Here is a 135,102-nt window from a genome sequence, read left to right as displayed (position 1 = left end):
ACACAGTATTTACAATATTATTGCCTACCTTCCCTATGCTGTACTTTATATCCGCGTGACTTATTTATTTTATAACTGGAAAATTATACCTCTTAATCCCCTTCACCTATTTCACCCATCCACCCACACCCTTCCACTCTGGCAATTACCAGTTTGTTCTCTGTATCTAAGAGTCTGTTTCTGTTTTGTTTTTTTTGTTCATTTGTTTTGTTTTTTAGATTCCACATATAAATGAAATCATATGGTATTTGTCCTTCTCTGTCTGACTTATTTCACTTAGCAACATACCATCAAGAACCATCCATGTTGTTGCAGGTGGCAAGATTTCATTCTTTTTATGGCTGAGTAATATTCCATTGTATATATATCACATTTTTAAATTTATTCATGTGTTGATGGACACTTAGGCTGCTTTTGTATCTTGGTTATTGTGAACAGTGCTACAGTGAACATAGGGGTGCACATATATTTTTGAATCAGTGTTTTCATTTTCTTCTGATAAATACCCAGAGGTAGAATCACTGGATTGTATGGTAGTCCTATTTTTAATTTTTTGAGGAAACTCCATACTGTTTTCCATAATGGCTGAACAATATTACATACATTCCCACCAACAGATGTAGGTTCCCATTTCTCCACATTCTTACCAACACTTATTATTTCTTATCCTTTGGATACTAGCCATTCTGATTGGTATGAAGTGATACTGTAGTTTTGATTTGCATTTCCCTGGTTATTAGTGATGTTGAGCATCTTTTCATGTGTCTGTTGGCCATCTGGATGTCTTCTTTGGAAGATGCCTCTTCACCCCCCTCCTCTCTCTATTTTTTAATTAATTGTTTATTTTTTTTTTTTGGTGTTGACTTGTATTCTTTATATATTTTAGATGTTAACCCCTTATCAGATATATCATTGGCAAATATATTCTCCCAATCAGTAAGTTGTCTTTTCATTTTGTTGATGGCTTTGTGCAAAAGCTTTTCCATTTGATGTAGTCCCATTTGTTTAGTTTTGCTTCTGTTGCCCTTGCCTCGGGAGATAGGTCCAAAAAAAATATTGCTAAGATCTATGTCCAAGAGTTCACTGCCTATGTTTTCTTTTAGGAATTTTATGGTTTCAGGTCTTCAGTTTATGTCTTTAATTCATTTTGACTTTATTTTTGTATATGGGTTGAAAAAGTGGTCCAGTTTCATTCTTTTCCATGTAGCTGTCCATTTTTCCCAGCATCATTTATTGAAGAGACTGTCTTTTTCCTCATCATATAGTCTTGCCTCCTTTGTCATAGATTAATTGACCATATAATTGTAGGCTTTTTCCTGGGCTTTCTATTTTATTCTATTGATTTGTGTGTCCATTTGCCGTGTGTGTGTGTGTGTGTGTGTGTGTATGTGTGTGTGAGTGAGTACCGTGCTGTTTTGATTATTAAAGCTTTGTAGTATATTTTAAAGTCAAGAAGCATGAAGGCCTCCAACTTTGTTCTTTTTCAAGATTGCTTTGGTTATTCAGGGCCTTTTTTTGCTTCCACACGAATTTTAGGACTATTTGTTCTATTTCTATGAAAAATGCCATTGGTATTTTGATAGGATTACATTGATTCTATAGTTTGCTTTGGGTAGTATGGATATTTTAACAATATTACTTGTTCTAGTTCATAAGCATGACATATTTTTCTATTTATTTGTGTCATCTTCAATTACTTTCATCAACATCTTATATTTTTCAGAGTGCAAGTCTTTCACTTCCTTGGTTAAATAGATATTTTAAAATACTTATTCCTGGGTACTTTATTCTTTTTGGTGCAACTGTATATGGTAATGTTTTCTTAATTTCTCTTTCTGATAATTCATTATTAGGGTACAGAAATGCCACAGATCTGTGTATATTAATTTTGTATCCTACAACTTTACTGAATTCATTTATCATTTATTTATTGCTGTGGCTAGGACTTCTAGTACTATGTTGAATACAAGTTCCAAAAAGTGGGCCTCCTTGTCTTGTTCCTGATCTTAGAGAACAAGTTCACAACTTTTCACTATAGAGTATGATGTTAGCTGTGGGTTTGTCATATGTGGCCTTTATTATGTTGAGATATGTTCTCCTATACCCACTTTGTTGAGAGTTTTTACTCATGAGTGGATTTTGAATTTTGTCAAATGCCTTTTCTGCATTTATTGAGATGATGATATGATTTTTATTTTCATTTTGCTAAAATGGTGTATCATGTTGATTGACTTGCAGATATTGAGCCATTCTTGCATCTTGGGAAAAATCCCACCTGGTCATGGAAAAGATCCTTTTAATTTATTGTTGAATTCAATGTACTAATATTTTGTTGAGGATTTTTACATCTACATTCATTAGGAATATTTGGCCTGTAATTTTTTTTGTAGTATCTTTGTCTAGTTTTGATATCAGGATAATGCTGGACTCTTGAATTTGGAAACATTCCTTTCTCTTCAATTTTTTGGAGCAATTTCAGGAAGATAAATGTCAATTCCTCTTTTAATGTTCAATAGAACTCACCTATGAAGCCATCTGGTCCTGGATTTTGGTTTGTTGGAGTTTTTTGATTATTAATTCGAACTAATTAAACTAATTAATTCAAACTAATTAAATTAATAATTTCCTTATTAGTACTCAGTCTGTTTCAAATTTTCTAGTCCCTTTGGATTCAGTCTTGGAAGATTGTAAGATTGTATATTTCTAGGAACTTATCCGTTTTCTTTGTGTTGTACAATAATTGCTCATGTTTTTCTCTTATAATCTTTTGTATTTCTGTGGTGTCTGTTGTAACTTCTCTTTCTGATTTTATTTGAGTCCTCTTTTTTTGCTTTATGAGTCTGGCTAAATGTTTATCAATTTTATTTATCTTTTCAAAGAACCAGCTCTTAGTTTCACTGATCTTTTCTATTTATATTTAGTCTCTGTTTCATTTGTTGTTGCTCTTGTCTTTATTATTTCCTTCTTTCTGCTAACTTTGGCTTTTTTGTTCTTTTTTTTTAATCTTTTAAAGATTTATTTATTTATTTATTTGAGATTAAGAGAAACAGCATGAGAGGGGAGAGAGTCAGAGGGAGAAGCAGGCTCCCCACCGAGCCATGAGCCCAATGCAGGACTCGATCCCAGGACTCCAGGATCATGACCCGAGCCGAAGGCAGTCACTTAACCAACTGAGCCACCCAAGTGCCCCTTTTTTTTCTTCTTTTTCCATTTCCTCTAGATGTAAGGTTAGATTGTTTATTTGAGACTTTTGAGGTAGGCCCACATCCCTCTTAGAACTGCTTTTGCTGTATCCCATAGATTTGGGTATATTTTATTTTCATTTTCATTTGTTTCAAGGTATTTTTTTTTATTTTCTCCTTGACTTCTTTTTTTTTGACTTCTTAATTGACTCATTGGTTGTTTAGTAGCATGTTGTTTAGCCTCCATGTGTTTGTGTTTTGCTAGTTTTTTTTTCTTGTAATTGATCTCTAGTTCCATACCATTGTGGTCATAAAAGATGTTGATATGATTATAATCTTTTTTTTTAAAGATTTTATTTATTTATTTGAGAGAGAGAGAGAGAGAAACAGCATGAGAGGGGAAAGGGTCAGAGGGAGAAGCAGGCTCCTCACCAAGCCGGGAGCCTGATGGGGGACTCGATCCCAGGACTCCGGGATCACGACCTGAGCCGAAGGCAGTCACTTAACCAACTGAGCCACCCAGGCGCCCATGATTATAATCTTTTTAAATGTACTGGGACTTGTGTTGTGGCCTAACATGTGATCTATCCTGGAGAATGTTCCATATGTACCTAAAGAGAATGTGTATTCTGATGTTTTTGGATGGAATATTCTGTATATATCTGGTAAGTACATCTGGTCTAATATGTCATTCAAGGCCACTGTTTTCTTAATGATTTTTTTTGTCTGGATGAACTATTCACTGATGTAAGTGGGGTGTTAAATTTTCCTACTATCGTATTGCTGTCTCCCTTTGATCTATTATCATTTGCTTTTATATATTTTGGTGCTCCTACTAGGGAGTATACATATTTACAAGTGTTATATATCCATATTGGGCTGATCCCTTTATCACTATGTAAATGCCCATCTTTGTCTCCTGATACACTCTTTCTTTTGAAGTCTATTTTGTCTGATATAAGTATTGCTACCCCAGCTTTCTTTTGGTTTCATTTGTGTGGAATATCTTTTTCTATCCCTTCACTTTCAGTCTGTATGTGTCTGTTGGTCTGAAGTGAGTCTCTTGTAGATAGTATATTGATGGGTCTGTATTTATTTATTTATTTGTTTGTTTGTTTATAAGTAGACTCCATGCCCAGCATGGAGTCCAGTGTGGGGCTTGAACTCACAACCCTGAGATCAAGACCTGAGCTGAGATCAAGAGTCAGACAGCTTAACTGACTGAGCCACTCAGGTGCCCTGGTCTTTTTTTTTTTTTTCTTGTTCAGTCACCCTATGTCTTTTGATTGGAATATTTAGTCCATTTACCCTTAAAGTAATTATTGATATATATGTACTTATTGCCATTTTCAAAATTGTTTCTGGTTGTTTTTATAGTTATTCTCCATTTGTTCTTAATCTTTTCTCTTAGTTTTGATGATTTTCTATAGTATTATGTTTGAAATTTTTCTCTTTGTTTTTTGGGTATCTGTTGTAGGGTTTTGGTTTGTTGTTACCATGAGATTTATATTTAGCACCCTTTGTATATACAAGTCTGTTTAAGCTGATGGACACAAGTTTGAACATGTTCTAAAAGAGCTGTACTTTTACACCTTCCCCAATGTTTTATGTATTTGATACCATATTTTACATCTTTTTATTTTGTGTATCCCTTAACTAATTATTGTAAATATAATTGATTTTACTACTTTTGGTCTTTTAACATTCATACCAGCTTTATAAGTGGTTTATCTACTACCTTAACTATGTGTTTGCTTTTACCAGTAAGATTTTTCCTTTCATAATTTTCTTACTTCTAGTTAGGGCCTTTTCTTTTCCACCTAAAGAATTTCCTTTAATATTTCTTGAAAGGCCAGTTTAGTGGTGATAAACTTTAACTTTTGTTTCTTTAGAAAACTCTTTATCTCTCTTTCATTTCTGAATGATGACCTTACTGGGTAGAGTATTTTTGGTTATAGGTTTTTTTCCCTTTCAGCACTTTGACTATATCATGCCAGTCCCTTTTGGACTATAAAGTTTCTGCTGAAATATCAGCTGATAGTCATATAGGGGTTCCATTGTACATGACAAGATGTTTTTCTTTTTTCTTCTTCTTTTTTTTAAGATTTTATTTATTTATTTGACAGAGAGAGACACAGTGAGAGAGGGAACACAAGCAGGGGGAGTGGGAGAGGGAGAAACAGGCTTCCTGCCTGAGCAGGGAGCCCAATGTGGGACTTGATCCCAGGATCCTGGGATCATGACCTGAGCCGAAGGCAGGTGCTTAACGACTGAGCCACCCAGGTGCCCCGACAAGATGTTTTTCTCTTGCTGCTTTTAAGAGTCTTCCTTTATCCTTAACTTTTGACATTTTAATTATTATGTGTCTTGGTGTGAATTTCTTTAGGTATCTTGTTTGGGACTCTCTGTGCTTTATGGACTTGGATGTCTGTTTCCTTTCCCAGATTTGGGAAGTTTTCAGCTATTATATCTTCAAATGAGTTTTCTGCTCCTTTTCTCTCTCTTCTATTTCTGGAATCCCTATAATAAAAAAATATTAGTATCATTGATGTTGTTCCAGAGGTTACTTAAACTATCCTCATTTTTTAATTTTCTTTTTTCTTTTTGCTGTTCACTTTGGATGATATCCACTACCCTGTCTTCCAGACTACTGATCTGTTCTGCATTCTGTAATCTGATGTTGATTCCCATTAGTGTATTTTTCATTTCAGTTATTGTATTCTTCAGCTTTGATGGGTTCCTTTTTATATTTTTTTATCTCTTTATTGAAGTTTTCACTGTGTTTGTTCATTCTCTCCCTAGTTCAGTGACCATGTTTATGAGCATTACCTCCAAATCTTTATCAGGTAGCTTGCTTATCTTCATTTCATTCAGTACTTTTTCTGTAGTTTGTCTTGTTTTTTGTTGTTGTTGTTTAGAACAAATTCCTCAATTTCCTCATTTTGCCTGACTCTCCTTGTTGGTTTCTATGTATTAGGTAGATCAGCTTCATCTCCTGGCCTTGAAGAGGTGGCCTTATGCAGATGTCCTGTGAGACTCAGAAGTACAATCCTCCCAGTCACCAGAACTAAATGCTCCAGAGGTGTCCCCGGTGTGGTCTGCATGTGCCCTCCTGTTATGGCTGTGCTGTGACTGGTGGGCAAGCCTGGCCCCAGTGTGGCTGATTAAGAGGTCAACTGTGGCTACTGTGGGCATGCTTGTGTTTGAAGCTAGCCCCTGATGCAGGTGGCTGCAAGGTCCAGCTGCAACTATTGTGGGCATACTGGTGTGTGGGCCCCCCTGCCATACGTACCTGCATTGGGAAGGTGTTTCATTATCTCACAAAGAGACATTAATTCATGAACTCTAAATCATGCTGTTCCATGTATTTTTCAGGACTGCCATGTATGATTGTGGTAGCCAATGGGAAGGGCACCCCTTTAGGTTTAGCAGTGAGCCATCTGCACATCCTTATGCAATGGCCTTAAAAAAAAGAAACTTACTCCAAAGTGGGTTCCCCTCTTGGTGAGTGTTGAGCCAAAAGATACAACCAAGCCAAAGAATAGGAAAAGAAAGGGTTTTACCTGCAACAAGGAAGAAGAGCATCAGGGATTTTTCCAAGATTGGAGAGACAGACAGGGAGTCACAGCTTCCTGAAGGAAATACTCACCAGCACCCAGGTAGGAAAACCTCAACTGTAATTGATGAATTGTTGGAGGCTCTGTGTAGAAAACAATTAAATCTCCAGAGGTGCCCAGTCATAGGGGATCCCCATAATATTGTGAGGTTAACCTCCAGGAGCTTGACCAAGTTTCCATAGTAAATATTGGAGAAAAATTCCCTCATGCTTCCACCAAGGGGAGGGGGAAAGGAACCTCTTTGAAATAAGCCAGAGCACTCTGTTCTTCTTAATAAAGCCTGCCCTCAGGGGAAACTAGCTAACCAGAGCCTAATATGCTGGGGTAATCATCAGAGTCTAGCTGACCTGAGGGAAGGGAAATACCCAATTCCAGCCCACTCTAGCTGTCTTGTTGACCTAAGGATAAGGGGAGAAAAAACAAAAGAAAACAGAGAAACTCTGGTGAAGTTTCCCTAAAGACTGAGACCTGGTCATAAATTATAAAATGTCCTCCACATACATATTTCACCCCCACATTACTAAAGCCTTATTTAGAGAAGTTCCTTTTAGCTGTTATATCATGTCCAGCTATCAAGAAAAAATTACATGGCATACCAAAAGGCAAAATATATATATATATATATATATATATATATATATATGACTTGAAAAGATAGAACAAGCATCAAAACCAGACATGTCAGGGATGTTGGAATCATCAGACCAAGAATTTAAGACAAATAGGGTGAATATAAGAAGCGCTCAAATGGATAAAGTAGACAGCATGCAAGAACAGATGGGCAGTGTAACCAGAGAAATGGAAATCCCAAGAAGGAACCAAAACAGAAATGCTAGAAGCAAAAAAGAGTGTAGCAGAAATGAAGACTGCATTCAGTGGACTTATTAGTAGACTGGATATAGCAGAGGAAGGAATTTCTGCATTAAAGGACAGAGCAATAGAATCTTTGAAAACAAAGAAAACAAAGTCTGAAAAAAATGGAACAGAGTACCCGAGAACTGTGGGACAGCTGCAGAACGCATAAGTTATGAGTAATAGAATACTAGAACAGAAGAAAGAAAGAAAGGAACTAAAGAAATATTTGAAACAATAATGGCTAAGAATTTCCCCAAATTAATGTGAGACACCAAACCCACAGATCCAGAAAGCTCAGAAAATACCAAATAGGATAAATTGCAAAAGAATTACACCTCAGAATATCATTTTCAAATGATATTTGTCAAAGTCAAAGACAAAGTATCCTGAAAGAAGCCAGAGGGAAAAAAGCACCTTTCCTCTAACATCCACCTTCTCAGAGACCATGCAAGCAAGAAGAGAGAGCAGTAAAATATTTAAAGGGTTAAAAGAAAAAACTAACAACCTAGAATTCTGTACCCTGTTAAATCATTCTTCAAAGGTGAAGAGAAATAAAGACTTTCCTAGACTTATAGAAATTGAGGAAATTTCTTGCCAGTAGACCTGTCTTGCAAGAAATGCTTAAAGAAGTTCTTAGAAGGAAAAAAATATTGGTCAGAAACTGAGATACATAAAGAAAGGAAGAGCATCAGAAAATGAATAGATGAAGGTAAATAAAAATTATAACAAATTTTGTAACTGACTTAATAGGTAACAGTTTGTTCAGAATAATAGCAACAATGTATTCAATTATGTATGCTTATGTATATAGCATATACATACATGCTTTATACAATTATATGTAAGTAAAATGAGTGATGGCGATGATACAAGTGATGGGAGGAAGGAATTAGGAATTTTTTTAAATTTTAAGATGATTTCATGATAAATGGTATAGCATTATTTGAAACTGTACTTGGATTAGCTGTAAAAGTATGTTGCAAACTCTAGGGCAGTCACCAAACAAGTTTAAAAGAGGAAGTATAACAGATATGCTGAGAAAGGAGACAAAATGGAGTCATATAAAATGCTCAATTAATACCATAAAAGGCAGAAAAAGAGTGAAAGACAAAAATAGCAACAAAGAAAATAGTAATACATACAATAGATACGAATCCAACTTTATCAATAATCACTCTGAATGTCATTGGTCTAAATACACCATTTAAAAGACAGAGATTATCAGGGAAGCCTGGGTGGCTCAGGTGGTTAAGCTCTGCCTATGGCTCAGGTCATGATCTCAGGGTCATGGGATCAAGGCCCACCTGAGGCTCCCTGCTCATCCCAAGGTCTGCTTCTCCCTCTGCCCCTCCCCCTGTTCATGTGTGCATGCGTGCTCTCTCTTTCACTCAAATAAATAAATATAATCTTGAAAAAAAAATGGAGATTGTCAGAGTGGATCAAAAAATATGACCCAGCTATCTGGTCTACAAGAAACCCACTTTAAATATAAGGACACATATAGATTGAAAGTAAATGGATGGAGAAAAATATACCATATTTATGCTAACAAAAAAAAAGCGGCAGTAGCTATATTAATTTCAGAAAGAGAAGAGTGCAAATTAAGGAAAGTTATCAGGATTAAGGAAGGTATTCCATAATGATAAAGGGGTGGATTTCTTAAGGAGACATAACAATTCTTAACATGTATGCAGCCTAAAAACAGCATCAAAGTATATGAGTCAAAAACTGATAGAACTGCAAAGAGAAATAGATGAATCTCTTATTATAGTGAAAGACTTCAACACCCCTGTTCAGAGGTGGACAGTTCCAGCAGGCAGAAGTAAGGACATATTTGAACTCAACAACACTATCAATGAAACTACAAAGCTCCAATAAAAATATTGAAGGAGAACTAAATAAATGGAGAGATATTTCACATTCATGGATAAGGAAGACTCAATATTGTCAAGATGTCAGTTCTTCACAACTTGATCTAGATATTCAGTGCAATCCCAATGAAAGTTTTCACAAGTAATTTTGTGGATATTAACAAACTGATTCTAAAGTTTATATGGAGAGATAAAATGTCCAGAATATACAACACCATATTGAAGTAGAAGTGCAATGTTGGAGAATTGATACTGCCTGACTTCAAGACTTACTATAAATCTACAATATGATATTGACAAACCAATAGACAAACAGATCAATAGAACAGAATAGAGAAATCAGAAATAAACCCACATAAAAATAGTCAACTGATCTTTGAAAAAAGAACAAAATTAATAAAATGGAGAATATACAGTCTTTTCAACAAATGGTGTTGGGACTACTAGACATCCACAGGAAAAAATCATTAATCTGTATATAGACCTTACACACTTCACAACAATAAAGTCAAGATGGATCATAGATCTAAATGGTAAATAGGAAACTATAGAATTCCTAGAAGATAACATAGGAGAAAACCTAGATGACCTGAGGTATAGTAATGCCTTTTTAGGTATAAACCAGAGATATGATACATACAGAAATAATTGATGAACTTGACTTCATTAAATTAAAAAGCCTCTACTTTGTGAAAGACAATATCAAAATTAGAAGACGAACGACAGACTGGAAGAAAATAATTGCAAAAGTCATATCTGATAAAGGCTGTTATCCAAAATATACAAAGAACTCTTAAAACGCAACACTAAGAAAACAAGCAACCCTGGAGACAAACTATGAGAGACACTCGACTCCAGGAAACAAACTGAAGGTTGTGGAAAGGGAGAAGGGTGGGGGGTTGGGGTAACTGGGTGATGGGCAGTAAGGAGGGCATGTGATGTGATGAGCACTGCGTGTTATATGCAACTAATGAATCATTGAACATTATATCAAAAACTAATGATATGTGAACTTAAATTAAAAAAAAGAAAACAAGCAACCCAATTTAAAAATGGAAAAGGACCTCACCAAATGAATAAACACCTCACAGATGGCAAGTTAACATAGAAAGAGATGTTCCAGATCATATGTCATCAGGGAAATGCAAATTAAAACAACAATGAGAAGCTACCACATCTCAATTAGAATGGCCAAAATCAAAACACTGGCAACACCAAATGCTGGGGAGGATATGGAACAGAAGACATTGTCTTTCATTGCTGGTGGGAAAACAAAATGGTATAGACATTTTGGAAGACAGAAAGATGGTTTCTTACAAAATAAACATACTCCTACCATACCATCCAGCAATCATGCTTCTTGGCATTTACTCAATGGAGTTGGAAACACATCAGCACAAAAGCTTGAACATGGATATTTTTAGCAGCTTTGTTCATAATTGTCAAAACTTGGAAGCAAGAAAGATGTCCTCCTATAGGTAAATAGGTAGGTAAAATGGTTAAATAAACTGTGGTAATTTTGATAATGGAATATTATTCAGCACTAAAAAGAAATGAGCTAGCAAGCCATGAAAAGCCATGAAGGAAACTTACCTGAAGATTACTAAATATAAGAAGCCAGTTTGAGAAGGCTGCATGCTGTATGATTCAAATTACACTCTAGGAAAGGCAGAACTACAGAGACAATATAAAAAGATGTGCTACGGTGAGCGCTGTGAATTGTGCAAGACTGTTGAATCACAGATCTGTACTTCTGAAACAAATAACGCAACATATTTTAAGAAAAAAGAAAAAGAAGATAACAGGAGAGGAAGAAAAGGGGAGTATGTCAGAGGGGGAAACGAACCATGAGAGATGATGGACTCTGAAAAACAAACTGAGGGTTCTAGAGGGGAGGGGGGTGGGGGGATGGGTTAGCCTGGTGATGGGTATTGAGGAGGGCACGTTCTGCATGGAGCACTGGGTGTTATGAACAAACAATGAATCATGGAACACTGCACCAAAAACTAATGATGTAATATATGGTGATTAACATAACAATAAAAAAATAAAAAAAATAAAAAAAAAATAAAAAGATGAACAAGCAGAGTACAGAAGATGATGATAATCAAGGACGCTATGCACATGTGGGGGCAGGGGAGTAAATGAAAAATTTCTGTACCTTCCTCTCAATTTTATTGCAAACTAAGTGTCCTAAAAAATAATCTTAAAAAAAGGTAGTGTAGTCTTAAATATATAAAAAAAATGATTTTAAATGTGTTTTGGATAATATTTACTATAGTAATATTTGCTGTGAAAGTTTGCATTTATATCTCTACAAATCTTAATTTTTCAGGATGTGCCTATTAAAAAACTCATAATTTCTCATGTGTTGAAATTAAAATATTACTGGATTTTTCAGAAATGCCTTCTTTATCTACAATGTATTTTTTTAAAAGATTTAGATACCTTTGAGAACATTTCATACCTTAGAGAACACAGATTATTTCAGTGAATAGATATAACACATTCTGTATTGCTAAATATTATAGGTAACATTACACATTTGTGTAGTTCTGGAGAAGAAATCTAATGTTTTTGTCTTAGCTTCCAACTATAAAGTCTCAGTCATTTTCAGACCATAAAGGACATTTTTAATCTTATTCTTAAAATATTTTTCAAATATAAAATGGATCAAGTAACATTCAAATTAAATTATTTTGCAAAGTTAAATAAGTTTATTATAAAGATGTGTGTGGTGCCAAACAAAACAAAATAGAACACCAGTTAGAGAACTATAAAACTCACAGGCCCTCAAATAGTCTCTCTCTATATATATAGTCTATATATATATACTGTAAATTATAATCAATCTAAATATTCTATCTGAAGAGAATTACAATTAAAGTCAAATTTTAGATAAATAATCCAATACAAAGATTTTTTTTAAATTGTGGAAATGCAGTTGTTTTCTATTAAACTGCAAATGCATTATTGGTGTTTTGACATATTTTGGTAAGGATTGGAAAATATGAGGAATAAGAACATAAAGAAACAGTGTTCCATACTTTAAATTTTTAAGTTTATACTCAGCTGCATCATTATATCTTCTTTTTTTTTCTGGGTCATAATTACTGTGATACCATTTGAGCAAATTTGCCCATCAAAAGACAGGCTTGCTTAAACAAAACAAACTTCTGAATGAGGAATGATAGAGCAGGTTACAAAAAATGTGTTGAGCTAATTTTCTTGGAACTGTTTCAGAGCAAAAGAGTCATCAAGTTCATCTTTTATGGAATTGAGTGGGTGTGAAGTACATGATGCTTGAGAAAGAGAATGTCTAGGAGGAAATGAAATAGTTCAGCAATTATCTTGCCAATTAAAAAAGTAAGAATTTTCTTAATTTTATAGAAATACCTTATTAGCTTGAAGGAAGTGCTAGTTAAAAGCTACCACCATCATCAACAGCTAAGCAAAAACCAGAACCAAAACTTAGTAGAAGAATATAGTAACAGATTTTGTTCTAATGTGGTAAAATATTCATAACATAAAACTTCCCACTTTAACCATTTTTATGTGTACAATTCAGTAGCTTTAAGTATGTTCACAATATTGTGTAACTTTCACCAGTATCTATTTTTAGAACATTTCATCATCTCGAACAGAAACTCTGTACCCACTAAAGAATAACATTCACTCTCCCTTCCCCACTGGTCCCAGGTAACCTCTATTCTTTCTGTCTCTTGTGAATTTGCCTCTTCTACATACATCATATAAGGGAATCATACAATATGTGCCCTTTTTTGCCTGGATTATTTCACTTAGCATAGTGTTTTCAAGGTTGTACTTCTTGTAGCAGGTGTCAGATTCCTTTTTATGACTGAATAATATTCCATTGTGTGTGTGTGACACACACTACACTTAGTCTATCCATTCATCCGCTGATAGACACTTGGGTTGCTTCTATCTTTTGCTAGTATGAATAATGCTGCTATGAATGTTGGTGTACAAATACCTGTGTTAGTCTTTGTTTTCAGTTCTTTGGAATTGCAGGATCACATGACAATGATATGTTTAAATTTTTGAGGAATGGCCAAACTATTTTCCACAGTGACTATATCACTTTACATTCCCTCCAGCAGTGCACAAGGGGTCCAATTTCTCCACATCCTCACCAACATTTATTATTTTCTGTTTTGGTTTTTTGATAGTAGCCACCCCAATGGGTGTGCAGTGCTACGCCATGGTGGTTTGGTTTGTACGTCCCTAATGACTAGTGATGTTGAATATCTTTTCATGTGCTCATTGGCTATTTGTGTGTCTTCTTTGGAGAAATGTCTGCTCAAGCTCGTTGTCATTTTTAAAATTGATTGTGTTGTTGTTGCTATTGAGTTGTACTTCTTTATATACTATGGATATTAATCCCTTATCAGATATGTGATTTGCAAATACTTTCTCCCATTCTCTAGATTGTCTTCACTCTTTTGATTGTATCCTTTGATGTACAATTTTTAAAATTTTGGTGAAGCCCAATTTATGTATTTTTTCTTTCATTTTCTGTGCTTTTGGTGTCATATCCACCACCACCCCCAAAAAACTCATTGCTGAATCCAATGGCATGAAGATTTTTCCTGATGTTTTCTTCTAAAGGTTTTATAGTTTTAGCTCTTAAATTTAGGCTTTTGATCAATTTTGAGTTAATTTTTGTATATGGTATAAGATAAAAGCCCAATTTCATTCTTTTGTATGTAGATATACAGTTTTCCCAGCACAATTTGTTGAAGAGACTTCTTTCTTCATTGAATGGTCTTGGCACCCTTGTGAAAAATCAATTGACTCCATATGTGAGAATTGGGCTTTCTATTCTATTCTATTGGTCTCATGTTTCCCCTATGCCAACACCACACTATTTGGATTACTGTAGCTTTGTGGTAAGTTTTGAAATCAGGAAGTATGAATTGAGTTCTCCAACCGTATTCTTTTTCAAGATTGTTTTGCCTACGTGGTATCTCTTGAGATTTCATGTGATTTTTATGATTTTTTTTTTAATTTCTATAAAAAGTATCATTGGGATTTTTATAGAAATTGCATGAATCTATAGAACTCTTTGGATAGTACTGTCATCTTAATGATATTAAGTCTTCTTAATATCTACGAACATGGAGTTCTATGAACATGGGATACCTTCCCATTTTTTTAGGTCTTCTTTAATTTCTTTCAGCAATGTTTTGTAGCTTTCATTGTATAAGTCTTTTGCCCCCTTGGTTAAACTTATTCCTAAGTACTTTGTTCTTTTTGATGCTATTGTAAATGGAAATGTTTTCTTAATTTCCTTTTCAGATTTTTCATTAATAGTATATAGAAATGCAACTGATTTTTTTGTTTTGATTTTGTATCTTTCAACTGTGTTTCATTTGTTTCTTAGCTCTAACAATTTTTTTGGTGGAAGCTTTAGGGTTTTCCACATATAAAATCATGCCATCTGTGAAAAGAGGTAATTTCACTTGTTGAGAGATACTTTTACTTCTTTTCCAGTTTGATACTTTTAATTTTTTTTCTTGCCTAATTACTCAAGTTAGAACTTCTAATACTATGTTGAATAAAAGTGTTGAAAGCAGTTAAAAGCAGTGGTCAAGCTTCAGAACCCATAACTCTGATATTTTGAAGGACAAGGCCCTTAGTATCTACCCTGGCTCTAGCAAGCTGCTCCAGAAACTCAGTATGCCACCCTCACACCGCCAGCCACAAAGATTGGGGATGGAGGATGGTAGCCACTACCATAAGAGAAAGGTTGAAATTCGTTGAAATTTACCAGTTCTCCATTGGGTGTTCCAAGGTTTCTACTAGAGTCCAGAGTTCCAAAATAGTTACTTCAGACAGTTCCTGCCAGTTCAATAGTTGTTTAGAAGAAATGATGGATACCTAGAGCTTCCTATTCCATCATATTCTGTGTTGGATTTCTTTTTGCCTGTCCACCCCTTCTAGCCTGATATATTTTTGTTTCAATAAGGTCAAGGCCTTGGGGTAAATTCTTTGTGGGACAGTTGGCTTCCTTTTGTCTCAAAGTCACGGATTTACCAATGATCTTGGTTGGCCATGTGACACATTTCTGTAATTCAAAAAACCTTGAGGGGTGAGTGTAGAGAGAATACAATTACATTTTCTTTGCTTCTGAAATTGATATAAATCCAAATTAGGCAAACTTTTTTGAATTTATATAAATTATTTACACTTAAAGGCCATGAATGACTCATTTAAAATATCTTTTTGTGTGTGTGTAATAAATCAGTGAAACGGTATTTCAGAAACAAACATTTTGTTTCATCTTTTTTTTTTTAAAGATTTTATTTATTTATTTGACAGAGAGAGAGAACACAAGAAGGGGAAGCGGGAGAGGGAGAAGCAGACTGTCCTCTGAGCAGAGAGCCCAATGCGGGGCTCAATCCCAGGATCCGGGGATCATGACCTGAGGCAAAGGCAGGCACTTAAAGACTGAGCCACCCAGGTGCCTCTCATCTGTTTCATAACCAACTTTGTCAGTCAAGTCTTAGCTTAATGAAAAAAAACCCCAAACTTTTGTCCTGTGTCCTACATTTTTACCACCTTTTGCACCCTGTCTGAATAATCTTAAATTTAGAATGTTTAAAAAAAAATCAGTGCAGACTATATCGCATTTCTTCCTAGGAAGCAGTTTATAACTTTTATAACTTTCACAAAAATGGTCAATCTTGGGGCTTTCCACTTGATGATAAACTAGTTATTTAAAATTTCAAAAAAGGGGCACCTGGGTGGCTCAGTCGGTTAAGTGTCTGCCTTTAGCTCAGGTCATGATCCCAGGGTCCTGGGATTAAATCCTGTGTCGGGCTCCCTGCTCAACGGAGAGCCTGCTTCTCCCTCTCCCTATGCCCCTCCCCTCTCCTCCACTTATGCTCTCTCTCTGGCTCTCTTTCTCTCTCTCAAATAAATAAATAAAATCTTTAAAAAATTTTTTTCAAGAAAATGCAATGTTTCTAGCAGCTTCATTTTGAATTGCTAATCTTTACCACATTCTAGGTGTGGGTTGGCTATCTAATTACTGATATCTGCATCAAGATATTCTTAACCCATGTTTTACTTCTGAAAAATAATAAAGTAGACGTTTAGGGGTTAATGTTGTGTTTAATGAACACTTTTGTTTTTATTTTTATTTATTTTTAAAATTATCATTATTTTTTAAGTAGGCTCCACACCCAGCATGGAGCCCAATGCAGGACTTGAACTCACAACCCTGAGATCAAGACCTGAGCTGAGATCTAGAGTCAGACGTTTAACCAACTGAGCCATCCAGGTGCTCCAATTTTTGTTTTTAAAGGAAGAATTCCACCCAATCATGTAATGAATATACATCCTTGTGACAAAATGAGCAGATTTTCTCCTCTAAGAGGACACTTCTGAAGTTGAAGAAGACCAGTATTGTTGAGGCTGGGCATCAGGGATCTTTTGTCACTGTTTTCTATGTTTTTCTGGAGAACTTTCTAGAGAAAGCCTTCGAGAACTTTCTGCTTGCCAGCCTTGAGGAGATTCCCTTTTAGGTTTAGCCTCTCACTTTTCTTCTGGCTAAAGGAACAAAGCTCTGTGAGAACTGTGTCTTTTGAATCCAAGAAAAAAAAAAAAAGACACTCCAAGCACTGAATATAGATAATGAGGGGAATCAGTTCCAGCCCTTAAGAAAACGTTTCCAGCAGGAAACTGTCCTTTTTAGTGCCTGCCATTTCTGTCACTCTAGGCTGGGGTTGTCTGCTGAGGGACCGTTGGTTCAGCTGCTTCCCAGAGGGAACCCCAGCTTTCCAGCCCAGGTAATGGCCTCCTGCTTGCTCTTCACACAGCCCCTTCTGAGCCAGCCCCGAGGCAAACAGCTGCTTCACTTCTCCCCTTCTCTGCAGGCCAGCCTGTCTCTGCGCTTCTCACCATCACCCTTCTGCCACCCCCCTTCCTCACCACTCTCCCACATGTGTCTCTTTCTTCCCTTCCTCTGTGTCTGCTCTTCTCAGAAGTTAGCTTACAAAGCAAAGTTGTAACTTTGAATTCCTGTTTTTCCAACTACCCTCATGTGACAGGATATCTCCTTATTGGAGGTTTTCCCTAATTTCAGAAGCCCTTTAAAAGTGAGAGCTTCCTCCACACCTCTTTTCAGCAGGGCAGCTCTGAGAACAGAGTAGGGGAAGGGGTGATTGGGTGCCTGCATTGTTTTGGTTCCTTCTTACCCCCTCCTATCAGTGCAAGCGAAGGATAAACTCTGGGACATGCGGCTGTCCCTGCTCCTGGTTTTCCTCTCTCTCATTCCGGTCGCTGTACAGCTGTTGGGTAAGTTGACCAAAGCGGAAGCTTTCTGACTTGGGGCCTGGGGGCGATGGCACACCTTCCCTTTTGGGTCAAGGTTAATAGATTCCTTTCAATACCTGTGGTGAGGAGGAAAGCAAAAGTCCCCTGCACCACTGGCTCTGCGGGGAAACCGGTTGCCTCCTCCTGGAAGCCAGGGACCAGGAAGCCAAGCCAGTACCTGGCCCCCAGCCCCACAGAACCCCCGTCTCTTCCTGACTTCTCTCATGTCCCACTCTTCCTTCCCTGCTCTGTTCTTAGAAGCATTTCCTCTGTAGTTTGTGTGTTCTGGTTTTCAATTCACAATATTTCTGTCTAGCCACCAAGAAATATCTTCTGAAAGTTTTTGGCCAAAAGGAGGGAGGCACTGCTGTCTTTCTTCACGGTGGGTCTAAGGATCATAAATGATCCTCCAAAGATGGATTCCATGAGATTTTCTTTTTCTTTTTCTGTGAACAAACTTTTTAATCCTCCATAGTTTTTTACAGCTGCAAAGTTCATCCTAATCCGTATTCTAAGTTGTTCAAACTGACTTACACTTGTTTTCTTCCTCTTTCCCCACCCACCCCTCCCCGAGACTGATGATTACTCAGGAGGAACAGATTCACAGCTTTTCAATTCTCAAAGACGTTGTTAAGTCTCTTTTCTAGTTCTCTAGACTCAACCTGTTTAACTTCAGAAAGAGAGTACCTGTTAGAATTTTCATTTCCCCCCCCCCTTTTTTTTGAAATGAGATTGAAGGGATCTCAACTTTGAACTTTTGGTTCCTGATCCCCCTTCTTTTCCCCCAAATCAGCGCAGGTCATCTGTGTGCAGTCTGCACAAAGGGCACTCCATACTCTCCATGTAATGGTGGGGGCAGAACTGGGAGCACAACAAAAACACAGAAATGGCCACCACCAGGAGACTCCCGGAGAGGGTGCTGACCACAGAAAACATTAAATCATAATGAGCATTAAGTAGCAGTGATTATATGGGGCACCTGGGTGGCTCAGTCACTTACGCGTCCAGCTCTTGATCTCAGCTCAGGTCTTGATCATGGGGTGGTGAGTTCAAACCCCGTGCTGGACCCCATGATGGGTGTGGAGCCTACTTAAAAAAAAGAAAAAAGCAGTGATTATAAAAACACAAATGAAAGTCTCCTGCCCCTGCCAGGAACTTACTCTGTGCTGTAGTTTCCCTGTTTCTAAAATGGGGAGCAAAATGTTACCTCTGCACCATGTTTTTGCAAGGATTCAGTGAATTATAAAATGGAAAATGTTTAGAACATTGTATGGCCCATAGGAATTGCTTCCTAAGTGCTAGCTATTAAAAGTAGTGACTTCTTGTTCCCACAGTAGTAACGAATTATCCAATAAAAGCAGTATATTAAGCATTTAAAGGAAAGATTTCCCATTAAAGGAGAGAGCAAGCATTTAAAGGAGAGATTTCCCAAGAAACCATGCTGAAGTTCTTGGAGTCTGAAAAGGTATTTTGCCTTATTCCTGATTACAAAGCCTATTTCTCAATGAGTAAGGGGTGCTGAAGGAGGAGATGCTTAATCCAAATGGGAGAAGACCACAGGCTGATGTTAGACATTAACACAGTGTTCATCTTGCAAGTCTGTGTTGAGGACGCAAAGGTTAAAACTAAAACCAATGAAAATCTAAGAGTTGTACTGTCTTAAATAGAATAGTCTGCTTAGGAATAAGTTCCCTGTCACTGGAGGTCTTCAAATAGAATCTGGATGAACAGTTCAAGGGCTCCGTGTGGGACGTGGATTCTAGCCCAGGCAGTCCAACAGAAACATCATTGGTTACATTATGTAGCCACACTAAAAAAAGTAAAAAGAAACAGATGACACTGATTTTATGAATATATTTTATTTAACCCAATATATCCAAAATACCTCTAGTGAAGATTAATCAGTATAAAATGTATTGGGATATTTTTACACTCATTTTTTAAAAGTTAAATTTTCAAAATCCAGTGTGTATTTTGTACTTAGAACACATTTCAATTCAGACTGGCCTCATTCCAAGTGTACCCTTAGGGCTACCATATTGGGCAGCATAGATACTAATTTTCTTCAAACTGGCTCTTAATGTTCTGGGGCAATAAGTTTTCTCAGTTTGCTTAGGAAAGTTTCCCTCCTTGAGACAGCAGGATGCCTTACTCTGATGAATGTCTTCCTCTTCATAGGCACAAATATGGGGGAAGCAGGGAGGTGCTGAAGATCTGTTTACTCAAGGAATAAAAAACAAACAAAAACATGGGTGAGGGAGCCCCTTCCAGAATTTTTTTCCTTGAGAGCCTATAAATCTGATTTTACCTCTTTCTTGGTACTTTGTTACTTTGTAACTTAGTACTAAGTACTAAGTAACTGATACGTAGTAACAAAGCAGTAGAAAAAAGGGTACATGAATTTCCTTACCCCCTGTACCCCCTGCCCTGGCTCCCGACCCATGAAGAGAGCCCACAGAAATGTCTCTCTACTTTCTGTGGTTTATTTTTCTTTTCAACCCGGAACTCTTTCTCCCACCTCCCCAAGCACATATCACATCATCATCACTGCGAGCGTCCATGTCATACCTCAAGGGGCCAGGAGACCAAGCTTAAAGGGGAGGGAAGTTCTTACCCTTTTCTTGCCCTGCTATCTGTTAGCAAGAAGAATTCGATTTCAAACTACCAATGTGATGTCACTGGAGGCAGAGTTGGAAAAGATGCCAACAATAGGACCTCACTAGCCAGTGAATGTAGAACAAATGCAGTGAATTTGATCTCTGGCACAGTCTCATGCTGCATCCAACCTCCATGTTTTATAGGTAAGAACACTGAAGTCCTGACAGGTTAAGTGATCTTTCCAGAGTCTCACAACTAGTTAATGGAACAACCCATTTAGCGCTCAGGACTCCTGACTCCCAGTAGAGTATTCTTTCTATTAAACAGAAGCAATTTTTTTTTTTTTTTTGCTGAATGAATGATTGGTTAATACCAATCTAGAATTTCTTCAAGAAACAATTCCCCACTGTCATTCCCTTCATCATTTTAATTTTCATAAAATTTTCCTTTATGATATTTCTAATTTTATTTCTAGTCTCTTCATTTTTTCCTTTACATTTGACTTCTTTTTTTTTTTTTAAAGATTTTAATTCTTTATTTGAGAGAGAGAGAGAAAGTGAGTGAGCACGGGGTGAGGGAGGGTCAGAGGGAGAAGCATTTGACTTCTTTTAGATGCCGGATTTAAGACATACTTTCTAAAGTTACTGAGCAAAACCAAGTTCTTGTCATCTTTCTTTTTTCCCATTGTTCTTATATTTGTCTATTTTTTATGTTATTGTTCCAAACTTCATCTGATTTTTCTGAAATTGAGAAATGGAGATCTGTGTATGTAGGATATTGCAGTTAAAAATAAGATGATGATTGCTTTGTTACACGACCATTCAGTGCCTTGTGAGGGTGATGAACCTAATTTCTCAGTAGGAGGAGTCATCATTGGTTAAATGTGAACTTTACAGAGTCAAATGTGCTCAACCTCCATTAAAGACAAAGACCCTTGTCTTCAAAAGGGAGCTAGAGAGCACAGGCATCCTTCAACACTCAGATCTGGCCTGTGGGACTGGAACATGAGCTGCTAAGGGAGAACTAAGAGGTCACCAAGGCCACAAGAGGAATGGAACAAAAGGAAATATCTTCTGAAGTAGCATATTTCCATGGCAGAGAGGGAGTCAAACTGATGTCAAAATGAGAACACTAATGTCCTCTTGCCTCTTGGCTACCATCAAGCCTTCTTGTTGGATGGAAACATCATGTGGTTAGTTTGGTCCATAGAGGAGACTAGTGGAAATCAGTCAGAACAAAAGTGAGGGTAAAGCAGGTAAGAAAGCAAGTACCTTTTCAAAAAGAATTGAAACTGACCTCGAAAGGAGAAAGTATTCGAAGACAAATTTGTCCACTTACAAACCAAGCTAAAGTCACAGAGTGCATTCAGATCCTTAGTCCCATTCATTAATCATCTTCAGATCCTGAAGTAAGATGGGTAGATGTTACCATCCACATTTTACTACATGAGAAAATAGGCTCAGAAGTCAGCTAGCCAATAAGGACCAGAGCTGATTCTTGACTATTGTCTTCTGGCTCTGAGGCTAAGAGTTTGTCAGCTGGAGTGTTTTGACAAGGAAAGACATAAAATGTGTTCAAAACAACAGTATGTCAAAGAAGGACTTAGTCCCTCTATTTGTATTAACTGTTTAGACTTTTCACTAGGGGAGGGGAAGGAGGGCATTACTCCTGGAATGTTTACTATGTGCAAAATGATATGCTGGGTGTTTTATATAAATTATCTCATTTAGAAGTTCATAGCAACTCTATCATGGAGCATTATTATCCCTATTTTACAGATGAGGAAATCGAGGCAGGAATGATTAATCTAACTGAGCAACACAACCAGCGAATGGTGGAACCAGAATTTGATCACAAGTTTGCTGACCCCAAAGAATATACCTTTCTCCACCACATTACCTGGTCCCTAGAGTTTGGAATCTCTGGAGTCTCCACCATCTCTGTTCTTCTGTTCCTGTCTCTGGGCTGCAACAGCTCTATTTTCTCTAGTCTCATCCTCTTCCCAACCATTCCACGCTGTCTTCAAGACTGATTTTCCCAAATTAATGATAATACTTAAGACGTAGATAGCAGTTTCTATGTGTCAGGAACTGTTCTCAGTGCTTTATTTAGATGATCTCATTGAATCCTCACAACAACCAGCAGGTCCTATTATTTTCCCCTCATTTTTCAGATGGAAAAAAGGAAGCACAGAGTGGTTTAGAAACTTGACCAAAGTCACACAGCCAGTGTGATTATGTCATGATCAGATGGTCATTTGATTTTATGATACATAAAGTTTAATTAGTTAATTAGCATGACTGTGAGGGGAAGAAGGAAGAGTGGCAGAGGTCAACTTCTTACCTACAGATTTTGTTTGTTTGTCCTAGAATTGGGGGAGGGGCTGGCATTCTGATGTTGAAGATCTAGGAGAGAAAGGAAGGGAGAACAAGTGGAGAGGCAGAAGGGGGTAGAATCTAGGACCCAGGTAAAGAGATCAGCAGACTCAGTAGGGAGACCTACTGAGATGGGAGTGAACAAACCCAGGAAGGGTGTTGCTGTTCATATCTTTAGGAAGGGAGATAGGAAGTTTGAGAAATTCCTTACTCCTGCCCTCTCCTTTCTCCTGAGGTCATAACCCATATTGGATTCACCCTTGGACCCCCCCCAAAGAGCCAAATGCAGTGACTTAAATTATTAGGTTCTCTGAACATTTGAATAAATGAAGGATCAATGTGAAAACTAAAATAACTCTCAATTTTTCCTTTATTCTTCTGTTCGACATTGCCAAACCTAACACTGTGATCCTTAGTCTGCCCTCCACCCCCGCCCCCAGCACTTGGCATAGTTTTTTTGCAGGTACTTGGTGCATGATAAATATCTGCTTTTCACTTAACTTTAGTTCTTGGAGCACACCTGTGTAGGTTTTACATTCATTTACTGAGGCTTTTAGGGACAGAATTCTTGGTTTGGGTTGTTTAAGACACTATCTCTGACAGTGATTGGAGTGAAGTAGTTCATGTGGGAAACAGTCCAGGAAACACTGGCAGAGGAGTGTGGAGGTGACGCGGGGAAGGGGAGGAGCCAGTGACCACTGTGGACACCTGGAGTTCAGCCCTGCTGGGGTGCTCTGGGTGACAATGTGGACTACGTGCCTCAGAGTCATCCCATTCAACATGGCAGGGATTGAGGGTATTTATTCATCATTTGCTATCAGTCACCGGTGAAGGGCTACCCCGGGAGGGGCCTCCATTCTCTGACCTTTCTTGTCTTTGTGGCATGTAGGCGCAGGGTCCTCTGATGCGCCCCAAGCCCAGAGATACTGTGCTGACATTGAGGAGTGGGGCTCATAGGCACTGAACTGGCAAAAGGCAAGAAGAAATAAGTAGAGTTCTGGCAGCATCTGCTACAAAATATCCACTTATTTTCCTCATATCCAGCTTCTCTGTCTTGCAAAAGATTGTTTTTCATGTTAGCAGGTCAGCATTTCTTTTATCAATAGTGGGGAAAGTCTACAAATGTATAAGGAAATATAGCACATAATAGTTCTATCTCTAGATAGTCGAATTTAATAACCTAATTTTCTTTGCTAGTCAATTTAGAAATTTAATCATTTGCTCAATGTTATGGAAAAACTTTAAACTGTTTAAAATGTGCTTAAATGAGTATTCACCCTCATGGGGTGCCTGGGTGGCTCAGTTGGTTAGGCGTCTGACTCTTGATCTCGGGGTCGTGGGTTTGGGCCCTGCATTGGGCTCCTTGCTGGGTGTGGAAAGTGTTAAAAGAAAAAGAACATTCAAACTTATGTTATTGGATATCTAGTCTTCAGTTATTTTGACTTGAGATATTGAATTGAAACTTACCACTTCTTTCCTGCGTGTATTTTGACCTTTGAGGTTTCTGCCTTTGAATTAACTATAGGTGATGGGAGCTCAGTGGGGCACAGAAGTTGTCTCTGGTTTGTCCTCACAATATCACCTACACAGCACCTGCACATATTTCTTGAAAAACTAATATGAGCTGAGGAAGATAGAGATAAGATGGAAGAAGGGTCCCCTCAATTCTATAAATAAATTTCTGATGTGTAAGTATTTAGAAAGCAGAAAGAAAAACACACATTCAATCTCATAATTGAGATGGCAGAGAAATGAATAGAGCCATTCCATTGTCCTCATTTGTTAGCTTTGTACTGTTTCTATTGTAATAACATAATTAGTATAGACAGAGAACAGAATGTTTATACATAGAAAACACTGGTGTGGTTAATAGTGGCAAAAATGCCACAAGTTGCCTTTCGGTCAAGGCCTTGAATCTGTTTCAGAGGAAGAAATCAGAGACAACTGTACAGAGACTATGATAAAAGGAATAGTGGATGATTGTGGAATCATAAAGTGATAATGTTATGTTTCCTTATATTGTCTAGCAAAGACAATGTCAAACTTGCACTGCTCCCTAATGTCAAAGATAAATAAAGGAAACCAGAATAGATAAGGTTGAATTGAAATAGAAATTTTTCATTTCCAGGTACTCCTTTATAAATATTTATAAATTGTTCTTTGGTAAAAATAAACTTTTAGGGGAAGAGGTAACATTAAATACACCCATCATCATTCATCCGTTATTAAATAAAATAATGCATCTGGGTTATTAGTCAAGATGCTTCAGATTAAATTAATGTTCTTTCATTCATTCAACTAATATTTGTGGACGGACTATTTTGCTCCAAAAAGAGAGGACACAGTCCTGAACCAGAAAGATTAAGTCTTTCTACATGTGGGATTTACATTCCAGTAGAAGGACATGGACAAAATATAACTAAATATTTTTTAAAAGGAATATATTTTAAGATGGTTATGAATATTATATAGAAAAAAAGCAAAATTTGGATAGTCTGCTCACTAAGGAGTTGACACTTGAGCTGGGACCTTAAAGAGCATCCCAAGAAGAGGAAACTTGAAATATGAAGTTTCTCAAGTGGAAATGAAGTGTTTGAGGAACAGAAAGGCCTTGTGGCTGGAAGGTGGTGGGTAAGAGCAGGGATAGGATCATTTCCCCCCAGGGAGCTAGGATGTGGAGGTTACTGTTTTTCTCTTGTGTACAGTAGCACACTCTTGAAGGATTTAAATTGTTGGGAAAATATAGCTGGGGCACCTGGGTGGCTCAGTCGTTAAGCATCTGCCTTCGGCTCAGGTCATGGTCCCAGAGTCCTGGGATCAAGCCCCACATCGGGCTCCTGCTCAGCAGGGAGCCTGCTTTCCCTCTCCCACTCCCCCTGCTTGTGTTTCCTCTCTCGCTGTGTCTCTCTGTCAAATAAGTAAATAAATCTTTAAAAAAAGAAAATACAGTTAAAAACAAAATCTCCTCCCAACTTAGAAAACCTCTCACAAAGGTAGAAGAATAAGAAAACATATTATGGTTGAATAAGCACTCAACCAGAATGGGATGCTCATCGCAGGTAATCTGCTAAAGAAAATGCAGAAACAGAAAGAAATCTGACTCTTTTATATAGTTAAGTGGAAACAACCCATTACGTTAGGGAGGTACTACAATTTGGAGTCAGGTAGCATATTAGACCCATCTCACCCAGGAAACTGGGAGATCAAGTGTTATCTTTTTTTTTTAAAGATTTTATTTATTCATTTGAGAGAGCGAGAATGAGAGAGAGAGAGAGTGCACATGAGAGGGGGGAGGGTCAGAGGGAGAAGCAGACTCCCCGCCGAGCAGGGAGCCCGATGCGGGACTCGATCCCAGGACTCCAGGATCATGACCTGAGCCGAAGGCAGTCGCTTAACCAACTGAGCCACCCAGGTACCCCGATCAAGTGTTATCTTCTTTGCATTTCAAAGAGAGGAAGACTAGAGTAAGACTATGGTGGCTCAGTCTAGGGTGAAAAGAAAGAAAAGAATGGATTAGAGTGTATATATATTTGTCAGGGTTCTCCAGAGAAACAGAACCAAAAGGGTATGTGAGTGTGTTTGTATGTGTGTGTATTCATCTATCCATCTGTCCATCTGTTCATCTATCCATCCGTCCATCTATTCATCTATCCATGTATCAATCATCTTCTGTCTATCTTTTGAGAGATATTGAAGGAATTGGCTCATGCAGTTGTGAAGGCTGGCGAGTCCAAAATCTATAGGGGTAAACTGGCAGGCTGGAAACTCAAGGAGTTGATATTGCAGTTCAAGTCCAAAGGCAATCTGGAGGTAGGGATTTTTCCTCTTTAGGGACCTCTGTCTGTTATCTCTAAAGGCCTTCAACTGACTGGATGAGGCCCACCCACAGTACTGAGGATAATCTACTTTACTCAAAGTCTACTGATTCAAATGTTAATCTTATCAAACAAACGAATGAACAAACAAAACTTCACAGCAACATCCAGACTGGTGTTTGACCAAATATCTGGGTACTGTGTCCTAGCCAAGCTGACACATAAAATTGTCACAGTATATTTCTGGGTAGAGCCAGTAGATTCTGTTTTTGTTCTAGAAAGTGAGGGAGAGCTGGGTATCCAGGATGTCCTAGGTTTTTGGCTTAGGGATATGAGTGGATGACAGTGCCATTAATGAAAAACAGAAGATTGGATGTTTGCTCATTAAATGCCATGATATTTAGAGAAAAATTTCATCATGCAGATGAAAATAAAGTACATGAAATAAAAGTCAAACAAGTATAAAAATCTCTGAAGGAAGAACACTATTTGTGCATGAAAACTCTCAAGCACCTTACCTTAAATGGCTGGTGACCAATGGGTTATATGACTAAATTTGGATGATGAATAAATGTCAGCTGTTCAATAATGCTGAAGTATGAGGTGGAAGATAGTACTGTTGCTGAGATGTTACTGAGCAAAACTATCTGAAAAGTGGAAGATAAGTCTAGATAGGAAAACAATAGGCAGAATAGCAAAGAAATTAAATGTAGAGGGTAGTATAGTTGAGTTTACAGATCTATATGACAAAATTTTCAGACTTCATTACCCTTTTAGATTAGAAGAGCCTAGATTTACATTTGTGTGTGGTAAATGATCACAGTAATTGTTTTTTTTTTAACTTTTTGTTTTCCTATCTCCTGTGTTTTATTATGATCAAAACAGCATATTTTTAATATTTTAATTTTATTGCCAATGCAGAAAGTTACTCATCTTGTCACACTATGGCATGAGCAACAACAAGATGAGATCAAGTCCAGGAAGGAGTTCCTCTAGATGGGACGAGCTCCAGCCAGGCATTGAGTGCTGAGTTGACAGATGTCAACTCCAGAGAAGCCAACAGAAGCAGGTGTTCTGAATTGAGACTCTATTGAGTCCCAATTCCAAGAAATCAAACCAACAGAAATGAGAAACCCAGCCAATGAAGCTCGGCTAAGGTTCAAAGTAGCACCAAATTAGGAACCCAGACAGGAGGTCTCTAACAAGTGTGGGACAAGAGCAGATGCAGGAGCAGGGCAGGGGAAAATAATCTTTCAAGGCAAAGATCCATCGTAAGCCCTAAATTGATGGCCCAAGAACTGATCTCAGAATGCAATGGTACTAACCTGACAGGGGTGTTGAGGACAGTAAATAGAATATGGTTTGTGAAAATGTTTAGTAAACAGTGAAGGACTCTGCTAGTAGTACTTTTATTACTTTGTTACATTTCACTGGGATGATTTGATTAAAAATAATGAGCTAATTTAGTCAGACCCTTGAATATCTGCAGTACTACCAGCTCATTTTGAAAGAACACTTAAATAGAAGGAATTTAGTAGATGTTCAGAGGTAATGTTTGATATTTGTGTCATAAAATGAAAAGTATGTTCTTTTCATTTGTCTATTCTTAAAAAAAAATAAACAAAAAGGAAAAACCTTTACATGAATTCAGTTCTAAGGAGAAAAATATGCTTTTCAGATGCTTTTTTTCTTTTTCTTCTTCTTCCTTTTTTTTTTTTTTGACAACAGGAAGTTCAGTTTTGCCAGCTAGCAGCTATGTACTATAAGCCATCTACACATATTTATTTAAATTACCAGACCCAAACTATAAGAATAAAACACTTTATTTTTAGTTATTCTCATAAGTATTACCTCAAATGAAATAAAAAATTGTATTTATTTAACCTTTACTGCAAACTTGACAAATTATTACACTTATAAGTACATTTTTGTATCTTTTTGTTATACAAAAGCTAGCTTGAATATGCCAATATAATGAAAGTTAAAATTATTTTTTTAAGGTTTTATTTATTTATTTGACAGGGAGAGACACAATGAGAGAGGAAACACAAGCAGGGGGAGTGGGAGAGGGAGAAGCAGGCTTCCCGCTGAGGAGGGAGCCCGATGCGGGGCTCGATCCCAGGACCCTGGGATCATGACCTGAGCCAAAGGCAGACGCTTAACGACTGAGCCATCCAGGTGCCCCGAAAGTTAAAATTATATAACAGATACTAACTTAACTCTAGGTGCTACATTACTAAGTTATCTATTGTTGCAAGGGAAAACAAAACAAAACAAAACAAAACACTTCTCTAGCGTGGCTATTCGGAAAGCATTTAGTTCAAAGATTTGCTGGACATAAGGGTAAAACTTCCTAAAATAAAATTATCTTTTAAGTTACAAAAAATCTCGCTAATGTTATAATTAGAATAATTATGTATGAGCTTCCTCTATCTCAAAGAGAGTAGAGATGAATCAGACTTCAAAATTCTATTCCAGGGTACACATATATTTAATTCTACAGCTTATTGTATTCATATATAAATTTTCTTTTTTTAAAGATTTTATTTATTTATTTGCCAGAAAGAGAGCAAGAGAGCATGAGAGTATAAGCAGGGGCAGCGGCAGAGGCAGAGGGAGAAGCAGGCTCCCCGCTGAGCAAGGAGCCCGATGCAGGGCTCCATCCCAGCACCCTCGGCTCATGACCTGAGCTGAAGGCAGACGTTTAACCTTCTGAGCCACCCAGGCATCCCTCATATCTAAATTTTCTTTTCTCAGATGGTTATTATTTCTTTCTCTGTTCTCTACCTCTATGTTTACTACACTACAATTTGTGTGCATTTAAGGCAGGCCTTTTTGTAATGCTCCCCCTAATGAACTAGCATGTCGTGAGGGTTTCCAGCCAGTTGCTGGGGCCCTGTGCTCTCCCAGAAGAGACCTTCCCCCCAGTCTCTCTCTCCAGCCTCAAGGACCGCCCCCCACCATCTCCAGCCCCTCACAGAGGGAGCTGAGCTGGCCCAGAGTCCCCTTCACACCTTCTCCTGGGATCATAAGTTTTATGGAAATGGAAACATTGGGAATTTTGACCTAAAATATTCTTTGTCACATGTATCCACTTAAGCATCTTTTCTTGTTTCTTCCTTTTTTTTTTAAACAGACACTAAGCAATTTTTGATATATAATGAAGATCACAAGCGCTGCGTGGAAGCATTAAGTCCCAGTGCAGTCCAAACAGCAGTTTGCAACCAGGACAATGAGGCGCAGAAATTCCGATGGGTGTCTGAATCCCGGATTATGAGTGTTGCTTTTAAATTGTGTTTGGGGGTACCATCAAAAACGGATTGGGTTGCTGTCACTCTATATGCCTGTGACCCAAAGAGCGAATTTCAGAAATGGGAGTGCAAAAATGACACACTTTTGGGGATCAAGGGAGAAGATTTATTTTTTAACTATGGCAATAAACAAGAAAAGAATATTATGCTCTACAAGGGTTCCGGTTTATGGAGCAGATGGAAAATCTATGGAACCACAGATGATTTATGCTCTAGAGGTTATGAAGGTAAGAAGCATGGAATGTCTTGACTTCCCGTCCAATTCTTCTCATCTTCTTAGTTGGAACCTAATTCAAGAAAATAAGTATATTCTTGTTTAGTCTGTGCTAGAATTATTAATTGATTATGTTTGTGTTTTAAACTATTTTGTGTTCTATGAGAAAATGACAGTGAATAAGTATAGTAAAAAGTCCTGAATGATATTTTAGCTGTTTATAATTAATGGAATGATTGCTTTGTGTGTGTGTGTGTGTGTGTGTTTAACTTTTGCTAAGGTTTTTTTTAAACTATGGATTACAATTTTTATTTATTTATTTTTAAAGATTTTATTTATTTTTTGACAGAGAGATAGTGAGAGCAGGAACACAAGCAGGGGGAGTGGGAGAGGGAGAAGCAGGCTTCCCACCGAGCAAGGAGCCCGATGTAGGGCTCGATCCCAGGACCCTGGGACCATGACCTGAGCCAAAGGCAGATGCTTAACGATGGAGCCACCCAGGCGCCCCTATGGATTACAATTTTTAGAAATGAATTTTCACTGTAGTCTTCGACCAAAAGCATCCCATTTGACATTATATGTTTGTAGTGATAAATGAATTTAACCAAATGTTTCTTTGCCTTTGGTTTAAGTTATCCCTAGAGAAATGACCTATGAAAAAACATTCTTTACCAAGTCAGAGTGCCTAAAATGAAATCTTGGCATTCCTTGATCTTTTAAGTTTTTCAGTGTTTCTCTGTCACTTTATGGGTATTAAAAGACTATAATAATCAGAAGATGAGAAAGGCTAAGAAATTGGCCTGTAAATTAACAAGCAACATAGTCAGCTATTTTAGAAAGTGGTTGCACCTGTGGGGCAGAAAATAATTTTATATGAAGTTGGTTCCATGAGCTCTTGAAGGTTAAATAAAACCAGGGTATTTAGTTTTCTCTTATCTTGGCCAAATTTCATTCTCTGGTGGCTGCGCAGAGACAACACAAACAAAACAGAACTTGAAGCCTTTTACAAAGCCTCCTTGTGTCAGATGATGTTATAACCACATTCCAGGTTTGGACACTTAGTCATTTGGAAGTGTTATCGAGAACAACCTCAAGGTCAGAGGAAGAGCCTGCCATTTGGGATAACAGATTACCTGTTTCCAAAATTACTGTGTTACTGAGGCTACAAAGATTGGTTGAACCTAGTTGTCATAGCTAATCAGAGCTTCCTCTGAAGTTTAGATCTTTGTGAGGCCATAATTTGTCAGCTTTTCCATTTTCCTTCATTATGAAGAGGAGGAAAAGTAGGCATTGAAGAGTGAGATGAAGAGCTCAGAAAGAGGCTATTTTGAGGCACTTATTGAACATAGTGAAGGTTTAGAAGTTATAGGCAAGGCAGCCTAAGTAGAGTAACCTTTCAGGAGAAACTTGATAGAAAACTAGCAGGAAAAGAGTGAACCAAACTTGACTGAGTCAAATTCCACAGATGGGACAGTAGTCCTAATTGAGGGATTCAAAACAAGGAAGACTGGTGCTAAGACATTGGACTTCTTATTTTATTTAAAAATGTATCACTGAAGTTACATAGGCCCCACCCCAATCCCTACCACCCTTTGTGTTTTCCTATTTGAGAAGAATATGCATAGGGTTTAGGATAGTGGTTCTCAAACTGTAATATGTTTAAGGATCACCAGGAAAGCTTGTTAAAAGTGAAGATACCAAAGTTCCCCTCCCACCTAGAAGCTAAATTAGGACATGGGGGAAGGGGGGAAAGTTCTAAGAATCAATTGAGTTATTTCTATGAGCACTTGGGTAGTTGGATGAAGTTGGTCCATTGACCACATTTTGCCTGCTCCCCAAGTCTCTCTCAGTACTTACAGAGTTTCCTGCTCGAAGATCTAGCCCTTCAGAGTGATCTTGGAATCTACTCATTGGAATACACATTCAATCAGAAGACAATGTAGAGAGGGTCTTTGTAGAGTCTGTCTCTCTAAAGAAAACTTGAGGAAGACAACTGGCCAGGGCCAGGGATTATTTTAGAATACTACTAGAATCAGAATTGTAGACTTAGAAGCATCTGAGTGTTGTCTAAGAGTTTGGACCACAGAGGAAGAACAATTGACTGCAGTTAACATGACTTGTCAGTAAAGTCGCTGGAATGGAACTTGGTTCTTTTGGCCTCATCAGGGCTTTGTTAAATAAATCGGGTTACTCCTAAAAAGGCCATTTCTGACTGAGAACTATAAATCCAGCACTGAAAATTTCTTGGCTAATTTAATGAACAGTATAACCTGAGGTGGTCTTAATAGATTTTCTTCATATGAAGGAACAGAAACCCCAGTGATTAAGAGTGGCATAATTATATCTAAATCCAACATGTTCCTTATACAATATATAGTTTGGAAAACTGGTTCTGTAATGTGGTGGGGCAAAAGCTAGAATTGCATTTTGAAGTTTCTAACAACTAGCTAATCAGTGAAAAAGTAATTTTGCAGTATATGAAAATAAGCCTACCTTGTCAGGAGGACTGGTAAGTACAGTGAAGAAAGGGAAAGGAAAGGGTAAGGAACTTAATGTGCATTATGATTTTAATATATTTTAGGTATTGTGCTATATGTTTTAGAAATTTTATGTTGTCTAAATTGGATTTTGAGATGTCTTTTAGGGACTTTTTAAAGTCACAGAATCTACAAGATTTAATTAAGAAAAGAATATTTTTATCTAGGACAAATTCTGCATATCAGCTGGTGGTAAGAAGCAAAATACTTCCCCATAGAAGGTTATTGTTTCCCCAGGGGGTGTCTCTACAGAGACAGAGACACTAAACATTTTGGAGAATGTGGCTAAGGGAGTGGTGTGGTTGTCAGTGGAGATATGAGCTTCTCTAATTCTTTGGCTTAAGCCAAACCACAATCAATAATGATTTTTTATTTGTTTCAATTTTCTCTTCTAGGTAAACCCAGAGCTTCTCATTTTGCTCTGTCTGAATTCAGTTTTAAGAAAGACAAATATTGATTGTCAATGGTATCCAGTGGCTTTGAGTGCTTCCTTTCCATGATGTGGATTAGAGGGTTCTGTCCAAATTCTGACCCTTTCTCATTGGCATTGTTGAGGGACTCCGGTAGAGCCTGGCTTGACAGGAAGTGGTAGGAGGGGTTTAACTTTTGGCTACGTGTTTGAGTCACACGGCTGTAAGGCTATTTTTCATTCTAGAGATTCAATCATTCTGTAATTCCAAGCAAGAGAAAGAATCGCCTCTTCTCTGTTTCGGGGGAAATGCAGAAGTCAAGGCAGGTGTTAGTAGAGTTGACTACTTTTCTCTCACACAAGGAAAGAGGAAAATCTGTCCTGAAAGTGCAGAAATGAGGTGGCACTAGAGTTGTTCCTAACAGAGACTGCTGTGTGTACTCAGCAAAAGACAGTGGGTAGAGAGAGAGGGGAAAGAGAAGAGAATTCCCTGTGTGGGGACCTCAAATGTGGTCGGCATCCTTCTTATTGGAAAGCCACCGATCAGAAGATTGACTGACATCCTAAGTGCGATCAATATGTCTCTTCTAGACATGTACACGCTGCTGGGCAATGCCAATGGAGCAACGTGCGCCTTTCCGTTCAAGTTTGAAAACAAGTGGTATGCAGATTGTACAAGTGCTGGACGATCAGATGGATGGCTCTGGTGTGGGACCACTGCAGACTATGACACAGACAAGCTATTTGGATATTGTCCCTTGAAATGTAAGTAGCATGATCACCAAGAAGGGTTTGCTACATTTAGTACAACACCGTGGCAATAAGACCATACATTTATTGAAACCATTTTCCCCCTCAAAGTTATTTCCCATTTATTAACTTGTCACACTCCACCACAACCCTGTGCAGACGTCATTGTCCCCACTTTACAATGGAGAAGGTGATCCATATTGGCTAAAGACCAGACACAGATCTAACACTCAGCCCTGGGCTGCATCACATGACCCCTTTATTTCCACCAACTGTTTCTTTCCTTCAACTTTTACTGCTAAGACTGTAGGGCAAATTATACTGCATATGATACAATACATACTGAATACCCCCCCCCGGGGATTTACCTTTATTAAGCCATAGATCCATAGATCAAAAACAAAACTTAAACAATGCCATAGACATGTGGTTTGATACAACAAAAGAGATGGGAGGGGCTCCTGACTTTTTGCCAATGTAATGAAAAGGGCTCCTTTCTCTGAAAGTGATAGTAATGAATAGCAATGAAAGTAAATTTAAGAACGGTATCATTTAATTTAACATAGCTCTGAATCAAATGGAAGTGGATTATTTTATGCTTGAAGGGATTTTTAAAATGAAAACATATTATTGCAGTAATAACAAAATAAGTGGCTTTTCATGATACTGATGGGAAGCAGCCAGAACAGAAGAATTCTCCTGTGTTCTCTCCACGCTCAAGAATCTGTAAAGAGGGACACCTGGGTGGCTCAGTCTAATGACTGAGCACCTGCCTTCGGCTCAGGTCATGATCCCAGGGTCCTGAGATCGAGCCCCATGCTGGGCCCTGCTCAGCGGTGAGCCTGCTTCTCTCTCTGCCTCTTCCCCTGCTCGTGCTCTCACTTGCTCATCCCCTCTCTCTCTCCCAAATAAATAAAATCTTAAAAAAAAAAGAATCTGTAGAGAAACGGTGTAGCAGGTTTGGGTGCGGTAAAGGGCCGGGTGGAGGAGGGCATCAGCCTTGGGAAGCAGGCTGGGACTGAAGGAGGCAAGGGAGGGGCCCTTTCATTTCACTGTTAACCCACATACCCCACATAGGGCCAGCTATGCCCTTCCCTTTCTACCCCCTAAATTTCTTACTCCCTGACCTCTTGCCCTTCAGACTTTATGGGTCACAGCAGCTCCCGTTTTGTGCTATTACTCAGAACCCTTTCTCCTGCTGGCCTGCAGAGGGGTGGGGGTAGGGGAAGAATCCAGGTGCAGATGCAGTCTGGGATGGTTGCAAGGCCACCTGAATTGCAATAGCATTGCTTACAACTGAATTTTGGGGACCACACATCCACACACAATCACATTATTCCAAGCATTATTGTGAAATAATTCACAAAAATATTTGTGTCTTGAATTAAATCCCAAAGTCTAAGAATCATACTTATTTCTCTCTTTTAATTTATAATCCCAATTAAAATAAATTTGATTATTCAGCTCCATATATTATTGTAGTTCTGTTCTGTGTGCAGTTCCTATGTTCTGGGTGAATATCTACAAAAACAGGCTTCCCATTCATGGCGACACTGCTCTCCCGTTCTTGGGTGAAGTAATTGTATTTGCCTCTCTTATAACAACTCTTAAAGGTTTGATTCCTGTGAAAGGTTTATAGAGGTCTGACCACTATATTAGATGTCTTTTTGTCAGAATCAAACTATTTTTTTCCCTTAAGCTGAAGCAATACTTGTTTTCCAATGATTAAGGAGCGTCTTTCACCTTTACTTAGTAGGAACTGTATTTTCTAAATCTGTTATCATGGAGTTTCTTGGGGGTGTGGATTTCGTGGGTCTAACTGTAGCATCTTGCACTTAAGGGGTATTGGTGAAGGAGTTGTTGGACATATGTATGATTTAATCAATCACTAAATGGAAGACAAATGGCTAGTCACTAATCACACACACAAAAAAACCCATAAAAAAAAAAGCTCACAACCTTGGGATCAATGTGTGTTGGAGGGGTATCCTGAGTATTCTTTTAAATAAACTTTTAGTCTTATTACTTCTAATTTATGTCTTCAAAGCCTATATACTATATATACCATATATAGTATATATATGTATATAAATTTAAATATATATAGTTTAGCTATATATACACATAGTTAAATGTAAAAGTAAAATAACTATGGGGAATAAAAAGTTGTTTGATTTCAACATACATTAAAAATTTAAAGCACACTTTATACATTTCATGCCTTTCTTAAAGGGCTTTGTGATTTCCCAATCTACTTCATTTTCCTTGCTTTGTGTTCCTTTCAAAAGAACACTTTATTTTATATTAGCCTTCAACTAGCAGGCTTAATACAGGAAGATGAGGTACCAGTTATTGACCTAGTGACATTTTAATAATTTCACTCTTCATTGTCCTTTGCATTGTTTATTGTAATGTTTTCCTTCTGTTTAGACATTTATTTTGAAGTATCATGAGAACAGGAGAAGGAAAAGACCGTTTCTCTCAATTCTCCATAGCTTGCAACTTTAGCTTTCCACATCAGTTATGCTGGTTTACTGCAGGAATTTGAACAATCCAGGGAGGTGTAGAGTCAGCAAACCGATACATTCATTGAGAAATCAATTTTAATTCCTTGATCTAAAGTGCAAAATATACTTTCTTTAAATGAAGAGAAGAGTCAAATAGCATTTCCTTCTTTGGTCATGTATATCCCTCTCCTCCATTCCTGGGCAAAAAAAATAATCCCCCCCTTTTGTGTGTGTGTGTGTGTGTGTCTCACATTTTCTACCATATTAGACCTCCAAATTTCTAAAAGTATGTATTTAAAACATCTCCATCTTCAAATAGCCCTCAAATCAGTCTCATTTGAGTGATCTCACTTATGTGGAGAAGAATCCTTTTGGATATGGAACTAGTAAGATCTCAGATCATGATCATTTAAATTGAACATTACCAATTCAAATTTATTTTTATGTAAATATGTAGCAATTTTATAATGAAAACATCTTAGAAGTGTCTATGTTGTTGCCTGAATGGAATTTTGATTTATTTTTCTTCCTCTTTGATGTGCCATGGAACCACAAGTTTCATATCATAGTATGTGGTGTGTGATGAAAAAGGTCACATACAAAGATTCATGGCATAGGTTATATGCTTATGGGAAACTGGCCAACTTCTTGGCAAGTTGAACACTTATCAGAAAATTTGAGAGGTTGCATAATTCCTTCTTTTCTTTACAAATAAGTGAAGAAATTATTGCTCCCTAGGATTTGTAGGTAGGATTTTATATTATTAAAAAGAGAAAAGGGACATTTTTATAACACGAAGCACACAGAAATACTTGATTTGTTGACTCATTTCCCAAACATCTTATAGGGAACACGCTATAAATAATATTTATCCATTGATACTATTGGCCTTTCATAAGGTATAACTAAGTTTATAGAGTGTATTGGGAATCATAAAATAGCAAAGGCAAAAATAAGCTCAAAGACTTATTTTTTACTCTGAAGGAAGAAAAACTAACAATCAGCTTCTTCTACTGTCTGGGGCCACACAGATTTAATACATCCTAGAGGTGGGAAAATGAGGCTTAAGAACTAAGGACAAAGCAGTAGTGAGTGACAGTGCCTGGATGTAGGTCCGGGTTAGCCTGGTTGGTGGTAGAGTCCATGACTTTGCCTTCTAACGCCCATGCCTTTGGTCTAAAAAGACCCAACTAGAATGTGCAAGCAAAATATCCGCTTATTGAGAGAAGATTTATACATTCTCTTTACCTTATATTTTTTTCTAGATTAAGGAATTTGGGCTGACATCCCTATTCTTAGTATTTGCATTTGCCTCACTTCCCAACTCAATTGATCCCAAACATCCTGACACAAAAATAGGGAGACAATGCCTCTCTTTCCTTTCTTAGGCATGTGAAAAGAATGAGATGCCCGTGGATCTTTTGAAAACTCCCCCTCTTCATCAGAAGAGCAAAGAAAAATCTCATAGGCACTTCAAAAATAAGTAAAAGAAAAGAAAGGAAAACAAATACGCTTCAGGCAAAAATGCTACTAGAATCGTTTAAGAAATAGTTTTCCCTGAAAGTCTCTTCTATGCCTAATGCAGCCAATCGCATTTGACTTCTTTTATAGTTGAGGGCAGTGAAAGCTTATGGAATAAAGACCCGCTGACTGGCATTTCCTACCAGATAAACTCCAAATCTGCTTTAACTTGGCACCAGGCAAGGAGAAGCTGCCAGCAACAGAGTGCTGAACTCTTGAGTATCACGGAGATTCACGAGCAAACGTACCTGACAGGTAATGACGGGAAAAGAAAAAGTAAGTAAGATTGTGATGATTTTATTTCTGTCTAGCTTAGCTTAGAAGCAGACGGCACATGTGATTATAGACATCGGGATAGAGTCAGTCCTGAACAGATGTTACAAGAGGAGGGGGGTGGGAATGTGCCCCTGCAAATGCAAATAGGTTTTGTCTCAGGAGCCAGCTTTCTTCCCTCAGTTGTGACAGTCTCTAGAAGGATCCTGAGACTTAATCTGGGCTCAGAGTAGAAAATGTCACAATCAGTAGGTGATGTTCTTGGACACGGCAAGGGGACCATGCCGGTCAGGTATTACAGGTCTAACCTGAAGCCACAGTTTTTTTGTTTTTTTTTTTTGTAATAAATTTTTTTATTGTTATGTTAATCACCATATATTACATCATTAGTTTTTGGTGCAGTGTTCCATGATTCATTGTTTGTTCATAACACCCAGTGCTCCATGCAGAACGTGCCCTCCTCAATACCCATCACCAGGCTAACCCATCCCCCTACCCTCCTCCCCTCTAGAACCCTCAGTTTGTTTTTCAGAGTCCATCATCTCTCATGGTTCATCTCCTCCTCTGACATACTCCCCTTTTCTTCCTCTCCTGTTATCTTCTTCTTTTTCTTTTTTCTTAAAATATGTTGCGTTATTTGTTTCAGAAGTACAGATCTGTGATTCAACAGTCTTGCACAATTCACAGCGCTCACCGTAGCACATACCCTCCCCAATGTCTATCACCCAGCCACCCCATCCCTCCCACCCCCAACCACTCCAGTAACACTCAGTTTGTTTCCTGAGATTAAGAATTCCTCATATCAGTGAGGTCATGTGATACATGTCTTTCTCTGATTGACTTATTTCACTCAGCATAACACCCTCCAGTTCCATCCACGTCGTTGCAAATGGCAAGATCTCATTCCTTTTGATGGCTGCATAATATTCCATTGTGTATATATACCACATCTTCTTTATCCATTCATCTGTCGATGGGCATCTTGGCTCTTTCCACAGTTTGGCTATGGTGGACATTGCCGCTATAAACATTGGGGTACACGTACCCCTTCGGATCCCTACATTTGTGTCTTTGTGGTAAATACCCAGTAGTGCAATTGCTGGATCGAACGGTAGCTCTAATTTCAACTGTTTGAGGAACCTCCATACTGTTTTCCAGAGTGGTTGCACCAGCTTGCATTCCCACCAACAGTGTAGGAGGGTTCCCCTTTCTCCACATCCCCGCCAACATCTGTCGTTCCCTGACTTGTTAATTTTAGCCATTCTAACGGGTGTGAGGTGGTATCTCATTGAGGTTTTGATTTGGATTTCCCTGATGCCGAGCGATGTTGAGCACTTTTTCATGTGCCTGTTGGCCATTTGGATGTCTTCTTTGGAGAAATGTCTGTTCATGTCTTCTGCCCATTTCTTGATTGGATTATTTGTTCTTTGGGTGTTGAGTTTGATAAGTTCTTTATAGATTTTGGATACTAGCCCTTTATCTGATATGTCATTTGCAAATATTTTCTCCCATTCTGTCGGTTGTCTTTTGGTTTTGTGGACTGTTTCTTTTGCTGTGCAAAAGCTTTTTATCTTGATGAAATCCCAATAGTTCATTTTTGCCCTGGCTTCCCGTGCTTTTGGCGATGTTTCTAGGAAGAAGTTGCTGCGGCTAAGGTCGAAAAGGTTGCTACCTGTGTTCTCCTTTAGGATTTTGATGGACTCCTGTCTCACGTTTAGGTCTTTCAACCATTTGGAGTCTATTTTTGTGTGTGGTGTAAGGAAATGGTCCAGTTTCATTCTTCTGCATGTGGCTGTCCAATTTTCCCAACACCATTTGTTGAAGAGACTGTCTTTTTGCCATTGGACATTCTTTCCTGCTTTGTCAAAGATAAGTTGACCATAGAGTTGAGGGTCCATTTCTGGGCTCTCGATTCTGTTCCATTGATCTATGTGTCTGTTTTTGTGCCAGTACCATACTGTCTTGATGATGACAGCTTTGTAATAGAGCTGGAAGTCCGGAATTGTGATGCCGCCAGCTTTGCTTTTCTTTTTCAGTATTCCTCTGGCTATTTGGGGTCTCTTCTGGTTCCATACAAATTTTAGGATTATTTGTTCCATTTCTTTGAAAAAAGTGGATGGTATTTTGATGGGGATTGCATTGAATGTGTAGATTGCTCTAGGTAGCATTGACATCTTCACAATGTTGATTCTCCCAATCCATGAGCATGGAACGTTTTTCCATTTCTTTGTGTCTTGTTCAATTTCTTTCATGAGTATTTTATAGTTTTCTGAGTACAGATCCTTTGCCTCTTTGGTTAGATTTATTCCTAGGTATCTAATGGTTTTGGGTGCAATTGTAAATGGGATCGACTCCTTGATTTGTCTCTCTTCTGTCTTGTTGTTGGTGTATAGGAATGCCACTGATTTCTGTGCATTGATTTTATATCCTGCTACTTTACTGAATTCCTGTATGAGTTCTAGCAGTTTTGGGGTGGAGTCTTTTGGGTTTTCCACATACAGTATCATATCATCTGCAAAGAGTGAGAGTTTGACTTCCTCTTTGCCGATTTGGATGCCTTTGATTTCTTTTTGTTGTCTGATTGCTGTGGCTAGGACTTCTAATACTATGTTGAATAGCAGTGGTGATAGTGGACATCCCTGCCGCGTTCCTGACCTTAGGGGAAAAGCTCTCAGCCTTTCCCCATTGAGAATGATATTCGCTGTAGGTTTTTCATAGATGTGAAGCCACAGTTTTTGCATCAGCATCACGGAAGTCAAAAAGGAGAAAAGGAAGTAGAAGCTCTTACCGCGAGCAGGGGCAAGTCAAGAGGAGTTCAGAAACCATGTCCTTTTGGCTTCCTGTCTCTCAAACTCCCAGGCAGTACAGGATTTCAGGACTAATTGGCATTCTTTTCACGGTGTGTTTGCTTTTGAAGCATCTGTTCTCGTAGGCTTGTGAAGATGGAAAGAACGAATGTTTGCTTGAGGTGAAAGTATTTGTTGTAGCTTCTGAGATCCACACTTGGGAAACAGAGAGATTAGGAGCAGAAATGAGCAGGGAGAAAAAGCATCCTCAGGCTCCTGTTCCAGAATTCCCTTCCTCCAGTTCACCCTGACACTGCTACCAGATTAATAGAGCTCCGATCCTATGACTTACCATGTTCAAAAATCCTTAGTTGCTTATTTCCTATCAAATAATTAAGAAAACACCTTTGCCTGGCATTCAGAGGCTGTTGTCTGTCCCCTGAATGCTATTCCCCTTCATGCATTTTGCAGTCTTGACAGAAGAGTTTTGGGTTTCTCATCTTTATCTAATACTTTCTCCCATGCCATTCCTTGTACCTGGAATTCCCAAAATTTCATACAGCTGAAGTGCAATCTTATCCATTTCTATCTGCATTTCTCTTATTTGTTTACTGCTTTCATAATAGCTACATACATTTATGTCCCACTTCCCCTACAAGACTATAAATGCATTCATTTTTTATTTTTGTCCATTCATTCATTCATCCATTCAACACAGTGGCTGGTATCTGTGTGTGAGGTATTATGCTAGGTCAGAGGGACACAGTGGTGACCAAAGCCAGTCCTGTCCTGTCTACAAGGAGCTTAAAGTCCAGTGGGGAAAACAGACATAAACAAGAAAACAAACAGATAAATACAAATTTTAGTAAGTGCCATGAACAAAGCAAACTGAAGGCTGTGTGGAGAATGGATTATAGGGGCAAATGGCTGAAAATCGGGAATGTCTTACGAGTGTTTATGCTCCCCAACCCCCAAAGAGATTCACATGGAACCTTCCAAGGAAGAGAGTCTCAATGAATGTTTGCTGACTGACAAATGATGGTGGAGCCCAATGAAAAGAATTGTTTAGAAATTCAGCCTCATGTGTGGACAGGTCGTCAGTTTATGGCAAGAAGACAGTTAGTGCCGTGGTTATTCAATGTGAAGGTGCTTATTAATCACTGGGGAGCTTTGTTAAAATGAAGATGTGTGGGCACAAACTCAAGAGATGCTGGATCAGTAGAGGTGACGTGGGGCCCAGGAAGCTGCATATTGTCCACCTTCCAGGTGCTTCTGGGGCAAGTGGTTGAGGGAGCACCATGTTAGCACCTGTGGAGTCAGCACTGCCTACACATTCCAACTGACTAGACCCCAGGCAGCAGAGTGCGGGAGTAAAGGGAATCAACTCTAGAGCCATACTGCCTGGGTCTCAGCTCTTTGATGCTGGGAAGCTTCTGAGCCTCAGTGACTTCGTCTGTTAAATGCGAGAGTGTGTGAACCAATACGACAGATAGAGCATGTCCCCACCTTGGCCTCTTTTTCTCTTTTTGGGTGATACTCTTTATTAACCGGACCATGTTTCTCCTGTAAGTTATTATTATTTTTAATTGAATTTGCAGATGTTTATTGCAATGTCTTTTTGGAGAAAAGAAGTAACACACATTTATTCAGCACAACCTTGTGAAATGCATTTTTCTACTCTTCCTCGCTTCCTGAGTGCCAAAGTACGAACTACTCCACTGTAATGAAATATTTCTTGCAATAGTTGGGTGCCAAGTTTAACATTTATTAATAGTCTCCTTTCAGTAGAGGCAGCAGTTGATCATTTTCTTTCCATTATTGTTACCGACACTGACAGGAGAAAAGCAATCTGACCTCACTGTGTATTCATAAACTCAGAGAAGGAATTATGCCTCAAGTCTGCTCAATTATTCTGTTTTGTGTTGGTCTGGGCGGGGGGCCTTTCTAGTATTGGGGCATAGTATCAGAGTGATTAATATTTATAACCATGTCTAAAAACAAGGACAGAAAGCACGGAAAGAGACAAAACTAAATTCATGTAGATGAACAAGGAAGAGAAAAGATGACTTAGGACAACCCGGGGCTTTTCTGTGCATGGTGACATGGGTGAGAGAAAACTCTGTCAAAGTTGAAGTGGTTTCTAAGTCAGGCAGAGGAAGACGAATACCATAGGATTTCACTCATATGTGGAATCTGAGAAACAAAACAAACAAGCAAAGGGCAAAGAAAGAAAAAGAGAGAGACAAGCCAAGAAACAGACTTTAACTACAGAGAGCAGGGTTGCTGGCCACCAGAGGGGAGGAGGGTGAGGGTGGGGGAAATAGGTGTTGGGGGTTAAGGAGGGCATTTGTGGCGATAAGCAGAGGGCGATGTATGGAATTAAAATAACTTAAACAAAAAGTTGAAATGGTTTCCGTTGGCTTTTTTTTTTTTTTAAGGGAATCTGTTTATGGGTTGTATTCTCTTGACTCTTCCAAGTTTTACTTGTTTTCTGGCTTTCTGGAAGCCACAAGACAGAACACAGGTGACTTTTTACCTGCCTTCAGCAGCTGCCTGGGGGAAAGGGGTGATGCGGGTGGAACAGCGGCTCCAGCTGAGGCTGCAGAAAATGCTTTCCTAATCAGTCGGTGCTGTTACTGCATCCATCAGGAGCATAGACAAGCACTAAGAGATTCCGTGGTCCAGTTCCCCTCAGATACTTCTTTGAGTCTTATCCAAGCCTCTGGAATTTTAGTCAGCAAATTTTAACTGAAATCTGGGCAAGAATGAGTTCACTAATGAGATTTGTAGTATTTCCTGCTTGTCTTTAAGTCAAAAATAGCATGCTTTAGGGGGAAAAAAAAAAAGCCTAAAGGGGGAATTCATAAAGTGAAACAGAACTTTGGTTTTTGGAGAGAAGATATTCATGACTTTCAGGATTTATTGGGATGTAGTGGGGAAGAATCTAGAAAATAGTGTGAGTGAAGGATTGTGATCTATACTCCCTTGGGGGAAATATGCCACTAAAATAAAAAATACATACCCATAAATAGTTATCCTTTTAAAATAAGATTTTTTCTATGTGAGGATTGTGAGCAGTGTAAATATTTTTTTAGCGAAATAAGTCAATCAGAGAAAGACATTTATTATATGATCTCTCTGATATGAGGTATTCTTAATCTCAGGAAACAAACTGAGGGTTGCTGGAGTGGTGGGGGGTGGGAGGGATGGGGTGGCTGGGTGATAGACATTGGGGAGGGTGTGTGTATGAATTGTGTAAGACTGATGAATTACAGACCTGTACCTCTGAAACAAATAATACATTATATGTTAAAAAAATAAAAGAAGATAGTAGGAAGGGAAAAATGAAGGGGGGATCAGAGGGGGAGATGAACCATGAGAGACTATGGACTCTGAGAAACAAACTGAGGGTTCCAGAAGGGAGGGGGGTGGGGATGGGTTAGCACGGTGATGGGTATTAAAGAGGGCACGTATTGCATGGGGCACTGGGTGTTATATGCAAACAATGAATCATGGAACACTACATCAAAAAAAATTAATTAATTTAAAAAAAAAAGGTGTAAACTGTTTTTATGACCCGGATCCATTTAACTGTCATTTATTGATCAGCTGCTGTGTACCAGACACTGGTGTTTCTAAAGCTCACGCCAGCTTCCTAAATGAATACTATTGTCTCCACTTTATAGATGAAATAACAGGGAGAAGCTAGAAACTTGCCTCCTGCCTCCTGTTCAGAAAATAGTTGGATTGGAACTGAGCACTGTCTTTCCATTTCATTCTGCCCGGGTCCCAACCACTCACTGGTGGTCCCCAAAGCACTAAAGAGAACCCTTAATTTAGGTGTCAGCCGCTCCTTGTTCTGGTGAACTTAGTCTTAAACCTGCAATCTGATTCTCCCTAGTCTGCAGGGCTTAGCATCTGCCCAGCAGCAACTTCTTACGACATTCACGATGATTGCATCATCCTCACTACTGTTTCTACCCCAAAATGTTGGGAAGCGATTTAATCCTCAATTCCTGAATCAGAGTTATAACCGCATATGTGCAGGATTAGGATTTACAGAACTGAAATAAGATGTAAGGAGTGAAAGTTGGCTTGCTACCCTGATTGTTTTTGGTGTTGGCTGGAAAATGAATTGGACCACAATGCAGAAGAGGTGAAAGCGAAGGCTAACGTTGGACCTGAGTTCATCTTCTATTATAAGTAGGTTCGAAAGTAGGTCCATAATTGTTTCAGATAATACATGCAGAAAAATCAAGAATTAAAAAGTTCAGCGTGTGGAATTGATATTTTGTGTAGTAATGCTAAAAAGAAATCTTGGTCTCTCTCTGACACTACAAAAGCACATAAGAGAAAGAAATTTGTGGATGATGCTCATTTGCTTTAAGTGATGGTATATTTAACATAAAATTTGTATTTTGTTTCTAATCCTACTTTTTGCCAACTCTGATTCAACGTAGAGTACTATTACTACTAACAGCTTATATTTATTGGGCACAGATTATGTGCTAGGCCCTGGTTTAAGAAGTATTTATTAATTCAGTTCTTCAAAACAAGCCTAGAAGTACCTAGGGCAGACTCGGGATGTCAGAGGATAGATAAGCCCTTTAAGAAACTATCATCTTTGCTTTGCTATTGCCAAAGACAGTAATTTAGGCAATCTCAGACAAAATCGACTTTAATTCTTCCTATAGTCAGTGAATTGCTTATAGTTCTGAAAACTTATAAATGCTTATTTTCTTAACCAATAATTTTTTTTAAAGTACAAGAGTATTTCAGTTGGGGGAATAGCTATATTTAGCATTTGTGAAATGCTACTTTCAGCATCATTTTCTCTAGTATACCCCTCTGTAAGTGTAGAGATTATTATTCAGGTGACTACAACTTCAAATAATCTATGAAAAAAGAATCATTCAGTGTTCAGTAGTATTTAGCGGAGTAATTACTAACATAAAATGTAGTGTCAGTGTGACACTGATCCCAGAATGACATTTCTAAGGCACGGACTAGTAGACAAGTGTTTCCTCTGGACACACTATAAATTACCTATTACATAAATGAGATAGGACAGAACTTTTTAGTTGATTTCTTTAATTTATCCTAACGTGACTGAAGTAATAATATAGTACTCATATGAATAGTTTTAATAACTATATGTAAAAAATAATTAATAAACTAAAAGGTAACCATTGATAAGATAAATAATTATAAAATTTATTTCATACGAATGATTTTTTATCACATTATTATTTTTTCAAATGAATGCAGTCATACTTGGTGATGCTCATCCCAGAAATTTAAGACTAAAGAAATACAAAGACTTATCCTTTTGATAATCTCATCTCCTTGGTAGAGTTTACAATAAACATTTCTGTTTTTTGGTAAGATTCCAACTTTGGAGAATGAAAAGCTGAGTCTTCACAGGTGTTAGGAGTGAGTTCTGGCTATTGTTTGGAGAGGAATGCCATGTATCAGAAATAGCTGTCTCATTGGGGAGGGTATGTGCTATGGTGAGTGCTGTGAATTGTGCAAGACTGTTGGATCACAGACCTGTACCTCTGAAACAAATAATACATTATATGTTAAAAAAAGAAGAAGATAGTAGGAAGGGAAAAATAAAGGGGGGGAAATCGGGGTGGGGAGACGAACCATGAGAGACTATGGACTCTGAGAAACAAACTGAGGGTTCTAGAGGGGAGGGGGGTGGGGGACGGGCTAGCCTGGTGATGGGTACTAAAGAGGGCACGTTCTGCGTGGAGCACTGGGTGTTATGCACAAACAGTGAATCATGGAACACTACATCAAAAACTAATGATGTAATGTAGGGTGATTAACATAACATAATAAATATCTACTGGCAAAGGAAAAAAAAAGAAACAGCTGTCTCATTCATTGTTGTTTATATAAAGTTGCTCTAACATTTAAAGTTATCTAGAAAGGGTACTATAGTAATAACTCACAGGCAAAATTAATTTAAACAGGGGTTGAATCCACTGGAGAAACCACGTTGAACCCTGGGTTTCAATCCTCATCTGCTGATCCTCTGCTTCTCTCCATGTTTCTTAATCTCTGTCTTTAGTTTCTTTCTCTGTAAAATGAAGAGATTGGACTAGATACTTCCCAAGGTATAGAAAGTACCTGTCTGTAAGAACTGTGCTAACTCAAACATTTTTTCTAGAACATTTCATAAAAATGAGTGAATCAGAATTAATTTTCACTGATTTTTACATTCCGGTATTTAATTTCATCCCATTATTATTTTATTGCTTTATTTAAAGAAATCACACAATAGAGTTTACTTTTCAGTAATTCCAGTATTGAATTCCGTTCAGTTTATTAAGTATCAACCTACTTAAATCAATATCAACCTAATCAATATCCTCAAGTGGATATTTGGACCACCCTTTGCAAGTGCCTCTTTGCCAGATGCTGAATAAACTGAGTGCAACATTCAGGCCACATGATCTCTAAGACCATCATCTGCACTTTAATGCGAGTGGGTGCAATAAATGTGAGATCTGATTATTTGGCACTGAGTCACTGGGACCTCCATTCATTTGAATCGGTGACATGAATATGTGCATCCGTGAGCTAATGAAAAATTGGGGAAAATGTTAGTGACTTTGAGATAGCTCAGTTGGTTACATGAGAACTATGGAGTCTGGGCTTTGATGTCACGAGACGCTTTTCATAGTTTGTGAGGATTAAATGAAACATACAGTGCTCCTAATAGAGTAAGTGGTAATTCTCGCATTGACAAGAATACCAACTTAAGTTCAGTATTTTATTAAAGACAAAGGATAGTTTTGTTTTTTATGAACTCTTTTTTTAATTATGTTCAGTTAGCCAGCATATAGTACATCATTAGTTCTTGATGTATTGTTCAACGATTCATTAGTTGTGATAGCACCCAGTGCTCATCACCACACGTGCCCTCCTTAATACCCATCACCCAGTTACCCCATCTCCCCACCCCCTCCCTTCTGTAACCCGCAGTTTGGTTCCTGGAGTGCAGAGTCTCTCATGGTTTGTATCCCTCTCTGATTTCTTCCCATTCAGTTTTCCCTTCCTCCCCCTGTGGTCCTCTTTTTAATCAACTAAAACCCATGTAGAAAGAACAGAGAATCTGTTGTTTTTTAAAAGTATAGGTAGTAACAAATGAGAGTATTTGACATCAGAAGGTTCAGGTCCCTGTGGCTTGTTTATTTATTCATTTATTATTTTATTTATTTTTATTTTATTATGTTAATCACCATACATTATATCATTAGTTTTTGATGTAGTGTTCCATGGTTCATTGTTTGCGTATAACACCCAGTGCTCCATTCAGTACGCACCCTCTTTAATACCCATCACCAGGCTAACCCATCCCCCCACCCCCTCCCCTCTAGAACCCTCAGTTTGTTTTCTCAGAGTCCATAGTCTCTCACGTTTTTTTATTCTACATGAGCCCACCAACCCCCACCCCACAACCGCACAGAGTTTGAAACATTGTAATTATGATTTATGAAGTGCCTAAACAAAGTGTTGTTCGTGTTAGCCAAAGAATTTTGCTTTGACTTTAAGCAAAATATTAATGAAAAGAAAAATTGATTTTTAAAAAATGTCATGAAATACAATTCTTAGACTAAGTTCTGGAATGTAAGGTTAGGTAAGAATTTATGAGAATGATAGATTGAAATGTTTATTAAACATTTTTGTGATAGAAAACTTTGAATTTTTTTTGTAATAAATCTTATTTGTACTCTAGGGGTGCCTGGGTGGCTCAGTTGGTTAAGCATCTGACTCTTGATTTCTGCTCAGGTCATGGTCTCAGGGTCGTGTGATGGAGCCAGGCATCAGGCTCTGCATTTAGCATGGAGTCTGCTTGTCCCTCTCTCTCTGCCCATCCCCTTGCTCACTTGCGCACTCTCAAATAAACAAAATCTTAAAAAATCTTATTTGTACTCTAAAAGGAAGTAAAAATATTATTTGATGATAGAGTCTTATCCAAATTAAAACACACTCATATCATCCAATAGGAATATTCCAAGATGATGGGGTTGAAGCCTGGTTGTATCTGGGCTAGAAGCTTAGCAAGAATCTTACTAGATCTTACTAAGAATCTTACTTAGATTCTCACCGTTGTTTCTTTTCTTTTAAATTTTATTTATTTATTTGTTAGAGAGAGAGAGTGGGTGAGAGAGAGTGAGCGAGAGTACAAGCAGGGGGAGCTGCAGGCAGAGGGAGAAGCAGGCTCCCTGCTGAGCAAGGAGCCTGATGCGGGACTAGGTCCCAGGACCCTGGGATCATGACCTGAGCCGAAGGGAGCCGCTTAACTGAGTGAGCCACCCAGGCGTCCCTCTCACCGCTGTTTCTTTACCTGCCAATGGAGGTAGTAGTTGTACTTACCTCCAGAGAATCCAAGGAGAAGTGTTAGGGATGGTTTTTTTTTATCACTTCCTTCTAATACATTTTGATCCAACCACTTAATTCTGAATTCGATTCTATTGTCTTTTCCAAATGTCAGTTTCGTTTTTTGTTTGTTTGTTTGTTTTTGCTTTTGTTCCATAGGATTAACCAGTTCCTTGACCTCAGGACTCTGGATTGGTCTTAACAGCCTGAGTTTCAACAGTGGATGGCAATGGAGTGGTGGCAGTCCATTCAGATATTTGAACTGGTTACCAGGTAGGGTCCAGCTTGTCTGTGGCTAAATACATCTAGTTTTAATTTGTCTGGATACCATAGAGATCTTCATCATCTCGCATGGGGAGCTCAAAGAAAAGAACTGGGAGACTTTACCAAATATAGTCCATTTCTCACGTTGCTTTGAAATCTGCCAACTGGATTTGCATATACTAAAACCGCAAGGTTATACCTGCTTCCTAGCTTGGGGATTTGTCTGGCAGGATTATCACACAAATCAATACAGGATTCTGTTAAAGTACATATTCTCTGAGTACCTTTGATTTGCTAGCTATTATATTCAAAATCAACTTTTTGAATTTTACAATGTTCCCCTTGAAAGTGCTTATACGTAATATGTATACTTATGAGATATATATACTATATAATGCTATATAGTATATTCAAAGATTTTATATGTATTTATTTATATTTACACACACATACAAAATATGAATTTAAGTGAATATGAATTATTTGGGGCTGGACAGTTTCTCATTATCTTGTGCCCTGAGATATTTGCGATATTTCTATCATTGTTATAATGACCTTAGCATCATTTTCTCCTGTTGTTAATCTAATATAGTTGGATTAAAATAATATTTCAGATACAAATGATACTATTCCATGCTAGCATAATAATTCATTAGCACTTTTGTTGGCAATTTGTGGTTTAATTAAAAAAATACAGTTGGGGGATGATTAAGCCTTCAACATCTTTCTAATTTTTTGGAGGACAGAAAATGCTCTGAACTAATTATGTCTACATTGTCATAGCATACAGGTAACAGAACATAAAGGAGGCTAAATAATAAATGTGTTTTACACATTTATTAACAGCAGTTATTCAGAGAAAACAAAAAGACCAATGATGACAAAAAACTTTTACCTTACTCACAAATGCCAACGATTAGTAGCTGCTTGAGGCGCTCGATGGAGTGTGATTCAGAACTCCCCACCCCCACTTCCAACTCCACCCCATACTAATGTTGGTTTATTAGCAAAGAGTACAATAATTAATGATTACTAATGTCTGCATGGGTGTGGAAAAGGATGGGTCACATTTTCATTCACTAGTTCTGCTATGAGCAAATGATGTAGTGTTTCTTCATATGGTCAAACTTCCTTCTTAAAAGCCACTGAATGGTTTTTGCATTTGGCTTAGGAAATGAAACTCTCTTCTATGTTACTAATTTATGGTATTTAAAGAAATGAAAGCTTTGAAAATAAGAAAGAAAGAGAGAGAAAGAATAAAGAAAGAAAGGAAGGAAGAAAAGAGCAAGAATATTCAGAATAGATGCTAAAACACAAGAGGGAAAGTTTAGAGGATATATTTTAGCTTAAATTGATGTGCTTTTACTATGAAATTCCACTTCCAATGCATTCCTTCAATGCATAGTTACAGGGCTGTCACTAGAATCAGCTCCGGTTTCCTCTGCAATATGGAAACTAAACATTACTACAAGGGACTATAAGATGTCCTTCTCGTGGGTGAGGATTTGATTTGTCTGCCTACTCACTCAGTCAAATTAAATTGGAGAATGCCAGTTGGGCTCTATCAGATCATTAGATAATAATGATCATTTTTTAAAGGAACTAAAGTTTATTCTTTGCTGAATTATTGCATATTTATTATGCAATTTTGGAGTAATTATTATAATATTTAATCACTTGCATTCCAAGAGTTCAGTGAGAAAATTGGGGGGTTAACTTCAGTGAATGTGAGGAATGAAATTGGACTATTGATGAGAAAGGAAAAGAAATGTCTTCCCTTATTAAACCAAATTGCTGAGAAGTAAGAGGTGCAAGGTTAAGTCACCTTCTGAAATAATATGAGAGTTTCTTCAAATGAAAATCAGAAATCTTGTAGAATATTAGAAGCTGTTATTGCATGAAACATTTGATTAAGCATTCAATTGAGTACTTACCAAGTAATGCATCTATTAAAATACATTCACATTTGAAGTGAGGATATTTTACACAAATGCTATAGAAGTGTGAATTCAAATAACTTTGGTAGCTATTTAAAGACAACTAATTGATATATCAAAGTCCTTATCACTAACAATGTTTTTCATTGTGTACTCTTCCACAACTTTCAAAAAATGTTGACAAAAGCTTTATGGAGCAGGTGATAGGATCCCCATCTAGCAGGAAGGCAAAGTGAGGTCCAGGGCCAGGTTGTATCCATGTCAGAGGTCACAAAACAGAGTTGTTAACAAAATGTGGCTCATCACCCCGTCTTCAGGTGAGAGATGGAGCTAGTTTTCCATGTATCCATTGCATTCCCAAAGTTGACTTTAATTTATCTGGTTCTTTTATCAGTTTTCAGTAAGATATGGGATGAAGGGTTAGTAGTTAAAAATCTTCAGTAGGCTGGGTTGAAAATCTTGAGGAAGAGTCTGACTTTGGGGTGGACTTTATCAGCATTTCCCATGTCACGTTGCTTCTGAAGCTCCCCTTCCTTGTCTTTCTCCTCTTTGCTGTTCCTCCGTCTCCTCTCTCTAGCTGGAGAAAGTTTTCCCATGTTCAGAAATTCTCTAGTTTGCTCCACACAGTTAGCCTTACTTAGCTTTTTGGTAGGTATTTACAATGTTTAATATGGCTGGTTTGGAACATGATGTGTTGTGCATTTTGTTATACATAACAAAACCCAATGTGAAGATTGTTCAAGATTATAAGGTCTAGCTTTATTGCTGGTATTGTGAAAAAAGTTATTTCAAAGACGTAAACTTGTATAATCAACATTTTAGACATTGGAATGATCCAAAGACAAGAAAAGAAATAGATACCCAACGCGTCTTTTGCTCTGCAGTCAGTAAAGATTTATTGGTGAATATGAAGCCAGAGACAGAATGGGATTCATTAAATCCCAAGGATGAAGCCGTGAGGTTGTAGGGGCTGTCTACTTGTAATACCTATAATAATCCCACTTTGATTTTTCCTTTTCCCCAAAGGAAGTCCATCAACAGAACCTGGAAAAAGCTGTGTGTCACTAAATCCTGGGAAAAATGCTAAATGGGAAAATCTGGAATGTGTTCAGAGACTAGGCTATATTTGTAAGAAGGGCAACACAACTTTGAATTCTTTTGTGATTCCCTCCGGTAAGTGATCTATTTGATCTGAAGTGTAGAAGATACAGTAATTGAAAGAAAATTGCAGCCTAGCATAACTGTGTGAAATGACAGGTTTTGTTGATAATTTATGGAGTAAACTTAAGGATATTCCTACGGAATTTCTTTTTGTTGGCTACTAGTAATGGTCACTAACATTTCCTGAGTGTGCGGTAGTGTCCAGGCATGTACAAAGCCTTTGGAAGAACATAAATAAGAATTCTAACCTCATAGCAGCCCTATGAGCAAGGCATTATTATGCACACATTCTCGATGAGGACGAGGGTATTCAGAGGATATATAAAACTTGCACATGTGATGAAACTGGAACCCAAGCTAGGAAATAAATATCTGCAAAGGATGTTTTTATTATATTCTTGCTGTTTAAGGATACATCTGGGCTCTAGTGCCGTAAGTTTAGCATCCTCAATGGAAGCCTTCACAGAAATGGGAAAAAACATCCAAAAAGTACGAACTGAATTTTACATATAGGCTAGACTCTGGGCATTCAGTTATGGTCTCTCTTATAATTTTATAAAAGAAAGAAGTTACTAACGCAAGAATGCACCTTTTTTTTTCAAATTGACAAAAAGCAAACAACCTATACTTTTTTCTCTATCAGCTGTTTTAACACTCTAAAGGGATGTATTATGTAGGTATGTATTCTGCTTGAGAAATCTGACAGTGTGGCATTCTTGACTTTTTTCCTTGTCAGTAAAATTGACTTTAAAATATGATTGACATGGCTGGAAATTCAAAAGTTACAAAATGATAGAAAATAATAATATTTTCCTTCTAACACCCAGTTCTCCTCCCTGATAAATAACTGTTTCTGGGTGTTTATCCTTACCTGGTTATTCTATAAATATATAAACAAATATGTTTATGATAATTTCTGTCTGTTTTATACAAATGGCAGCCTACAATACGTATCTTCTTCACTTTTTTCAGATAAAAATTTTGGACATCTTTCCATACGGTACATAAATAGCCTCTTGGTTTATTTTTATGGCCGCATGATAGCCATTACAGAGAGAGACCATGTATACTTTTTGACCAGTCACCTATCAATGGACATTTAATTTACTTCCAATTTTTGATTATTATCCTACCATGAATAACTTTATACACGTCATTTCATGCGTGTGATCATTCCTAGAAGTGGAGTTGCCAGACCAAAGAGTAGATGTGTTTGCAGTTTTGATGATACAGATACAGTCAAGATCTCCAGTGGGTACAGACAAGGGTCCTGGTTCTTGGGTTCGATGATATTTACAAAGGCACCATATGACTGTAAGCATGTGTCTAGGAGACCTCAATCATTTTGTACTTCATCTCCTCTATTCCTCCCATAGAGAAATAGTATAATTCTTTCTCCTTGGGAAAGCTCATAGAATTCTCCTTCAGAAGATTTGGAATTGCCATTTAGGGGAAGAGGAGAATGGTTTTGTTTTGTTTTGTTTTGTTTTGTTTTGTTTTTAATAGCTTCCCTGGTACAGGAAGCAGAATTCTGGAACTGGGCGCTGTTACTTAACCCCCAGTTTTGGATTCTTCATCTGTAAAGGGAAATATTAGTACCTGTTTTCCTGTGAAAATTTGTTCATACATTCAGTAAATTAGCATAATGTCTTTACTATGCCCCACCTTGTTTCACTTCCTAACCTTCGCTTGACATGGGGTTTTGAATTTCTCTGCATTTCCTGGACGAATCATTCTGTCTTATCTATAAACTCAAATAAACCAGAGCTTGGAAAAGCCTATGAGAGTTAAAATTATGCAGCACGCATGATTGGTGACCCCCTGGGGCAAGAGTTCTATCTTTTACCCTGGTGGTCCCTGCAATGCTACCTCACTCATCAAAATCCTAGGTCTCTAGAACCTCCCTGTCCAGTTCAGTGGCCACGTAACCACAAGAGGCCATTGAGAGCATGAAGTGGGTCTAGTTTGACATGAGATGTGCTGTAAGTATAAATTACATACGGCACTTTCAAGACTGCCCAAGCAAACAAGTAAAATATCTCGTCATTTCTTTTTTATTGATTACATGTTGAAATGATAATATTTTGGAACAAACGATCTTTTCTGGCTGCCCCATGGACCTCCTTTTCTTTGGTTGTCTTCATGTTTGAAGATATTTTTAAAGGTTACCTGTCCAGTGTTTGAGGGCCTCAGCATTTGCTGACATTATTGTCAGCATCCTGGGTAGCAAACTCAAAATATCCCACCAGAGGGCTCCAGAGCTATACTAACTTTTTTTTTCCCTCTAACACAGCAGTATAAAATATCTAAATTGTATTGAAGGGCTAGAATTTTTTAAGCATGCGTATTTTTTCTGTGACTATAATGCAGTGTTTGGTCAGCATGGGGGTGAATGTTTACTTACATGACTACTGTAAACAGAATCTTAGACTCAAAGATGTGGCAGGCAGTCCTGGTCTGTAAGGAAAAATGGCTTTAAGGGATTCATTAAATGAATAACAAACATTTACTGTATTGAGCAATTGCTAAGGCAGCACATTTGAGAGCATTCACTACCAAACAAATGTATAAATTAACATTCATTAGGTAATATGGTCCCTCTTTAAGCAAGGTACATTGCTAAATTGCAGTTTGAAAGAGTATCTGTAAATGGTAATGATAAGCGGCTGCATATCAAATATATTTTCTCGACCCACATTCATTACACCTGCCACGTGCCGGGCCCCATGCCAGTTCTAGCGCATACAAGGATGAATAATGGGAGTTTCCACCTTCAAACATCTTTCCCTTCCCTTTCCCCAGCTCATTACTATTACAGTTCATTTTTGCAATGTGAAATCAAAATTTATGAAATTGGACCATAACTCTTAGTAGCCATAATTAGGATGTTGGCCACTATTACTCATTGACTTAAATAATAATTGGGTGGTGTTTGTAATTTAGAGTAACGTTATTGCAAATGTTTTCTAGTTCAGAAGGACACAGTGAGGATGGGTAGCTTCCTATTAATGGTATTTATCAATATTATTGAAATGTTTTTACATGTATGGGTACTTTGGTTCCTGTGATGTGACCTGATCACAAGATCACACAACTTGTGGCAAATTCAGAAGACTTCTGACTCTTAATCCCTGCAGTCATCCCAGTATCATACATCATCTTGCAGAAGCAAGCCAGAGGTAGTGGGGTCAAAGCAGAGGCACAGGTGGCCAGCTCATGCTATTCTGGTTCCTGTAGCTCCTTGGTGGCCTTTGTGTCCCCACCTTGTTTATGTTTTGTGAATATATATGCCAGAAAGGAAAAATAAATATTACCTTTAAATGCTTATGACTATGAATGGTTTTGTATCTTGAATAATAGAAAATTTTGTTTTAATTTTAAAAAGTCTTCCCTTTTAAATGTTTTCCAAACTCTTTTTTCTCTAGAAAGCGATGTGCCTGCTAACTGTCCAAGTCAGTGGTGGCCATACGCAGGTTACTGCTACAAGATTCACAGAGAGGAGAAGAAAATCCAAAGAGATGCCTTGACTGCATGTCGGAAGGAAGGTGGTGATCTAGCCAGTACCCACAGCATCGAGGAATTTGATTTTATCATCTCCCAACTGGGATATGGTGAGAGACCTTAACAGCAGTAATATGCTTGCCTCTCCCCCACTCTCCACCCATCTCTGGAAAATTTAATCATAAATGTTAATTTTAATTTAATAATTTAAAATTAATAATGAGATCATTTAATACATGTAATAAATATTAATCATGCATAAAAGTAAAAATTGTTTAGAAATTTTTAAAAGATTTTATTTATTTATTTTAGAGAGAGAGAGAGCATGAGCAGGGGGAGGGGCAGAGGGAGAGGGAGAATCCCAAACAGATTCTGGGCTAAGCATGGAGCCCAAAGCGGGGTTTGATCGAGGACCCTGAGATCATGACGTGAGCTGAAATCAAGAGTCGAACACTGAACTGACTGACCCACCCAGGCACTCCGAAATTTAAAGAATTTTTTATCAAAGAGATAATTTGACTTGTTTTTCTTTTAATATGTAATCAATTGACAGTTTTAAAAATATTATTTTTCTCTATATAATCTGTATTCAGAACATTCTACCTTAAATTTGTCAATAATATTTCATTTATTGGCACTATTGGTGCGTACGTATTTTCTTTTATAATGCCCCTATTTTCTCTCACCAGAAACAACTCTAAATGAACCATCTCATATTCTGGATTTTATTTTCTTTATTAACCTAGCTAGCACTGCTACGGTGTTGAACAGTGAAAGAAACAGAATATTTTATTGGGGTGTTTAAGTGTTGGCCTCAAACTTTTGAAGAAATGTATGCCTCATGGGGTGCCTGGGTGGCTCAGTCGGTTAAGCGTCTGCCTTCAGCTCAGGTCATGATCCCCCGGTCCTGGGATCCAGCCCCGCATCGGGCTCCCTGCTCAGCGGGGAGTCTGCTTCTCCCTCTCCCTCCGCCTGCTGCTGCCCCTGCTTGTGCTCTCTTGCTGTCTCTCTTTCTGACAAATAAATAAAATCTTTAGAAAAAAAAAAAAAGAAATGTATGCCTCAATTTTAGGTATGTAACTTAAAGATTATATAGAAAATGTACTAAACAAAATATTGTAAAGTTTTCAAAAATTGATTCTATCCAAAAGAAAAAAAAAACCCAAAAACAAAACCAGGGAAAATTGGCTGGGAACACTCCTCCCGAAGAGGAGGCAAGGCGAGGAGGCACAGAACGCTAACTGGTACTTAGGGGTACCTGCTGGTTAAATGAGGATCATTTTCTGCTTCCTCCCCTGAGCCTGCTGACTAGCTGCAGCTATTCATTTCCAGCCAGCAAAACAAGAGGAAATGGATGGTGGCAATGGTGGGGACCACTTCCTGACCCTTATTGCCTGAAAACTGATAGGAGTCGGGGGCGGGGGGAGGGAAGGGGAGAAGAAAAACCAGTTGACAAATAGACGGGAATTAGCAGAGTAGTTGCAGAGGGCAAATGCAAAGACCCTCAAACCCCAGTACTTCTAGCACCTGTGCCAAATGGAATCCGTTCTCCTCTGTGTACTTCACTCCATTTAACAGGCCCTGATAATAGCCTGCGGCAGCCTGTAAACAATTTCTTAATATTCTCTATTTACTCATTCTGGAGAATTCAGACTACATGATAATAATGTAAGCAGGACTGGTATGTCTGAAGAATATCATGGCATACAAGTCATGATACTTATAGCAGGTAATAAAGTTTGCAAAGGAATCTCTGGAAAACAGATTAGTTAAGATGCCATAGACCCGAAGTGCAAATTTTCCTCTACTTTATATAATGTGATATAGTAATAGGAGAAGCTTCTATGTTTATTGCTATAGTTATATAGGGAAGTTGGCTGACAAAGGTGGCCTTTATGTATTTTTTATTGAAGTATAATTGACGTACATATTGTTAGTTTCAGGTATATAACATAATGATTCCACAGTTGGGAAATGATCACCACGATAAACCTACCTACCAATATTGACTGTGGTCACCATGCTGCCCATTACATCTCCATGACTTTTTAATTTTATCACTGGAACTTTGTACCTCTTTTTTTTTACAGATTTTATTTATTTTTTTGAGAGAGAGAGAACGAGTGGGGGGAGGGGGGGGAGGGACAGACTCCCTGCTGAGTGGGGAGCCTGACACAAGGCTGGATCCCAGAACCCTGAGATTGTGACCTGTTACTTAACTGAGCCCCCCAGGTGCCTCTGAAGTTTGTACCTCTTGATCTCCTCACCCATCCTTCTCCAACACCACCTCTCTCCTTTACGTCTGGAAACCACAAATCTATTCTCTGTATCTATGAGTTTTGTTTTGTTCGTTCATTTGTTTTGCTTTTTAGATTTCACATAGAAGTGAGATCAAGTGGTATTTGTCTCTCTCTGATTTATTTCACGTAACATAATGCCCTCAAGTTCCATCCATGTCATTGCAAATGGAAAGATTTTATTCTTTTTTATGGCTTTATAGTATTCCAGTGTGTGTGTGTGTGTGTGTGTGTGTGTGTGTGTGTGTGTGTGTGTGTGTGTGTACAGTGGAATATGTATATGCCATATCTTCTTTATTTATTCATCCATTGATAGATACCTAGTGTTTCTCTATCTTGGCTACTGTAGATAATGCTGCAGTGAACACTGTGGGGGGCATATGTCTTTTTGAGTTAGTGTTTGTTTTCTTTGGATAAATACCCAGAAGTGGAATTGCTGTATCATATGGTAGTCCTATTTTTAATTTGTTGAGGAACCTCCATACTGTTTTCCATAGTGGCTACACCAATCTATTACTCCTACCAACAGTGCACAAATGTTCCCTTTTCTCCACGTTGCTGCCAACACTTGTTATTTCTTGTCCTTTTGATAATAGTCATTCTGACAGGTGTTAGGTAATATCTCATTATGGTTTTGATTTGCATTTCCCTGATGATTGGTGGTTTTGGGCATCTTTTCATATGTCTTTTGGCCATATGGATATACTCTCTGGAAAAATGTCTATTCAGATCCTCTGCCTATTTTTAAATCAGATTTTTTTGTTTTGTTTTGTTACTGACTTATATGAATTCCTTTATAGTTTACATAAAAACCCTTAATGAATATATGGTTTGCAAATATCGTCTTCCATTCAGTAGGATAACTTTTTATTTTGTTGATGTTTTCCTTTTCTATGCAGAAGCTTTTTCATTTCATGTACTCCCATTTGCTTCTTTTTGCTTTTGTTGCCATTGCCTTTTGAGTCAGATCCAAAAAAATACTGCCAAGACCAATGTCAAGGAGCTCACTGCTTAAGTTTTCTTCTAAGAGTTTTATGGTGTCCGAACTTATATTTAAGACTTTATTTATTTTATTTTATTATTATTATGTTAATCACCATACATTACATCATTAGTTTTTGATGTACTGTTCCCTGATTCATTTTTTGCGTATAAAACCCAGTGCTCCATGCAGTACGTACCCTCTTTAATACCCATAACCAGACTAACCCACACCCCTCCCTTCTAGAACCCTCAGTTTGTTTCTCAAAGTCCATAGTCCATAGTCCATAGTCTCTCTCCGATTTCCCCCCTTCATTCTTCCCTTTCTGCTATCTTCTTCTTCTTTTATTTTAACATATAATGTATTATTTGTTTTGGAGGTACAAGTCTGTGATTCAACAGTCTTATACAATTCACAGCACTCACCATAGCACATACCTCCCCAGTGTCTATCACCCAGCCACCCCATCCCTCCCACCCCCACCAGTCCAGCAACCCTCAGTTTGTTTCCTGAGATTAAGAATCCTCATGTCAGTGAGGTCATATGATACATGTCTTTCTCTGATTGACTTATTTCGCTCAACATAATACCCTCCAGTTCCATCCACATCGTTGCAAATGGCAAGATTTCATTCCTTTTGATGGCTGCATAATATTCCATTGTATAGATATACCACCTCTTCTTTATCCATTCATCTGTCGATGGACCCCTTGGCTCTTTCTGTAGTTTGACTATTGTGGACATTGCTGCTATAAACATCGGGGTGCACGTACCCCTTCGGATCCCTACATTTGTATCTTTGGGGTAAATACCCAGTAGTGCAATTGCTGGGTCGTAGGGTAGCTCTATTTTCAACTGTTTGAGGAACCTCCATGCTGCTTTCCAGAGTGGCTGCACCAGCTTGCATTCCCACCAACAGTGTAGGAGGGTTCCCCTTTCTCCACATCCCCGCCAACATCTGTCGTTTCCTGACTTGTTAATTTTAACCATGCTGAGTGGTTGTGAGGTGGTATCTCATTGAGGTTTTGATCTGGATTTCCCTGATGCCGAGCGATGTTGAGCACTTTTTCATGTGTCTGTTGGCCATTTGGATGTCTTCTTTGGAAAAGTGTCTGTTCATGTCTTCTGCCGATTTCTTGATTGGATCATTTGTTCTTTGGGTGTTGAGTTTGGTAAGTTCTTTATAGATTTTGGATACTAGCCCTTTATCTGATATGTCATTTGCAAATATCTTCTCCCATTCTGTCGGTTGTCTTTTGGTTTTGTGGACTGTTTCTTTTGCTGCGCAAAAGCTTCTTATCTTGATGAGGTCGCAATAATTCATTTTTGCCCTTGCTTCCCTTGCCTTTGGCAATGTTTCTAGGAAGAAGTTGCTGTGGCTGAGGTCAAAGAGGTTGCTTCCTGTAGAATTTTGATGGACTTCTGTCTCACATTTAGGATTTTGATGGACTCCTGTCTCACATTTAGGTCTTTCAACCATTCTGAGTCTATTTTTGTGCGTGGTGTAAGGAAATGGTCCAGTTTCATTCTTCTGAATGTGGCTGTCCAATTTTCCCAACACCATTTGTTAAAGAGACTGCCTTTTTTCATTGGACATTCTTTCCTGCTTTGTCGAAGATTAGTTGAGGCTTGTATTGCTATATACTTTCCTCTTAGGACTGCCTTTGCTGCATCCCAAAGATTTTTGAACAGTTGTGTTTTCATCTTCATTTGTTACCTTGAATTTTTTTAATTCTTCTTTAATTTCCTGGTTGACCCATTCATTCTTTAGTAGGATGCTCTTTAGCCTCCATGTACTTGAGTTCTTTCCGACTTTCCTCTTGTGATTGAGTTCTAGTTTCAAAGCATTGTGGTCTGAAAATATGCAGGGAATGATCCCAATCTTTTGGTACCGGTTGAGACCAGATTTGTGACCTAGGATGTGAGCTATTCTGGAGAATGTTCCATGGGCACTAGAAAAGAATGTGTATTCTGTTGCTTTGGGATGGAATGTTCTGAATATATCTGTGAAGTCCATTTGGTCCAGTGTGTCATTTAAAGTCTTTGTTTCCTTGTTGATCTTTTGCTTAGATGATCTGTCCATTTCAGTGAGGGGGGTGTTAAAGTCTCCCACCATTATTGTATTGTTGTTGATGTGTTTCTTCGCTTTTGTTATTAATTGGCTTATATAATTGGCTGCTCCCATGTTAGGGGCATACATATTTACAATTGTTAGATCTTCTTGTTGGATAGACCCTTTAAGTAGGGTATAGTGTCTTTCTTCATCTCTTATTACAGTCTTTGTTTTAAAATCTAATTTGTCTGATATAAGGATTGCCACCCCAGCTTCCTTTTGGTGTCCATTAGCATGGTAAATGGTTTCCCACCCCCTCACTTTCAATGTGGGGGTGTCTTTGGGTCTAAAATGAGTCTCTCGCAGACAGCATATTGATGGGTCTCGTTTTTTTATCCAATCTGATACTCTGTGTCTTTTGATTGGGGCATTTAGCCCATTTACATTCAGGGTAACTACTGAAAGATATGAATTTTGTGCCACTGTATTGCCTGTAAGGTGACTGTTACTGTATATTGTCTGTGTTCCTTTCTGGTCTATGTTACTTTTAGGCTCTCTCTTTGCTCTCAGGACCCTTTTCAATATTTCTTGTAGGGCTGGTTTCATGTTTGCAAATTCCTTTTGTTTTTGTTTGTCCTGGAAGCTTTTTATCTCTCCTTCTATTTTCAATGACAGCCTAGCTAGATATAGTATTCTTGGCTGCATTTTTTTCTCATTTAGTGCTCTGAATATATCATGCCAGTCCTTTCTGGCCCGCTGGGTCTCTGTGGATAAATCTGTTGCCAATCTAATGTTTCTACCATTGTAGGTTACAGATCCCTTCTCCTGAGCTGCTTTCAGGATTTTCTCTTTGTCTCTGAGACTCGTTAGGTTTTACTATTAGATGTCAGTGTGTTGACCTATTTTTATTGATTTTGAGGGGGGTTCTTTGTGCCTCCTGGATTTTGATGCCTGTTTCCTTCCCCAAATTAGGGATGTTCTTTGCTATAATTTACTCCAATATACTTTCTGCCCCCCTCGCTCTTTCTTCTTCTTCTGGGATCCCAATTATTCTAATATTGTTTTGTCTTATGGTATCACTTATCTCTCGAATTCTGCCCTTGTGATCCAGTAGTTGTTTTCCTCTCTTTTTCTCTGCTCCTTTATTTTCCATCATTTGGTCTTCTATGTCACTAATTCTCTCTTATGCCTCATTTATCCTAGCAGTTAGAGCTTCCATTTTGTATTGCACCTCATTTATAACCTTTCTGATTTTGACTTGGTTAGATTTTAGTTCTTTTATTTCTCCAGAAAAGGTTTCTCTAATATCTTCCATGCTTTTTTCAAGTCCAGCTAGTATCTTTAAAATCATCATTCTGAACTCTAGTTCTGACATATTACTAATGTCCGTACTGATTAGGTCCCTGGCAGTCAGTACTTCTTCTTGTTCTTTTTTTTTGAGGTGATTTTTTTCCGTGTTGTCATTTTATCCAGAGGAGAACAGATGAATGAGACAACAAAATGCTAACAGGGTAACAACATCCCCAGAAAAATATACATTAAACAAATCAGAAGAGACCTGAAACCTGGGGGAAAGAAAAGGAAAGAAAGAAAAAAGAAAAAGAAAAAGAAAAGGGAAAGAAAAAGAAAAGGGAAAGAAAAAGATACAAACAAACAAACAAAAAAAACAATATGATCAAATATGATCAGGCTGGTGCATAGATCAGTGCCACACACTAGATTTTGGGTGTATTTTGGTCTGTTAGAAGAAAGTGCCTCCCAAAATTTTAAAGAAAGAAAAACTTATATATGTACAAAAATGAGGGTTAATACAATGAAGGGACAGAATATGACTGTAAAGATGAAAATTATAAAAGCTTTTATAAAAGGAATTGATAAGAAGTTGTTTGAAAAAGAAAGAAGAGGATTTAAAAAAAAAAAAGGGAGAGAATGTGATCAGGCAGGAGACTAGAACAAAGCCATACACTAGAGATTTAGGGTATATTTTGGTCTGTTAGAAGAAACTGTATCCCAAAATTTTATTTTATTTTATTTTATTTTATTTATTGTTTTAAAGATTTTATTTGTTTATTTGAGACAGAGAGAATGAGAGAGACAGCGAGCACATGAGAGGGGGGAGGGTCAGAGGGAGAAGCAGACTCCCTGCCGAGCAGGGAGCCCGATGTGGGACTTGATCCAGGGACTCCAGGATCATGACCTGAGCCAAAGGCAGTCGCCCAACCAACTGAGCCACCCAGGCGCCCCTGTATCCCAAAATTTTAAAGAGAGAACAACTTATACATATATACCCAAAATAAGGTTAACTACTCTGAAGGGATAGAATATGACTCTAAATGTGAAAAATAAAAATGATTTTTAAAAAAGGGATTGATAAGATGTTGGTTGAAAAAGGGAAAAAGAAAAATTTAAAAAAAAAGTTTAAAAAAATTAACTTTGAAAGACTAAAGAATCATGGTAAAAAAGCCATGAATTCTATGTGCAGTATTCCCCTAGCGCTGGAGTTCTCCCGTTCTCCTTGATCAGTAAACTTGGTCTTGGCTTGCTGGCTGTTCGTGCTGATCTTCTGGGGAGGGACCTGTTGCCGTGGTTCCCAAATGTCTTTGCCGGAGGCGGGTTTGCCCCACCCTTGCCAGGTCGGGGCTAAGTAATCTGCTCGGGTTTGCTCTCGGGAGCTTTTGTTCCCTGCAAGCTCTCGGTACAGCTTCGGAGGACAACAGTGAAAATGGTGGCCTCCCAATCTCCTCCTGGGAGGAGCCGAGAACTTGGGTCCCCGCTCCTCAGTGTGCCCCCAGAGAAAAGCAGTCAATCACTCCCGTCTCCCTGGTCTCTGACCGCACTCCGTGCTCACCTGGCCTGTGACCAAGCATTTCTATCTCTGGCACCTGACCCCGTGTGGAGTCTCCAAACCCAGCAGATCCCTGCGGTGCATTCCCGTGCCACTCCTCCTGGGGGAGGAAAGGGAGTCTCCCCAGATCTGCTGCTTGTTGGGTCCCTGCTGGAGGAGCAGTGGCCCCACTGGGCCGCAGATCACAGTTTATGGCAACCCCGAGCTGAGAGCCCGCGCCTCGGCTCCGTCTCTGCAGCCAGCTTCCCCGCTCCGATCCCTGGGAGCTCTGCTGCACTCAGGCACCCCTGCTCTTTCTGTGACCCCAAGGGTCCTGAGACCACACTGTCCCGCGAGGGTTCCACCCCCCCGCTTAGCCACTGGAGTGACGTCCCTCCCTGGAGCCGCTTCTAAAAGGTCCGATTTTGTGCTCCGCGGCTCTAGCACTTGCCAGAAGCGGCCGACGGAGGCCCCCTCCCCCGCCGTCTATCTTCCCGAATATCGCCTCGGATTCACTTCTCCACACGTCCTACCTTCCAGAAAATGGTCGCTTCTCTGTTCAGAGAGTTGTTGCTACTCTCCTCTTCGATCTCCTGTTGAGTTTGTAGGTGTTCAGAATGGTTTGATCCCTATTCAGCTGAATTCCTGGGACCAGACAAAATCCAGGTCTCCTACTCCTCTGCCATCTTGCTCCTCCTTAAGTCTTTATTTTTAATTTGTGTGTATGGTATAAGATAGTGGTCCTGTTTTATTCTCCTGTAAGTGAATTCCAGTTTCCTAACACCCGTTTCTGAAGAGACTATCCTTACCATCTTTGTTATAGATTAATTGACCATATATGTGTGGGTTTATTTCTGGGCTCTCTGTTCTGTTCCATTGATCGGTGTCTGCTTTTATGCCAAACCCATGCTATTTTGATTACTTTGGCTTTGTAATATAGTTTGAAATCTTATAGTGTGATACCTTCAGCTTTGTTCTTTCTCAAGGTTGCTTTGGCTATTTGGGATCTTTTGTGATTCCATACAAATTTTAGGTTCGTTCTTTTCTGTGAAAAATGCCATTGATATTTTGATAGGGATTACATTGAATCTGTGTGTTGCTTTGGGTAACAGGGACACTTTTATAATATTAATTCTCCAATCCATGAGCATGGACTATCTTTATCTGTGTCTTCTTCAATTTCTTTCATCAATTCTTATAATTTTCAGTGTACAGATCTTTTACCTCCTTGGTTGAATTATTCCTAGGTATTTTATTCTTTTTGATGCAAATGAAAATGGAATTGTTTTCTTAATTTCTCTTTCTTATAGTTCCTTGTTAATGCATAAAAAGGCAACAGAGTTATATATATGGATTTTGTATCCTGCAACTTTATTGAATTTGTTTATTAGTTTTAACAGTTTTTTTTTTTCTTTTTGGTGGAGTCTTTAGGGTTGTCTATAAAACCATGTCATCTGCAAATAGTGAAAGTTTTATTTCTTCCTTTCTAACTTAGGTGGCTTTTATTTCTTATTCCTGCCTAAGCTCTGGCTAGGACTTCCAATATTATGTTGAGTAAAAGTGGTGAAAGTGGTCATCCTTGTCTTTTTCATGTTCTTAAGGGAAAAGCATTCAGCATTTGAGTATGTTAGTTGTGGGCTCACCATATATGGCCTTTATTATGTTAAGGTACATTCTGTCTATTCCCAATTAAGTAAGAGATTTTATCATAAATGGATATTGATTTTGTCAATGCTTTTTCTGCTTCTATTGAGATGATAGTATGATTTATTTTTATTTTTATTTTTTTAGAGAGAGGGAGAGTAAGTGTGGGTAAGTGGGGGACAGTGAGAGACAGAATCTTAAGCAGATTCCATGCACAGGATGGAACCCAGTGTGAGGCTCCATCTCACAACACTAAGATCACGGCCTGAGCGAAAATCAAAGAGTTGAACGTTTAACTGACTGAGCCACCCAGGTGCCCCAAGATGATAATGATTTTTAATTTTCATGTTGTTAATGTGGTGTATCACACTGATTGATTTGCATATATTGAACCATCTTTGCATCCTGAAATAAATCCTATTTGATCATGGTATATGATCCTTTTAAGGCATTGTTGAATTCTGTTTGTTAACATTTTGTGAGGATTTTTGCATCTGTGTTCATCATGGATATTGGCATATAATTTTCTTTCTTTTTTTGTGTGATGTCTTTGCCTGGTTTTGGTATCAAGGTAATGCTGGACTCATAAAATGAGTTTGGGAGTTTTCTTTCCTCTTCAATTTTTTGGAAGAGTTGAGAAAAATAAGTTTTAACTCTTCTTTGAATGTTTGGTAGAATTCACTGGTGAAACCATCTGATCCTGGACTTTTGTTTGTTGGGGGTTTTTTGATTACTGATTCCTTCTCTTTACTAGTAATTGGTCTGTTCAGATTTTATATTTCCTTATGATCCAGTCTTGGAAGAGTGTATATATCTAGGAATTTATCCATTTCTTCTAGGTTGTCCAATCTGTAGGAATATAATTGTTCATAGTAGTCTCTTTTGATACTTTGCATTTCTTTGGTATCAGTTGTAATTTTTCCTCTTTCATTTCTGTTTTTATTTATTTGCACCTTCTTTCTTTTTATCTGATTGAGTCTAGCTAAAGGTTTGTCAGTTTTGTTTATCTTTTCAAAGAACCAACTGTTGGTTTCACTGATCTTTTCGTTATCTTTTTCATCTCTCTTTCATTTATTTTTGTTCTGATCTTTATTATTTCCTTTCCTCTACTAACTTTGGGCTGCATTTGTTCTTCTTTTTCTAGTTCCTTTAGGCATACAGTTAGATCATTTATTTGAGATTTTTCTTGTTTCTTGAGGTAGGCCTCTATAGCTATGAACTTCCCTCCTAGAATATTTTTGTTGAATCACATGGATTTTGGTATGTTTATTTACATTTCATTTCTCTGAAGATATTTTCTGATTTCTCCTTTGATTTCTTCATTGACTTCTTCTTTGTTCAGGAGCATATTTTAAAATCTCAACTCATTTGTGATTTTTCCCGTTTTCTTTTTGTAGTTGATTTCTAGTTTCATACCATTGTGTTTGAAAAAGATGCTTGATATGATTTCAGTTTTCCTAAATTTATTGAGACTTATTTTGTGGCCTAGCCTATGACCTATCTTGGAGAATATTCCTTGTGTACTTGAGAAGAATGTATATTCAGCTGTTTGGGGAAGGATTGTTCTTTATATGTAAATTACTTATCTCCATTTCCTTAAGTTTTTTTCTGGGGTTTTATCTTGGTTTGTTTGTTTGTTTGAAACATATTCCTCTATTTCCTCATTTTGTTTAACTCTCTGCGTTTGATTCTGTGGGTCAGGTGAAACAGCTATCTCTCTCAGTCTTAAAGTGGTATCCCTGTATGGGCAATGATCCTTAGCATTTAACTTTGCTCTAGTCATTAGCTGTTTCTTGAATTGGCTCTCCAGTTGTTTCAGACTTATGGAGCCCAGAAACACAGTCCCTCCTGGCATATGTAGCTATAGATTTGTTGTATCCATGGGAGGAGGTTAGTTCAGGATCTTCCTATGCTGCCACCTTGAACCACCTCTGGCAAAGTTTGCTTTAAAATTCAGCTTAGGAATTAATAAATTTTCACTAGGGAAATCTTCCCTTTCTTTATTATCGATAAGGCTTATTTATTTAAAACAGTAAAAATAATATGGATAAAGGTAAATAAAAGTTAGAAAATTATTGTTTCTAAATCAAAAGCCTAGAAAAACTTTTTAGGTAATTGAGAAAATATCATTTTTAATATCTTTTATATTAATTGTGGAAGTACAGTGGAGAAATTGGGACTTGCACTGGTAAGTTATGACTACATCAACTAAGACAGCTTCCCTGACTCATAACAATTGGTCTAACAACTTTTTACACTCATGTATTATCTATTTTTATAGAGTCTAGATTGTGCTTAGGAATTACAAAAACTAGAGGGATATGCACAATTTAGTGAGAAAAAATGTTTATAGGGAACTCTTAATACTTTAATCGTGGGACTTGAAAGTTTAGGTTTTTATTAGTCTTGAACGTAAATCCTGGAAGGGCACATGAGGTCATTTTGAAGCCTATATTTTTTGCTCAAAAGATCATGATCTGCCAAATTAAGTGAAAGGAAAAGGGGATCATCCTGGCCATGTCATTCATGCCTCATGGCACTGGAAACATCTGTTGGAGTTGGCAATGGGCCAATCAGGGACTTCTCCAAAAGCAAAGTCTAGTGACAACTTTTAGGAGGAAGAGATGAAACCTTTTAGGGAAATTCTTATATAGTGTGGCATTTTTCTCATTTCTACTACAACATCATCTTTATAATCCTTTCACAAGTAATTTTATTTTTACCATTTAAAGAACATAAATTAAGCATTCATGATGAAATTTCCAGTAGTACAAATTAAATAGATGTTGAATTGTGTATTCTTTCATTATTTTGAATTTGTTAATATATATGTTTCTAGCCATGAAAATGTAGGGTTAGTTATAATATTTAGAATTTTTAGAGTTCTAACTACAGATAAGGTCAATAATGTTCTTCATAGAATAAAACAAAATGATCACATTTTATATCTGTACCTGGTTGTTTTTGTTTTAACCTTTATTTGTTATTTGAGTTTTTCTGGTATTTTATGTGAAAATGATTACAGATTCGTTTATATTTATATACTAATAAATAAGTCCCAAATGTCAGGAGAAACAGCTCAGCCCCTCAGTTTATGTATCTTCTCACTCCTATTACAGATATTGAGCTTCAATGGAAATACTAGAATGTTCTTAATAACAACATAGTAATAAAATAGAAGTGGTTTTTTAAAAAAGATTTTATGTATTTATTTGACAGAGAGAGACACAGTGAGAGAGGGAACACAAGCAGGGGAGATTGGAAGAGGGAGAAGTCGGCTTCCCACTGAGCAGGGAGCCCGATGCGGGGCTCGATCCTAGGACCCTGGGATCATGACCTGAGCCAAAGGCAGACGCTTAACGATTGAGCCACCCAGGTGCACCAGAAGTGGTTTTTAATAGTACTTTAAAACATTCATGAGATTAAATAATAGTCAAGTAGATTAATATATAAGTAAGCTATCATATTTCCAATACTGTGAGTGCAGTTGTTATAGAAAGTTATTTATAACAAAAAAGTAGCTTCACAAGAGGGGGGAAAGATGGATCAACTTTAGGCTCATTTTAGCAAATTCCAGGAGATATATTATACCCCCACAATAAGAGAATAAAGTTGCATTCACAATGTAAACAATACATTGTGCAATTAAACTAATATTAACAACATAAAATGTAGTTGACATCTCAGGTTAACAAGCAAGAGGATGGTCTTTTATCCGTTATAATATTAAGAGGGTAGAACTTTTGTTAATAAAGCAGGGGGCCTTCCTTTCCTGATAACCTCCTGATTTTTGGAAAGAAAACATGTGTACATTACTTTTGTGTTTTTCTTCCTGTTTAGAGCCAAATGATGAGTTATGGATCGGCTTAAATGACATCAAGATTCAAATGTATTTTGAGTGGAGTGATGGGACCCCTGTTACATTTACTAAATGGCTTCGTGGGGAACCAAGCCATGAAAACAACAGGCAGGAAGACTGCGTTGTAATGAAAGGCAAGGTGAGGCAACTTTATTTGCTGATATCTAGCAAAAGCCAGATGGTATTTTTCTTCCTGCCTCACTCACTACATACCATCATTTTAATTGTTTCTAGTCTAGGTGATCTATATTTCAATTGTTTAGCAAAGTCAAATTTTCAAGAGGACTAGGAAAGCAACAGGCAGAAATTTTCAGTTCAAGAATGAAAGTAACCAGTAACCCATATTCATCTGGTTCCTGTGCTGGGTTCTCAGTGGCAATACATATAGCTTGACTGATCAAATGAGAGCTTTGGTTTTATTTTTGACTGGTTGCTCTGAGTAGATGTCCTGAGGTCTATTCTGGGTTTCACAATCTGCAGTCTGTGCTTGGAGAGCTACATTTGTTCTTTTAGGTTACATGGAGATGTCGCATATGAAAAGATGGCATCCATGTCCTAAATATGACTTTAGTGACTGAAGAATATCATCGAATTATCTTTTGCTAATGGATAATGAACATGGTGGTTGAGAGGCTGGATTTTGATGCATGGCTTATTCTCTCATTTATAAGATGGGCATAATAATTGTACCCAGCTTAATGGTGGCTATAAGGATCGAATAGGTTAATGCGTATAACAAGCACAGTGACTGACCCAAACTTATTGTTCAGTAGGTATTAGCTGTTTGGTCGTTGGGGTTGTTTTCATTGTGATTAATTGAAAGCTTAAGAAAAAAGTAGGTGTTAACTATTGAAAGGATAGGCAGAAGTGTGTCCTAGGAAGAGGAAACCAGGAAGCATCGTTCTTGTAAAGAACTGAAAGACGATATGGCGGAAAGCCCAGAGTTAGAGGTGGAAGGGTGGGTAGGAACACTAGCGAGTGTTGAGGTGGAGAAAATATGCTTTAGCCCAGGAGTGGCAAGAACAATTTTTCAATTTAGAAATATTACTCTGGCTGAAAGTTGAGTACCAGATGGCAGTGGTTTGCAACTGAGTGAGAAATGAGGGATCAGAGGCAGATAATATAGAAAACATTTTTCAAGGTGGTCAGTAGTTACACAAAGGAGAGGAGAGGCCATTTTGATGTGAAGTCTCTCAGGAAGGGGGATCAGGTAGAATCTGAAGCTGAGCGGGAAGTGGAGCCTTAGACCCAGGAGGACACTCATTAATATGAATTGGAAAAGGGAGGACAGATGACTGCTTTTGGGTGTGTTTTCAAGTTTGGTGTGTTGGGCGGGGGAGTTTTTCTGGATGGCTCTCTTTGTACTTGGTTAACTTGAAAACAGCCGACAGGAGAGGCTGTGTGTAGACCTTCTTTTGGCACCATCATAAGGGCTTACAAACTTTTTAAATTTCTCTCTAGATTCCTCTACACAGTGGCAGGGACAGCCAAAATATAAAAACATACTGGGGGTCTGCAATCTCTTTTCACATCTTTGTAGCCGGAAACAAATTCGCTGTTGACTTATAAAATGTCAATTTACCTTTCCTTTCAGAGATGCCATTTTTCTCTTAAGAACCTTTGTTTTCCTTTCCTGAGACCCAATTACAAGAAAACAGTCTCAAACAACTGATAATCAAACATTTTTTTCTCTTTGCTTTCTGCAGGATGGGTACTGGGCTGATCGGGCCTGTGAGCGACCTCTTGACTACATCTGTAAGATGAAATCTCAAACCCAACCCTCGGGAACAGTGGAGGTAGAACAAGGCTGCCAAAAAGTGAGTATTGAGCATACACAGTAAGTTCAGACCACAAAACATTATGTGATATCTTGGCTTTATTTTTTTGGCAGCAGAAGAGTTTTATTATTGTCATAGCCAAGTGTTCTAGCTGTTTAGATGTTCAACGGGTTCTTGTTAGGGTTTGGCATCACTGTTCTTCCTGAAGGCCTCTTTGGGTGTTCTCTACAGTTACTATAGGTGCATGTGGTCAGCAGACTTTCAGAACGCTGTGGGAATTCTCCCACCCCAATGGGGGAGTGAGAACGGAGAATAAAACCACACATCCAGGGAGCCTGGTGAGGGTAACGAGATTCAGGTGGGTTATGGTCATGGAAGAAAGGTCATTGAAGCCTTGGTAGTTGATGATCCATCCTATGGGTTGTAGAAACATTTCCAGTAGATAACCATTAAGTTTCAGATAGCATACTATCCTGTCATTTTCTCCATTTATAAGGACATCCTCCATTGAGGATACTGCTTCTGATGGGGATTCCTCCCAGTAGATCCCTGTAGCAAGAGGCAGGAGATCAGACTAGCTGGTGGTAGCCGGCAGTAACCAGTTACACTGAATAAAGCCATTCCATCTTAATATCTATGAATCTTGCCTGTACCTCGGTACTACCTCCCTGCAGCTCTTATAATTCTTTGAGGTTGAAGTAAATGATCTCTTTGAAACAATTTCTAACAGCATAAAGAAACTACAAAATACAGGGTGTATGGTTATCATTTTCCTGTTTAACTGCTGAGTTGCTTGTCTTCCTCTTTTTTCCTTTCTCACTTCTCTTGGATAAAAATAAAGTAGAAACTAATTTTCTTTCCAAGCATGTCATGTTGTGATCAGATCATCCTGTCACAAACACCAGAAGGCTGAGAGTTCATGAAACATAATTTAGGACTGTCCAAATAAATCATCAAGAAACATCAAGCAGACACCAAATCAGAGACTGTTAGAGATATAGGGGATCTTTGTGATAATTGAAATCCCCCCTTTAATTTTTATGTTCTGGAAATTCAGCCCGGAGAAGCTATGACTTTCTTGGAGTGACAGAAGCAAGGCTAGAACCCTGGTCTCCTGATCCCACATCTCTACACTGAGACTAATGGATTCCCTACCAGTGTATTTACATATTCTTTGCCTAATCATATGGATATATGAGAGAGTGTATATTATTGTAATTTTATATAAATAAGAAATAATCCTTAAATGTTATTACTTCTATACAATTGATCCAAGTTTGTATACATGTAACAGTTTATATAGATAATAAGTCATATATATATAGTCTAGTAATTGTCATACCTACAATGTCTGATAAAATCCAGTTTAATCAGTAGGGTGGTAATAAGAAAAATAAGACAATATCCATAACTTTGTTGAGTGTAGTTATTATGCTGCCGATGATCTTAAAGGATAAATATTATGTTCCTAATTAGACGGAAGGGGAAACTGAAGCTCAGAGGCATTAAATAATTTGGCCAGTTTAAAAATATCTGCTGCTGTAGGTTTCTTTCCTCAGAGGGCTGGGAAGACTCAAACAACAACAAAAATCCACTCACTAGCTAAGAAAGATAACAAGACTGGGTTTTTTTTTTTTTCTTTCTTTTTCTTTCTGGGCCTAGGCACTTGGTGATGTGGGAACCTTTTTGAGAATTCAAAACCATAGGCGTGTTATACAGATCTGGGGTTCAGTGTTTAATTCACTGCTACCTTTGTGGGATATCTGGGGCAAAGTGGTCCTGAGTCTCTGAGATTCCAGGATGTCTGACAGATGCAAATGTTAAGCTACTTTATACAGAAGCTCCCTTTTCTGGGCTGAGGAGGAATCCCATGGATGAGTTTGAAATCTGAAAATCTGAAATTATAAAATCTACTACCAGGAGCTTTAGATGGTAGGATTAATGGATGTGACATTCACATGAATGTGTTTTTAAATACAGAAATGGGAAAGGTGAACTGGACCAACCAACCAAGTTTTCTTATCGAGTGCTTTCATTATGATTCACTTCCAAATATTTTTGATTTCCATTAAGACTTCTTTGATCCTTGAATTATTTAGAAGTGTGTGTGTGTGTGTGTGTGTGTGTGTGTGTGTGTGTGTGTGTTGATATTGGTTGGGGGTTTTGGTGGTAATGATGGGAATTTTGTTTTTCAGTTTCTTAAATAATTAGAGACTATTGATTTCACTGCATTGTGGATCATAGAGAGTTTTGGTTGTTGTTATTTGTTGAGACTTTATGGTCTAGTTCATAGTTTTTGTAAATATTCAGTGTGCTTGAACAGAATGATCTTTGCTTGTTCAGTTCAGGGTCCGTATATGTTGACTAGAAAAAAGCTTAACAATTTATATTATTTAGATGTTCTATATTCCTAATATTTTGTCTGCTCGACAAAATATTCTCCTTGCAATTCTGTCAGTTTTTGTTTTATATACTTTCATCTGTGTCATATCTTCCTGATACATCAGTCCTTTAATTATGTAATGACTTTCCTTATTCATATTGCTTTTTATAACCATAAAGTCAATTTTAAATAATATCAATATTGCCACAGAAGCTATCTTTTGCTTGGTATTTCCCTAGAACCTCTTTTTCCACCTAATTGCTTTTAATTATTCTATGTCATGGAATGGCTCTTATAAATATATATTGGCATTTTTATTTTTTATCTCATTTGTGGAACTCTGGCTTTTTGTTGGCAAGCATGAGTTCAGACTCTCTTTTTTTGCATCCTGATATATTTGCATTTGTTTCTACCATCTTATTTTGAGTTTTATTTTATTTACTGTTCTGATTTCTTTTCTCTCTTGTTTGTCTTGTCCTGCGTTCCACTGGTTCTATTGAATATTTTGATCCCATTTTCCTCCTTTACAGGTTTACAAATAATACATTCCACTTTTTTTTTAATGGTTAACCTTGGGTTTTGTGGGTTTTTTTAAAGATTTAATTTATTTATTTGAGAGAGAGAGCTTGAGAGAGAGAGAGATCACAAGCAGTGGGGAGGGGTAGAGGGAGGAGCAGACCCCCTGCTGAACAGGGAGCCGGATACGGGACTCGATCCCAGGGATCCTGACCTGAGCTGAAGGCGGACGCTTCACCGACTGAGCCCCCCAGGCGCCGCCCTAAGCTCAGGTTTTTAACATACATTTCTGACTTGAAGTTAATCAGTATCTCTCTCTGCTTCCTGAACAAAATTAAGTTTATTATTCCACTTAAACATTAACTTTTTTTTATCTTGGAAATAATGTGAGACTCACAAGGAACTGAAAAAGAAAGTACAGAGAATTCCCCTGTACTCCCAACTCTCCTCCCTGCAGTGAGAACTTAGGTAACTAGAGTTAGAACAGCTGTGTAATTGACATGGGTACAGTATATTAAGGAAACTATACATCTTGTTAATTTCTCCATTCTTTAACTTCCCACCTGCAATTAATTATCTTTGCTATTCATACAGACATTTAGATCTGGATTCACTAAGACATTTATTGGTTTCTTTGTTCAATCTGACTTTCAGGCTGTTTATTCCTCCTGACTTAAAATTCCTTCTTGCCAAAGTAAATCTTTTCGTGATTTTTTTTCACTGGTGATATGGGAGTGGAACACTTTCTGTCTTTATCTGAAAATGTTCTGATCCCTCCTCACCTTGCATAATAATTTAGGTAGGTTTTAAAATGCTAGGTTGATAGCAATTTTCAGACAGCGCGGTGTATATATCATTTCATTTTCTCCTGGCCTTTATTTTTTGCCCTTGGAATTCCTGTTATTAGGCTAATTTTTCTTTTTTAAAAGTGGGTACTCTATTTTCTCTCTGATTGATTTCAAGATCTACTAATTGTACCTTTCAACAGATGTGGATTTCCAAACGAGAATATGAAGACGGAGGGAAACAGTGTGTAGAAAGGAAATGCCCTTGAAAAGAGTTCCCAAAGCTCCACCTTCCTGTGTCACCTTAAGTTTCATAGCTTTAGTATACTCAGGAAAAGAATGACCATCTTTTGTAGAATGTTTATACATTTTTGCATATTTCAATTTCCACTTAAATTTTTTAAGGCTTTAACTGGCTCTATAAATTAAGTTTGTGCTTTCCTTGAAATGCACTTATTCTTATTACAAGCATTTTATAATTTTGTATAAATGTCTATTTTCTCTAAATATTTTGCTTTCAATAAAATGCTTTCCAACTCTGTTTAGTATGTCAGTCACCAGTGACAGGCTTTTAGTACAATATGTTGAGATTTGGATTAATTTTCTTTTGTTTGGTACTCACTGTGTTTCATTTTTAGAATTTGTCTCTTTTAATTCTTGAAAATTATCAGTCATTAATTTTATTTGGTGATTCTGAAACTTTTCTTAGGTTGATTTTCAACCTTTTCATTCTATTTTTTGTTTTCTCTCCATCTTTTAAAAATCTCTTTTCATATGTTCATCTCTCTGTTACATTCATTCAAATGACTAATCTTTCTGAAACCATATTTTCTATATTTAATCTGGCCATTGAGTCTTTAACTTTATATTTTTCTTTTCTAGAAATTCTATTTTTTGTGTGTTCAGATCATCTTGTTCTTTGTTCAGAGCACTTTGATCTTTCATTATTGATTTTCCTTCTTTTGTCTTCATTTGTTAAATCATCTGAAACATGTTTTTTGTTTTTTAAAGATTTTATTCCTTTATTTAAGAGAATGAAAGAGAGTACATGTGGGATGGAGGGGCAGAGGGAGAGGGAAAAGCAGACTGACTCCCCACTGAGCAGGGAGCCTGACATGGGGCTCGATCCCAGGACCCTGAGATCATGACCTGGACTGAAGGCACCCAGGCGCCCCTGAAACATGCTTATTTTTATATATTTTTTTCCAGATTGTTTTATTATATTACATTGCTGTCTTTCCCTTAAAATGAGCCTCATGTGGTTTGTAATTTTTGACTGTGATTAGTCCCCATCCTGTCCCCACCCTAAGCCTCAAATGTCATAGTCTTACGTGACCTGTGTTGTGGAAATATTTCTATTGTGTGGTTCTGCATTTTACTTCTCTGAGTGCCTAGGAATTTCTCCTTTTGTAGACAAGATTTATTTTATGTTTTTAGCTGTGAATTCTAGTACAATGTGAATAGTGTCAAGTTGGAACCAGCACCCATCTCTGGCACAGAATCAGTATTTATTTATTTATTTTAATTTTTAAATTTTTTTATTTAATTTTTTTAAGATTTTATTTATTTATTTGACAGAGAGAGACACAGTGAGAGCAGGAACACAAGCAGGGGGAGTGGGAGAGGGAGAAGCAGAATCCCTGCTGAGCAGGGAGCCCGATGCAGGACTCGATCCCAGGACCCTGGGATCATGACCTGAGCTGAAGGCAGACATTTAACGACTGAGCCAGCCAGGAGCCCCCAGTATTTATTTTTAACAGAGGATTTTTTTTCCCCCTGCACCTAGAACCCCAGGCGATGACAAGAATCTGCTATTGTCTGGTTTTGTGAATAGAGTTTTCTCACTCTCCTTTCCCATAGGGGCTCCCCTTAGTGGGTATCATCTTTTTTTAAAAAATGATTATTTATTTGAGAGAGAGAGAGAGTGAGCATGAGCAGTAGGAGGGGCAGAGAGAGAGAGAATCCTGAAGCCGACTCCCCAGTGAGCATGGAGCCTGACATGGGGCTTGATCCCAGGACGCTGAGATCATGACCTGAGCTGAAATCAGGAGTCAGCCGCTTATCTGACTGATCCACTCCAGTGCCCCAGTGGGGATCATCTTTATGTAAGGACTTCAGTTCCATTTCCCTGCCTCAAGTGGGCTGATGGACAAATACCCTCATTTGTATGGACATTAGTACCCCTGCCTCTAGAGCCTCATATCCTAGTCTAGGTCTGGTACATAATGGGGCAATGATAGTCTTGGCTTGAGCATTTTCCATTCTAGCATTTTAGTTTTCTATGGTTTTGGTATCTGAAGATTTCCTCAAATATGGATTTTTTGTTTATTGTTATGTTTTTATTTAGCATTTCCATATGTTTGAAGTATGAGAGAGAAACCATGCCGAATCATGTTGCCAGAAGTTTGATAAGTATTGTCCTAGGACCAGATGACACAGCTTTATAGTCACTGCCTACTTTTGGCTTCAGTAGGAAACTAGGTCTGCTACTCGGCAAACTATTTCCTGTGGTTACCTATTCTAATACAGAAATCTTAGCCATTCTGTTCAGGTTCTTCAGTATGCATTTCACAAATCACTTTTGTTGGAAGATGTATCAGAAGGGGAAAGAAGGAATGCCCTGACTCCAGTTTTGTGTCATAAGAGGAACAATGTACTACTGTTTTCTTTATTCATATAAATATTTTTCATTGCATTTCAAATTTTCCATATTTGTGTTCTCTACATACTTCTGTGATTTATAAATTTGTTTCATAATATGTTTCATGATAGTGCAATTATTAAAATAATATTATTTAATTAATATCCCTGATAATCTGCTTGATGACATTAATAGGGCTGGAAAAGACATGGCTTCTACTGCTATTTGATTGGACACACACTTTCAACATTTACGGAAGCAAATCAAACCTGTATAAATGAGAAGGCTTACTTAACAACTGTTGAAGACAGGTATGTAACTATTTTAATTTTATTTGAATGTATGTCAAATAATGAAATGTTTTCAGAGAAGCCTAAATATCAACATGCTCTAAATTTCTGTAAATTTCTCTAAATTCTATAAATCAACATGCTCTAAATTTCTGTACATCTTGAGGTATGGCTTGCAAAAGTAGGAGCATTAAAAATCATATCCTTATTTGGATTCTTCATTGCAGCACTGTAAACTATTTTGTTCCTTTTAGAACTATAAAGCAATATTCAGAACAGTTCATTAATATTCTAGTATAGTTTGTGGATCTGACTTTTTTTCTGATCTAGTATATATCAAATTTTTTCAAGCAGGGAAACTAAGTAAAATTTTTAGTTCAAAAATGCCGCTTTCTATCTTTACCAGTATCTCCACCAAAAAATGTGGTAGAGAGATTTACTGAATATTTTGTTATTCCTTTACAGTCTTCTGGGTTTTTGTTGTTGTTGTTGTTTGGTTTTGTTTTTGTTTCCTTTTTTTTTGCTTTGCTAGGTTTGTTAGACTGATAGGTCCAGAAAAATCAAAATCACATAGACATAGAGGATTTTATATAACTTTTTGACTTCTAGAGTCCCAGCCATCTTTGAGGTTTTAGTTTTTATTTATTTTTCCTTCAATCTTTGCAAAGCACTGGATTAGGCATGGAATAAACTTAAAAGAAATGTTAAAATGTGCATTTGACTTGTAATAAAAAGGTAAAAAGGTATCTAGTTTTAATACAATAAGTTATATCTATTGGCCTTTCAAGGCATACCCAATAAAATGTAAAGAATACTATTGATATGAAAAAATCCTTTGATAAAAACCAAAAAAAGAAAGATATAGAATTTGTACAGTCTTTGTAAAAGAGATTGTAGTTCAACCATATCCTTTCTCATGTACAATTAAATGTCTACTATATCGTGGCACACATATAATGCTAATGCCTGAAAATCTGAATGTAGATAATTTTTATCTTATGACAAGATGAACTTTACATCTTTAAGTACTATGGGGACATATTCTCAGCTGCCCTGTAATTGATCTTTTGGTTTATTGGAGCAGAGATTTCCGTACATTTTATATTTTAGGTTTGTTTTGCTTTGTGTTTTCTATGATATTTATATTCAGGAGCTCACTAACTCTGTGGTTAAATTTGTTTCTAGACATTTGAGAAAAATTGAGTTTAGGACTTTTAAATTCTTTTGTTTGTTCAATTTAGGGAATGAAATTACTCAGATTAGGGTCATATAAATGTTCTGTTATGGTAACCTCTACATTTCCCTCTCTGCTCTCTCTGGAGTCATCTACCTCTCTTTCTTCCCGGAAATTTTGAGTCCTGCTTTTTTTTTTTTTTTTTTGCTCCAAAGAAAGATTTTTGCCTACATTGCTGTCTCATTGTGTAATGTTTGTCCGTGAAGACAAACTTTGGTTGCTTTACTTACCAAACTCTGTCATTACCAGATTATGCCAAATACATGGATGAGATCCAAAGGGAGAGAAAATGTGGGACTCTGCTCCCAGTTCTTTCTAGAGATTGAATCTCTGCTTCTGTTTTTCTCAATAACTTTCTCTTCTGTTTCAGACCTGAGCTGAGAGAATAAAATTGAGGGGGAAATCTGCACAGATTTTTCTATCTGTATCATCCTTGATAATGTTATGACCTTACAATTTACTTAACAAAAACTGTGTAGAGCATTTGAAATATTTGCAAAGTGGACTAATTTTTTAAACAATGTCTTTTGAAATGCTGTAGTTTTCTCCTTTGCCATTTCAGAATTCTTTTACATTTTGAGGAGGGGCAGCGGGGCTGGTGAGGAATAGAGAGAGAAATGGTTTGAGTATTTTTGAATGATTTTATTTAGTAGGCTCTCTGGTATTTCCCCCTCATTTCCTCAGTAGAAATTTGCATAATTTAAATGACCTGTCCACATAACACAAGATGTTTGGATTACCAACTAAATCATAACTCAAACATACAACTGAGATACCTTTCATGTGGCTAATTGGAAAAATTCACATTTCTAAAATTTAGTTAATTTTTTTTTTCTTAAGATATGAACAAGCCTTTCTGACTAGTTTGGTTGGATTGAGACCTGAAAGATATTTTTGGACAGGACTTTCGGATGTGCAAAACAAAGGGACCTTTCAGTGGACCATTGAGGAAAAAGTTCAGTTCACCCACTGGAATTCAGATATGCCAGGTATGTGCAGTGCTTGGGGCTGAGGTTTTCATTCACCCTACAAGTCCATTATCCTTCCATGTACCTTTCCAGGTAGATTGTGTGCGTTAATTATGTTCTCAGCATTTTATATTTCATTCTCTCTCTCTCTTTTTTAATTTTCTAATTAGTTCACACTGGTCTGAGAAAACAGGGAAGATAAAACTACTCATTGTCTGCTACTACTCTGTTTGAAAAATATTTAGGAAATCCTAAATGGCCACAGAGATTCCAAGTGGTTAACTTATTTCTGTACACTTAAAACTCTATGAAAGGGATTTAAACCTTTTGAGTGCAACGATGAATGGAACTCTTAGTGGGCTTCCGTGGTGGGGCAAGGAATCGTGCATGGTTCCACCTGGAACGCATCATTCCACTGTCTTGTATGTACTGCCTTGTTTAGGCTTTTATATGTCCTGGATTTTATTTTATCCTTACAAGAAACCTGCCAGGTAAGTTGAAGTATCTTCATTTTAAACATGTGGAAACTAGAACTCAGAAAATGTATGTGACTAGAAATTCTCCAAGCATGGGTTTAGGCTAGCCTGTGTGATTCCCAAATCTGTGTCACTTGCCCGAACACCGCCGTGCCTCCCTATCAGTTTGGATTTGCCTTCCCTAGTAAGTAGTTCTTGAAATAGCCTCTGAAATATGGTTTGCCTTCTTTATACACTGGTATCATAGCATATGACATTATTCAGTGTGACACCATCCGGAAATTCTACATCCTTTATAGCAAATATTTCGTTGTGTCTTCCCTAAAAGCTAAAGCAAGGCCATTAGCTCAAGTGCATGAATTTACTACTTGGCCTCATAAGTCTTAATCTTCAGAAGTCCTTTTAATTTGTATTCTCAAATTATGGACAAATAAGGAAAATAGATCAATTATTTGGATAGTGTGATTCTTGGTGAATTATTGAATGTTCTGAAAGGCAGTACAATCTCAGTTTATTTTAAAATTAACTGGGCAGGATATTAAGAACTGATTATACACTTTTTTTTTTAACATCAGTAGGAGGGGTAATTCTTACTGTCTAGGCCAAACTCCTTATTTTTACTGGTGTTGCTCATTCAGCAGTGGGACTCTGAGAGATTAATCTTGGAATGTCCTTAGGGAATAAAAATGGATGAAATCAAAGCCATAGAGAATCAGAGATCTTAGAGAAAATGTTTTGGAAAAGATGTGCCTCCCCAGAACTTTGAGAGTTACCTCTAAACACTTAATGTCCATTAAGAGAATAATAATAAAAGATGATCTCATTCTAGCAGCAAAGACTCCTGCTGTTTTCAAAGTGCCATCTTAATGAATTACTATTTGGAAATAATCACAACTGTAAAACAGATTTATAAATTATTAAGCTGACTTTAGTCCTCATTTTATGTACCTTTTCATCCACTCAAGGTGGCCTTCATCACAGCTCTGTAAGGTAAGTAGTGATACTTGCATTTTAAGGTGAGGAAACAAATCCAAGGTAGTTGCATATTTAATGAATAACTAAAATCTCATTTTGGAGTGTGGAAGAACTTCTGTTCTGAGAGACCTACAAGCACCCTGTAGGGGGAAAAATGGCTTTTAAAAAAATTAAACCAGGGTGCCTCGGTGGCTCAGTCATTAGGTGTCTGCCTTTGGCTTGGGTCATGATCCCAGAGTCCTGGGATCGAACCCCGCATTGGGCTCCCTGCTCAGCGGGAAGCCTGCTTCTCCCTCTCCCACTCATCCTGCTTGTGTTCCCTCTCTCACTGTGTCTGTCTCTGTCAAATAAATAAATAAAATCTTCAAAAAAATTAAACCCCTATTTTTGCCACTATGGTAAACTTTATCATACTAAAATTATTATATTGTTAAATATCTATATGGGGGACACCCTGACAGATGTCAGAAATACAAAATGTTATCAAAACCCTGACATAGGAGATCAAAATTCTGTTAGGGATGTAGGCCACACAAATAAAAGGTAAGTAACAGTTCAGAATAGCATAAATGAATTGCCAAATGCTGCCGGATTTCTCCTCCATATTTTCTCTTTACATGCAGACTTCTTAAAAAAATTACTTATTTATTGATTGATTTATTTGTCAGAGAGAGAAAGAGAGCACAAGCAGGGGGAGTGGCAGGCAGTGGGAGAGGGAGAAGCAGACTCCCCACTGAGCAGGAGCCCAATGTGGAACTCGATACCAGGACCCTGGGATCATGACCGGAGCTGAAGGCAGACCTTTAGCCAACTGAGCCACCCAGGCGCCCCTCTTCACACACAGACTTTTCCATGTAGTTTCACAGTCCGGTTTGTACTGTCTTCTGCGAACATGATCAGCCATCAGTAGCACCTGTTAAGTGAATTCTACTTTACGTATTTAATACAGGGCGGAAAACAGGATGCGTTGCCATGAGAACTGGAGTTGCAGGCGGCTTGTGGGATGTTTTGAGATGTGAAGAAAAAGCAAAATTTGTGTGCAAACACTGGGCAGAAGGAGTCACTCGCCCGCCGGAGCCCACGACAACTCCTGAACCCAAATGTCCAGAGGATTGGGGCACCAGCAGTAAAACAAGCTTGTGCTTCAAGGTGAGTATCAACTGCTAAGCTAATGAAGAATGTGGAATATGTTTCGGCCTAAAGAATCACGTGAGGAATTAAAACAGAACCCAAAACCACGGTGCTCAGGCTCAACCAGTAGAAATTCTAATTTTATTAATCTGGAAGGGGAGCTGGGTTTCAGTTTTTTAAAAAGCTCTCCTTGGATGCATGCTAATGACCAATTGCATTTTGACCCACAGACACTCATGGAAGCTTTCTTCACACACTTTGCCTTCATCACCCTCCCTCTGTCTCCCCTCTCTCCCAAGCTTCCTTGCCTTAGTCTGAGCTCCCACCTCTTTGCATCTTAATGAAATTTTCTGGTTCCCCTCCTGCTCTCCCACTGCATTTCATTTTGCCCTGTTCTTAGAGCCCAAGGGTTTAGGTAAGTGCATTGATCATGCCACATATGCATCCTAGAGGTAATGCTCCATTGTTCTAATTTAACCCCTGGTTGTTACGCCTGCCGGGAGAGGGAGGCTTGGCTAGGGAAGGGCACTTGGCTGTTCTGGGCCCTTTAAACAATAATTTAATATTCTGCTATCATTTTATCCATTCCAAGGTCACACCATCCATTTTCTCCTTAGGGAGTCAAGTTGACCAAAACAAATGAGACAAAAACCTCAATGAATTATGCATTGGGGTGTTTTTTTCACTCTTGTAAGTCATATCCTTTCTTGAGAAGGTTAGATTTAGTCAAATACAGAAATGTGCTTATCTACGGCTTGATGATACTCTTCTCTAGTGTCCCACTCTCAGGACCTCTTTTATTCAGTCCCTTCGATGGCATATGGCCATGGCATGCCTTTTAAGATAGGGAAGGTTGAGGGAAAACTTGAATTACTAACGTGTGTCAGAATGAGGGTATTTAGTCTTCTGTAACTCAAGGGGTGTAGCTAGTTGGGTTAGTCACTCCCACTACTAGCCATAGAGATAGATAACCTGTTCAATCCTGATTAGCAAGTCTGGGCTAAACACATAATTTACCTAGAAGGGAATGTATAGGGCCAAGACAGGAGAGGCTTTTGTAAATGGGCTAATTGAGGATGAGCACAAAGCAAATCAGGTGTTTATTGTGGTATCAGGAAACTTTGGAATTAACCACACAAAGACCAGTTTCATCCTGTACACAGCCATTCCCCCGATGGTGGTAGGCTGTGGAGATTTGTTGCAGGATTTTGAGAGAAGTGGCAGAATTCTCCAGAGCTGGGAAGTGAACAGGGTTCTGGTAGAGATGTTATCCAGGTGGATATTTCAACAAATCTGAATATGTGCTTCACTAGAAAATTATATAGTTTTAGAGGTGCTTAGGTAGGGTTTGTTTGGAAATACATGGACCATCCTTGTACATATTAAGATAGGGAAGTTATTAATAAAATTTAGATGATAGTAAATTTATTTAAGAATATAAAATCTTACATCACAGTCGAGCAGGTTGAGGCTCACAGGAGTCTTGGGAGTTACTGATGTGGAAACTTGCTCAAGGTACTTTTGTCTAGATGGCTCAAGTTAGGGTCAGGGTGAAGATTGCCTTGGGTTGCTTGGTGACAGCTGGGCAGCCATAGTCCATTGGGAGCAAATTCCATTTTCCACAAGCCTGTGATGGTGGGGACCATGACTCATGAGAAACAATGAATGAAAATTACAAAAGTTGGTGGATACAATGGACTCCTATACTATTTGCATACAGATAGGTATTTCCCAGTCTGGGATTTCATTTCACTGCAGACCTCTGGATAATATGAGATATTCCCTAATTTATATAATCTATTAAATTTAGTTCAGCTTATAACTTTTTTAAATGCTTTGCCAAATAAGTGTCTTTTGTGGCATGTGCTCCAATAGTTGTTAAAATATGCAACTCTAAGGAAAAAAGACAAGACCTAAAGGACACCAACAACAAAGTATTGAAAGACTGCCAGGTTATTCATTGTTTAAGCTAAATAGGATAACAAACTGTGGCATAATTTTTGTTTGCTTGGAAGTTTTTTCCTTATTTGTGTTTACTTTCTCTGTATCAAAAGTTTTTTGGGGCCCCTGGCTAGCTCAGTCAGTTAAGTGTCTGGCTCCTGACCTCAGATCAGGTGGAACCTGCTTGAGATTCTCTCTCTTCCTCTCCCTCTGCCCCTCCCCTCCCCCTGCTGGCACATGCTCTCTCTCTAAAAATAAATAAATAAGTAAGTAAATAAATAAATACATAAAGTTCTTCTTTCTTTCCTATCTCAGTGCTACTTTTCACTTTAACCAAAAACTAACCCATGCCTGAAACTTCTAAGATTTTAATCTAATTTCTCCTTTGCTATAAAATGCTTTTATTTTCTAAGGTTTTCTCAACAGAATATAATCCCACACCTTTTGTTACCCAAATTGATTTTCAACCAAATTGCTTTGCACCATAGCAGTGTCTTACTTTCTATAGAATGAAATCTCATCAAAAGTAAATAATTGTTTCTCTTGATTTGATAAGCAATCGAGTATAAAATAACTTCTGAAACTGTATCATCTTTAGCTGTTTGCAAAAGGAAAACATGAGAAGAAAACCTGGTTTGAATCTCGAGATTTTTGTAAAGCTCTGGGCGGTGACCTAGCTAGTATCAATAATAAAGAAGAACAGCAAGCAATATGGCGATTAATAGCGTAAGTGTCTTTTCTGTATAATACTCCTTTCTTTTACCTATTTGGTGCTAATGATGTTGAGAAAATTCTTGTATTTCTGAAATTATTGGCTCGTAATGCTACTTTAAGTGCCTGTATTATATTCCAAAACCATAGGAACTTTTTGATCTGGTTTCACTTCCAAATGCTTTCATTTTATAGGTATAAATCCTGTGATGAATTGCTCTATAAAAGTACAAGACACTCAATACATGTTATTAAATGAATAGATGAATTACTATCTTTTGGTGCTTTATAATTATATATTCTCAAACGGGGTCTTGTTTTCAGTATATTTATGGGCTATACCAAAATGCAATTGCATAATGCTTATATTTAGTCATTGAATCTCATTACCTGGTTTGGAAGATAACTTTCAAATTTGATTAGCTCTTGTAGGTAACCAGACTTGTTTCATCCAATAGTATAAGCTCTCTTTATGTCTTGTAAATTGCAGGGCTAGCGGAAGCTACCATGAACTGTTTTGGTTGGGACTGACATATGGAAGTCCTTCCGAGGGCTTTACTTGGAGTGATGGTTCTCCTGTGAGTAATTTGATTTAATATATCATTTTCTTACTTTATCCTGTATTTATTTTGATGTTATCCTTGGGCTTAATCCAAATTTTTGGTAAAACAGGTTATTATGATAGCTAGAAACATTTTTCTAGGCAAAAGTCAATGTTATTTTGGATCATTAATCTGCTCTTGCCCTGATAGAGTTCTCCTGTTCATGCAAGGTATAAGCACGGTGGACTGGATGAAAAAAAATTAGAAAACTCAATTCACTAGTTTAAATAAAATTATGTTTTCATTCTATCATGCAAAATTGGTGTGCAAGTAGTTAAACTTCTTAAAAATTGAGTTCTAAACAAGTATTGGTGAGGATGTGGAGAAAATGGAACCCTTGTGCCCTGTTGGTGGGAATGCAAACTGATGCAGCCACTGTGGGAAACAGTATGGAGGTTCCTCAAAAAGTTAAAAATAGAAGTACCCTATGCCCCAGCTATTGCACTACTGGGTATTTACCCCCCCAAATACAAAAACACTAATTCAAATGCATACATGTACCCCATGCTTATTGCAGCATTATTTACAATAGCGAAACTATGGAAGCAGCCCAAGTGTCCACTGATAGATGAATGAGTAAAGAAGATGTGGTGTGTGTGTATTATCTATATACAATGGAATATTATTCAGCCCTAAAAAAGAATGAAATCTTGCGTTTGTAACAATGTGGATGGAGCTAGAGAGATAATGCTAGGTGAAATAAGTCAGTCAGAGAAAGACAAATACCGTATGATTGCACTCGTATGTGAAATTTAAGAAACAAAACAAACGAGAGAAGGAAAAAAAGAGGGAGGAACAAAAACCAAGAAACAGACTCTTAACCATAGAGAACAAACTAGTGGTCATCAGAGGGGAGGTGGGTGAGAGGATGGGTGAAATAGGGGAAGGGGATGAAGAGCACACTTACCGCAATGAGCCCTGAGTAATGTGTAGAACTGTTGAATCACTATATTGTACACATGAAACTAATATAACACTGTATGTTAACTATCCTGGAATTAAAATTTAAAACTTAATATAAAAATTGAGTGTTTTATAGCTTCTTATAGATCAGGAGATCTGGAAACAACTTTTGAGAATCCACTGGTAACCACTGGGCCTTGTCAGCCTTCCCCATTCTCGGGAATGGAGAAGTGAGAGGCTCGGGGACATGCTGGCAACATTTAGTGGTCTAGTCATCTCCGGAAGTGATTTGATGTAATTTCAGTTCTACCTCCTCTTATAAACCATCAGCAGCTTTTCAAGGCACTTGAGTAAACTGATTTATTTGATAGCTCCATTGACACTTGGATTTCATATTGCTATTTCTGGAAAATGTTTTGTCTAAAACTCTGTTGGCTCTAATTCCCATAATGAAAACTGCAAAGGGGACCTGAACCTACCCCTTCATTGATTTCCACTGTTAATTTAGGCGAAGTGTGGAAGCTTTGTTAGCAGTATTTTGTAAGTCTTTTTCTTTTTTAAGAAGAACTAATTGTACTTCTCTACCCTACCTATCTGATGAAGAGAAAGTTTCCAACATCACACTGAAACACTATCCCTTAAGAATTAGGGATATTAGACCTTGTCTGAGGAAAACGGCTGCATCCTCGAGATGGACTGGGAAACAAGTGTTTTGGGAGAATGTGCTAACCTGCCTCTAGATTTCCAGCCTCCTACCTCCAGGGCCCAGCCCAGCCGTCCCTGCTGCAGACGAGCTGTCCCCACAGCCCACGTCCTTCTGTCCTGCCCATTTCTCCTGCCTAGTGGGCATTTGTGCAATTCGGGACTTTATTTCCATAAACTGACCCTTGTATCAGTTGAGTCTTGATTTAAGGACCTTCCTTCAGCTCTGAACAGCTTTTTCCCTCAATTCCAATCCAAAGATAACATGAACCTTTCCAGTTGACTCATTTGTGGGTGGCTTCTTTTGCTGTTGACATTCTCAATCCTGTTACCTTTACATCTCAAATGGTGAAAATCAGTCAAATCAGTCCAATAAAATACGAACTAAGTAAAAAAAAAAAAGAATTAGGGATATTAGAGATTGAGGAACTCCCAATACTGAGAAGTGGGGCTTTTTTTTTTTTTTTTTGCCAAGTTTTTCCTATATATGAATCCCACTTTTGTGGCCCTGGATCCATTCTATCAATAAGATCAAAGAAGATTTTATAATCATTAATAGCATATTCTCTTCAACTTTGAAAGTTTCCATGTAATTAATGAAAGCTATTTCTTTCCCACCCATTTTCATAAACCTTGCTTTCAAAACCAAGCTATTGCAAAGAAAGGTAAATAGATTAAAAAAAAAATGTTACTATGCCTTTCCTTTCTTATTGGATAAACGATAGGAAATGGCCTGATATAAATGATTAACGGTTGCAATGTAATGTTTCGGACATAGGTTTCGTATGAAAATTGGGCTTATGGAGAACCCAACAATTATCAAAATGTCGAATACTGTGGTGAGTTGAAAGGTGACTCTGGCATGTCCTGGAATGATATTAACTGTGAACATCTCAACAACTGGATTTGCCAAATACAAAAAGGTATGGTAACCTGTCCTTTATTTTATCTTACAGTGGAGAACGAACCTCCTGACATCCCAATATTTTTCCTTTATGAGCAGAACCAAACAGACAAAATCACAAAATAAGGGAACTGGCAGGGGACATCATTCACAGGATAAGAATGTAGTCACTGAGCACAGATAAATGTTCCAAAGGAACAGAAGATCAAAAGGCCACCCGGGAATCCTGGACGAGAGTCACGTCCTCTGAAATAGTTCCCACAAGCTGTGATTCTGGCTCAGGTTCTATAGGGGTGGGAGTGGGTGGGTAATCTCCTTTGTAAGCAGAGTAATGCAAATGCCATTTCCTTTTTGGAATATTTACCCTCTGACTTATGTTAGCCATCCAGTAGGTGAAAGTTTCCCAAATATTCTAAAGATGGATTTCTTAAATAAATATTTTCAGCACAAAGAACAAGCACCATTTTGAGGCACCTGGTGCTGTTATACCTACCATGTTATTGGGGTGGTCAAAAAAATATCACCGCATGCTGTCAGTCATGATCTGGGACTCAGAAAGTTCCACAAATCCAAGTCAGGCATTGAGGTCTGAGGATCCCGGTTCTTATATTAAGATAAAGGAATAAACAGATCTTCCCTTGAACCACAATAGACATAATCTTCCTCCTTCGTAAGCAGTTAAGTGGAACCACATTGCCCTCTGCTGTTGGGGACCTTGGCTACCGTCCCAGCTCCACTACTAGAGACACTTGCTCTCTCGCCGCCTGTCTGAGTATTTTCCTCACTTCCGCATAAATTAGTGCTTTCACAGTTTTCAGAATGGAGGATGAAATAGTGGCCAGTTTTTCTTTAGAGGTCTCCTAGCTACCAATGACTGGTTTCTTTATGTGTTGTTGGTTAGCTCTATTCTTACAGATGTTAACTACATGAAGCCAAGCTGGGGAACCTGAGTCCTTTTATCAGGTTCCAGCCAAGTCCAGATAGATCATTAACTACTTGGAAAGAAAAATATTTCATTCACCTTTTAGCAAAACAAACATTTAAAAAAATAAGATTCTTTGAAGAAAACATTTTATAAATAAATAGTTCGTTTTCAATGGTTTCAGGTAATGAAATTTTAAGTAATTTCACAGCTAATTTAAGATACGTAACTGTCAACCCAACATCTATTGAGTACATTCTGCATACCAACAGCACATGTATTTTACCCTACCTCTCTACACATACTACTAACTCCTTTTAGCAGGTGACAGAATTGAAGGTAGGCAATTCCCACTCTGAGATCTGAACCTAGGCTTTCTGAATCCAAAACTTGGTTCCTTTCTTTCCTTTTCATGACACCATTTGTTGGCCTGAAAAGTGTCTTCCAATTTCTGGTGGCTATGACTTACCTAATTCTGCTGCCCTTCCTTCTCCAACTCCATGACATTATGGGAGCATTAGGGAATGGAAGAGAGGGAGAGAAGGAGAAAGAGAGAACAATTATGTTTTCAGCTATTTTGACCCAGGAAAATAGTAAAATTAGAAGGGTATGTGATTGCAGAAGTTCAAGCACACTTTAAAATCTGATTTCCTTTTGTTTTCCAGGACAAACACCAAAACCTGAGCCAACACCAGCTCCTCAAGACAGTAGGTGTTTCCTTATTTTGTGATTTCCATATTGATAGCCTTTTTTCTCTTTCTTTTCTCTATGAAACAATCTAGGAAGAACAGAGTTCTCAATATCTTTGAGAATCTTGTGGATCTTTTCCCCTAGACAGATGCTTACATGCACAAACACAAGGCATTTTAATACAATGTCTCAAGGGCTCTTGAATCATATCCAAGGGTCCAGATCTCCTCTTTAGTGCTGCATTGGTTTCCAGTGTTGCTGTCACAAATTACCACAAACTCAGTGCCTTAAAGCAATGTACACTTATTCAGAAATATGAACTCAGTTTCACTGGGACAAAATTGGCAGGACTGTGCTTCCTTCAGAGGCTCTAAGGGAGAATCTGATTCCTTGCCTTTATTAACTTCTAGAACTGCATTCCTTGCATTTGTTAGTTCGTGGGCCCATTCTCCATCTTGAAAAACCAGCAATGTAGCCTCTTGCTTCATCTATCACATTGCGTTCTTCTTCTGTAGTCAGATCTCCCTCTTTAAGGATACTTGTGGTTACATTAGGGCCCACCAGATAATCCAGGATCATCTCTCCATCTCAAGACCCTTAAATTAATCACGTGTACAAAGTGCCTTTTTCTATATAAGGTAACATTTATGGGTTCCAGAGATTAGGACATGGATATCTTTGGGGGCTCTGATTCAGCCTACAGTAGCACAGAACTGTAGAATACCGTGGTTTGGAAGAAGGCTTAGGAACCCACGTGGTGTGTGAATTCCTTGGTTCTCCGGTTATACACTGAAGCACCCAAGTCCGTCTATTACAGCTCTTTGTTATATTGAGATGAAAGCTGATTTCTCCCAGCTTCCACTTCTTGAACTCAGAACATCAAGGGTGCAGGTATGTAATTCCTGACAGCTCTGCGATCCTATTGATAACAGTAACATTGGGACTTCTTTTACCCGATGACCATACTTGGAACTTAATCAAGGAGAAAAAGTTACAGAGTTGGTGCAAAGTGGATATCTGGCCTTAGGTAATTCAGTCTGTGTTTGGCATAAGCATCCTGCTTACTCTGGGCTCTCAGAGTTGCAGATACCGCTGATAAAGCTACTCTGTCGTTTTCACTCTTGTGTACCACACACAGACCAGATTCTTGAATTTGTCTAAGTAAAATTCATCACCCTTTTTTCATTAATTTTTCAGATCCACCAGTCACTGAAGATGGGTGGGTAATTTACAAAGACTACCAGTATTATTTTAGCAAAGAGAAGGAAACCATGGACAATGCCCGAGAATTTTGCAAGAGGAACTTTGGTGATCTTGTTTCTATTCAAAGTGAAAGTAAAAAGAAGTTTCTATGGAAATATGTAAGAATTTGATTCATTGAAGAATGAAACAGTGACATGATAAAAAAAAAGATAATGTCTACTATTGGTACCCCATGGTGCAGTTTCAAATTATGGGCTGAATTTGAATTTTCTAACGTCAGGAGAAAGATGTCAATGCCAGAGGAGAGGCGGGTGGTAGCCATAACAGAAATGAGTGACCTGATTGCTTAAACATTCAATGCAGAATCACAGAATCCAGAAAGTTTTTAGTCAAGTCTTTTTGTGAGGAGCCAGGCATGATGGCTTTGAGTTCACTAATTTGATTTTCAAAGATCATAATTCTTAACTAGTTGTTATATATCAATTCTGGATTTTTGGGTATATAGTGTAGGTTGGTTATTTAAAAATCTATCTTAGTTGGACCAAATTGTTGGCTACAAGTACAGCTTGACTATTCACATAAACATCTTGGTTGTACCAAAATTGTCACATAACAGTAAGAGCATAGTTTATTCTTTCCAAAGGTACTTGGCTTAGTATTTCCTTTTCAAAATCTTCATTGCATCCTTTTTGCTTACCAGAAAAGAGGTAAGAGGGAGAGCAGAAAAAAATAAGGTGAACATAATGGAAGCATAAACATTCATTTGCTTACAAAGGTATTAAAGTATAGTCTGACTTATCTTCATCTTTGTGGATATATTTTGGTTTGAAAGTTTTAGGATATTTCCTAATATTGCACAAATATATATGTGTATGAAGTCTTTCCTTAGAAGCAAAATACCAAATGGTTACTTTGTTTTAAAGAATATCTTCAACAACCTAATTACCATAGGCATTTGGTATTATAGAGAATGATTTAAGGTATTTGTTTTATAAATTCAGGTTCTTATATGGTTTGCATATTTTTTATTTTTTATTTTTTTTAAAGATTTTATTTATTCATAAGAGACAGACAGAGAGAGGGAGAGAGGCAGAGGGAGAAGTAGGCTCCCCACTGAGCAGAGAGCCTGATGTGGGACTCAATCCCAGGACCCTGGGATCATGACCTGAGCCGAAGGCAGACGCTTAACCATCTGAGCCACCCAGGCACCCTTTTTTCTTCTTTTTAAAGCATATTTATTTAAGTAATTTTTACATCCAACGTGGGGCTCGAATTCACAACCCCAAAATCGAGTCGCATGCTCCTCTGACTCAGCCAAGCACCCCAATATTTTTCTTATTATTTCTATGAAAAACATCACTTTGAATGTACAACAAAATTTCTGCATGAATCCCTCCTTAGAAAAAGACCTAAATGGCCTGCCTCATTAATAATTAGGTTTTGTTTAAGAATTTTCTTATTATAGGAGCGCCTGGGTGGCTCAGTTGGTTGAGCATCAACTCTTGGTTTTTGGCACAGGTCATAATCTTGGGGTCCTGAGATCGAGCCCCACATCGGGCTCTATACTCAGCATGGAGTCTGCTTGAGATTCTCTCTCTCCCTCTCCCTCTGCCCCTCTCCCTGCTCATGCTCTGTCTTTCAAATACATATATATAAAACTTTTTTTTTTTAATTTTCTTACTATATAAGTATGGATTGACCTATATGTAAACTTTCATCTTTTAGGTAAACAGGAATGATGCACAGCCAGCATATTTTATTGGCTTACTGATCAGCTTGGATAAAAAGTTTATGTAAGTACATCAAAATGAAACAACTTTGCTTCAGAGAGTGATCCGATAAACATCTAAGAGTTATTTTGAGACTTTCGTTTTGCTGAATACATTTTTAAAGATCCTACTAAGTTCTCAATCTAAGAAGCATCTTCAAAAAACAAAAAGAATTTTTAAAAATCCTCTAAAATGTTTTCAACCTCATAATTCTCAAATAAACAACTCAAAGTCTGATTTAATCTTGCAAAACTCGACCTATCTTTGTTTTCGGGTATTATCACATGTTAGCCAGTGATCTACTAAGAAGATATATTATACATATATGAATACTGAACTTATTTTGAAAATTATGATTCCCATTTGGACCATCCTTGGTGCACAGAATTAAAGGATCCTTTTATGTTGTCGCATTTACTGTTTTCACAGCACTACTTTGAAATACCCTTTCAACTGCCTGAAATGCTTTCCCTTCAAAGGAATGACTGTACTGTTTTCCATTAGATACAGGGGCCAGGAAAAGCTGTGGGAGGGAGGAAATTAGTACATTTTTGGGGTTTCTTTCCTCGTTCATTAATACACATGTTCTCCTAAGTTTGAAGAGCAGATATGTCTTCCTGGCTCATGCACAGATGTTTTAGCCACTATGTTCTGCTTGACCATTTTTGAGCAACAGAGACCCAAAACTCACACTCATTATTTTTAAAGATCAGAAATGCTTGATGCTTCTTTGGACAAGCACCCATTTTAATCATCTCTAAAATGAGAGGGTCAGTCACATTTGATGATCTCTTGCTGTCTTTCCAGCTAACAGTCTCTGAATTTCCATAACTTATGAAAATAAGCATTGGCCCACATACCTTAGGAGAAACCTAGAATAAACATGGAAATCAGAGTATGGGCGTAATGAGAAACTCTGAATTCTTGGTCTCTCTCTATGGGTGGTTTTGTTTTGTGGGAATCATGCCTACTAAGTACTCTCAGAGGCTGTTTGCTTCTGGCCCACTTCCAGAGAAACCGGAATCTCCTTGGCCTCTCTCCCTTTAAGACTAAAGGTAGCTTCTTCCAGGGAGGGAGAAGAAGACAGACAAGCCAGGGCACTGGGTTGCCACAGAGGAGCACAATACCACGGGCAGCACCAACTGCTTGGGAGTTTCCCTGCTGGTCTCTCTAGAATCCTCTCTTCTGTTTGCTTAACATCCTGTGCCCCATTCATCTTCATTGACTCATCTGTTCCCACGACCAGGCTGTAATCAGTTATCCTAATGTTTGGATTATTATTGCTAAATGCCTGAATTTTCCTTTCCAGTTGGATGGATGGGAGCAAAGTGGATTACGTGGCTTGGGCCACAGGTGAACCTAATTTTGCAAATGACGATGAAAACTGCGTGACCATGTATTCAAATTCAGGTAGACAATGTAAAAATGTTGAGTTTGCCTTGTGGTGTGATGTGTCATTTGCTACATCCCTAGGCTAAAGGTAGCAAGTTGTGTACTCAAATCGGGCAAGAGAAGCAGAGAAAATAAAGAAGTTTAATTTCAGCAGCATCACTGTTAGTTTGTGAGAGTGGATGCTTAACCTTTGCTCTAATACATGACACAACCTTCTCACTTCTCATTTTATGAAACATTTCTTCATGTTTTGATTTGAGCAAAATATCCAGAATGTTTATCTATCTCCTTTATCTCTCCACATATCTTTGTCTGTAAAATGAGAATAATCACAGAACTTGCCTGTTGTTGAGAAGATTAAACACGTAGTATACCTAAAACCCTAAGCAAATGCTTGGTATATCTAAGGTGAGGTATTATTAGATTATTGTTATTAGCTCTTAATGGCTATTTAGATAATACATCTGCAACATCAGGTTTATTCTGGACTCATAGGAAGCTCTCTATAAAGTTGGACTATTATCAGCTTAAGTGAAAGAACAAAAGGGTAGGGCATAGTTCTTTCTAGTCACTTGTATAAAAATGTCTAAGCCATTTCTGAGAATCCTTATAAAACATAAGTGGATTTTTTTTAAAAAAGAATGTTTTCCAATGCAAATATGTAAGTCTAACTTGGCTCTTTTGTCCTTTGCCAGGGTTTTGGAATGATATTAATTGTGGTTATCCAAATGCCTTCATCTGCCAGAGACATAACAGCAGCATCAACACCACCATTACTCCAACGGTGCCTTCAGTCCCAGGAAGCTGTAAGGAAGGCTGGAATTTTTACAATAACAAGGTACTAAGAAAATTAGCTGTAGTCTTGGTATTGATCAATGCGGAGAGTGACAATGCACATCATTCAGTTCAGAGGTAACTTTTGCTTACCTCATGCCTTCAGAAAATGTTAGGCGAGAATAGAGAGAAGTTCCTGTGTCAAATTCTTTATGGAAATGGAGAGTATAGGTGGAGCTATTCTCCAAGTGGGTGTATCCTTTGTTCTGAGGGAGAAAAAAAACTTGGCCAAGGAAATTCATGGGTGATAAAACTCACTTAACCTTTTGGATCTCTATTTGGCTGGAGAAAATTTATATGCAGCTATAATCTTCGTGAAAATTTTTCGTTTCTTTAGAGCAAGCACTATTATCTGTACTTAGTCCCTTTTTTCCTCTTTCATTCAAGTGTTTCAAAATCTTTGGATTTGTTGAAGATGAAAGAAAAAGTTGGCAAGAGGCACGAAAAGCTTGCATAGGATTTGGGGGAAATCTGGTATCAATCCGCAATGAAAAGGAGCAAGGTATGCAGACATTGTACGATCAGTGATGCACTTAAATATGTAATTCTCCCCCCTGCTGATAGTAAATGATATTTTGGTCTTCCAGAGTAAATACTAGGCAGGGGAGAAAACCTAAACACACGTGGAGAACTATTTTATTCAATGTAGGCACCACGCTGGACATTTAACATAGAAAGTCCCTTTTCATTGTTAGGACAACTCTGTGAAGCCAGTTATCATCACCCCACTTATGAATGAGGAAGTGGTGTTCAGGGAACCCGCTGCTAAGTGGGAGGGTTGGGAATTAAACTGGCTGTTCAACTGACATTCCATTCTGTTTCCACCACACTAGTTTATTCCCCAAAGAGCCAAAGAAGTAGAGTAGTTCTAGGAGTGAAATGGAAAATTGCTAATTTTCCATTTATTGCGCTTCTAATCACTTGATCACATACCCTAAAATGCAAAAGAACTAATTTTTAAATAGGAACTTTGAACAAATTGAGACTATTTTCCCCCTAAAACATAAGGGTAAATCAGAGCTTTGAAGAAAACATTGAAGGAGAAAACTCACTGTATCCATATAGCAAATTGTAAAATTTATTATGTTGTCAAGAGAAAGATAGTTGACCAATTTTGTATGGTCTTTTCATGGCCACCTTACCTGAAATAGATACTAAGCTAAATTAGTGACTTGTCACTTGAAGGACGATGCTAACCACCTGCAGAGCAGCCGGATGAAGTAACTAAATTCATGGAGGGTTTGGAAGCCACAGCAGGCTGTAAGTGAGGCATGTTTGAAAGACCTTCAGCTTTCACAGCCTGGAAAGAGAGGGTGTGGGCTTGGAAAAGAGAAGATGTGGACCTGTATAGTTCCGGAACAAATACTTAGCACCGATGAACTGCTGTTACAAAGAAATAGATTTAGGCTCAAAATCCGTAGGTCATTCTCACAATTAGAACTGATTTTTTTTTTATGTTAATCACCAAACCATCATTGGTTTTTGATGTAGTGTTCCATGATTCATTGTTTGCGTATAACACCCAGTGCTCCATGCAGAACGTGCCCTCTTTAATACCCATCACCAGGCTAACCCGTCCCCCCACCCCTCTCCCCTCTAGAACCCTCGGTTTGTTTTTCAGAGTCCATCGTCTCTCATGGTTCGTCTCTCCCTCTGATTTCCCCCCTTCATACTTCCCCTCCTGCTATCTTCTTCTTCTTCTTTTTTTTTCTTAACATATGTTGCATTATTTGTTTCAGAGGTACAGGTCTGTGATTCAACAGTCTTACACAATTCACAGCGCTCACCATAGCACATACCCTCCCCAATGTCTATCACCCAGCCACCCCATCCCTCCCACCCCCCGCCACTCCAGCAACCCTCAGTTTGTTTCCTGAGATTAAGAATTCCTCATAGCAGTGAGGTCATATGATACATGTCTTTCTCTGATTGACTTATTTCACTCAGCATAACACCCTCCAGTTCCATCCACGTCGTTGCAAATGGCAAGATTTCGTTCCTTTTGATGGCTGCATAATATTCCATTGTGTATATATATCTGTATCTATCTATCTATACATGTTCTCTGTCGATGGACATCTTGGCTCTTTCCATAGTTTGGCTATTGTGGACATTGCTGCTATACACATCAGGGTGCACGTACCCCTTCGGATCCCTACATTTGTATCTTTGGGGTAAATACCCAGTAGTACAATTGCTGGATCGTATGGTGGCTCTATTTTCAACTTTCTGAGGAACCTCCATACTGTTTTCCAGAGTGGCTGCACCAGCTTGCATTCCCACCAACAGTGTAGGCGGGTTCCCCTTTCTCCGCATCCCCGCCAACATCTGTCGTTTCCTGACTTGTTAATTTTAGCCATTCTGACTGGTGTGAGGTGGTATCTCATGGAGGTTTTGATTTGGATTTCCCTGATGCTGAGCGATGTTGAGCACTTTTTCATGTGTCTGTTGGCCATTTGGATGTCTTCTTTGGAAAAATGTCTGTTCATATAATAAAGATCAGAGCAGAAATCAATGAAATAGAAACCAAAAGAACAGTAGAACAGATCAACAAAAATAGGAGCTGGTTCTTTGAAAGAATTAACAAGATTGATAAACCCCTGGCCAGACTTATCAAAAAGAAAGAGAAATGAGGGCTCCTGGGTGGCTCGGTCATTAAGCGTCTGCCTTCGGCTCAGGTCATGGTCCCAGAGTCCTGTGATCAAGCCCTGCATTGGGCTCCCTGCTCCGTGGGAAGCCTGCTTCTCCCTCTCCCACTCCCCCTGCTTGTGTTCCCTCTCTCTGTGTGTCTCTCTCTGTCAAATAAATAAATAAAATCTTTAAAAAAAAAAAAAAAGAGAAATGACTCAAATCAACAAAATCATGAATGAAAGAGGAGAGATCACAACCAACACCAAAGAAATACAAACAATTATAAGAACATATTATGAGCAACTCTATGCCAGCAAATTAGATAACCTGGAAGAAATGGATGCACTCCTAGAGAGGCATCAACTACCAAAACTGAACCAGGAAGAAACAGAAAACCTGAACAGACCTATAACCACTAAGGAAATTGAAGCAGTCATCAAAAATCTCCCAACAAACAAGAGCCCAGGGCCAGATGGCTTCCCAGGGGAATTCTACCAAACATTTAAAAAAGAATTAATACCTATTCTTCTGAAATGTTCCAAAAAATAGAAATGGAAGGAAAACTTCCAAACTCATTTTCTGAGGCCACCATGACCTTGATCCCAAAACCAGACAAAGACCCATCAAAAAGGAGAATTACAGATCAGTATCCTTGATGAACATGGATGCAAAAATTCTCACCAAAATACTAGCCAGTAGGATCCAACAGTACATTAAAAGGGTTATTCACCACAACCAAGTGGCATTTATCTCTGGGCTGCAAGGTTGGTTCAACATCCGCAAATCAATCAATGTGATACAATACATTAATAAAAGAAAGAACAAGAACCATAGGATCCTCTCAATAGATGCAGAAAAAGCACTTGACAAAGTACAGCATCCTTTCTTGATCAAAACTCTTCAGAGTATAGGGATAGAGGGTCCATAGCTCAATATCATAAAAGCCATCTATGAAAAACCCACAGTGAATATCATTCTCAATGGGGGAAAAACTGAGAGCTTCCCCCTAATGTCAGGAACACGGCAGGGATGTCCACTATCACCACTGCTATTCAACATAGTATTAGAAGTCCTAGCCACAGCAATCAGACAACAAAAAGAAATAAAAGGCATGAGAATTGGCAAAGAAGAAGTCAAACTCTCACTCTTTGCAGATGATGTGATACTTTATGTGGAAAACCCAAAAGAATCCACCCCAAAACTGCTAGAACTCATACAGGAATTCAGTAAAGTGGCAGGATATAAAAATCAATGCACAGAAATCAGTGGCATTCCTATACACCAACAACAAGACAGAAGAAAAAGAAATTAAGGAGTCGATCCCATTTACAATGGCACCCGAAACCATAAGATACCTAGGAATAAATCTATCCAAAGAGGCAAAGAAACAATTAGAACTGATTAAATGAGCTGCTTTGTGAGTTCTCTAAAGGGCTGTGAAAATGATTATTACGTTGGAAAGTTCTCGGGTGCTATAGAGTCACACAGACTGGTACGTAGCATGAAAGATGTTCAATAAATATTTGTATGAATGAATTTATGTGAGATGTTAAGAGGGAAATGAGGAACTGCATAATTTCTAAGTTCCCTTCTGGTTTTGAGATTCTTTGACTTCCAAAATCACTTACTGGAAAACATAGTATGTCTCAGAAAATCTACAAAGAAGAAAGACCCAGGAACCTTCCATGGCCTTTTCTCAAATGTTTCCTCTACATAAATGCAGCCATGTGTTCTCTTGGAACACATGATGCAGTAAATCAACCAAGGTTTTACTGAGAGCTTTTGTCAAGTTCAGCAACTTGCCAGACCCTGAAAGAAAAGGGTCAAACCATAGCACACAATAGAAACATTTTCAGAATAGAATATTCATATTTCTCTAACTGGCCTACCACATTTTGGACTTAGCTACCCAACAGAGAAACATAATAATTGATTTCTTCTCTTAACCACAAAGTGCTGATTCCTGGCATCACAAAATTAGAATCTGGGTAATAGGGATGTGCAGAAGGAAACAATTTTCAGATAAAATAACATTATTCCTGGCAAACCCGGCACACGTCGTTGAATTCTTATTGTGGTTGTTGGCAGAAAAAAAAGTCAGTGCTGAAATATTGGCAGGTAGGGCTTTTCCACATTCATTTTAATTTGGGGATGGGGAAAGTTAAGATCTTATTTAGGAAATAAAACAAAACCAAAATAAATATCTAGCTATGTTCTTCTCCCTCTGAAAAATGTTGAAAGAAAAAAAAATTTTTTTTTTAACTTTAGTTGAGAAATAAGCAGATCTCCGAGCAGAGCGGTTATTTCCTCTGCTACTCTAGCAGGAGAATAAACACGTAACCATGGCCCTTCCGTGGAATTGTTTGTTTCAAGAATAAACAGATGATTGTGTCTCTTTGGGCTTCTCTCTGTTTTGCATTTTCTTTGAGTAACCCAGATGCTTAGTCACTCCGTATCCTATTTGCATTCAGGAGTCGGGTGAATGCTTATGCTTACAGCATAAGTGTTTGGAAATTGTTCTGTTGAGTTGGTGCTCATTCACCTGGGCATCCTCGGCTCCTGGCAGACGAGGTTGCTAGCTGTGGCAGGCAGTCGGCTGGTGTGGGAGGCGTGTGCAAGGCCAAGTAGACAGGGGATGGGGCACGTGTTCATTGAAGCCTTTTACAGCTTCTGGATATTTGCCACCCTCCTCTCTGCCACGGAATGGGCAAGGAAGAAAGAGGCCACACTGGCTCTACGTTCTCTGCATTTTTCTATATCTTCTCTCCTAATGATGCAAGTGCTTAGTGTCAGGATTCCCCCTTGGTCCAGGCACATGGGGTGGGATGGCTGCTGACCCCTTAGCAGTTGCTGCCCAGAGGGAGTTCCAATTGGGTAGCTCTTTTGGTTTGGAAATCCGAAATAGTGATAACTTGACAGCTTCATGCTTCTTGTTTTGACAAGTAGGTTTCACTTTTAGACCTTTTCTGGATTAAGAGCCCTATTTGCCCCCTAGTTCTTATGATCAGATTATCTTATTGAAAGAATCAGGACACCTGCTAACTCATAGGATGAGTGTGTGTGAATTAGAAACTGTACCACTTCCTGCAGGATGGCAGGCAGCCACAGCCCAGACCGGGGTGTATGACATGGCATGCGGGGCATCGGATGGACTCAGCCACCCTTGTCCCAGTTCCACACTGCCCCTGGGCACGGCCCAGTCTGTTCAGCTGTCTGTAGCGGCCCAGATAAAACCTAGACTTTTATTATACGAAACTTTCCAAAGTATGAACTGAAGTGATAAGGTGATATTAAGGTTAGAATGTGTTTGTTTTCATGATAAGTGGTTTTAAATAATAATAAAGACCTTAATCACATACACAGTATTTTACAAATATGTATTTTGAATATTTTCCCATATTTTGAGTATTTTCCCCCAAAGGTTAAAATTATCTTGTGGAACTTTCTTTCAGCATTTCTTACCTATCATATGAAGGACTCCACTTTTAATGCCTGGACTGGGCTGAATGATGTGAATTCAGAGCACACGTTCCTTTGGACGGATGGGCGAGGAGTTCATTATACAAACTGGGGGAAAGGTTATCCTGGCGGAAGAAGGAGCAGTCTTTCCTATGAAGATGTAAATATCAGTTTCAGGTCAACTCTCCGTGTACTGTCAGCCTGCTGCTTATTGGCTGTATATTAGTGATTCATCTTCTGTGAAACATCTATCAGAGTTCTCCTTGATCTGGTTCATTCTTGCAGATCTTAAGTGTTTCAGACTGAGCCAGCCTTGAGAGAAGGGGTATAAATTCAATTACAAACTCTTCAACTTGTGGGGTAGGTGATGGAGGTCTCAAGGGATGGGAAAGCCAGCTCCAATCTGGGTCTATGTTGTGGTCAGGAGGTACACTTGAACCCAGAGTTATCAATTTTATTTGCATCACCTGCCTCTGAATTCTTGAAGCTTGTAGTATTAGGGCTGTATGTCTGACAGCAACTACTCCTTCCAAAGATAGAAGTTACCATGATTGAGCTGCCATTTGTAGGATACTTACTATGTGCCAAACACAGAGCTAGGTGCTCTCATACATTAACCTAAGAGACAGATGAGTGTGTCATTATTGTAGTACTTTTAATCTTGCATCAATTAACAGCCAGCCAGTCAAAGTTAAACACCACACTAGGCACTGAGAAAAACATGAAGAAACGGCAGATTTTGTTCTGACCTTAAAGAAGCTTACGTTTATGTAAGACAGCAAGTCTGATACAGGAAAGAAGAAATGCAAGTATATGATGACAGGATCAGTTATAAAGCCCTGTATTAGTTAGGAGGAAAGAAGCTTACTGTGGGATAGCCTGATCTAACCAGTCAGTACTTATTTAGGGAGGCTTTCATTTGATGAAGAGAAGGAATATGAGAAAAAAAAATCAGCTATGGGTCTTTTCCTCAAGAGGTTTAAAACGATGATCGGGAAAGTTGGGTATGTGGGGTGGGGAAGACCATGCTAAGTGGGCAAGGTGAATAAAATGTTCAAGAAAAAGGTACCAGGTGGGTGTGGGCAGGAGTAAATGACTTGGGATATAGCGGGGCTTTTATACAGAAAAGAAGTCGGAGTAAACTTTGAAAGGTTGACAACAGAATTTAGAGAAATTTAGTTGCCCCAGGAGTGCGTTTGGACTTTGTCAGATGAGCAGTGAGAAAAGGTTAGAGCAGAAAAATGATCTGATCAAAATGGTGCCTTTATGATAGTTAATTGGGTTAGCTTTGTTAGGGTAGATACATTTAGATGATGGGTTAGTGATTTTCTGTGGAGAAATTCTTGCATCTTCATTACATTCTTGAGGGCTAAAAACTTACTGAAGAAGTTAAAGTAGAATGGAGTGAGGTGAGGTTTGCTTAGAAAAATTTCTGGATGAGGGGTGAATTTTGTGTAAAGCAAAAAAAATTTATTGTTGCCCAAGTTTTGTTTTGTTTTGTTTTGAGAACAGAAAGACAAGCAGAGACAACAAAAGCAAAATCTGCTATCTCACTATCCAGGGAAAAAAACACTGTTAATTTTTTGTTGAATTTATTTCTAGACTTTTTCTTAGTGCATGAAAAATAGCTTATTTCTCAAAAATAGAATCAAAACACACATACTGTGTTGTTACAATTTCAGGACTTGGAAAATGACAAGGATTCAATACAGTGTGATAAAGCGAGTGTGAGAGAACTTTTCACACGGGTTTTGTGGTGGAAACCTGCTTGCTCTGCACAGGTTTTCTGGAGTAGAGCGCAGACTATAAGCAAGGGTAATGGAAGATAAGAATAGCTAAGAAGGCAGATGGGAATGAGTGGAGCATCTAAATGTAGGATTGGGAGTTCCCGGGAGTTGAAGTTCATGGGATAATGAGGCTGGAGGCAGGGAGGTTGCAAAGGCATGGCAACCATGGATCAGGGAATGCGGAGACCAAGCTAAGGATGGGGGTTCTTTCCATCTTTCTGCTCGGCATCATTGCGTGCTGGCATAGCTCTTCATTACTGCCTGGGAGAGAAGTTCCAGTCGTTCTGTCCATTCAAGATAATATGCAATCTTCCCTTCTTTTGTGGCTCTTTATCAACAAGAAACCCTTCCCGGGGAGCACTCCTGCTCACAGCATGCTTTGTATTCCTCACTTGCTGAGAAGCACGATAGTGCAATGGCCAAGGTCTATGCTAGGAGACTGCGTGCATGGGGTTTGAATCCTAACTCTTACTTTTAGCTATATAACCATGGGCAAGTTAACCTGTGCCTCAATGAACCTGCACCTCAGATCTCTCATCTGTGAAATGGGCATACTCATAGGACCAACCACTAAGGATGGATGTGAGTTTACAGGAATTAATATGTATATAGTACTTAGAACAATGTCAGATATTATAGGTGTGAGCTATAATTATTAGAACCAATGGGTTAAAGAAGCCCAACACATGATAAATCAAAATCTTCATCTGACACTGGGTGAAAACTTCGGCAGGGGCAGGTTTCTTGACTTCTTTACTTGCTTTGGCTCATAGACTGTCCTTTGGAAGCTTGATACTGCAAACATATTCACAACAAAAAATACCAACCTGGCATACTTCCCTGGAAAATTGCAAATAACATGTGAAACTTTCTAGCTACACACCAGCAATTTGCTCTGAATCCATAATGGTACTTATATACATTAAATTAGCAATGAAAAAATATAGATTATACTTATTTCTCTTTAACAGTAGGATACCTGTTTTTGGGTTTGAATCATGAGAATTTATATGGAGAAGATACTGTATTCTCCTAGCATTTGATTGTTAAATTTTGGTAGAGAGTTATACCATTTCTGATAGCAAAGTTTCTCAGAACTGTCTCTAAAATTATCCAAATCTATCTGATTTTTAATTAAAAATAGCAAGAGTTCAGTGTGGAGAGGTTCCCTTGGAAAGTGTGAGCAGTTGCATGGAAAAGTAAGGATGAATTGAAAGTGACCATAAATGAATTAGGATGATCTTTAAATTTGGTGGTTAAGCATGAGGGATTTTCTTGGCTTATTAATGAATTGATTTAAACAGTTATTGATTCACACTGCTTTTTATTTTTCTTTCTCCACAAATGTACAGGCTGACTGTGTGGTTATTATTGGAGGGAAATCAAGGGATGCAGGAAAATGGATGGATGACACGTGTGACAGTAAACGAGGTTACATATGCCAGACACTTTCTGGTAAGTTCTACCAAACCTCGCCTGCCCATAGAGTTGGGTTATTTAATATATTTTTAAAAAATGACCTTCTTCTCAATTTTGCTCTAAGCCTTAAACTGCTCTGAAAACATAAAATTTTATTTAAAGAATGGCCATTCCCATGCACATTGTTTCTCAACTCAATCCATGTGCACCTGTGAAAGAGCAAAAGGCTCTTTTTTTTTCCTAGAAACTATTCATGAGTGTACCCCTTCATCCGTTACCAAAAAATTTTGTGCAGATTATGCTTGAAGTTGGAACTTTTTCTAACTTCATAAGAAATGTAGGATATTCGCCTACCTGTACCTTTTTAAAAATGTCACAGTAAGAATACTTCAGTTCTGTTTGCCTAATGTAAGAACATTTGGCATAGATCATCATATATGCCTCATTGGTTCTGTATTCTCTGCCTTTAAAAATGTAGATATCCTTTTTTTCTTAAAGATTTTAAATAATCTCTATACCCCACGTGGGGCTTGAACTGACAACCCCGAGATCAAGAGTCGCATGTTCTACTGACTGAGCCAGCCAGGCACCCCTAAAAATGTAGACACCTGATTTGTGTTTCATTTTGTATCTTAGGACACCCTATGGTTAAACAAAAATAAAACAGAAAATGTGCATATTTACTGAGAGTCCAGATTATGGTTGTACGTACTTCTTTCACTTCCAGTGAAAGAAGAATACAAATGTCTAGCTACACAAAAAGAGGGCCAGAAATTAAAAGGTGGTTTAGAGAGGAGGGTGCAGAGTGGGGTGGGCTGCTCTCATCCTGAGAACAGCTCTTAGAGTTTGAATTAGAAGGTACTCGTTCTAATGCATCAAACCGATTTTTCTACACTTTCTAGGGAATCAGGGAACTAAGGTCAACTCATGACCATGAGTGAAAATCACTTGAGGTATTTTCAGATGACTGAAAAGTACTGCAGAAATTCTAAGCTTTCATTAATTCAGAAGCTGGTCCAGGACCTGTTGCTTTCCCCTCTATGCTCTGTCCTATGGCAGCAGAATCTTAGGCCACCAGAAATGCACACATGCCATTTGTGCCCATGTTTTGAGTAAAAGGAGCGAGTATCCTTCCAGGAGTGAATGATGACCCACAAGCTCTTTGAAAATCTTTTTCTTCCTATTATAAACATAAGTGGTAGAATATTTGCCACTAATAAAAGCTTATTAAAAATAAAAATATTTATCATCATTCACCTATACATTCATGTTTTTATTTATATATATATTTATATATATATAAACTCACCATTTTAAAAAATACGTAACACATGTTCTTTGTTGATGTTTTAGAAAACGCAGACAAGCATAAAGAAGGGAAAAAAATTACCTACAATCCAACCACCTGAAAATAACCCCTCAATATTTTAGTTTTTCCTTATAATTGTTTTATGAATGTTTTAATAAAATAACCAATCAGACAGATGAGCTGTTTCCTAATTGCATATAGCCTTCCATGAAACTTTTTTTTAAGCTTTACCTCAAGCCTCATTTGCCACTTTTAGTGGTCTCCAAATTTTCCACAGGTATTGAGACAAACCCAGACCTCCCCAAGTTGGGAAATGGTAGGACTATTCAGTCTCTATAGGCTGTACCATGTGAAGGGTGCTGGTCTGGGGCTCTTGGTTTAATGATATTCTTCTACCAACACAAGGTGGCAGCAACAGCAGAAGAAGGGGGAAGCTGCCCTTGCTGAAATAAAGTCATTACCATACTAGGCGTAATCAAAAGCATGTTTGGCATTGGGATAGTGACAGAAAAAGGTAGATGGTAGATTAGGTCGGTATATAGTGGAACACGTCTGAGAATTAACCAAGACAAAATTGGTTCGCAAGGAATCTAGAACCCTAGAATAGGAGTTGGCAATTTTTTTCTGTAGAGAGACACATTGTAAATATTTTAGGCTGTAAATACACATTCTCTGTTGCAACTACTCGACAGGATACTAGGCAGTCAGAGACAACATGTAAACAAGTGAACGTGGCTGTGTTCCAATAAAACTTTATTTATGGACACAAATTTAAATTTCATACAATGTTTACATGTCACAAAGTATTATTTGATTTTTTTTTTTTTTTTTTTTTGTCAGCCATTTAAAAGACATTCTGGGCTCATTGGCTACAAAATCAGACAACAGGCCAGATTTCACCCTCCGGCTGTCATTTGCTAACCTCTCACTTTGGGGCATCCGTTAAGGGACACAGAAAGAAACTCTTTTTTGGGGTATTGACAGTAAGTGGCACAAAGGATGGGTGGGCCTACAGTAGCCATTAGAAACCCATACTGGAAGACTGAGGAAAAAAGTTCAGAAAGCCAAAGTCACTCTGTCTTAGGCTCCAGCCCCTGAGTCAGTTTGGTCAAGATATGGGAGGCCTGGCTTGAAAGGCGTAGGCAATCATCAGTAGGAGGAAAGCCTGATCCTGGGATAAGGGTTAAATGAACACAGGACTGGTGTCTGGCTTCATGCCAAAACTTAAAGCAGGCTCTCGAAGGTGCAGGTGCGTTACTAAAACGTAGAGTCAAGGGGCGCCTGGGTGGCTCAGTTGTTAGACATCTGCCTTTGGCTCCGGTCATGATCCCGGGGTCCGGGGATCGAGCCCCATGTCGGGCTCCCCGCTCAGCGGGAAGCCTGCTTCTCCCTCTCCTGCTCCTCCTGCTTGTGTTCCCTCTCTCGCTGTGTTTCTCTATCTCAAATAAATAAATAAAATCTTAAAAAAAAAAACAAAAAAAACCGTAGAGTCAAATAGATACAAAGAGATGCAAATTTATGGAGAGGGTGCAACAGATGAAGGAGGGGGAGGAAGACTGTTGGTGACCTTGAAATATGACCAAGGTGGTAAAATAAAGATTAGTAATGACAGAATGATAGATATTCTTTAATTGATGGGATTAAACTTTCTAAACTAAAGTTGATGGGATTAAAATTTCTTTTGTTCAGATACTAGATCTCATTGAATTTGCAAGCCTTTTGGGTTTTTTTTTCATTTTTTGGTTTTTGGGGTTTTTTTAGTTTAGAAACTTGATTACATATCTATATTAATGGTCTGAATACAGTTTGGAAATTATTTCATTCAACCAGCCATACTGATTAAAAAACAGAGCTTTGTTTTTCGGTATGAAATGACTCATGAAAATATTTTTAGCACCCGATGGTTTAGATTTATGCTATTCTGATTATTTTTATAATGTATGAGATATGGTAGTAAAGTGTACCATTAACACTCAGAGTAATGTTTATTGATAATGCTAATGAAAACGAATCTTTTTATTCCAGACTCTTCCTTGCCTAATCCTCCAACAACAATTCCAACAGATGGATTTATTAAATATGGTGAAAGTAACTATTCACTCATGAAATTAAAGTTAGAGTGGCATGAAGCAGAGAAGTATTGCAAGCTTCACAGTTCCCTTATTGCTAGCATTCTAGATCCCTATAGTAATGCATTTGCATGGATGCAAATGCAAAAATTTAATGAACCTGTGTGGATCGCCCTGAACAGTAACTTGGTAAGATGCTGAAAATATGTGTCACTTGACATGATTGATACATTGTGATTAAACGTGATTCTCTTTCTATTCATTCTCTTGGACGTTTGTTTTATGTAAGACACTGTGCTGGGCAATGTGAATGATGTGAAGGTGAACTAGACCAATCTTGCAAGGATCCAATGCCTTCAAGGATCTAACAAGCTAGTGATATGAGTCAGAAATCAAACTAAGATTTATGTAGCTTATATTAACTTTAATATTGCTTTTGAATTAAAATTAGATTCTGCATCTAAACATTTTTATTTATTAATTTACTCCTCTCTAGTGTCCCAATTACAACTGTGCCATCAGAATTAAGAAAGCAGATCAGGGGCATGGTTCTTGGATCATGAGGACACTTTTTATTTTTTTGTGGCAAGCCATTCTAGAGTGATCAGTCCTAAAGTTGTGTGAAGAATTTCACTGCAGTCAATTCTCTGTGTTCCATAAAAGAAAAAGGCAGGTTGGCAGAGAATTGGCGTGGGGGGCGGGGGTGGTGGGCACAGAACTAAGAGTGGTGATGAAGTTGCCAAATATCCCTATAATGAGTCTTCTCTGATGCCCTGTGATCCATCCATCCTCTATCTATTAACTAGCCAGCCAGCAAACTTCCTAATAGAAGAAATAGAGATATCTGCAAGTAACTAAGAGACAAGATTGAAAATGTCAAAGAGAGGTATATAAAAGTGCTAACAAGATGAGAGAAAAGAGATGGGTTGAGTCAGGGAAGAAGACCAGGAAGGCTTCTCAGAGAAAGTGGGCTTTATAGATGTCATCTGGGATGGTGGAACATAAAGAAGGAGTACCACAGAGAGAAAAAGACAGACGGAGATAGAACTGGAAAGTAGGTTGGTGTCAGATTTGATTGAGCTTCTAATGCTGTGCTACAGAGGTCAAAAGGTACACTTCCTGTGCAGAGTAATTCCTGAGTAAGGAAGTGAACATTTAAAAGTAAGTGGTTCCATAATGATTTCTGTGATTAAACTTAGACAAGACATTTTTATGTCTATATTGACTCTATTTTTAGTGATTAATTTGCTTGATAGTTCACTTATTTTCTTCTTGTAGATATGGTCACAATTCTCTCATGCGTTTAAAATAGGCTTTTATTTATTTTTAGAAAGATTAAGTAGCTTTTCCACTATACCAACATTTATAATTAAAACAGTAGTATTATCTTCCTTTATCTGGGGAATTAATGACTATGTAAGCATTATGTGATTAAACGTGGTAGAATACTACAAAATCCTAACTTGGTATAACACATGCTTTTGAATTTGTCATTAAATCTTTGGTAATTCGCTAGGTGAATTAAATAATGCAGTTAAAATGGGGACTATTTGAATTATTTCAAAATTCATTTATCTCATTAATACTATATGTTTTTTAAGCATTACTTGTAAAATCTCTCTTAGGCTGTTAAAGGATATTATTGATAAGTAATATTTTTGATGTTATTAATTTTTATGCGATCATAAATTCATTCTACTAAATCTAATAAGAAAGTGAGTGTGCAGATTGAATAAAAAATCAGCTGTGTAAAAATTACTATCATGATTTGTTAAAAGACCACCTTACTGGAAAGCAAGCCACCTAGGCTCCTGTCACCTGTCCAGCTGATCTCACCTGTCATTTGCATGTGCACTTTTTCAAAAGCTAAACAATGAGAAGATCAGAAGAGATTAGTGTTTCTCTCCAAGGTCTATAAGTTCAATGAAAATTACTTAATTTTTATTATTTCAGTGGTAATATAATACATATTTTATTTGTTCTGAAGACAAAATTTGTATTTTACACTGAAAACCTGTGAAGAAAGAGTTTCAAAGAATAAGACATAGGTTTCTTTAAGTCTGTGTTTTTCAAATTACCTTTCAAGGATGTAGTTATGGGGAACTTCAAGATTCTCTCTTAAAGAAAGGTCACATTTCCTGAATTTAAGTTGGTAGAAATGATTTATAAAATGTCCTTTTTGTTCCCAAATATTGAAGATTGTTTGTCAAATCACAGTCTTAAGTATACTTTTACTCCTCACTGGGTTCTTTTGGTGTCTTCTAAGTGAGACAAGACTCCATGTTAATGGTTGCTTTTGTCCTTGCAGACCAATAATGAGTATGCTTGGACTGACAAATGGAGGATGAGGTACACTAACTGGGCTGCTGATGAGCCCAGACTGAAATCAGCATGCGTTTATCTAGATCCTGATGGCTACTGGAAGACAGCATCTTGCAATGAAAGTTTTTATTTTCTCTGCAAAAGATCAGATGGTAATTGAATACAAAAAAGGCAATCAAGGGATTTGAAATGTTCTCAATAAGCCAATACATACCACTGTTGATATTATTAAACAGTAACATGTCTTGGAGGTCTTAAGAATAAGATAATAAAACATATCCCTTCACCGAACAAAAGACTGACTTCGTAATAAACAAATATATAGAGATCCAAATAATAACAAATATATATAGATCCAAACAAATATGTAGAGATCCAAATAAAATAGATCCAAATAATCCAAATAATCCAATTCTATCTCCATCCAATAATGGAGATAGAAAATTTTCTTCAGGGTGAGAGTTTATTTGCATTTTTTTAGATTTTTGAATTTTTATTATTGAAATTATCCTCTGCATCTCTGATGTCAGATTTGTCAGGAAATTATGATTACCTTTTATATCAACAGCACATCTGTATCAAAATAATTTTTATCAGAATGCATATAGATTAATCAGAATCAGTGATATTACGGTTTTAGCTTTCCTAGACTATAGTCCTAGAAGGGGACAGGGATATAGTCCTAGAGTTTTAAGTGTCCCATTTCATTCTATCACAGACATCAGTCATAGCTAACAAGCATTAATAGGGGTTAGGATTTCAGAAAAGCGTGTCTTGAAGGGGGGCTTCCTTTGCAAATTGTTTTTAGGTGATCTTTTTAAGGGACCTAACATCTTTGTAAGTATTTATAGATCTGCCTTCTTCAGTATGACTGTGATTGATTTCTACTCTACCAGAATACAGTCTATTGAAATATATTTAAAATGACAACAAAAAGATAAAGTACAAAGAACACCCAATAACAAAAATGGCAGATCCAAATGATCCATCAGAACTTCTTAAAAATAATGATTGATGATAAAATTTTCCTTAGCTGCTACTATATCATACTGCAGAAACTTCAGGTTTTATTTTATTTTAAATGTCTTTTTATTAACAGAAATCCCTGCCACTGAACCCCCACAGCTGCCCGGCAGATGCCCAGAGTCAGAACACACAGCATGGATTCCTTTCCATGGTCACTGCTACTATATTGAGTCTTCATACACAAGAAACTGGGGTCAAGCCTCTCTGGAATGCCTTCGAATGGGTAAGTGCCACATTTACTGTAAGGAAATCCCATCATCATCTATTCTAGACTACCATGATACTAATAACACTGTACATTAAAATCATATGGAATGTAAAGATACTTATTTTTCTCCATAATTTATATTGTAATAGAATGGGCAACATCATGTCCCCCCCCCAATGTAATTGATAACACTGTAGCCTCAAAATTTTCAAGAATTATAGTAGAAGGTAATCATTTGCAGAACAAGTCTTTCTGACTTTCTGCCCTAATCTTGGAAATGGTTAGGGTTGTCATTCTCAGTTGTCCAAAGTGTTGTGTTCCCCTCTTCTCACAATAAGCTTGAGTTCCATGGTACCCAGGGTCATTTTGCTTTACTGTTAATAGAACAGCGTTTAGCTTGGGTTATCTTACCTGTGAAGAAAAACAAGACAAAACTCAAGTAGACACGACGTAGATGGATAATTTTCCTCTCAAAATAAAAATGTTATAAAGTGAATTTTTCAAAATGCATTTAAAAATCCACTTAATTAAATCCAACTTAAAAAATTACTGAATTACTCTTTTACTACATTTTGATTATCTTCTAAGTCAGTGTTTCTTTTTTTTAAAGATTTTATTTATTTCTTTGACAGAGAGAGCACAAGCAGAGGGTGTGGCAGGCAGAGGGAGAGGGAGAAGCAGGCTCCCCGCTGAGCAGGTGGAGCCTGATGTGGGGCTCCATCCCAGGACCCTGGGATCATGACCTGAGCCAAAAGCAGTCACTTAACCAACTGAGCCACCCAGGTGGCCCTTAGTCAGTGTTCTTTATCCAACAGTGATATATATATACAAGAGCTATATTCTCATTTCCTTCAAATTCATTCAAAAGTCAGCCTTGTGGGGGCGCCTGGGTGGCTCAGTTGGTTAAGCGACTGCCTTCGGCTCAGGTCATGATCCTGGAGTCCTGGGATAGAGTCCCACATCGGGCTCCCTGCTCAGCAGGAAGTCTGCTTCTCCCTCTGACCCTTTCCCCTCTCATGCTCTCTCTCTCTCTCATTCTCTCTCTCAAATAAATAAATAAAATCTTAAAAAAAAAACAAAAGTCAACCTTGAGTTTTGACTTTTTCTTTTTCTTTTTGGCTTTTTTCCCCTTCAGTTCTATTGAGGTATAATGGATAAATAAAATTATAAGACATTTAAAGTGTACACTGTGATAATTTGATTATGAAGGGATTCTCACCATCAAGTTAATTAACACATCCATCATATCACATATATACCCGTTTTTTTTTTTCTTTTCTGATGAGAACACTTAAGTTCTACTCTCTGGGCAAATCTCAGTTTTACAATATAGCATTATCAGCTATAGTCACCATGTTATCCATTCGATCCTAAAATCTTATTCATCTTATAACTTAAACATTGTACCCTTTCACCAGCATCTCCCTCTCCCCCCGCCCCACAGTCCCTGGCAACCACCATTCTTTCGCTCTCTCTTTTTTTAATTTTACATATGAGAGATACCATGGAGTGTTCATCTGTCTCTGTCTGGCTTGTTTCCTTAGAATAGTATGGTTAGTCAGTGTTGTCACAGATAAATAAATATATATGTCACAAATATATATATACACACTACATTTTCTTTATGCATTCATCTGTTGATGGACACTTAGGTTGTTTTTGTACCTTGGCTATTGTAAATAATGCTGCAGTGAACATGGAAGTAGAGAGATATTTTTGAGAAGTGATTTCATCACTTTTGGATATATATACCCAGAAGTGGGACTGCTGGATCGTATGATAGTTCTCTTTATTTTCTTGAGGAACCTCCATGCTGTTTTCCATAGGGGCTGTATCAGTTTAGATTCCCACCAATAGTGTACAAGGGGTCTCTTCTCTCCACATTCTTGCTAGCATTTATCTTGTCTTTTTGGTAATAGCCAGTCTAACAGGTGTGAAGTGATGCCTCATCTCATCGTGGTTTTGATTTGTATTTTCTTGATGATTAGTGATGTTGAAGTTTTTCATGTACCTGTTAGCCATTTTTAAGTCTTCTTTGGGAAAAAAATGTCTATTTAGGTCTATTTGCCTATTTTTTAATTGGGTTATTTGTTTTTTTGCTATTGAATTGTGTAAGTTCCTTGTACATTTTAGATCTTAAACCTCTATTAGGATATGCAGTTTGCAAATATTTTCTCCCCTTCTAGAGGTTGCCTTTTCATTTTGTTGATGGTTTCCTTGGTTGTGCAGAAGCTTTTTAGTTTGTTGCAGTTCCATTTATTTATCTTTGTTTTTGTTGCTTTTGCTTTTGGTGTCAAATACAAAAAGAAATTAATCCCAAGAACAATGACAAGGAACTTGCCACCTGTTTTCTTCTTTTTGCTCCTCTGGGTATATTTGACTGGCCCTTCTTGGAGGCCATTCTTTCTTGCTTCCACTTTATCTGGTCTGCGATTGAATCCCACGAACTCTTGTGTGTTTCAGTTCAGTAATTCTTTAGCCCTGTGGTTTCTGTTTGGTACTTTTTGATTCTTTCTCTCTCTGTGTTGAAATTTTCACTTTGTTTGCACATTGCTTTCTTGACCTAAATGAGCATCTTTATAACTGTTATTTTGAACTGTCAGATAAATCGTCATCTCTGTTTCATTAAGATCTGTTTGGAGATTTATCTTGTTCTTTTGTTTGGAACGTATTTCTCTTTTTCTTCATTTTCCTGGACTCTCTGTGTTGGTTTCTGCACACTGGATAAAACAAACACCTCCCCCAGTTTTGAAAGTCTGGTGTCATGTAGGAGATGAACCTCACCAATCAACCCAACCCAACCTCCTGTTTGTCTCTCAAACTTTTGTGATGGTCTAAGCTGCCATCTTTGTTTTTTAGTGGCTCCCAGTAGTTGAGGGTGTGCAAGGGCCCTATGATGTTCCAAAGGAGAAAATCACAGTCAGTATATAAATGCAGGCTGATTAGAAGCTGGACCCTCAAGTGGCAGCTAGGAAAGTATATAAGCCAGGTGTGTGTACATGCTCCTTCAAGAGAAATATTGGTGACTTGCTTTTGTCATTGTGGCAAGCCAGAGGAAAAAGGTGGCAGAAGTACCCCCCCAGATACCCCAGGCTCCATGGAAAGTCACACCTTGCCCCTAGATGCATGCAAATTAGCAGCTGGACCACAGAGCTGTGGGTTGTAAAGTATGCAGTCAGTCCCTCTCCAAGAAAAGGCTGAAAAAATGGGCATTTTTCCTGTTTCCTCTTACCTGAGTCCTGGGGGGGATAGCTGTAGTGAATTCTCGCATGCCCATTAAGAACTATTTCTTTGTTTTCTGTAGTCCTGTAGGTCTTTTGGCTGCAAACCCCATTGGTTTTCAGAGCGAGGTGGTTTGGTGGCCTGTCCCTTAGGTGGGAGCCCTAAAACTTGGAGTGCTAGAGGTATGGTCCAAACCCTTCTCTCTTCAGGGAAAAGCTGGGAGTTGGGTATTCCCTCCTGATTATGTGGTGGTCTACTGGAGATAGGGTTTATAGAGAGAGTATGTCTCAGCCTTTCTTACTCCTTTAGAAGTAGAGATATTCTCAGTCACCCTACATGTCAGAGTAACTCAGCTTGTTTCTGGGTTTCTCTGAGGTGATTGCTCCATGTGTAGCTGTTCATTGGTGTGTCTTTGAAAGAGGGGGTTTCAGGAACCTCCTATTTTGCCATCTTCATCCCTTGCTATTAGTTTTGGCTTTAAATTCTGAGTCAAGTGAAGCCTCTTTGCCTGTTTTTGGTTCATTTATTCGGGGACTTTATTGTAAGGTGTGTGTGTGTGTGTGTGTGTATGGGGTAAGGTGTGTGTATATATATATATATAAGGTATATACATGGTATATGTGTATATATAATCTATTTATAACATATATATAACCTATATTTATATAGATATCAATATATAACATCTATCTATAGATAACAGGTATATATATATAACATATCTATAACATCTATATATAACACATCTATAACAATTATAGACATATATGTAATGTATATACACATATGTTACTTATATGTAACATATGAATGTATATGTATGTATATTACATATATATGTCTATAATTGTTATATCTTCTTAATGAGTTGCAACTTTAATCATTATAAATGTCTTTATTTGTCTCTAGCAACAATTTTTGTTTAAAAGTTTATTTTGTCCAATATCAGTGTAGCTACTTCGACTTTTTTTTAAGTTACTATTTGCATGGTATATCTTGAATCTCAAGTGTGTATTTTATAGATGGCATATAGTGAGATATTTTAAAATTTTATTTTTATTTACTTATTTTAATTTTTAAATTTATTCTGCCAATCTGTTTTTTGATTGGAGTGGTTAATCCATTTACATGTAATGTCATTATTGATAAGGTAGGATTTTTATCTGCCATTTTATTTATCTTCCATATGTCTTGTGTCTTTTGGTTCCTCTATTTCTCCATTTCTACTTTCTTTCATGTTAAATAGATAATCTCTAGTGTACATTTTAATTTCCTTGTTATTTATTTACTAGTTATAGTTTATTTTCTTAGTGGTGGCCCTGGGGTTCATAATTGCCATTTTAATGTGAAACAATCTAGTTCAGATTAATATAAATTTAATTTTAATAGTATATGAAACTTCTGCACTTAATATAACTCTATTCCCTCCACAATCCTTTTTGTGTTATTGTCACACAAACACATTTTATATATTGTATGCCCATCAGTACAGATTTATAATTATTAAATTTATGTAGTTAATCTTTAAATCATGTTTTAAAAATGAGTTATAAACAAAAAATAAATTACTGCTGTCTTTTATTTTTACTTAGGTAGGTACCTTTATTAGTGCTTTTTATATCTTCATGTGGATTTGAGTTTCTGTCAAGTGTCCTCTCATTTTAGCCTTAAGAACTCTCCTTAGAATTTTTATAGAGTAAATCTGCTTGTGACAGTTTCTCTCCATTTTTGTTTATCTAGAATGTCTTAATTTTTCCCTCACTATTGAAGGATAGTTTTGCTAGATAGAAAGTTGGTCAACAATCATTTTTTTTCCAGCCTTTTTTAGTATCTTGTGCACTGCCCTCTGGCCTCCATGTTTTCTGTTGAGAAATCAGTGTTAGTTTTTTTGAGGATCTCTTGTACATGATGAGTTACCTCTCTCTTGCTGATTTTAAGAATCTCTATCTTTTGACAGTTTGCGATGTGAATTTCCTTGCAATTATCTTACTTGGAGCTTGGATAGATGTGGAGTTTCCTAGATGTATACATTAATGTTTTTCATCAAATTTCAGAATTTTTGGCTATGATTTCTTCAAGTATTCTTTTTGCTTCTTTCTCTGTCTTTTCCTTCTCAGATAACCATTATGTATATTTTGATACACTTGATAATATCCCACAAATCTCTGAGGCTCTGTAAATTCCCCCACCCCCCATTATTCAGACTGGATAATTTCAATTTACCTGTTTTCATTTGGTTATTTCTTTTGCTTAATCAAATCAGCTCTTAGGCTGCTCTAGTAAATTTTTCCTTTCAATTATTGTAATTTTCAACTCCAGAAATTTAAAAAATAATTTCTATCTCTCTCTTAATAGTCTCTATTTGGTGAGACATTACATACTTTTTTTTATTCTTTACATATGTTTTCCTTTATTTCTTTAACATAGCTGATTTGGTCTTTGGTAAATTGAAGGTGTGGCTTTCTCAGGAACAGCTGGTATTGACTGTTTCTTTTCTTGGTATGGGCCATACTTTCTTGTTTTTTGCATTTTCTGTAATTTTTTGTTGAAAACTGGACATTTTAAATAATATGATGGGCAGCTCTGGAAATGAGATTCTTTCCATTCCACAGAGTATGCCATTGTTGCTATCTGTTGTTTTTTTCTGGTTTAGTGATTTTCCTTCACTAATTCTGTAAAGCTTGTATTCTTTTTCATGTGTGGTGAGTGCAGTCACTGCTAGCTTAGTGGTCAGCTAATGATTGGGAACAGATTTCCTTAAATGCCTAGAACCAATAAGTCTCCCAGGTTTTCCTGAGGGACTCTGCCTGAAGATACTGCCTTCCACATTCATTCAAGTAGTTTAAAACTCTGCCTTAGTTCTCGCTTCCTGTTTGTGCAGACCCTCAAGGTCAGCCAGGGGTGAGAGCTTAGGAGTCCCTCGGATTTTTCATAAGCATGCATGTGGTCCCGGGTGTGTACATGCCCCAGTGCCCGTCTGTGGCCTTCTAGATTCCCAAGAATGGATTGAAGGTTTTTGGAGCTCACTATGGACCGCTTATTCCCATTTTTCCTTCTAAGCTTTTTTTCTTTGTTACCCTCTTTTCCTCACCTGTTATCTCTGCCTCAGGCATCTGTGATGTTAGACAGTTGCCACTGAAAGTTTTTGAAAAGTGCCCTCAGAAAGAAGGCTATTGACACAGTTGGGTTCTGAATTAGGACAAATAAAGCCAAGCTTTGCAAGTGAGACTTTCCACTGAACTCTCAGAGAGATAAAATAATTGAATTGGGACTTTGAAAGAGCTCCAACCCCATTCCGCCTAGTCTGGTGGCTTCTAGGCTGCTGGTTTTCCCTGTGATTTGGGTGCTGTTTGTTTTTAAGGTAAACAGAAAGCTGAGGATAAGGCAATGAAATTAGAACAAGTCAAAACACCATGAAGCTCACTCTTCAACCAAAGACTATTTTTTAGATAAATACTTCCTGGATTGTTACAACTTGTTGATTAATGTTTAGGGTTCTGAAATTTGTCAGTGTTCTTACTGCTTTTGTAGAGGACAGGATTTCCATGGACACTTATTCTGCCATTCCTTATGGTGTCACCAAAGTCCGCTTTGGAATTTTTTAATTAAAACCTATTTTTCCTCTTCATGTTGCTAAGTGTTTTTTAAAAAAACTTGCAGTGAATATGGAGAAACTTTGTTTTCAACTTTAGGTGACTATGTTTTCCTATAAATAAGATGAATGATTCTCATTTATCAAAATGTGTCACAAATATTTTGAAAGGGTTATTATCTTTGAAATATGTTAAATGGTGGAATATGTAATCATGCAATAAAAACAATCATCAAGGGGATCATCCAGGACCCAGTAACATAGGATGCAGGCATATGGTTAAGTGTAGGGTTTTGAGATTCAGAACACCTGGATCATGCTATGACTCAGCCCATCATTGGGATCTTGACAAATTACCCTCTGTACTTTTGGGTCCTTACCTATAAAGTGAGGTAACAGTAGTGCTCATTTAAGAAGGTGGTTGTAAATTTCTAGTGAGACCATACTTGTAAAGCACAATGTGAAATGTCTGGCATAAAGTGCTTAAAATATATTAGTTGTTATTTTAAAGCTATAGATATTTACTATAAACTCTAATGCTGACACTGAATCAACCCTAATGTAATGTGAGATGTTGAAGCCATAGTAATCTAACCAGTCTTTCAGTTTTCCTCTCTCTTTTTACTTTGTACAGTCCTATACCTAACAGCAGGATTAATAATTAATTATTATTAATAATAATAAATAGGAAAAAATTAATAATAATAAAGGAACAATAATAAAATAGAAGAGAATAATAACTAAGTGTTCTTTATTACTACCTTAAATACCAATCTCTTTACATCTGCAGAGAGGCCTAACCCAAGTCTTTTTTTCACCTGTTGACCAGAGTATTCCAGCCAAACTGAGCCACCTATTAATACTCTTAAGTTCTTCCCAGTAGATAAATCTATCTATCCATCATTTGTTTATATCCTATCATCATAAACCAAATATGGAGGAATCCAGGGATCTGTGTGCCATGTTCTTTTTTTTTTATGTTATGTTAAACACCATACATTACATCATTAGTTTTTGATGTAGTGTTCCATGATTCATTGTTTGTGCATAACACCCAGTGCTCCACGTAGAACGTGCCCTCTTTAATACCCATCACCGGGCTAACCCATCCCCCCACCCCCCTCCTCTCTAGAACCCTCAGTTTGTTTTTCAGAGTGCATCGTCTCTCATGGTTCATCTCTTCCCCGATTCCCCCCCTTCATTCTTCCCCTCCTGCTATCTTTTTTTTTTTTTAACATATAATGTATTATTTGTTTCAGAGGTACGGGTCTGTGATTCAACAGTCTTACACAATTCACAGCGCTCACCATAGCACATACCCTCCCCAGTGTCTCTCACCCAGCCACCCCATGTGTGCCATGTTCTTGAAGAAGCTCTATGCTTCCGTCTCTGTCTCCTCTCTCATTCCTTCTCTTCTTGGAATTATTTTCTATTCTTTCCACTTGAAATCCTATGCTTCTTAATATCTTAAATTCTATTTTCTCCATGCTCCCCTTTAGTTGCTCCACCTAAAACAAATCTTCTCCCCGTTTGACATGTTAATTACATATCGTACATATTTTCTCTGCTAACCCACCCTTCTATCTGTGCTACCTCCTGAACCATAACCTTGTTAAGACATACTCTGTGATGACTTGAACAGACATTTTTCTAAAGAAGACATCCAGATGGCCAACAGACATATGAAAAGATGCTCAACATCATTAATCATTAGGGAAATAAAAATCAAAGCCACAATGAGGTATCATCTCACACCTGTCAGAATGGCTAAAATCAAAAAGAAAAGAAATAACAAGTATTGGTGAGGATGTGGAGAAAAAGGAACCCTCACAGACTGTTGGTGGGCATGAAAATTGGTGCAGCCACTGTGGAAAACGGTATGGAAATTCCTCAAAAAATTAAAAATAGAACTATCATATCATCCAATAATTCCACTATTGGGTATTTACCCAGAGAAAACAAAAACACTGCCTCAAAAAGATATATGCACCCCTATGTTTATTGTGGCATTACTTATAATAGCCAAGACACGGAAGCAACCTAAGTGTCTGTCAATAGACAAATGGATAAGGAAAATGTAGTGTGTATATATATATGTGTGTGTGTATATATATATATATATACACACACATATATATAATGGAATATTACACAGCCATAAAAAAGGATGAGATTGTGCTTTTTTTGAGACAGCACGGATGGACCTGGAGTGTATTTTGCCAAGTGAAATAAGTCAAACAAATACCATATGATTCCATTCACAAATGGAATCTAAAAAAATAATAAACAAACAAAAAGAAGAATCAGAACTATAAATACAGAGAACAAATTGATGGTTGCCAGAGGGGAGGGAGGTAGAAGGTTGGGCAAAATGGGTAAAGGTGAGAGAGGGAGAGATACAGGCCTCGAGTTATGGAATGAGTAAGTAAAGGGAATGAAAGCAGAGCAAAAGGAATGCAGTGATATTATAATAGTGATGTAATGGGACAGATGGTAACTATATTTGTGGTGAACATAGCATAATATATAACCTTGTCAAGTCACTAATTTGTACACCTGAAACTAATGTAACATTGTGTGTCAACTGTACTCAAATTAAAAAAATTCACACACACAGTGGCGCCTGGGGGGCTCAGTCGTTAAGCGTCTGCCTTCGGCTCAGGTCATGATCCCAGGGTCCTGGGATCGAACCCCACATCGGGCTCCCTGCTCAGCGGAAAGCCTGCTTCTCCCTCTCCCACTCCCCCTGCTTGTGTTCCCTCTCTTGCTGTGTATCTCTCTGTCAAATAAATAAACAAAATCTTAAAAAAAAATTCACACACACACACACACACACACACACACACACACACACACACATCACTATACCCAAACCCACACTCAAGAGGAGGATATTATATAAATGCTTATATATCAGGAGGATCAAAGTGAACCATCTTAGATTCTGTCTACCACAAGAGCTAGTGCAATAATTTGAGTATGAGATGTTAGTGGCCATTCTTAAGGTAGAGGTAGTAGAAACAGAGAGAAGCAGACAGATGTGACAACTATTGAAACAGTAAAATCACAACAGAATTTGGGCATAGGCACTAAAAAGGGTAGAAGTCAAGAATGACTCTCATGTTCGGGCTTGAGTGTAAAGGATCAAAAAGTAAGAATTTTCCTTGCAGTACCTATATTCACAGGCCATATCAGCTGCTTGCTGATAGGTAAACAGCTAAGGAGAAATAAGATTTCTAGGCAAGAATTTTATGAGTTTTGCTTTGTACATGTTGAGCTTCAAGTGCCTGTGAAACATTAAGGCAGAGTTTAAAAAAAAAAAAGGCACATTGTCCTACTGGTCTTTGCATGTCTTGCCACAGCTCATCCACTGCTTATACAAAAATTATGCTTAAAACAAATCTTTTTTTTTATGAGAGCATGAGAAGGGGAGGGGCAAAGGGAGAGAGAGAATCTTAAGCAGGCTCCACACCTAGAGCAGAACCCAGGGCAGGGCCCGACTTCATGACCCTGACTCGAGCCAAAATCAAGAGTTGGCTGCTTAACTGACTGAGCCACCCAGGTGCTCCCCCCAGTCATATTTTCAGAAGGAAAACTGAAATTTTGAGAAGTCAAATGTCTACTCTTTGAAATTCTTCCCCTTAGGTGGATCTGTTGGGGTGATTTTAATTGCTATTACTATCAATACTGTCATTATAAAAATATTTTTAGTTACTTAAATGTAGTTCCATCACATTGTTTTTTCATACTTTGCAGACTCCTCTTTGGTTTCCATTGAAAGTGCTGCTGAATCAAGTTTTCTGTCCTATCGAGTAGAGCCACTTCAAAGCAAAACCAATTTTTGGATAGGATTGTTCAGAAATGTTGAAGGTAAATTTGCAGAACAATTATTTAATCACAAATATTTCAAAGTGTTCTGTGCAAAATAAGTTTTCTGTTCCAGAAAGTCTTGCCTTAAATAATGATTAATTTGTGAAGAGTTTGAAAATTCAAACTTATATTTTCATTTAAAATAAGAACTGAAATTTTAAATGACTCACATATCATGCTATCTTGAAGGCTATTGGTTAAAGGAGTGTTTTGTGTAGCTAAGTTAGTTTAAGAAGCTTTAAAAAATAATTTCTTTTGCCAGGAAAAAAGAAATTAGGGAAGGATAAGCATATGTATTTGTGCTAATTAGGAATCAATTTTCAACTAAAGCTATATAAGAAACACATTCTTTTCAGTTTTTTTCTCTATAATAATTGGTCATTGTAATCTTGCATACTAAAAGTCTGGTTGTAAACAACTATTGATTGTAGTATAAAATAATATGCTTAGAAATTGTGCATGAATAGGTTGATTTTATTGATGATGGCTGATTCTTAACTTCTGTTTTTACTGACTTCATTTGATCATCAGGAAAGTGGCTGTGGGTAAACAACAATCCAGTCTCCTTTGTCAACTGGAACACAGGCGATCCCTCTGGTGAACGAAATGATTGTGTAGCTTTATCCGCATCTTCTGGATTTTGGAATAATATTCACTGTTCTTCCTACAAAGGATATATTTGTAAAAGACCAAAAAGTAAGAATTTTCCTTGCAGTATCTATGTTCACAGGCCATCGTTTCTTTCAAATATTAAGGGGTCACGCATGGGATTATAATGTGGTTACAGGTCTCATGCAAGCTCTCTCCCTGAGTAAGTGAAGAATCCCTAGTGATTAGTTGTTGTCTGCAGCTCTGTGGGAGCAAACTCTGTGTAGCTGCCATAGTGATTTAGATATATCAATACATTTATGATGGGATACCCAGGCATATGGACTGTGGAGTTGCAGGTGGTTTGAAGAGTCAGCTTATAAAGCCTTACAGCATAAAAGGAAAGGGGGTAAAGTTTGTCATCTCCACCAAACCAGAAGGTATTAAGATTCTGGAGAGGAATCAGAATTTACTATGGAATAAATCGTGTAAGACCAATTAAATCTCCTTCTGAGATTAAGTAGCAGATCATGTAAAGACAGGGATTGGAGAAATTAATGGTGCTCCATGCCCACCATGTGGTACTCTCTAGACTTTAATAATATTTTATGCCAATCTACTTCACATAATATGCTTCCCAAGAGATAAAATTATTAATTAAATAATACAAGAATTAGATAAATTAAGACTATCTCAGTAGATTTTATAATTTTGGAATTGTGTAGTTCTTCAGTCTTTTAAAACTCTCTTTGAGACACTTTGGTGCAGTGTTGGAGTCTTGTTTTACTTTTCATTCAAATGCCTTGTGGTACCTTAGGCTTCAGTGGGCCGATTTCAAAACAGCCTAGAATACGTTATTTTTTTTTTAATTTTTTATTGTTATGTTAATCACCATATATTACATCATTAGTTTTTGATGTAGTGTTCCATGATTCATTGTTTGTTCCTAACACCCAGTGCTCCATGCAGAATGTGCCCTCTTTAATACCCATCACCAGGCTAACCCATCCCCCTACCCTCCTCCCCTCTAGAACCCTCAGTTTGTTTTTCAGAGTCCATCATCTCTCATGGTTCGTCTCCCCCTCTGACTTACTCCCCTTCATTCTTCCTCTCCTGTTATCTTCTTCTTTTTCTTTTTTCTTAAATTATGTTGCGTTATTTGTTTCAGAAGTACAGATCTGTGATTCAACAGTCTTGCACAATTCACAGCGCTCACCGTAGCACATACCCTCCCCAATGTCTATCACCCAGCCACCCCATCCCTCCCACCCCCAACCACTCCAGCAACCCTCAGTTTGTTTCCTGAGATTATGAATTCCTCATATCAGTGAGGTCATATGATACATGTCTTTCTCTGATTGACTTTATTTCACTAAGCATAAGACCCTCCAGTTCCATCCACGTCGTTGCAAATGGCAAGATCTCATTCCTTTTGATGGCTGCATAATATTCCATTGTTAGAATACGTTATTTTTGGATGGATTGGTTAGATTTTGAGGTTCAGTATCAGTGGGTCAAATGCAACTCAGTGGACTGTATTTTCAGAATTGTCTTTGTATTCAAACTCCCCCTACAGCTATAGGACACTGATACAGGATGGGTGGATGGATGGATGGGTCAATAGTTACATACGTACACACATACATAGGTCCTCTAGATTCTATTTATCTATCATCTATCGTCTATATATCATATCACCATGAACCAAATATGGAGGATTCCATGTATCTGTGAACCAAATAATAGTCCCTATCTGCATGCAATTATTAAGGGCTTTTATAAATATTTAATCATTTTTTTTATTTCACAGTTGTTGATGCTGAACCTACTCATACATTAATTACCACAAAAGGTAAGGCCATTATGAAATTTTAAGTTCTTAGTAATATATCAATACAATTTGCTTGTTTTAAAAAACCATAATAATCCCTTTCTATGCCCCCCGTATTCTCAGTAGAATTGCTTGAGCTGCATTAGCCTTTGTCATTATGTCATCAGCCTCCCTTGAATAATGCTCTAAGAAAGCAGGCCTTGGAGTCAGGTTGGTGTTTTTACCGTAGATATTATTGAAGATATTGCTGCATTACAGAGGTGCCTTGTGGAAACAACAAGGTTAACTGGCTGCTTAACTGACTGAGCCACCCAGGTGCTCAGGAGAGATTTCTCTCAGGAATCCTTGTGGGGTTTTTTCTTTTTTTTCTTAAGCAGTGTCTTAAATTTTATTTTTGTAGACAACTTGAATCAGGTAACTGACAGTAACTGATCTTATTTCACCAATTTTGTTGGCAGCTAAAAAAAACTCAGATTTATGGTTTGCCTGCAACCTCCTTACTAACCTCCTGGGTGCTGTTTGTTAACTGATTATACTCATGAGTTCAGATTGCCACTATTCTTATTTTCTCTTTTCCCTAATTTTCTCCCTTGCTTTTTTTTAATCATTATTATTATTACTATTTATCTTCATATGATGGATTTGTAAGCAGCGTTAAATTATTTTGAAACAGGTGTGCGTATTTTAAAACATTGATGTTAACTGGGGTGCCCGGGTGGCTCAGTTGGTTGAGGATCCGCTTCCTGGTTTTGGCTTGGATCCTGATCTCAGAGGTCCTGGGATCGAGCCCTGTGCAGGGCTCCGTGCTCAGTGCTCAGTGCAGAGTCTGCTTGAGATTCTCTCTGCCCCTCCCCCTGCTCTCACTCACACGCTCATTCTCTCTCTCTCTCTCAAATAAATAAGCTTTAAAAAAACACAACAAAAAACATTGATTAACTAACAGATGGAATATTCCTGCAACTGCACAATAATCTTAACATCTGAAACAATCCCCTATGTCACGTGGACTCCTGTTTTCATGTCCCGCATTTCTGTCTGACAGATGTCAAAAAACATTTGAAATGAAAGAACATTCGTGCATTTTAGCTTTTCAAAAAAGAAAATTGTCTTGTTCTCCATAGCATTCTACCTTTTGCCTCCCTCCACCTTTCTCCTCATTATTTTATTTATTTCTAGCTGACCCAAGGAAGATGGGTCCTTCCAAACCTTCTTCCAGCCTGGCGGGAGCCGTTGTCATGGTGGTCCTCCTGATCATAGCCGGTGCTGGCCTCGCAGCGTATTTCTTTTATAAGAAAAGACGTGTGCACTTACCTCAAGAGAACACTTTTGAAAACACTCTCTATTTTAACAGCAGATCAAGTCCAGGAATGAGTGATATGAAAGATCTCGTGGGCAACATTGAACAGAATGAACATGCAGTCATCTAGTATCCTAATGTGATTTAGATATATTTGAATCTCATAACATTGTAACTAAAATGTTAAGGTCTTTAATGCAATGTGATTGTTTCCTTTAAAATTAGTACTGTAGTGAACTGACCTGTCCTTTTTCTTTGCCTAATTGAAGAAATAATTGCTCATGTTCTATCTGGCAAGGGATTTTCGCAGAAGAGGGATAAGGATTCTACCACTTGAAAAAAATAGCTTAGGTGAACACACAGCACAAGAATGCCTGCTTAAAATTTAAACATCACTGGTATGTAGCCAGCGTCGACCACATGCAGGTTAGAAGAACCCCAAAGACCTACGCTTCCTAAAATAGTTTAAGGAGCTCCCAAAGAAATGTTACCTATTGAATTGTAATTCGGTAATCAGAAGACTGTTTTAAAAATCAAGTACAAATAACCTCAGGTGGCATGAAAATGTAGTCACTGTTTTCTCTTACCAATCTTGATTTTTACTTCAGTATTCTAGAATTGTATTTGTACACGTGCAGAAAGAATGAGGCAGCTGAGAATCTTGTTTTCGCTGAGCGGGTTTTTCCAGGCTGAATCTTGCATACGTGTTCTTTGTCCTGTTATATGTATATCAGGAACAAAAGATGTGAAATAAAAATGTAAATTTGCATAACTGGATGTACTTAGATAATGTGAAATAAACATCAAAGACAAGGTCTATTTTTAATATATGTGTATTTTGGTGATCTTGGTAAATGTCAATTTTCTTTTAAGTGTGACTTATTTATCTATTTACTTTGTACTTAAGTTTACTCTGAAAATAAACAATATGATTACTAGAGAAATTCTTTAAACCCTCCATCTATTTGGAGAAGATACATTGCTAAAACACTAGGTGATTTGCATAATTTCCCCAGATCTTCCCCTGTAACATTGATTCAAGTCAGAAGTCAACAAAGGTTCTCTTACTGAGAATTAGGTCTCTAAATAGCTTTTTCTCACTTTAATACTTAATAATTCATTTTTGCATTAAAAATGTTGCCTTAGATAAAGCTTCCTGTACATTGTGCAACACTTTGGAGGTTCCATATCTCACACAGGTACCACACTATCAGCTCATCCTTGCCTTTGGCAAGGGATTGCTCCTGGGCGGAAGTTCCTTACCTGAGGTCCCCAGTGGGACTCAGACGGTGTTAAGAGGTCTAGGAATGTCCAAAAATTGCATGCGAAATGCTGTACCAATTTGTGTTTGTGCCTTCTTTTTTTTTTTTTTTCTGAGAAGAAAATAGCAGATTTTCAGGTAAGTCTGTAATTCAAAACAGATGAAGAAGCGGATCATTGGGTAGGAATATGATGGAGTTTCTAATACCCCAACTCAGATGAGTAACAGGTGGAAAGAGACAGGAAGTGAGAGGTAGGCAGCTGTGGAAAAGCTAGCTAAGCAGCAACAATTCCCTCCCGTACCTGAAACAGTAGAAAACAAGTTGCTTTTTATTTTCTTGGTAAGAACGAAGCATATTCCATTCGAAGACGTTCCAGTGAGAATGATTGCTATAGTATCACTGCCGTCTGTGGTGAACTATATTAAAGAAATGACTTTCCTAATATATATATTAGGATATATGTATTAGGAATATATGCTATATATATTATATATACATATATACAAAATATACTTTACATATATTATATATATACTGCATATAGTATCTATTATAGATATTAGATATACACTATATATAGATAGATAATTATATAATAGATTATATAGATACTGTATACATAGTATATAGTATATATCGATATAGATTATAGGTATATATACATATGCATAGTATATATAGTATCTATTATAGACATACAGTATATACTATAGTATATATATTATATATACTAAAATATACATATATGTATAATATATATATTACATATAGTATATATATTCCTAATATATATATACATACTATATATTCTCTATATATCCTTTCCCTAATATATATAATACATATTTTTTCCCTCAAGATACAAGGGAGAACTGGAAATATAAAATAAGGAGAAATACATAGGGGAGCATGTTTAAAAATTCTTTGCAAAAGTCATTATAACTCAGAGCCGCATCCTCACAGAAAATATTCTGGACTCCAAACATGTATCTCAGACTTAAATGTCTTACCTTTTCAAGGAACAGTCTGTATTTGGCAGAGTGCTGAGCATAATATTTCATGCTCACATTATCCACTCAAACATAGTTTGAGTCATAGTTAAGTCATTTGTATCTACACATGTATCCAAATACAATACTAAAATATCAAGGATATTTTGTGGGTCGGGGAGAGGCATCTAGGATGGACAAGAGCAGTTTTATACACTTTTGGTTGTTGGAGTTGAGTGGTTTCGTTTCTTAACCAGAAATTCTATCTGGTGGCTTAAATGTTTAAGTACTCTCCTCAATGGCTTGCTTGCTTCAGATTTGCATCAGAATCCAGCAGCTGGAAGAGTCCTAAGGATATTTCTTCCCCCAGTTGAGCTCAGACAATGTGAATAGTCTGTAACTTCAACTCTAAAATTAAAGTTGATATCTGTAGAAACTGGCAGACTCTTAATTCATTTTCAGTATTCGCTAGTGCATCTGGTTGTATATTTGCCCATTCGACCATCAGCTATTTCTGGATCATCTGTCACATGTGCCAGACATTGAGCTACCCCCTGGAGATTCAAATATGGGTAAGGAGCAGTGCCTGTCCACAAGACGTGCACAGCCTAGTGGAGGTCGAGACACAGATCATTTTATAACAATGCGGAAGACGCACTGGTAGAAATAGGCTTAAGATATTTTCTCAGCTTGGGACGCCTGGGTGGCCCAGTTGGTTAAGCGTCTGTCTTCGGCTCAGGTCATGATCGTGGGACTGAGCCCTGCCTCAGGCTCCCCACTCAGCAGGGAGTCTGCTTCTCCCTCTATCCCTCCCCTTGCTCATGCTAACTCTCTCTTACTCTCTCTCTCAATAAATAAACTCTTTAAAAATTTTTTTTCGACTTTATTGAGATGTAGTTGACATATAACTGTGTAAATTTAAGATGTACAACATAATGATTTGATATTTGTATATATTGCAAAATGATGACCACAGTAAGGATAGGTAGCACATCCCTCACTTCACATAATTACAATTTGCAATACAAGTTGTCTAAGATATTAATGAAGCAGTGACAGATGCAGACATGGTTTCAGCAGTGCAAGAGCTGAGTTTTGTGGGTTTCAGGAGTTAATTTTGGGGGGCCCTCTTGAAGAAAGATAATACAGAGAAGTAGGTACAAAAGTGAAAATTTATTCAAAATGAAAAAAGAAATGAGAAATTACAATTTTTTTAAAGTTGGCAGCTACAACAAACATCCTAAATTCAGGACAATGATGTTTTATTTTTAATAATTAACTGTCTGATATACTTTGTATTTGTTTTCTAGGATCTACCATAACAAAATATCACAGACTGGTGGCTTAAAGAATGCAAGTTTATTTTCTGTCAGCTTTCCTACAGCTTACGGTTCTGGAGGCTGGAGTCCAAGGTCACGGTACTGGCGGTGGCGGGGCGGAGGGGTCCTCTGATGCCACACTCTCTGGCTTGCAGATGGCTGCCCACTTGCTGCCCCTTCATATAGCTGTCCCTCTGTGTGCACAAGTCCCTGGTGTCTCTGGGTGTATCCTACCTCCTCTTACAAAGATGCCGGTTAGATTGGACTAGGTATACTTTAAAGACCTTGTTTTTAACTTAATACCCTCCTTAAAGATCCTATCTCCAAATAGTCACATTCTGAAGTACTAAGGGTTAGGGCTCCAACATTTGAATTTGGCAGGGGTGGGGTGGGGGCACAGTTCAGCCTATCACATACTTCAGAACACTTATTTGATTATCCCTCGTGTCAGAATTTTCCAGGGAAACTGAACCAATAGAATCTATCTATCTATCTATCTATCTATCTATCTATCTATCTATCTATCTATCAATTATCTATCATCATCTATCTGTCATCTATCTTTCATTCATCTATATTTTTATCTACTTAGCTATCATCTATCGAAATGGAGAAAGATATATTTTAAGGAAAAGCCTCATGCAATTGCAAGTGCCTGGTAAATCCAAAACGTACAGGATAGGTGAGCAGGCTGAAGACCCAGGGAAGAGTTGCAGTTTGAGTCCAAAAGCAGTTTGCTGGCGACTCACTCAAGGAAGAAGGTCCATCTTTGTTCTATTAGGGCTTTCAACTGATTAGACAAGACTCACCCTCACTGAGGAGGGTAATGTGCTTTGCTCAAAGTCCACTGATTTAAATGTTAATCTCATCCAAAATAACTCCTTCATAGAAACATCCAGAATAATACTTGAGCAAATATCTGGGCACCATGGCCCAGCCAAGTGGACATGTAAAATTAGCCATCACACTCCTTTATATGGCAATGGTTTTGCAATATTTTTATATAGAGAATAAAAAGATAATGCAATCTTCAGCATGATAGAGCAAATATTTGAAAAATTCTTTGATAGTTAATAGTTTTAACTCTATGACTTGTTATTGATAATGTAGTATAAATTTTAGGACTGAGGTCAAATATGGGAAACCCTCTTGAATTTCATTCGTCTATAAGCACTAATACTTCAGGGCATTTATTTTGAGTGTGTGCATATGTGTATAACGAATAATTGTAAATACCTCTGAATCTGGTGATAATCACTAATCAGTTTGTTGACATTTTTACAATGGCATATTATGAGTGCTTGGTGAGGTTGGTATTTTGTGTCAAACCTAAATCTTTTTCTAATATGTTCATATAATTCAGTTCTCTTCATTCTCATCATTAACTAAATTACCATATAACCCAAGAGTCTCTTCACTGCTTCAACTTTGAAATTAATCTCTTCCTGTTAATAAATTATTACTTTGGGAATGATCTGAAAATTTTCTTGTTCCTATTTGCATCTTGATGTCAGAATAATTTCTATTGGTTTCATTTTGCAATTTTCAAAATTTTCATTTTCAATTTTCTATTGGCTAATTTTTGCTTTGTTTCATATTCCCATTCACTTGACTTGCATTTTATTCTAATTCTTTAACAAATAAATTTTATTTTTTAAAAATTTTTATTTATTTGAGAGAGAGGGAGAGAGCACAAGAGAGCATGAGAGAACACAAGCAGGGGGAGTGGCAGGCAGAAGGAGAAGCAGGCTCCCCAGTGAACAGGGAGCCCATGTGGGGCTTGATCCCAGGACCCTGGGATCAGGACCTGAGCTGAAGGCAGATACTTAACTGACTGAACCACCCAGACACCACTTTAACAACTAAATTTTAAAATGACAAAATAAAGTATATTTTCTACACATCCAAATGTGCAGTCTGCCAGCACCTATACAAGAAGTTCTAGTTGTTAAAAAAAAAAAAAAGAATTTCTAGTTGTTTTTTTGAGATGTTCCAAAAATATTTTTCCATGTTACAGGTAAAGTAGCATCTTTGATAAAGCTCTGTACCAGATTCCTAGCAAAAAAAAAAAAAAAAGAGAGAGAGAGAGAGAAAGAGAAAGGAAAACCACATAGTGTTTTTATATTGTATATGCTGCGTTACTTCACCCGTCCATTTTGATTCGGCTTTGATGACAACTGAGATTTCTACTTCAATTTTTTTTTCCCTGTGATAATTGAAGGAATTTCTGTAAACTAGCATCTGGTTTCAAATATTTTAAAAGTTGTTCCTTCTCCAAATCCACTTGCTTTGGCCCTGGGTACCTGAGGATATGCTCATACTGCTGAATAAATTCTGGTTCTCAACCAAGGCTGGACGATCTGATACAGTGAATGGTAGGTGCGTTCCCAGAAGCTGTGAGGTGGCTGACTGATGTCACAGTTTCATGAGGCTGAACCGCAGTACTCAGTTAATCCAACAGGAGTCTAAGTGCTCTGTGAAGGGATTTTGCAGAAGTAAATAAAGTCCCTAATCAGGTGACTTTAAGCTGGAGATATATCCTGTGTGGGCCTGACTTAATCAGTTAAATGATCTCTCAAATTGGGTTTAGGCTTTCCCTGGGGTGGGGGTGGGGGTTAGGGGCAAACTCTTGCTTTTAGGAAACTGTTTTGGCCCATGGAGTTCCAGCTTGCTCCTGATCTTCCCTTTCTGATGGCCTGCCTTGTAGACTTCAGACTTGCTTAGTCAGTCTGCCACGGTTACATAAACCAATTCCTTATGTCTCTAGAGATGTTTGCCTACTATCTATCTATCATCTATCTATCATCTGTCTCTATCATCCATCTATCTATCATGTTAATATTTCCTACTGGTCCTCTTTCTTTGCCTGAACCCTGACTGATACCCTATTCCTATACTGACAACCACATAAATATATTATCCCATTAAACCAGCCAAATGTGTTCCAAACTCAACGTCCCTTTACCCCAATTCCTCAAAGTGCTCACAGTCACTCCCACACTACCCAACACAAGAAGGAGTTTAATGGAAGGGTGGTTGGAGTAGAGAGTCTGAAATAATTAGGGTTAGAATATCTTACTTCTGCACATCTTACTTTTTTTTTTAAAGATTTTATTTATTTATTTGAGAGAGAGAATGAGAGAGAAAGAGAGAGCATGAGAGGGGAGAGGGTCAGAGGGAGAAGCAGACTCCCCGCCGAGCAGGGAGCCCGATGCGGGACTCGATCCCGGGACTCCAGGATCATGACCTGAGCCGAAGGCAGTCGCTTAACCAACTGAGCCACCCAGGCGCCCTGCACATCTTATTTTAAAAGCACAACTGTGTGAAAACACGGCTAGGACCCTGTCCACCGGCTTCGAAGGGATGCGTGCAAGTGAGGGCCCCCCAAATTATGCTTCATTTGAAAGCTTCACTAGAGAACCACTCTGAATGTCAGGAGTAGTTTCTGAGAGAGGGGCCCCTGAAGAGGAGACCTGAGCACAGTCCGATAAGATGAGAGAAGAGAGTTTCTCAGTGGGGAGGGGGAAGGTAGGAACAGATGCCAGACAGAGGAAATCTTGAGCAAAACCAGAGATGAGAACCCACTAGTTGCAGACAGGGAGTAAAGTGGGGTGAATGTGGTAAGGACTAGAATTTAGGGGTCACACCCTCAAACACTGACAGCAGGCAGTCTTCTGTTTGGTCCTCCCCTCGCTTCATCTGCCTTCAAAGCACCTTCTTTTTTTTTTTTTAAGGATTTTATTTATTTATTTGACAGAACAACTGGCTTGTTGGCATAACAAAATTAGAGCCTGAAAAATCTTAATTTAGAAACCCTTGAATTATGAAGAATGTAAGGCACCTCTATTGGTGAGAATTTCTTTTCTGGTAATATCTTAGGGTAAACCTATTGCATTGGTTATAAATAGGCATCTCAATCCTGGTTGCACTTTGTAATTGCCTGCGCCTCACCTTGGACCCGTAAAAGGAGAATCTGGGAGTCGACCAACAGAACAGGGCAAACCAGCAAAAACTTCCTAGGTGACACTATGAACTGGATAATGAAGAAATAAGGTTTAAATAGTACAGGTTTGAAGGTGTTAATTACTCTTCAGCTTTCCCTAGTACGTCAAAATTCTTGAGAACCTGAATACAGTAATAGTTCTCAAAATTAGCAGAGGGCAGTCGGTAAATTTCACAATGTATTTGCCCTTAACATAACTTTTTGTTTTCTACTAAAAAGAAGATATAACCAAAAATAGTAATATTATAATTTGTTCTTGCATACTTCTGGTTTTTCTTAGAGAATTCATATTGTATCCAAATATCAAATAAGAAATTTTCCTTAAAACATTGTTTTTGGTAAAGCCTAAATAGATGTTGTCATAAAAATGTTTCAGGAGATTCCTTCCACTGAAACTTTTGCCCAAACTGGTGCAACACATATTTTGGCATTAGAATTTCCGTAGCATTCTATAAATAAGGTTTTTGATTTGGAAGGGCCCCTGACAGGCAGCAATTTTAAACAAAAGATGGCACTGACATTGGAAAGGCTCCCTGAGTTGGCTGGAGATCCTGGCTCTGCTATGGGGGCTTTAAAATATTAAAGTTATTCATGGAGGCTCTGCACGATTAGATTTTGGCAAAGATCGTTGATCTCATTCAACAAGCTCTGTGGGTTGAGTGAAAACCATTTCTATCACTGCTTTCTCCTTATGGGTCTGATTACAGCTCATGTACACATAGTTCTCCCAGAGTTTGAGAGAACTCCACAGAGCAATCATGCTCTCTTTTCTGTTAGCTATTTGTTTTTGTTTTTGTTTTTTTAAGGACAGGAAAAGTTTGAGACTCCTTGGGCTTGCTCCTGATTGGGGGCTTCGGCAGAAGTTCTCAAACTGTTATGGGCATAAGAGCCACATAGTGAGTTTATTCAAAATACAGATTCCTCTGGGTTCATGGTTACGATTCCGGTTAAGTAGAGCTGGGTTGGAGTTCTGGAATCTGCCTTTCAGCCAGCATCCCGGGAGATTCTGATGGCCTCGGGCTATGATTTTGATGCACTCTACTTTGGAATCATTTTGCATCGAGATAGCATTTCCTCAAAGCTGTTAGAAATCTCACATAATCCCATAATCCGTGAGGTAAAAGCAGGATAGCCAAATAGCATGGGAGTTAACCAAAGTTTCAGTTTCTCCATTCTTTCTGTTAATTAACCAGGAACTGTCGATGCTAAAATCTTTTCTGCATGACTTTTCGTGAACTCCCTTATACTCTCTGCTCTCTACTGAATGTTTGC

The 135,102-nt window shown here is 37.8% G+C and overlaps 1 protein-coding gene across 1 annotated transcript; it reads left to right on the top strand.

Annotated features, from left to right (window-relative positions):
• Positions 1-17,765: 17,765 nt before the first annotated feature.
• MRC1 (mannose receptor C-type 1) lies at positions 17,766-127,024 on the top strand. The gene is made up of 30 exons (XM_028114139.2): positions 17,766-17,847; positions 29,790-30,191; positions 33,716-33,889; positions 37,993-38,157; positions 49,515-49,628; positions 52,583-52,729; positions 56,143-56,328; positions 69,859-70,016; positions 71,584-71,694; positions 78,176-78,291; positions 80,345-80,493; positions 82,873-83,072; positions 85,594-85,721; positions 86,197-86,284; positions 88,692-88,836; positions 90,405-90,446; positions 91,627-91,790; positions 93,358-93,425; positions 94,711-94,811; positions 95,489-95,631; positions 96,015-96,129; positions 101,711-101,877; positions 104,857-104,959; positions 108,258-108,490; positions 110,610-110,775; positions 111,723-111,872; positions 122,428-122,541; positions 123,073-123,237; positions 124,940-124,981; positions 126,137-127,024. The coding sequence occupies exons 1-30, from the start codon at positions 17,787-17,789 to the stop codon at positions 126,385-126,387; spliced, it is 4,368 nt and encodes a 1,455-aa protein (XP_027969940.1). The 5' UTR covers positions 17,766-17,786; the 3' UTR covers positions 126,388-127,024.
• The last annotated feature ends 8,078 nt before the right edge of the window (positions 127,025-135,102 follow it).

Source organism: Eumetopias jubatus, unplaced genomic scaffold, assembly GCF_037043125.1.
Source record: "Eumetopias jubatus isolate StellerSeaLion01/CBP00866 unplaced genomic scaffold, mEumJub1_p1.0 scaffold_8, whole genome shotgun sequence".
NCBI classification, from domain to species: domain Eukaryota; kingdom Metazoa; phylum Chordata; class Mammalia; order Carnivora; family Otariidae; genus Eumetopias; species Eumetopias jubatus.
This window is presented reverse-complemented; position numbering and strand designations above follow the sequence as displayed.

Coding starts and splice junctions, on each gene's coding strand:
- MRC1 (XM_028114139.2), top strand. CDS start 17,787: ATGCGGCTGTCCCTGCTCCTGGTTTTCCTCTCTCTCATTCCGGTCGCT. Junction 83,073..85,593: donor AAACAAGCTTGTGCTTCAAG/GTGAGTATCAAC, acceptor TATCATCTTTAG/CTGTTTGCAAAAGGAAAACA. Junction 91,791..93,357: donor AGAAGTTTCTATGGAAATAT/GTAAGAATTTGA, acceptor TTCATCTTTTAG/GTAAACAGGAATGATGCACA.